Genomic DNA, 144,179 nt, shown 5'->3' on the forward strand with positions numbered 1-144,179 from the left:
GCCATGCACCATCCGCCCGCACCTTTGGTCACCCCCACTCTGCTGTCAGGTGCCTGTCCCTCACCCCAGCAGTGAGGCAACGCCTGTCTGACCTCAAGAGCAGCTCCCTTGCTCTTTTAAGTGATTCAATGATTCGAGAATGTCACCTGTGCACATTTTATACAGAGGCCTCTCTGGCTGGTGTGCTGCCAGGGCCAGCAGGGCTTCAGGGGACAGCACTGCAGGCTGTGTCCTGAGGGACAGCCCGTGTCCCCGCGGACTGTGGGGCCAGCCCCACCTGGGTATTGGACACCAGTCAGGGCTGCCCAGACACCAAACCCTGCCTGCCCTCAGGCCCTGCCCTGTGCCCCACCTTCTCCCTGTGGGGACCACAGCCTGGCCGTCAGGGCACAGCCCCTGCTCACCTCAGTGAGCACAGAGAATGTGAACCCCAGGGGGTGCAGAGAGAAGCCATCCCCACTGCAGGATGTAAAGGAAGAGTGACCTGCCAGCTGGTGCGGAGATGGCGGCGACCTAAAAAGAGGGTTTTCCAAGAGGCAAATCAGCACGAGGCAAAGCAATGAAAAAGTGTACAAGTTTAGGGCCTCCCTGGTGGCGCAGCAGTTGAGCGATGGGTTGCAAAGATGCCCGCGGCCTTTGCAGCACCAGTTCAATCCCCAGCTGCTCCAGGCACTGGAGGAGGGTCCCACAGGGCGTGCAGACCTCTCCTGCTGCCCACTGCTCCCCTCAGCAGTGTATTTCAGTCCTTCTGCCTGCTCTGCTCTCCCCTCTGGCTCTGGAGAATTCTCTCGCCCTCCCACAATTCTAATTGTACCCAGTGCTTGTATAAATAAATAAAGATAAATCTTTAAAAAAAAGTACAAGTTTATCTTCAGTTATTTTGCTTAGAAATAAGCACATTTTCAAAGTTTGTAAGAAGTAATGTGATCAGAGCTGGACCCTTAAAAAGCAAAATCAAAAAATACTTTTTTGGAAATTGAAGGTGAAATCCTAACCATTACAGGCACGGGGCACACGGCCCTGCTCTGACTTTCTTTCCAGGCGAATCCAGGGCCTGCAGCCGCTGCCAAGGGCTTTTGGTGGGGATGTGCCCATGGGCGGTCACTGGGCATCCCCGGGCTCGCAGGCCCTCTCTGGGGGCTGAGGACGTGACTTGTTGGGCTGCTGGGCAGGGTTCCTGGCTTCCCTGCCATGGGAACAAAATGTCCTTTTCCTGGGGAGACCCTGATGAATGGAAAGCAGCTCCCCTAGGTGGACGTGGGGCCGGCACAGGGTGCACCCCACCCGTGGGCAGGCTGCTAGGCCCGCAGCTCAGCTGACAGGCTCCGACCTGCCCTACCCATGTGCAGCGACATTTATGTGCACAATTCCTTGGTGGCCCTGTGAGTGGGACCCTGCTATCGCCCTGCGGTTGCCCCGAAAGCCTGCATAATGGTGAAGGACCTGGAGGCAAGACCTCCCTTCTGACCCTGGTCTAGTGCCCCCTCTGCTCCCTGGCTCGCCCTCTGTGCCCTAGCACCCCCCTACACCCTGGCATGCCCTCTTCACCCAGGCACACCCCCTCTGTGACCTGGCACCCCCTCTGTGTCCTGGCACACCCCCCTCTGTGCCCTGGGGAACCCCCTCTGCGCCCTGGCACCCCCTCTGCCCCGGGAGCCTCCATTCTCTCCGCCTGCAGCTGGTGGGCCCTGGGCCTTGGGCTGGCCTGGGTGGTATGGTGGGGGCTGGCATCTGACCTGCATTGAATAAACGCGAACCCGTCACCCCCGCACACACTGTGCCCCGGAGGAAGGAAGGAAGGAAGGCGGTACCCTGGGACTTGCCTGCCAGGGCTTATTGTTCTGGGCTGGCTCCTCCTGCTGGGTGCTCAGCCTGGGGAGTAGGGAGGCCCCAGCCTGGGGAGGAGGGAGGTTCTCCTCTTAATAACTTGGTGTGGGGCTGATGAAGATGCTACCCCCGTGGCAGCCTTGGAAGTCGTGCCCACGCTTCACTCGCTTGATTCCAGAGGGGGTTTGAACGATAATAGAAGTTTCTCTCGCTGAGCCTCAAAGGGCCCAAGCTGCAGAATCCCCTGGGGAGTGTCAGCAGGGAAGCCTCTGGCTCCCCTGAGGCCCACCCCCAGGGCCCTCAGCGCTCTGGGGAAGCCACATCTGAGGTAACCAGCAGGCCTGGGGTGCTGGACCCTCCCCGGTGCCGAGCCCTCGCCCAGGGCCTGTAGGTCTGGGAGTGGTTCTGAGAGCAGTTCTAGACAGACCATCGGGGCACCCCCTCACCCTGTTCAGTGGTGGGGTTTGCACTGCTAGAGCTGGATCCAGACTTTGTCCACACTGTGCTCTGATGAATAACTGTCATCTATGAAACTTCTGAAGAAACGCAGGAGTTTTATAATCATTCCCTTTTTCATACCGAACCCAGTGATGCTCCATGCGGGGCTTCAAGTGTGAGTCTTAGAATTTCCTTCCATGGACCAGGAAGACCTCCTCCTGAAGGCCCGTCTGGAGCGGTGCCTCTACCCTTACGGGTAGAGATTCCACCCCTCCTGTAACTGCCGAGTCCCTGGAGTACCCCCACAAGAAAGCCCCTGGCCCGGCTTCCTCTGCTGACTGTCCCGTCTCCAGCGAGCACAGCACGCCTCGGCCCCCAGACCCTGGCCTGGGCCCGTGGGGTTACTGACCCCCCAGCTCGCCAGGGCTCCCCCTGGACTCCTGCTTCCCCTTCCCTGCCTCACAGACCTGCCTCTGCCTGGGCGGCCCTCCCACCCCTGGGCCTGGTGCACCCCACATACCCCAATCCCTGGGCTCCGGCCACATTGCTCTGGGGCTCGCCATGGGATGAGCAAAGCCCCAACTCAGTTGCCCCAGGAAATGGCCGGCCAGGACCACGCACCGCCGCGCCAAGGGGGCAGGTCACTTTGCCTGAGGTGACTTCAGCTCATCTGGTCAGCGTGAGAGTGACCACTGCTGGCAGTTTCCGGCACCCCTGCCCAGCCCCTGTGCGGGATGGAGGGGCTGCCCACGTGGGCGTGAGGAAGTGTCCCAGCAACTGCGTGGGAAAGAGGAAGGAGGGATTCTGGAAGGTACTTCCGGGTGAGGATTTGAACATCTCAAAGTATCTATGAGCTTGTCTTGGTGGAGACGGATACACAGATGTTGACTCGTAGCCGACGGTGCACCCGCACCCAGGGGCGCCTGCCTGAGTGAGAGCAGGCCTCTGTGCCGGGAACGAGGGCGCGTACCAGGGTGAGGACATGTGCCGCGGTGATGCTGCGGGGATGGCACGGACGCCTAGGGCTGGTGCTGGTTAGGCAGTGAGGCTGGGCCCTGGGGAGTGGGGAGGACAGCCTGGGGTGCAGAGAGGTCTTGAAGCCAGTCCTGGGCCTGCGTGTGCTCCCAGGGCCAGGCCTGGAAGCCTGGGGAAGCCTGCTCTGGCCAGCTGGCTCAGGACACAGCTGGGGCACTCATCTGCCATGGCCCTGCTGCCTCTTGGAGGTGACGTTTTCCGGCCTCTCCTCTGTCTCACATCTGCCGGGGTGAGGGGCCCCTCGGATGTCAGCACACCTTAGCCCGGAGCCCCCCCCAGGCTCCTCAGGCCAAGCCTCAGGCTGGTTGCCTGCTGGCACGTGAGTGCTGGGGTGACATTGTGGGGCTTGCGTGTCAGTGCCCTTTGCCAGCCACCATCACGTGGCAGCGCTGATGGGGTGGGTGGCCTGGGTGTCCCCAGGTCCCGCTGTACCCTGTGCTCTCACCTGCTGGAACCCGCCCACCTGCCTGCTCGCCTGCTCCCTGGGTGCCTGCACTGCTCTCCTCCCCTGGCCGTGGCATGCCAGGTGAAGAGTGGGTGCCCAGCGTGAAGACCTCCTGGAAGAAGCCTGCCCACAGGCCGGGGTGCGACTTGTTTTCTTCCCCACCTCTAGCAGTGAGAAAGACCGTGATATAGAGGGGCTAAAACCAGCCAAGGCCACAGCAGAAGGGTGCGCACTGCCCGTGAGGAACAGGAGAGCTGGGGGGTGGGCCATCAGGGGGCCAACTCGGGTGGAGCGTAATGGGCCCCACCCTGCCCAGGACCCTGCCCGGGACCCCGTCCAGGAGCCTGGACACTCTTCCCCGCAGCGTCGCCCCCATGAACTCGGGCTTCCTGAAGCCGCGGGCAACCCAAGACCCGGTGGTGCCAGCTAGAGCTTGCAGCGGCTCCTCACCCAGTGCCCCAAAATGCATCTGTGCATGTGCAGCCGCCCGTGTCCCTGAGCGTGTTCACAGCGGGTACGCGTGCACGCGCTGCGCCCTGGCCGTCTTCTGTCTCCAAGTTTTCTGAAAATTATACACACGGATCACATTATTTTGGAAAATAAGTTATTAATGAAGTTAAGCACAACTGCGTCACGGGGCAGTGCCCCGCCATGCAGCGGCCTCTGGTCCTGCTGGTAACAGGGGGGCTAGGGCACATGGAGGGCTCTGCTCAGGCCTCTCCTGGCTCAGATGCTGCGTTTTCCTTGTGGAGTTGGGAGACGCCCTCGGCGCAGGTGCTCTGGTCGCTGGAAGTTGGCCTGGGTGGGGGTCTCACCGCGTGGGTGCGTGGATGTGCTCTCGTGGGTGCATCTGAAACTGCAGTGTGAAGTGGAAGGCCGCTGGCACCCATCTGTCCTCAGGATGGGCCCCTGGGTACCTGCTCCCTAGACTTTCAAGAAACACCCATTTGTTTGAGTCAGTCCAGCTCAGCATCTCCGGGGCCATCCTAAGCTACATTTTAAAAAATTTTTCCAAAGAACTGCTTGGGTCCCAGGGGTGCCGCCGTGCCTGAGCCCCCTGGGCAGCGGGGACTCTCAAAAGTTTGCTTTTGTTGTGTATTAACTCGGTTGGCAAATCATGGAAGAATACCTTTGTGGAGGATTCCCCGAAGGCCAGGCCCCAGAAGACCTGGGTTATTGAAAGTTGGAGCGTGTTCCAGCCATGTCACCCGCAGAAGATGGCCAGTCGCAGCTTGCAGGAGGGAGCCAGGGCCGGCATGCAAGGCAGAGGGCTGCAGGGCCAAGCCAGCAGCAGGGAGGACCATGGGCGCCATGTGCTGGGGAGGTGGACAGGTAGGCCCAGGGCTCAGAAGGCCACCAGGAGAGGCCATGCCTGTGGGTGAGGGGCTGTGAGCCTGAGGCTGCAGGCCCTGCAGATGCTCTGTCCAGGTGGGATCGCCTGCGCCTGTGGTGCCTGGAGAGCAGCAGGGAGGCCCTAGCCCAGAGGTGCCTGGTGGCCCTGGGGCATATTTATTTCCATAAAGGCTCCAGGGAAGCTGTGAAATCAGAGGTGGGGTTGGCACCTGGGAGGTTCTGCCTCGGGGCTGGTCTTGTTGACTGAGCTCATTGTAAATCAGGTGATCCAGTCCCTGGAATAGCCAGGACTTGATGTCAGCCCCAAGCAGGTCACCCCGCCACCTGGTCGCACCCCCACCCCTGCCACCCCCCACCCCCGCCAACCCCCCACCCGGTCACCCCAGCACCCTGTCCTGCCGAAAAGGGCTAGGCCCAGCAGATCCTTTTTCCCTTGTGTCCTTGACTGCGTTTGTGGGGGACTTTAGGTGACTCGGAAATGGGGCCAAATGCCCTGTGGCCCAACCAGGTTGCACACGCTGACCCCGTCAACCAGGCCCTGGTGGTCTCGACATTTAAATTCTGCCTTTTTCCGGTCACTGCTCATGTTGTGGAAGTGGGAGCAATGGCAGGAAAGGACCATGTTCCGATGTGAATTGCATCACTCACTGCCCTGTGGGGTCATGCTTCCCTCAGCTTGGGCTCCTGAACTGGCCTGGGGTCAGCCTGCCCCGGGGCAGGGCCCAGGAACAGTAGTGAGCAGAGAAGGCCAGAGACTGCGGTCTGTGTTGTGCGCAGGAACTGAGATGGGGTCAGAACAGAGACCCAGATTTCTGGTGCCTCTGAGGAGGAGGGGGAGCGTCTGGGAGGGAGCAGGGCAGGCTGGCCCAGGGCACAGAGAGCAGACACCATGTAGCAGGGCCAGCTCCAGGGCGCAGCCAGCAGGTGGAGCCAGGGGCTTTTTTCACTGCAGAGCTCCAGGGACCATGGCTCCGGAGCCCTGAACTGGCCGCTCCCTGCAGCCTTACACCCAAGCCCCTCGCCAAAGTGTCTGCTTTGTGCTTTGGTTTCCAGCCTAGCAGAGGCCTGCTGTGGCAGCTGCTCTGTCCACTTTCCCAGGAGGAAGGACGGGTGTGCCTGGGGTGCAGGGAGACTGGTGCAGTTGGGTGGGAGGGGCGGCGCTCCTTGGGGGGATGCGGCATTTCCAGGTGGGTGTCAGTTAATTTGGGCAAGAGACCAAATAAAGCCACAGCCGGCTCAGGTGCAGCCTCTGCAGGAGAGGGGGGAGGACGGGGTGATGCGACACCCATCGGGCTCCTGGGGAGACAGAGGGGGGCGTTGAAGGAGGGCCTCCGAGTACTTCAGCCTCATCACTTTCCAACACAAAAAGTCTTGGAAGGTTTTGGAGAAGTGCCTGAAATAGTCACTAAGGGAGAGGGAGGGAGGTGGAAGGGCCTGCGGCTGGAGCCCTGGGCCTGGGCATTACAGATGTGACGTCACGCTCAGTCCTTGATGAGGGAAGCCCCTGATGGCGGGCGGATGCTGGCTTTGTCCAGAACTAGGCTAGACCTCGAAAAAAAGGAGGGGTGACTTGTTGACTGGACACAAAGTCCGATGACTCTGCTGGTGTCCACCTGGGTGAGAGGGTACCAGTGGAGATGCAGGCTGGCTCAGCCCTGGCCACACAGACACACACAGACACACTCAGATGCTCAGGTGCCCGGAGGAGGTGTCCATAAACACGGAGGGCAGAACACAGTCTCCGGGGCTGGGAGATGGGCCATGTGTGACCTGTTTCCAGACGAAGGTCACCTGTGGGAGGAAAGGGCCTGGGCTCAGGCCCTTTCCAGGAAAACATAGCAATTAATTTTTTTAATGGTTTGTTTATTAATGCATACAAGAACTGGGGTACAGGCCAAAGGTTGGGGGGGTGGGTGAGAGGATTTACCAGAGACCAGAGACAGAGTGGGGAGCAGAGTAGGCGGATCTGCTGAAACACACTGCTGAGGGGAGCAGCGGGGAGACAGGAGAAGTCTGCCTCACCCCGTGGGTCACTCCCTGGCGGGGAATTGAACTCATGCCTTAGTGGCTGGCGACAGCTTCACAGTGCTGAGACTTAACCCTTGCGCCACCAGGGAGGCCCAGCTATTAATTGTATTTCCTGAGTTTGGCTCAGTGAGCCCCTTCTTACCTGTGGTGTTGAACCTGAAACTTCTAGATCTCAGAGAGCCTGGTGAGTGGAGCTTGCTGAGGCCCTCCCCCAACTCTTGTGCCCCCTTCGCCTAGTGGGTTGAAACCACAGTGATCTAAATGCCAGGTGGAGCCGCACAAGTTCTTCCAGAAAGCTGTCGTGGAGACGGGAGTGCTCAAAGACAGTCTCACGTTCCAGACAGCACCAAGGAATTCCACGCCTTGCCCGCAGTGCTTTCCAAGGTCTCTTCCCCTCCGCAGGCGATGGAGCCCCCAAATGTGTCTGCTGTCACTGAGTTTCATCTGCTGGGGTTCCAGAACCTTCTTGAGTGGCAGTCCCTGCTGTTTGCCATCTTTCTGTTCATCTACGTGCTCACGGTGGTGGGGAACATCGTCATCATCGCCGTGGCGAGCCATGACCGGCGGCTGCACATGCCCATGTACACGTTCCTCAAGCACCTGTCCTTCCTGGAGGTCTGGTACAGCTCCACCGTCATTCCGCCGCTACTCGCCGGCCTGCTGGCCCAGGGCCACGCCATCTCTTTCCCCGCCTGCATGGCCCAGCTCTACTTCTTTGTGTTTTTCGGGGCCACCGAGTGCTACCTCCTGGCCACGATGGCCTATGACCACTACCTGGCCATCTGCAGCCCCCTGCACTACCCCCTCCTGATGTGCCCCGAGACCTGTGCCAAGCTGGTGGCCGTCTCCTGGGTGGCCGGGGTGGGCACCGGGGCCCTGCCCTGCCTGATGATCTCTAGGCTGAACTTCTGTGGCCCCAACCAGATCGACCACTTCTTCTGCCACCTGCCCCCCTCCATGCGGCTCTCCTGCTCGAGCATCTATGTCACCAGGATGGTCATCTTCGCCCTGTCCGTAGCGGTGCTGTGCGTGCGTTTCCTCCTCACCCTCGTGTCCTATGTCTTCATCGTGGCCGCCATCCTCAGGATCCCCTCTGTCTCCAGCCGTGCCAAGACCTTCTCCACATGGGGCTCCCACCTGGCCGTGGTCACCACCTACTACAGGACCATGATCTCAATGTACGTACGCCCCAATGCCCACCTGTCCCCCGAGATCAACAAGATCATTTCCGTCTTCTACACCGTGGTCACCCCGCTGCTGAACCCCGTCATCCACAGTCTGAGGAACAAAGACTTCAAAGAGGCCGTCAGGAAAGCGATGGCAAGGAGGGGCCGCGTCTGCGGCCTCAGAGCGAGGGGCAGCTTCCTGCTCAGGTGAAGCCATTCGGTGGGGCCAGGCGCGGCCCGGGATGCCCGCAGGTGGGGCTGCTTCCCGCCCCTCTCCCCCACTCCCCCAACCCCCCAACCAGCGCCTGCTGCCCGCTGTGCCTCTGCCCGGCCCCTCTGGCCCCGCCCACCCTCGGGGGTCCCGCTGCGTGGCTGGCCCAGCCCGTGCGGCCGGTGGGCAGAGGCCGCCTTCAGCCCGCAGGGGCGTCCACGGCGTCGCCCCTGCCCGCGCCCAGGCGTCCGGCAGCAGCCAGGGGAGGCACGTCCGGCGGCCCCGCGGCAGGCAACGCCGGGGTTTCCGGACACGGGACTGGTCAGCAGAGCAGGAGATCCGGGCGTTTGTTGACTGACATTTTAGGAAAAGAGTCTCAGCAGGAGGGAGGGCAGGCAGGGAGGGGTAGGGGCGAGAGATGGACTGGGTGGGGAGAGCCACGAGAAGGGCGGGGGGGCGGCAGGTGGGGGCAGTTGGGGGGGGCGGAGCCAGCCGCCGTGGCCCGAGTGGCGCCATGAGGCTGCTGTCCCTGCCGACCCCTGGACCCAGCTGTCGAGCTCCACTGCTGGCTGCTGTCCCTGCCGTCCCCCAGACGCCCCTCCCCAGGGTGCCATCCCCGCAGTGGGCCGGGCGGTGGGAGGCGTCCCTGAGGCAGAGGCCGCTGTGCCTGCGGGGCGCCCCCCCACAGCGTGCCCGAGCGCTGCCACCTGCGGGCAGCCGCCCAGGCTGGTGCACCTGCGGCCAAAGGGCTGATCCCCAACCCTGCGTGCAGCCAGGAGGCCCAGACGCAGAAAGGGCCCTGGGGCGCCCGTGGCTCTGGCCAGCTGCCTCGACGCCGGGCCAGGCCCTGGAGGGCAGCATGAGGGGTGACCCTCCTTGCTGGGGAGCCTAGCGTGGGTAGGCGGCCTGTGCCCACCCCTGCCTGGCGCCGGCCTTGCGGAGCAGGTGGGGCTCCCTGCAGGCTGAGGAGTGAGCCGTGGGCTGAGGCGGGCTCCCCCAGGGGGCCAGGTGGTGCTGGGGCTCGGAAATCCCTGTGGACCCCGGGAACAGGATGTGCCCCTGAGCTAAGCTGGGGCCTGGAGGGGCGTCCTGGGTTTGACTGAGCACGGGGCCAGGGAGGGCGGCTGTGTGGACCCGCTGGGCAGGGGTGGGGTGGAGGTGGGGAGACCCCCCAGGACAGTGGGGGGTGGAGCAGATAGACAGGCTGAGGCGCAGCTGGGAGGTGGCGGGGCCAGAGCATCTGCGGCCCTTGGGGTCGGAGCCCACTTGCCCTCAGCACTCCCAGTCGCTGAGCCAGACTTGGGGACTCAGGCGCGACCCTTAAAGCCCACCTGGGCGCCTCTTCTGCTGGTTTTCCCTGCAGCCTCCCACCCCTTGCACGGATGGGACCCCGCTTCACCCACCCCGCCTGAGTCCAGTCCTCCGTGCTCATGGCTCATGCTGAGGGGTGTGCACAGGGAGCCCCTGAGCCCCTCGGAGTGGGGGCCTTGGCCTGGGCACTGAAGTGGCAGCCGGAGGACTAGCGTCTGGGGGTCCCGTTCACCCCTCACATTGGGTCCTGACCCGACACACCCACTTCTGCTCACTGGTTCCCCTCACTGCCCCCACTGCACCTGGCGGGACCGACCCAACGGGGACAGACAGAGGCTGCCAGGGAGCCAAGGGGCCTGTGTGGTGTCCGCAGCATGTGCCAGGGCCTCCTCCATGGCTCCTCACCCAGCGCCCTGGTGGGGTGAGCAAGGAGTGCGCACCCCCTCCGGCCCAATCATCCCCTCCCCAGCACGCCCTGCTCTGGGGATCCCCTGTGGGGCGCGGCCAATGTTTCACAGTTGAGGGTGGCCCCACAATGGGACTCATCCCCCCAGAGTCCCCCTGTGTCACGGGTGCCCCCAGGCTCCCCGAGGAGCCCAGGATGACCCCCGGGCGCTCCCTGGGCGCTGAGGAGGTGCCCTGTTCGCCTGATGAGCCCTGGGCCTCACAGGGGCAGTTTGGAAGTGGGGGCTCTGAGCCCCGCTGTCCCCAGCGTGCCTCCTCTATGCTCCCTCTGCACGGGATGGCCGGGGTGGCTGTGCCCCTGGATGGGGGGAGACCCTGGGGCCCCCTTGGGCTCCCACAGACACCGGGAGGGCTCCGGGCGCGCCTGGAAGGCCACCTGCGCCATCCCCCGCTCAAGCTGCTGTCCCGGGGTCCCCAGCCCGGAACCGGGCTTGTGGGCAGCAGCGACCCCCAGACTCTGGCCCCCACCCATGCAGGGGCGGGTGAGGCTGCCTTACCCAGCACCGGGAGCCTGGCGGGGGAGCAAGCCCGAGCCGCCCGGCTGCGGCCCCTGGGGGATGGTCCAGGGGGGCCCTCACTGCTGCCTGGGCTCGGCCCTGCCTCGCGGTCAGCACCAAGCTCCCCGGCGGCGGTCACTCCGTCCCCCCAAGACCGTAGTCACTTCCCTGCCCCAGGAATCCCTCGTGTCCACCGCGCCCCTCACTGGCAGACAGGGGTCGCTGCCCCCCCAACCTAGCGCCGGCCCCATCCCAGGGAGGCAGCCTCTAAGTGGACCCGACTCCCGCGGCTCCTCCCCCACCTCGAGTGTGGCCCGGGGCCCCCCACCGTGCTGCCCCCAGATGGCGGGGTGTCTGCACCCGAGCCCCGGCATCTGCTCCCTGAGAGGGTGGGGTAGGGGCCCGGGGAGCCCTGGAGGGTCTGAGAGCGCAGGGGGCCCAGTGCCCAGGGATGGCCAGTCAGCACCAGCCGGGGCACCGAATCTGCTGGACGCATGACTGGGCGCTCTGGGGCCTGGGCCCTGGACTTGGGTGGCGCAGAGGGCTCGGGGTGCGGGCCTTTCCTAAACTACGTGCGGCAGGGTCAGCCCAGGACGCCGGCAGGCGGAGGTGGTGGCGGGTGGCGACGCTGCAGGGCGCAGAGCTGTGGGTGGGGGTGGCCTGGTGATCCAGTAGATTCCAGCCTCAGTCTCCGCAGTGACCCCCGCCCCTGCGTGCGAGGACACAGCAGGCAAGGTCAGCTTCCCACGTTCCAGCTTCTCGTGGTCAATAATTATCTTCCTTCCCTTTTGGCCTTGGATGCTTTCTGGTGAATTTAAGTTCGTAATATATTTCTTGACCTTCTGGATCAACAGTTGGAATGCACGACTTCTGGCACATTGAGGATTTATAAAACTGTTGCTATTGTATCCCCACAACTGTGCCAGCAGCAGGTTACCATGACAAAAAGAAACAGTGAAATAAATCATTTAGTAACGCACAGTAAGAAAAAAAAAATCAGAAATCAATGGTTTTAATTGTGATTAAATGTTTGAATTCATGCAACTTAGAGCACTTAATGTTTTATTAACTTATATATTCTAATTATGTTGTACAAGGTTGGCAAAAATGTTGGCAGTGAAGTGCATGCATTTAGAATGGTCTGATCCAGTTTCTTGTTCAAGGCACACACTGGAGTCTCATCGTATTCCATAACGTTTATTGGCCAGTGTAACAGCATCATGAATTAATATTAACAGTGTCCCTATCGGCACTAAAAATAAAAAGGCCAATCACTTAACAGAGCAGGAGGCCATTGTCAGCCCAGAAGTTCACAGGTCAGGATTTTGCCACCTCTTCTACCACCCCTGGCTGGTCTCTGGATTTGCCTGGTTCAACCTGGAGCTCCCCCGGGCTGGACGCAAGGTCAGCCTGACTGAGCCCCTCCCAGGTGAGTGTTTGAGAGTGACCGAATGTCGGACATCTGATTGGAACTGCATTTCATCATGAAATATTTGGTGTGAAATTTTCAAATATGGAACGTCACAGACGGGAAAGCAAAGGATGATGCAGTCAGCGGAGAGGAGCTGAGGCCAGACAACAGCCTCACCCTCGGGGCGCTTCACTTCCCAAATGAGATCTTCTTCAAATCCTTTGCACGTCTATGAACTCACCAAATGATAGTGTTACATTTTTGCACATAAATCCGACAACTTTTTCAATTCAACCTGTTCGTAAAAATGCGGACACTCTGTGTGAGATTCCTCTTGATGACCTGCCCGGCCAGGGCATTGTCCTGCCATTCCCACCCGCCCACTCTAGGGTATGAAATAAATGGGGACAACACTCCTGTGAAGTGTGGGGTGAGGTCATGGATGGCATCACTAACACATTTCTGGAAATATTAGATGCCAGGCAGGCTACTAGCTATCATTTTGTTTTGAACAGATTGTTTCTCAAAAATTCCCACCCAATAATTTTTGTATTTTTTTAGTAATTATACGGCATAGGAACTTAACATTATTATATCTGCTGTCCACCAAGCGTTGATTGTGTTTATGGTAAATGCGGCGACACCCACACCAGAGCTTCCAGAAGGGTCTCTGCCACATCAGGTGTGTGGGTCCTTCTCTATAGTGGATCGTGACTGCTCAGATTCTAACTTGGACCCTACAGCCTTGTTTATGCTGTGCAGGCCTCACTCACTAAGTTCAGGGGCCTCTGCCCTACAGTGACACCTGACCCCACACATGACCGTGAAGGTCAGTGACATTAGAGGGAAAGCCAACTTAGAGACTGGAGATGCTGCCCCAGGGACAACTGAGATGACAACAGATGAAACTGCTGCTGACAACTGCTGACAACTGAGAAGAAACCCAACCATCTCCTCTCTTGGCTGGGTGCCACAGAAATGGAGAACAGCAGAGAGTGGCTGGAAGTTGTTACCCCAGTATACACGGAATATCACACAGCACCTAAGAGATAAAAAGAGCAACAACTAAAACTAAGGGTATATGAAGTTATCTTAATATATATTTTATCATTTATTTTATTTAATATTTATTTTATTATTTATTATATCATTAATATGCATTTTATAATTATAAGAATATAGAATAGTATAATGTGAAAATTCAAAATAATTGTCTTGTAAAGAGTAATGAACTCATCTTCCCTATTATAATTTGGTGAGTCTCAACTTCAGGAGTCTCCCCACAGCCAACTTCATGGCTTAGTTCCTCACACTGTATATGACGGGATTAAAGGTGGGGGGCTCCACCGTGTAGAACATAGAAATGACCAGGTCAGACATGGATGGAGTCTCTAAAGTCAGCTTCAAATAAGCAAAAAATGCAGTAGAGACAAACAGCACCACAACCCGCAGGTGGGGCAGGCAGGAGGAGTAGGCCTTGGCCTTACCTTCTCTGGATGGGATCTTCCTGACAGCAGAGATGATGTGGACATAGGAAATGATGACGAAAATAAAACAGCAGATACACAACACTGAAGTAATGAGCATGGGGACAAGTTCATTCATTAAATTTCCAGAGTGGAAAATAGCCAATAACTGGGGGATGTCACAGAAGAACTGGTGGACCAAGTTGGACCCGCAGTAGGACAAGGAGAAGGTTCCTGCTGTGTTCATCACAGCATAGAGACCCCCACCCATCCAGACACAGCTGTCAGCTGCACACATCTGTCCCTGCTCATGATGATGTCATAGTGCAGGGGGAGGCAGATGGCAGCATAGCGGTCAAGGCTCATCACGGTGAGTAGGTGAAGCTCTGTAACTCCTGAAATAACCACCATGAAGACCTGGAGGACACAGCCCGGGAAGGAGATGGAGCTGCTATGCCTCAGAGAGTTGGCAATGGACTTGGGGACCATGACTGAGATGTGGCAGAGATCCGAGAAGGACAGACTCCTCAGGAAGAAGTACATGGGGGTGTGGAGGTGCCGGTCCAGGGTTGTGATGAGGACAATGACCCGTTCCCCAGCAGGGTGCACAGGTAGACCAGGGAGAAGAACAGTGGGTGCAAGAAGCCCATGGTCCCCTGGGTGGGGAAACCCAGGAGGACAAATTCTTTCACGGCCGTGAGATCGGCCAACCCTGGGGCCATAATCTGCTTTAATAAAATAAAGAGGAAGAATACATTTTCAAACATTCTAATATCGAACTTAAGTTGGTTGTCAGCATAGGATAATGATTCAGTCTATCTACCAGGTAATTACTTCTAGATCTCACGGCATCTAGTACCCTCATCTGCATGTGCTGCTGTGTTCAACCTTTCATTTCCATCTCATGTGAGGTGACTTTATCACACTGTCCAAACATGTCCTCAAAATAGGTGAAGGCTTGAAGATTTCAAGTGACCCTATAGAACTTTAAGAATTACAGTCTCACACCTCTCAACAAATCTGACTGACTGTTCCTCCCAACTGCACAAGTCTTGCTGCTCCCCCTCCTGCCCAGGACCCAGCGTCTCCACCCAGCACACCTCCCAGAGGTTGTCCAGGGCACAGCCCCATAGGACACGTGACCGTGCCCAGCCCCTCCCCACCCTGGAGAGCCTGTCCCTGCTCCTCCAGCACAGCCCTGGTCTGGGAAGGCCCCACAGGGACAGGTGTGCAGGGAAATGGGGTGTGCGGGTCCCCGTCTTCCTGCTCCCCAGGACCTGACACTGTCCTGGAACTGAATGATCTGGGTTCCGCGTCCCCATGCGGCGTGTCCTGATGACTCCTCTGTCAAATTCCTGCCCTGTGGCCTCACTGCTGATGCCTGGCCCGTCCCCTCACTCCTCATCTCCCTGCCCCTGACTCCCCACATCTGAGGACCCAGAGACCACGTTTCCCACAGAGTCCTCTCCTGGGTCACACCCACACGTCCCTCCTGCAGGATGGGCTTGTCCACCCCCAGGACCCTCCCCAGCCCTTCTGTACCCCTCAGACTCATGCACATCTGTGCAGGGAGGAGGCCGCTCCGGAACTGAGCCGGAAGGTCTGTGCGTGTGGCTGTCCCTGCCGGTCCCAGGACCCCAGGTTCCCCGGGTGTGGGTTTGTTCCTCCCCCCAGGCCCGTGCGTGAGTGGGGACGTCTGGACACGGGGAAGCCCTGCCCTCTCTCCTCCCCTCACCAATCTCACCCTCTCCCACCTCTGTGGCGTGGTAGAGGGGCAGGCCCTGGGGAGGCAGGTTTTTAGGGTCACATAGTAACATAATTACAACACATTGGTGAAATCTTCCTAATTATTTAATAAAAATGGGAAAATAAATCATGTAATGAGATCGTCCAAGATATAGACATCTTTAGACTGATTTTGGTAATGATGACAGAAGCTCTGGCATATTCTCTCCCTGTGCATTATCACTAACGACCCCTGAGTGGTGGAGTAGGGAAAAAAAAAAAAACAAGTTCTTGTCTGTAAAGAGACATTCTTCATCACAATGTAATTCGGTTAATTGTTGTGCTTTTGTACAGTGCCCAGAACAACTCAGGGTGCTGAATGCTCAAGTGCCAGTTATGAAGCATTAATAGTCACATACATGATGCACCACAATGTTCTGTTCAATCTTTTGAACACTTTAAATTCCAGGAGTGTATTTCCTCTCGCTGAGACTTATCCAGCATGATAAGGCAGTGGGGCACTGAGAAACTTGTGCACCTTCAGAATTTTTTAGTTTTTGTGATTTATAAAATGACTATTTTTATTACTGTGAATTCTCAAATCTAAAATGAAGTTTGAAATCTAAAAACAGTCAATTCTGAATGATTTCCATTCTGAAAACTGTTTAAGAACAGAAAACCTGCAGTCTGGGGGGGCAGTTCCTGCTCCCGTGTCGAGTCTCTCTCCTGAGGTTGTCCCCATGGCAGGACAGAGGGCATCCCGGCCTCTCACTCCATGGTGGGAGCTCGTGGTAAGCCTCTGAGCACTCACATGATGTTGCACCCCGTCCTTTGCCGCCTCATGGACAGAGCAGGACCTCAGGGCTGGGCTATTTGAGCTTCTGGAGCTGGTGTCCGCGTGTTGGACATGGTCCAGATTCCAGCCATCAGGGACCTTCCTCTGGAGGGAAAGTGTGTGTTTACTTGACTGTGTTAATTGGAGCGTCCTGCAGTGCATCTCAGTGAGTAATTATCACACTCGGTGTGCAGATGTGATGTTGTGTCTGGCTCACGCCTCTATGGAAGTGAATAGACAAATCCTCATAGCCAGGTTCCATTCCCCACCTGTCGTGTCCGCCGTGGTGGGCACCATCAGTCATAACAGTGCCCTGAGTCCCTGTCTAGACAGCTGGACAGTCACCCATCATCCCCCCCCCATGTGCCCTTCAGGGAGAGGCCCTGGGGATGGACGTGAGGGGGATGTGGGAAGGCCTGGATGGGAGGGAAGGGACACAGAGAGAGGCAGGAGGGAGCCCAGGGAGCGGAAGTGGGGTGGAAAGACAATGGACATCCAGCAGAAGTGAGTGACCATGGGGGTCACCAGCCCAGCGAGAAGAGAAACTTTACTGGTCTCTGAAATTGTGTATCCTGTGGTTCTTTTCCACCCCAGCACCTGTCCCTGCACTTACATTAGAACTGTTATTAGGTTTGAATAATTTTACTTTTAACCTTAACAAAATGGAGTAGAATATTAGGGTTTCTGCTCATGATGTCATATCCTTAGGTTTGCTGCATGATGATGGTGATGTCACACATGGAAACAGGCGTTTATCTGCTTGAGTTTACTCTTCTGTAGGGGGTGGGGCAGGACCTGCTTCACTCTGCTGCATGTGTCTGACTGCTTCTCTCAGCACCGTCTCCCCACTTTCCTGCTCCAGTGCCTGTTCTGGCTCCTCTGTTGCAGAGTCACTATCCATCCTGATGAGGGTGGGTTCCTGGCCCTTGTTATATTCCAGTGGCCGGCCTGTCTGTTTTTGTCCGAGTGCCATGCTGCTTTAACTATCAGAGCTTTACTATACAGTTTTAAGTCTGGAAGTGTGCTTCCTCCTTTCTTACTCATTTTCGTCAAGACTGTTTTGGCTGTTTGTGGTCTTTTGTAGTTCCATATGCTTTTCTGTAATGTTTGTTTCATATGTTTGAAAATGCCATTGGAATTTTCATTTGGATTGCATGAATCTGTAAATTCCTTTGAGTCTGATGGATATTTTGTAATCCTGATTCTTCATGTCCATGAAGATGGCATATTGTTCCCTTTTTTTCTGTTTCCTATTTATTCTAAGAATGTCTTACAATTTTCTGGGTATCTTCACTTCCTGTTTTAGGGTTACTCCTAGGTAATATTGTGATTATATGTAAGATTGCCTTCTCAATTCTTCACTTCTGATTCATCTTTTGGATATAGGAAGGCAATTGATGTTCATTTGTTGATTTTGTACTTTTCTTTTTTTAATTTTATTTTTATATTCCCCATAAAATTGCAACCCCCTTATTTTGACCCCAATGCCTCCTTTCCCCGCCCCCCACTCCCTCTAGAGTGGCTCTAGTTCATAGTTGTTTGTTGATATTGATATTTTCTCTCTTATATTTATTCTTTTTTTATAGTATGATCATTGGTTTATTTCCCATAGCATTCTCAAATAATCACAGTCATTAATATACTATTTTTAATTTGATTTTTATTTTTTATATTCCCCATGCAATTGCAACCCACTTATTTTGACCCCAACCCCTCCTTTCCCCGACACCCACCCCCGTAGAGTGTCTCTGGTTCATAGTTGTTTGTTGATTTTGATTTTTACTTCTTATAGTTATTCTTTTTCCTGGTCCCTTATATTAGTTTTCCAGATTTCTGCTATGAGTGAGACCATCCGGTATTTTTCTTTTTCTTTCTGGCTTATTTCACTGAGCATGATCCCTTCCAGCACCATCCATGTTGATGCAAATTGCATGTGTTTATCTTTTTTGATTGCTGAGTAATATTCCATGGTGTATATGTACCACATCTTCTTGATCCAGTCATCTATTTTTGGGCATTTGGGGTGTTTCCAAAGCTTAGCTATTGTAAACAGTGCTGATATAAACATAGGGGTGCAGGTGCTCTTTGGAATTTGTGTTTCTGTGTCCTTTGGGTAAATACCTAGGAGTGGAATTGCTGGATCATATGGAAGCTCTATGTTTAGTAGGTCCAGAAATCTCCACACAGCTCTCCATAGTGGTTGGACCACTTTGCACTCCCACCAGCAGTGCAGGAAAGTTCCTTTTTCTCCACACCCTCGCCAACATTTGTTGTTGCTAGTTTTTTTTTTTTTTAATATGTGCCATTCTCACTGGTGTAAGATGGTATATCATGGTAGTTTTGATTTGCATTTCCCTGATTACAAGTGATGTTGAACATTTTTTCATATGCCTGTTGGCCATTTGCATTTCCTCTTCAGAGAAGTTTCTTTTTAGCTCTTCTGCCCATTTTTTGACTTGATCATTTTCTTTGTTTTTGTTGAGTCTCATCAGCTCCTTGTAGATTTTTGTGATAGTCCTTTATCATTAGTGTTGGGTGCAAACATGTTCTCCCAGTGGGTGGGGTTTCTCTTTGTTTCGGTTACTGTCTCTTTTGCTGTGCAGAAGCCCTTTAATTTGATGTAGTCCCAGCTGTTTATCTTTGCCTTCACAATCACTGCTTTGGTTGATGTGTCTGTAAAGATGTCTTTGACGTGAATATCACGTAGTGTTTCGCCTATATTTCCTTCTATGTATTTTATGGTTTCAGGTTTATGTCTAGTTCTTTAATCCATTTTGAGATGGTTTTTGTGCATGGTGTGAGGTAGTAGTCAAGCTTAATTCTTTTGCATGTAGCGACCCAGTTTTCCCAGCACCATTTATTGAACAAACTTTCTTTGCTCCAATGCATAGTCTGTGCTCCTTTGTCAAAGATTAGTTGAAAATGCATCTGTGGGTTTATTTCTGTGTTTTCTATTTGGTTCCATTGGTCCATATATCTGTTCTCGTTCCAATATCATGCAGTTTTGATTATTATGGCTTTGTAGTACAGTTTGAAATCTGGGAGAGTGATGCCTCCATTCCCTTCATTTTTTTTTTTTTCAGGAGGGTTTTGGCTATTTGGGGTTTTTGTCAGCTCCATGCGAATTTCATCAATATTTTTTCTATTTCTTTGAAGAATGACATTGAAATTTAAATTGGAATAGTATTGAATCTGTATATTGCTTTTGGTAGGATGGCCATTTTGATAATGTTAATTCTTCTGATCCATGAGCAGGGGATGTCTTTCCATTTCTTTGTGTTTTCTTCTATTTCTTTTAACAGTGTTTTATAGTTTTCTTTGTTTAGGTGCCAGTGTCCAATAGATGTCTGGTAAGTCCATGAGTTCTATGTCTTTATTTAGAGCTCTAGTGTCTTTGTTTATTTTTTGTCTCGTTGTTTATCTGTCTGTTGGTGAGAATGGGGTGTTGAAGTCTCCCACTATATATGTATTTTATTTAATATCTGCTTTCAGAGCTGATAATAATTGTCTAACATATTTTGGTGCCCCTTCATTTGGTGAGTATATGTTGATGAGTGTTATAGCGTCCTGATGTAGTGTCCCTTTGATCATAATATAGTTTCCATCTATGTCTCTTTTTACTTTTTTTTTTATTTGAAGTCTATTTCATCTGATATATGTATGGATGTCCCTGCCTTCTTTTTTGGTTCATTTGCTTGTAGGATTGGTTTCCAACCTTTTACTTTCAGTCTGTGTTTATATTTTGTGGTTAAATGTGTTTCCTGGAGACAACAGAAGGTTGGATTTTGGTTTTTAAATCAGCCTGCTACTCTGTGTCTTTTTATTAATGAGTTTAATACATTTATATTTAGAGTTAATATTGATATATTGGCATCTGTGTTTGCCATTTTGTTTGTCTTTTTTTGTGATTTTATTCCTTGCTTTATTCTGTTCTTGTTCATTCCTCTATTGGTTTTGGGTTTAGGACATCTTGTAGAATTTTTTGGAGCAGAGGTTTAGTTGTGATGAATTTTTGGAGTTTCTGTTTGTCTGGGAAGGCCCATAGTTTTTCTTCATAGAGGAAGGAGATCTTTGCAGGGTAATGTATTCTTGATTGTCATTTGCTGTCATGAAGTATGCTGAATATGTTACTCCATTCTCTTCTTGCCTATAATGTTTCTTTGGAGAAGTCTGAAGTTAACCTGATTGTTTTCCCTTATAAGTTATATGTTTCATCCCCCTTGCCCGTTTCATTATTTTACCTTGTCTTGGACTCTTGCAAGCTTTACTATTAGGTGTCTTGCTACAGTTTTCTTTTCATTGTGGTAATTGAGAGTTCTTCTCACTTCTTTTATGTCTATATTTGTCTCCTTTTTTATGCTTGGGAAGTTTTCTTCAATTATCTCCTTGAATAATTTCTCAGTTCCTTTGTCTCTCACCTCACCTTCTGGAATGCCTGTAACTCTTACATTTCATCTCTTCATATTTTATCTCTTGTGAATGTGCTATTGATATATTGTCCAAGCATGTGTCCATAAATTCGTGAAGAAATGGAAATTTTAAATGACCATGATAAAACCTGAATATTAGGTCTGTCACTAACCTGAATTGACAGAACACCAGTGCCCAGTCATTCCCAGGCCCGCGGCTCCCCCTCCTGCCCAAACCCCAGTGCCTCCGCCCAGCACGTCTCCCAGAGGTTGTCCAGGGCACAACCCCAGGGAACACGTGACCATGCCCAGCCCCTCCCCACCCTGGAGAGCTTGTCCCTGCTCCCCCAGCACAGCCCTGGTCTGGGGAGGCCCCATAGGGACAGGTGGGCAGGGAGGTGGGGTGTGCGAGTCCCCGTTTTCCTGCTCCCCAGGACCCGACACTGTCCTGGAACTGAATGATCTGGGCTTGGCCTCCCCGTGTGGCGTGTCCTGACTTTCCTCTGTGAGATTCCTGCCCCTGCGGCCTCACTGCTGCCTCCTGGTCTGTCCCCTCGTCTTCTCATCTCCCTGCCCCTGACTCCCCACATCTGAGGACCCAGAGACCACGTTTCCCGCAGAGTGTCCTCCTGGGTTACACCCACACGTCCCTCTTGCAGGATGGGCTCGTCCACCCTTGGTCCCTCCCCGCCCCTCTGTCCCCCTCAGACTCATTCACATCTGTGCAGGGAGGAAGCCGCTCTGGGGCTGAGCTGGGCGGTCTGTGAGTGTGGCTGTCCCTGCCAGTCCCAGGGCCATGGGTCCCCGGGTGTGGGCTTGTTCCTCCCCCAGGCCCATCCATGAGTGGGTATGACTGGACACGGGGCAGCCTTGCCCGCTCACCTCCTCCCCAATCTCACCCTCTCCCCCCTCTGTGGGGTGACGGTGGAGCAGGCCCTGGGGAGGCAGGATTTTTAGGAGAATATTATAATGTAAAATTATTGCCACACATTGCTGAGAATAATTTCATAAATTTAATAAAAACAAGAAAATAAATCAGGTACGTGGTGGTGAAAAATGTTGACATCTGTTGAGTGACCTTAAAGACATCTTTAAAATGGATAAAATAAGGTGACATATCTCCCCAGGCCCTGTGTAAATACTGTGCCTCATTTTACAATTACACTGACAATCCCTGCATGTGGAGTTGGGGAAAAATCCCAAGTTGATGTCCACAAATAGACAGATGTTGGCAGCACCATCATGTTAGTGCCAGAGCCATGAAGACGTCAACATGTCTCTGACAAGTTACTGAATTTATTCCTGACTCATCTGTCATCATGTTCAGGAGAAAAGGCATACCATTCTGAATTGAACATTAAGTGTAATATTTAATTCCCTCTGGAATGTCTTCCTCTCCACCAATTCTATTAATTGCTGTAATTTTATTCAGCGCCCAGAACCCACTGAATGTGCAGATGCTCATCCCAGGTGTGCAGCAGAAATCTTCACATCACCCATATATCAAAACCTATGCTCAATGTATTAAAAGTCAATGTGTTTGAGCATTGTAAATTACAAGAGAATATCTTTTCTCTCCCTGAGTCTCACCCGGGCTGACAGAGCAGTGGGACATGACAACTTGGGCCCCATCATCATTAGTTATCGTGATTTACAAAGTGAATAGTGTAACTACGGCAAGTTCTCCAGTCTAAAATGAAGCTTGATTGTGAAAATTCCCAAGTGTGAGTGGATTCTCCCCTCCAAATGGCTGGGGGCAGATACCTGCAGTCTGGGGGGAAGTTCCCGCTGCCGTGTCAAGTCTCTGTCCTGCGGTTTTCCCCATGGAGGGACAGAGGGTGTCCCAGCCTCTCACTCCATGGTTGGGCTCATGGGGAACCTCTGAGCACTCACAGCATGTTCCACCCCATCCTGTGCCACCTCAGGTACAGAGCAGGGCCTCAGGGCTGGGCTATTTGACCTCTGGAGCTGGTGTCCACGTGTTGGACACTGTCCAGCTGTCCAGATTCCAGCCCCCAGGGACCTTCCTCCAGAGGTGAGACACATACTTTTTTTTTTTTTTTTACTGTCTTAATTGGCATTGTCCTGTAGCACATTCAGTGATCATTAGTGCACCGAGTGTGTCAGAGGGGATTTCCTTAGTTTTCACACCTGTGAGGACAGGACCTGTCCCCCCAGGCCCAGAACCTCCCCTGACCACCTCGGGGACCCGGGTGGCCCCATCATCAGAGCCAGGTCAAGCCTGGCCACAGGGAGCGGTAAAGTCGCTGCTACCCGCGAGTGCCCTCCGTGCCTGGCAGGTTGGGGGAGGCACTGGCGGGGGTTGGGGGGCAGCGTGGGGGACAGGGCGAGCAGGACGACGAGCAGACACCCCAGTCCGGGAAAGAGAGTGACAGAAGCCGGACTCCAAAGCCAAGATGTTGGCGCCGCAGCAACTCTCCATGTCCTGACGCTCCCACCGGCCCCTCTAGTGCCTGAGATTCTGACTTGCTGCTGACCTCGCGTGAACATCGCCTTCATGTGGCAGTCCTGCCCAGGTAAGCGTGGGGAGGACAAGGCTTGGCTGGGGTCCCCTGGCGGGCGGGGGTCTGGGTCTGCCTGTGGCACTCAGGCCCCCGCCTAGGCCGCCCGAGCCCGGCCAGCAGCTGGGGGGGGGAGGACAGGACTCAGGGGACCCTGAGGAACCTGCATGCCAGGAGCCTCCTCCATGCGAGCGGCCGGCAGCAGGTCACTCTCCGGCGTCTGAGCCAACCTGACAGTGGTCAGCGGAGAGATGATCACGCCCGGGGGAGCTGTGTGGCCCCTGAGGCCAGGGGAGGGACACTAAGTGACCGAAGTCCGTTTCCTCCCCTGACAGGAAGTGACCCCTTCATGTGAGGTTCCGGCTGGGCCCGCAGGACGGAGGACACACAGGACAGTCCCAGAACTCCCCAAAGGGCTCTGCAAGGTGGAGGCGGCCCCAACGGCGTGGGGTGCAGTCAGGGAGTATCTGCCTGGAGCCTGGGACTGGCCAAGTCCGGGGTGAGGGATCACATGCTGCCCAGCAGGGATTGACCATGTCCGCAACCGGAGGGCGCCTGGCACTTCACCCAACTCTGGGGATTCCAGTGGATGCTGTTTAGGGGGATAGACCCCGTGCCCCGACTGCCCGCTCATGTGCCCACATGTCCCCCTGCCTAGGCCTTGCAGACAACACATGCCTACTCCTGGGGGATCCTGCCTCTGGGTACTGTGACCGCTGATGCTTTGGATGCCCTAGACCGCCCGGGAGACGACACCCACTTCTTCTTGCTCTGCCTGCGTGGTAGGGGAAAGCGGGTTCAGCACCGGGCGGGGTGACCTTTAGGCCTCAGGGAGAAGGTCGTGGGGGGCTGGATGGGCTAGGGTGCTGTTAATGCGGGTTGTGGGGGATCCTGCATCCTCACATAAACTCTTCTGGTAGAAAAGCCTCAGCCCATGAAGGGAATAGTCAGTTCTTCCTGCTCACCCCGGCTGAGAAAATCTTCTCAGCCCAGGAGCACATTCCCCACATTTAATCTCTCCGGACACAGACTCGAGTCTGTCCACCATGTGGACCCTGGTGTCCAGCACACGTGGAGGGAAGGGGCCACGACGGAAAGTGTGGGCTGAGTGTGAGGAGCTGAAGCGTCGTCACCAGAAGCTTTCAGAGATCCCAGGAAGCAGCAGGACAGAGTCCTTATTAGACATTAACGCTGAATAATGTCACAATCACACCCTTGACTCTGATGGCCCCACGGGATGAGCCCATCCCGGGACATGAAAGAACACATCCGTGTGGGGTCAGGACGTGCCAGTGATCTCGGAGCAGGGTCTGGACCTGAATCCACCTGCCCGCGACTCTACAGGCACCGGGTGTCCTCCTTAGAGACTGTCTGCCTAGGCCTGGCCATTGTCTGGACTGGGTTGCTTCCCCCTGTTGTGGTGGGGACACACTTGTGTGGATGGACACTCGCCCTTGTTAGGAGTGTGGGGTGCACATGGCTTCTCCCCATGCAGAGCCTGTGCTCACAGTTTTCTGAGGCCCAGGAGCACTCTAGTGTGTGTGTGGGGGGCACTTGTTTATTACTCTTGGGGTTCCCTGTCCTTGAATTGTGGAGGCAGGAGGGTGTTCACGTGGGTGTTCTGAGGTGTGTGAGGGGGCACCACACACACAGAGGGGCAGCAACAGAGCCCCAAAACAGGACAGCAAAGATATGACAAATGGCAATTATTACCATGACCCCAGGTGACACCTCTCGGGAGGTCAATTACTCTTCTTAACAGAGTCTAGAGGCTTCGCTCAAAGCCAAGACAAGTAGTGTGTAAAAGCCATGGCCCGAGAGTGATGGAGGCCCAGTGGGGAGACACCTGCCTCAGGGTCTTTCATGGAAAGATGAGCAACTTGGGGGACTTCCCCACACAGATTTTATTCTGAAATCTCAGTGGACTCTGTCTGGTCGTTAACATGCATGTTATAAGAGAAATATTGTCTGACTGAGTCTGTTATGATCCATCAGGTGTGTTTGGAGACACCATGTCCTGATGCAGAGAGGACGCATGAGGGAGGAGCCTTTCCCAGCTCATGTTCTCAGGGTGGGTGAGCAGCCGTGAGGCCCCGGCATTTATAGCACAGAACCTGCTGGAAAATAAAAGTTACAAGTATTGCCTGCTTTACTTTTCATAATATAAAAAGTGACATAATTGCAAATGTACTAGAAAGTGGAGAAGAAGACCTGGTGCAGGACATCAACAAACAACCTTGTGAACCCCTAGAATGTGGACTCCTAAAAATAAACACAAGAGCATCAAATATCTTAAAAATTTTAAAACTTAATTGACAAAACATAGTTCTTCAAAAATAGTTCACAATTTTAAAACAAACACGATTTAATGGACTGTAATCAAATCAGAATGCCGTATAAATGACCATGAAATAGAGGTTTAAATCATAGACTCCGATTATTTTTTATTTTTAATGACTATTTACATATTTTACATCATTCTTCATTTTTTGCCCAATGTATGCTTTCTCATCTCAGGTGCAGTCCCCATGAGATCCCAGCACCCACTCCCCCACGAGCATCACTGCCATTCCCTGTGCCCTTCCCACCAGTTCTGATCCTGCTCCCTCCTGCCCATTGTAGTGTGTCTGGTTGATAGTCGCCTGATGGTGTTGATTTTTACTTTATTATAATTACTTCTTTCTCCTGTTCTCTTGTTTGAATCCTCTATGTTCCTGCTATGAGTGAGACCATCTGGTATTTTTTTTTTTCTGTCTGGCTTATTTCATTGAGCATGATCTCTTCCAGCTCCATCCATGTTGCTGTGCATGCCACAAATTTATCTTTTTGATTGCTGAGTAATATTCCATTGTGTGCATAGAACACATCTTCTTGATCCAGTCATCAATGAGGGGGCATCCGATGTGGAGAAAAACGAACTCTCCCGCACTGCTGGTGGGAGCATGAACTGGTCCAACCACTATGGAGAGCTGGGTGGAGATTCCTCACACTTATAAAAATGGAGCAGCAAAAAAAATATGATGCAGCAATTCCACTCCTAGGTACTTACCCAAAGAACAAAAGCACGTTAATTCAAGAGGACGCCTGTACTGCTAGTTTATTGCAGCACTGTTTACAATAGGTAGGCTACGGAAACAACCCAGATTCAGATTGTTTAAGAAACTTCCACCCATCTGTGGGAGATTCATTTCAAGTGCAATTCCTACTTGACTTTTGAACAGAAGAATTAATTTCTCTTGGAGGATGCTGCCCCATTATGAATCGTGAGGTTTGGGAGGTCCCACTTCTGTCTTCCCTCACCTCCCCTCCACAAGGCAGGGTCCTCAGTGGAGACACACACAGGGACTGAGGGTACCGAGTGCCCAGAACTGGGGTCCCGTGGCCTTGTACTCCCAAGGACAAACCCCCTTTACAACTGCTTGGTTTCACATAAATTTTGGAGACGAGTGTGTTCTAGAACATTCTTTCATATACCAGCCATAATATTTAAAAAACTAGGATTCATATACTGAATGTCACACAGATAAGAGTTTTGAAAAATGGCTGCATTATTTTAGGAAATATATTTTTTTAAAGATTTATTTATTTATTTACACAAGCACTGGGTACAGTCAGAAGCGCGGGAGGGTAAGAGAATTCACCAGAGCCAGAGCGGGGAGCAGAGCAGACCTACTGACAAAATACACTGTTGAGGGGTAAGCAGGTGAGGCAGGAGAGGTCTGCAGGCCATGTGGGACCCTTGACAGTGACTGGGGATCAAATCAGCACTGCAGAGACTACGGGCAGCTTCACAACCCAGAGTTCAACCGTTGCGCCCCCTGGGAGGCCCAGGAAATATATTTTTGAAGAATAGAAAAATGATAAAATTTGTCAAAGGAAAAACTGTAATGATAAGACTTATTTTACTTTAAAATGGTGATGGTAATAGTTAGAGGGAAAATCTAAATAACTGCTGGGTCCATGAATGTAGATGGTGTAATTAATTTAGGAAAACAGTGATATCACATGCTGGTGTATTGGCCCTTCATCAGTCTCCCCACAGCCGACTTCATGGCTTGGTTCCTCAGACTGTATATGACGGATTAAAGGTAGGGGGCACCATCGTGTAGAACATAGAAATGACCAGATCAGACACGGACGGGGTCCCTGAGGTCGGTTTCAGATAAGCAAAGCTTCCAGCGGAGAGAAACAGCATCACAACCAGCGGGTGGGGAAGGCAGGTGGCATAGACTTTGGCCTTCCCTTCTGTGTATGGGATCTTCCTGACAGCAGAGAAGATGTGGACATAGGAAATTACGATGAAAATAAAACAGCTGATACTCCAGACCACACTAATGAGAATGGGGACAAGTTTGTTCATCAAATTTCCTAAGCAGGAAATAGCCAATAACTGGGGGACGTCACAGAAGAACTGGTGGACCAACATGCTGGACCCACAATAGGACAAGGAGAAGGTTCCAGCTGTGTGCATCACAGCATAGAGACCCCCCACCCAGCCAGGACACAGCTGTCAGCTGCACACACCTGCCCCTGCTCATGATGACCTCATAGTGCAGGGCGTGGCAGATGGCAGCATAGGGGTCAAGGCTCATCACTGTGAGCAGGTGAAGCTCTGCAGTTGCTGAAATAACCAGCACAAAGACCTGGACAACACAGGCCGGGAAGGAGATCGAACTGCTGTGCTTCAGAGAGTTGCCAATGGACTTGGGGACCGTGGCTGAGATGAGGCAGAGGTCCGTGAAGGACAGACTCCTCAGGAAGAAGTACATGGGGGTGTGGAGGTGCCGGTCCAGGGTGGTGTTGAGGACGATGAGCCCGTTCCCCAGCAGGGCACATGGGTAGACCAGGGAGAAGAGCAGCGGGTGCAGGAAGCCCATGGTCCCTTGGGTGGGGAACCCCAGGAGCACAAATTCTGTCAAAGTCGTGATATTCGTCACCCCTGGAGCCATCATCTGTATGAAAAATAAAGAGGAAGAAACTTTGTCAAATCTTCCTATATTGAATGTAAGTGCATTATCAGCATAGGATAATGATTCAATTTATTTAGCCAGTAATCAATCCTTCTACGTCCCCCCGGAGTCTAGTACTCTCATCTGCGTGTGCTGCTGTGTTCAAACTTTCATTTCCATCTCATGTGAGGTGACATGATCACACTGTCCAAACATGTCCCGAAAATTGGGGAAGGCTAGAAGATTTCAATTGACAAAAATTCTTAGAACTTTAAGAATTACAATCTCAGAAAAAATGCATCAGGACAAAGGAGCAACATGGCGGCGAGGAGACGCTGCGAGTAAGATCTCCCATTAAAAAAAAAGTTAATAGGTAGGAAAAGTGGCAGGTCCCAGTGAGAACTGGGACACAGAAGATAAACAGACAACTCCAGCAAACTACCCGAACAAGGAAGTTGCCAAAAAAGAGGACTAGAAGGGAGGAAAGCACAGAACGCTGCTCCCCTCCCCCACCCACAGAGTCGGCACTCTCCGACCAGCAGAGAGGAGGAAAACAACAAACTAAAATGACCAAAAAGAACAAACTACGCATCAAGCGGGACTGTGAGTGGAAAGGAACTATTTCAGCCACCACACCCCGTGAACGGGAGCGGTGGATAACCCTGCAGGATTCGCCGCAGTGGTGAGCGAACGGCTCCGGGCGCCATTAGAGAACAGCAGAGACCACCGGAGGAGACCCGCACACAGCCCTGGGCCAGCAGGTAAGCTTGTGCATAAAAAGTGGCGCGCTTGAAAAGCCAACGCGTATCTTGCGGCTGCCCAGATCCCCACGCCTGCGACCTAGGCTTGTGGGGAGATGCGCTGGGACCCTCACTGAGATGAAAACCCCTCACTGAGTAATCAGGAACCAGGCACCCAGGCACGGGAGCTGGGTGCAAAAGACTCCATTTATGCAGGCACTGAACTGGCCTACAGCCCGCGTCCTGGACATGAGGGCTTTGGAACTGAGACCCGGGTCATGAAATTCAGGGTGTGGGTTCTCCACGATGGTGGGGCACAAGGCAGACACAGCACCCCAAAGCAGTTGAGGTTTACCCTACCATTCCCGCTCTGTTCCCTGCCCCACTGGGTGGGAGGGCTCTAGGAGAGATCTCTGGCTCCACCTAGCGACTTGAAACGAGCAGAAGGCTCCTGGAGGTGCCAGTGGCCAGCTGGGAAGTTAGCCCACGCCAGGCCCCTTCTGACCAGTAGTCTGAGCCACAGGGGGAGGGGGCACCCACGGCCGGGGCAGACTGGGTGGGCAGAAGAGTGTGCCTGAGACCGGATGCGCTGGGAGTGCGCCCTGCATCGCCATTTTAGAACAGGGAAATTTCTTCAGTAGACTGCCTGAAGAAGGCTCCCTCAGAGCCAGAGGTGAGCGGGGAAGCTCACCCACACCAGGCCCCTTCTGGCCTGCAGTTCAAACCCAGAGGGCGAGCGGGAACCCACCGCAAGGGCAGACCAAGCACACAGGGGAGTGTGTCCTCACATCGGCATTTAAGAACAGGGACCTTTCTTCAGTAAAGTCTGCTTGAAACAGACAGATGGCCCCTGGAGGAGCAAGAGGGGAGCGGAGAAGCTCACCCAAGATGCCAGCCAGTCCCAGCAACACAGTGTCCCAATGCATACAACAAATTAGAAAACAGACAGTAGGGAGCAGAAGAACCACACACAACCTAACAACTCCTCAGGAAAAAAGCACACCACAAAAAGAAAACCACCACCCAGATTGCAATGACAGTAACTTGGAAGAACTTCTGAGCCTTCCAGAAAGAGAATTTAAAATTGCCGTGATTAAAAAAAATGACAGAACTCATAAAGGAAAACAATGATTGGAAGAAGGAAATTGAGTCCCTAAAGAGGGATGCAAAAGAAATGCAGGAGATCAAAGAATTAATGGAGGAACTAAAGAACTCTGGGAAAAGCAATGAAAGCAGAATAGATGAAATGGAAGAATGAATAAGTACTCTTGAAGACACAGAGATAAAAAGATCCAAAACAGAAAAGGAAAGAGAAGTACGAAGTAAAAAGAACGAAGAAAGACTTCGGGAACTATCTGACTCCATGAGAAAAGGTAATATAAGAGACTACCATGAGATACCATCTTACACCAGTGAGAATGGCACATATTAAAAAAACTAGCAACAACAAATGTTGGCAAGGGTGTGGAGAAAAAGGAACTCTTCTGCACTGTTGGTGGGAGTGCAAACTGGTCCAACCACTGTGGAAAGCTGTGTGGAGATTTCTGGACCTACTAAACATAGAGCTTCCATATGATCCAGCAATTCCACTCCTAGGTATTTACCCAAAGGACACAGAAACATCAATTCCAAAGAACACCTGCACCCCTATGTTTATAGCAGCACTGTTTACAATAGCTAAGCTTTGGAAACAACCCAAATGCCCAAAAATAGATGACTGGATCAAGAAGATGTGGTACATATACAACATGGAATATTACTCAGCATTCAAAAAAGATAAACACATGCAATTTGCATCAACATGGATGGCGCTGGAAGGGATCATGCTCAGCGAAATAAGCCAAAAAGAAAAAGAAAAATACCGGATGGTCTCACTCATAGCAGGAATCTAGAAAACTTAAATAAGGGACCAGGAAAATGAATAACTATAAGAAAGTGAAAATCAAAATCAACAAAAAAACTATGAACCAGAGACACTTTTAGGGGGGCGGGGGCGGGAGGGGAGGGATTGGGGTCAGAATGGGGGGCTGCAATTGTATGGGGAATATAACAATAAAATTTATAAAAAAAAAGAAAAAAAACAATAAACAATAATAAAAAAAAAGAAAAAAAAAAAAGAAAAGGTAATATAAGAGTTTTAGGAATACCAGAAGGAGAGGAGAGAGATGTAGGAACAGAGAAAATATTCAAAGAGATAATTGAAGACAACTTCCCAAATGTGAAGAAGGATCTGAAAATTGATATACAAGAAGCAAGAAGAACACCAAACTTCCATGACGAAAGGAAAAATACAGCAATACACATAATAGTAAAGCTCCCAAGAATACAGGACAAGGAAAAAATAATGAAGCTGGCAAGAGGGAAGAAACAGATAACATTCAAAGGAAAGCCAATCAGGCTGACATCAGACTTCTCCAAAGAAACACTACGGGCAAGGAGAGAATGGAAGGACATAGTCAACAGACTCCAAGAAAACAGATGCCAACCAAGAATACTCTATCCCACAAAGCTCTCCTTCCTCTATGAAGAAAGAATAAGGACCTTCCCAGACAAACAGAAACTCCGGAATTTCATTACAACTAAACCCCCACTCCAAAAAATACTACAAGGAGTCCTAAAGCCAGAACCTCAGAGGGACGAATAATAACAAAAGAAGGCCAAAAAAAAGTTATTAAAAGAATAAATAAATGAAATCAAAGGAAAGACAAGCACAATGGCAAATACAGATGCTAACATATCAATATTAACTCTAAATGTAAATGGACTAAACTCTTCCATAAAAAGACACAGAGTTGCAGCCTGGATTAAGAAACAAAACCCAACCTTTTGCTGTCTCCAGGAAACACATTTAGCTACAAAAGATAAAAATAGGCTCAAAGTTAAAGGTTGGAAAACAATCCTACAAGCAAATGGACCAAAAAAGAAAGCAGGAACAGCTATACTTATATCAGATAAAACAGATTTCAAACTCAAAAAAATAAAAAGAGACCGCAACGGTCACTACATTATGATCAAGGGGACAATACTTCAAGAAGAAATAACACTCATTAACATATACTCACCAAACGAAGGAGCACCAAAATATATCAGACAACTGTTGTCCTCTCTGAAAACAGACATCAGAGAAAACACATACGCAGTGTGAGACTTCAACACACCACTATAAACAATGGATAGATCTACAAGACAAAAAAATAATAAAGAAACTAAAGCTCTAAATAAGGACCTAGAGCATTTGGGCTTAACAGACATCTATAGAACACTAAACCCCCAAAAAATGGAGTACACATTTTTCTCAAGCGCACACGGATCATTCTCCAGGATCAATCACATACTGGGGCACAAGACAAACATCAACAGATACGCCAAGATTAAAATCATACCAACCACCTTTTCTGACCATGAAGGCATCAAACTAGAAATAAACCATAAAAAGAAGGCAAGGAACTTTCCTATCTCATGGAGATTAAAAACCACACTACTGGAAGACCACTGGACTAATGAGGAGATCAAAGAAGAAATTAAAAAAATTCTTTGAATTGAATGACAAGGAGGACACCAATACCCTAAATGTATGGGATGCAGCAAAAGCAGTAATAAGAGGAAAATATATAGCAATATAAGCTCACATCAAGAAAAAAGAAGGAACTCAAAGAATCAACCTAATCTCGAAGCTCAAAGATCTAGAAAAAGAAGAACAAAAAAAACCCCAAAACCAGTAGAAGAAAAGAAATAATAAAAACCAAAGCAGAAATAAATGAAATTGAAACCAAAAAAATACAATCCAAAAGATCAATGAAACCAAGAGCTGGTTCTTCGAAAAAATCAATAAATACACAAACCCGTAGTCAGGCTCACAATGGAAAAAAAGGGAGAAAGCACAAATAAACAGGATCATAAATGAAAGAAGAGAAATCACAACGGACACAGCAGAAATCAAAAGAATAATCAGTAACTACTATGAACAGTTATATGGAAACAAGTTCAACAATCTAGAGGAGATGGAAAAATTCCTACAACTCTACAATCACCCAAAGCTAGATAAAGAAGAAATAGAACACCTAAACAGACCAATTACAAACATCAAAATTGAAATGGTAATCAAAAATCTTCCCCAAAACAAAAGCCCATGACCTGATGGATTTACAAATGAATTCTACCAAAGATTCAGAGATGAATTAGTGCCTATCCTTCACAAACTCTTCCAAAAAGTTGAGAAGGAAGGGACAATACCAAACATGTTCTATGAAGCCAACATTACACTAATACCAAAACCGAATAAGGACAACACAAAAAAGGAAAACTACAGGCCAATCTCCCTAATGAACACTGATGCAAAAATCCTCAATAAAATTTTAGCTATCAGAATCCAACAATGTATCCATAAGATAATTCACCACGACCAAGTAGGATTCATTCCAGGGATACAAGGATGGTTTAACATCAGAAAATCAAACAACGTTATCCAACACATCAACAAAAAGAAATATAAAAACCATATGATAATATCAATAGATGCTGAGAAAGCTTTTGACAAAGTGCAACACCCATTCATGATAAAAGCCCTTGAAATTCTTGGGATACAAGGAACATACCTCAACATCATAAAGGCCATCTATGTCAAGCCAACAGCCAGTATCACCCTCAATGGTGAAAAGCTGAAAGCAATTCCATTAAGATCTGGAACAAGACAACGATATCCACTCTCACCACTGCTTTTCAATATAATACTGGAAGTCCTAGCCAGAGCAATAAGACAAGAAAAAGAGATACAAGGAATCCAGATAGGAAAATAAGAAGTCAAACTATCACTATTTGCAGATGATATGATAATATACATAGAGAACCCCAAAAACTCCACAGAAAAACTAATTCAACTCATCAATCAATTCAGTAAAGTGGCAGGATACAAAATCAACACACAAAAGTCAGTAGCCTTCCTATACATAAACAATAAATCTGAAGAAGAAGAAATAAAAAAAATCCCTTTTATTATTGAAACAAAAAATCAAATATTTGGGAATAAATCTAACAAAAGAGGAAAAGGACCTATACAAAGAAAACTATAAAACACTGTTAAAAGAAATAGAAGAAGACACAAAGAAATGGAAAGACATCCCCTGCTCATGGATTGGAAGAATAAACATTATTAAAATGGCCATCTTTCCAAAAGCAATATACAGATTCAACGCTATTCCAATCAAAATTTCAATGTCATTCTTCAAAGAAATAGAACAATTATTGATGAAATTCATATGGAATCACAAAAAACCCTGAATTGCCAAAGCTCTCCTGAAAAAGAAAGAAGGGAATAGAGGCATCACACTCCCAGACTTCAAACTATACTACAAAGCCATAATCATCAAAACTGCATGGTATTGGAACCAGAACAGACATACAGACCAATGGAATCGAATAGAAAATCCAGAAATAAACCCACAGATTATGGGCAACTAATCTTTGACAAAGGAGCAAAGACTATGCATTGGAGCAATGAAAGTTTGTTCAATAAATGGTGCTGGGAAAACTGGGTTGTTACATGTAAAAGAATGAAGCTTGACCACTACCTCACACCATACACAAAAATCAACTCAAAATGGATTAAAGAACTAGACATAAGACCTGAAACCATAAAATATATAGAAGGAAATATAGGCAAAACATCATGTGATATGCACATCAAAGACATCTTTACAGACACATCACCCAAAGCAGTGATAGTGAAGGCAAAGATCAACAGCTGGGACTACATCAAATTAAAGAGCTTCTGCACAGCAAAAAAGACAATAACAAAAATAAAGAGAAACACCACCAACTGGCAGAACATTTTTGCACACAACACTAATGATAAAGGACTGATCACAAAAATCTGCAAATAGCTGATGAAACTCAACAACAACAAAGAAAATAACCCAGTCAAAAAATGGGCAGAGGAACTAAAAAGAAACTTCTCTGAAGAGGAAATGCAAATGGCCAACAGGCATATGAAAAATGTTCAACATCACTTGTAATCAGGGAAATGCAAATCAAAACTACCATGAGATACCATCTTACACAAGTGAGAATGGCAAATATTAAAAAAAAAAAACTAGCCACAACAAATGTTGGCGAGGTTGTGGAGAAAAAGGAACTCTTCTACACTGTTGGTGGGAGTGCAAACTGGTCCAACCACTATGGAGAGCTTTGTGGAGATTTCTGGACCTACTAAACATAGCGCTTCCATATGATCCAGCAATTCCATGCCTAGGTATTTACCCAAAGGACACAGAAACATCAATTCCAAAGAACACCTGCACCCCTATGTTTATAGCAGCACTATTTACAATAGCTAAGCTTTGGAAACAGCCCAAATGCCCAAAAATAGATGACTGGATCAAGAAGATGTGGTACATATATACCATGGAATATTACTCAGCATCCAAAAAAGATAAACACATGCAATTTGCAGCAGCATGGATGGCACTGGAAGGGATCATGCTCAGCGAAATAAGCCAAAATGAAAAAGAAAAATACCGGATGGCCTCACTCATAGCAGGAATCAAGAAAACTTAAATAAGGGACCAGGAAAATGAATAACTATAAGAAAGTGAAAATCAAAATCAACAAAAAACTATGAACCAGAGACACTTTTTGCGGGGTGTGGTGCAGGACGGGAGGGATTCGGGTAAGAATAGGGGGTTTGCAATTGTATGGGGGAATATACAAATAAAATTTATTATTTAAAAAAATATTTATCTTATAACATGCATGCTAATGACCAGACCGAGACCATCGAGATTTCAGAATAAAATCTGTGTGGGGAAGTCCCCCACGTTGCTCATCTTTCCATGAACGACCCTGAAGGCAGGTGGCTCCCCCCGTTGGCCTCCATCACTGTTGGGCCACGGCCTTTACACAGTTTTTGTCTTGGCTTTGAGCGAAGTTTCTAGACTCTGTTGAGAAGAGGATTTGACCTCCCAAGAGTGGTGATGTGGGGTCATGGTAATAATTGCCATTTGTCACGTCTTTGCTGTCTTGTTTTGGGGCTCCATTTCTGCCCCTCTGTGAGTGTGGTGCCTCCCTCACACTCCACAGAACACCCATGTGAACACCCTCCTGCCTCCACAATTCAAGGACAGGGAACCCCAAGGGTAATAAACAAGTGGCCAAACCACAGAAACCGCTGAGAACCCAGGCCATGCGCGGGGAGAAGACATGTGCACCCCATACTCCTGACAAGGGTGAGTTTCCATCCACACACGTGTGTCCTCACCACAACAGGGAGCAGAACCCAAGTCGACACACAGGCCAAGGCTGATGCAGACAGTCCCTAAGGAGGATGCGCTGGTGCCTGCAGAGTTGCAGGCAGGTGGATTCAGCCTCCAGACACTGCTCCGAGCTCACTGGCACGTCCTGACCCCTGCACGGATGTGTTTGTTCCCGTCCCATGAAGGGCTCATCCTCCGGGGCCATAGAGTCCCGGGCATGATCCTGTCATTATTCAGCGTTAATGTCTAATAAGCTGGGAAGACTCTGTCCTGCTGCTTCCTGGGACTTTTGAGAGCTGCCGATGACGACACTTCAGCTCCACACACTCAACCCAAACTTTCCACATGTCCCCTTCCCTCAGTGGGTGCTGGACATCGTAATCCACACTGTGGATAGACTCGAGTCTGTGTCCGGAGCGATTAAATGTGGGGCAAGTGCTCTTGGAACTGAGAAGCCTTTCTCAGCCGGGGTGAGTGGAAGGACTGAACATTCCCTTCATTGGCTGAGGTGTTTCTACCAGAAGAGTTTAAGTGAGGACACGGGATCCCCCACAACCCATGTGAGCAGCACCCCAGCCCGTCCAGCCACCCACGACCCTCTCCCTGAGGCCTAAAGGACACCCCGCCTGGTGCTGACCCCGCCTGCCCCTACCACGCAGGCAGAGCAGGAAGAAGTGGGTGTCGTCTCCCGGGCGGTCTAGGGCATCCAGAGCATCGGTGGTCACAGTTCCCAGAGGCAGGATCCCTCAGGGGTAGGCATGTGTTGTCTGCAAGGCCGAGGCAGGGGGACATGTGGGTGCACGAGTGAGCAGTCTGGGCGCAGGGTCTGTCCCGCTAAACGGCACCCACGGGGATCCCCAGAGTTGGGTGAAGCGCCAGTCGTCCTTCTGTCTGCGGTCATGGTCCATCCCTGCTGGACAGCACGTGATCCCTCACCCTGTACTCGGCCCGTCCAGGCTCCGAGCAGATACTGCCTGACCCCCACCTCCTGCCCTCGGGGCCGCCTCCGCCTTGCAGAGCCCTTTGGGGAGTTCTGGGACTGTCCTGTGTGTCCTCCCATCCCGCGGGCCGAGCCGGTCCCTCACATGAAGGGGTCACTTCGCGTCAGGGGAGGAAAAGGACTTTGGTCACTTCATGTCCCTCCCCCGGCCTCAGGGTCCACACAGCTCCCACGGAGGTGGACAGCTATACGCTGACCACTGTCAGTTTGGCTCTGATGCCGGAGAGTGTCCTGCTGCCGGCCGTTCGTGTAGAGGAGGCTCCTGGCATACAGGTTCCTCAGCGTCCCCTGAGTCCTGTCCTCCCCTCCCAGAGGCTGACCACGGTACCCCGGCTGCTTGCCTCGCTCGGGCGGCTGAGGCGGCGGCCTGGGTGGCACAGGCAGACCCAGACCCCCGCTCCCCAGGGGACCCCAGCCCAGCCGTGTCCAGCCCACGCTCACACGGGCAGGACTGTCCACGTGAAGGCGATGTTCATGCTAGGTCAGCAGCAAGTCAGACTCTCAGGCACTAGAGTGGCCAGCCGGAGCATCAGGACAGGGAGAGTAGTAGCCGTGGCACCAATACTCACACTTCAGGGGATCAAGCCACTGCCTGTGTCCACCCGGTCCGGGGTGTCTGCTCATTGTCCTGCTCGCCCTGTCCCCCACTTGGCCCCTCCCAACACGCCAGCACATCACCCAACACCTGCCAGGCCCAGGAGGGCACACGGTGGTGGAGGCGACTTTCCTGTTCCCTGTGAATGGGCTCATCCTGGCTCTGACAACGGGGCCACCATGATAACTGCAGACATCAGGGGGATGATGGGCCTGAGGGGGGACCAGTTCCTGTCCTCACAGGGGTAAAAACTAAGGAAATGGCCTCTGACACACTCAGGGCACTGATGATCACTGGGATGAGCCACAAGACAACACTAATTAAGGCAGTGACCTGAACAAGGGTGCTTGTCCCTCTGGAGTAAAGTCACTTGATGGATGGATCTTGGACCATGTCCAACATGTGGACACCAGCTCCAGAGCTCAAATAGCCCAGCCCTGAGGCCCTGCTCTGTCCATGAGATGGCGCAGGACGGGGTGCAACATCCTGTGAGTGCTCAGAGGCTCCCCACGAGCCCCGACCATGGAGTGAGAGGCCGGGACGCCCTCTGTCCTGCCATGGGGAAAACCTCAGGACAGAGACTCGACACGGCAGCGGGAACTTCCCCCCCAGACTGCAGGTATCTGCCCCCAGCTGTTTGCAGGGGAGAATCCACTCACAATTGAGAGTTTTCAGAACAAGCTTCATTTTAGACTGGAGAATGTGCGGTAGTTAAACTATTCACTTTGTATATCACTACAGCTAATGCTGATGGGGCCCAAGTCGTCATGTTCCACTGCCCTGTCAGCCTGGGTGAGACTCGGTGAGAGAAAACATTTTCTCTTGTAATTTACGATGGTCAAACACATTGACTTTTAATACATTGAGCATAGGTTTTGATACATGGGAGACATAATGATTTCTGCTGAAGACCTGGGATGAGCATCAGCACACTCAGTGGGTTCTGGGCACTGACTAAAATCACAGCAATCAATTTAGTTGGATGGTGATGAAGACATTCCAGAGGGAATTAAAAATTACACATACTGCTTGATTCAGAATGTTATGCCTTTTCTCCTAAACATGATGACAGATATGAGTCAGGAACAAATTCAGTAATTTGTCAGCAAAACTGTTGATGTCTTAAAGGCTCTGGCACTAACAAGATGGTGGCAGCAACATCTGTCTATTTGTGGACGTGAACTTGGGATTTTCCCCCAACTCCACACTCAGGGATTGTCAGTGTAATTTTAAAATGAGTCACAGTATTTAATCAGGGTCTGGGGGGATATGTCACGTTATTTTATCCATTTTAAATATGTATTTAAGGTCACACAACAGATGTCAACATTTTTCACAACCATGAACCCTGATTTTTCATGTTTTCATGAAATTTCTGGAATTATTCCCACCATTGTGTTGCAATTATTTTATATTACTATATTCTCATAAAAAATCCTTCTTCCCCAGGGCCTGCCCCGGCGTCACCCCACAGAGGGGGTTGAGGGTGAGATTGGCGGGGAGGAGAGAGGGCAAGGCTGCCCCATGTCCAGGCTTCCCCACTCATGCACGGGCCTAGGTTGAGGAACAAACCTGCACCAGGGGGACCTGGGGCCCGGGGACTGGCAGGGACAGCCACACGCACAGATCGTCCGGCTCAGCTCCGGAGCGGCCTCCTCACTGCACAGACATGCATGAGTCTGAGGGGGAGAGAAGGGCCGGGAGGGAAACCATGGTGGATGAACCCATCCTGAAGGAGGGACGTGTGGGTGTGACCCAGGAGGAGACTGTGTGAAACGTGGCCTCTGGGTCCTCAGATGTGGGAGTCAGGGGCAGGGAGATGAGGAGACGAGGGGACGGACCAGGAGGCAGCAGTGAGGCCACAGGGAAAGGAATCTGACAGAGGAGGCATCAGGACATGCCGCACGTGGACGCCGAGCCCAGATCATTCAGTTCCAGGACAGTGTCGGGTCCTGGGGAGCAGGAAAACGGGGACATGCATACCCCATCTCCCTGCACACCCGTCCCTGTGGGGCCTCCCCAGACAGGGGCTGTGCTGGAAGAGCAGGGACAGGCTCTACAGGGTGGGGTGGGGCTGGGCATAGTTACATGTCCTCTGGGTCTGTGCCCTGGACAACCTATGGGAGGTGTGCTGGGTGGAGATGCTGGGGCCTGGGCAGGAGGTGGAGCCACGGGCCTGGGAATGACTGGGCACTGGTGGTCTCTCAATTCAGTTTACTAAGTGATCTGATATTCAGGTTTTATCATGGTCATTTAAAAATTAATTTATTCACAAATTTATGGACACATGTTTGGACAATATATCAATACTGCATTCACATGAGATAAAGCATAAATTTGGTCAGATAACAATAAGCATGAATAGATTGTGTGATTGTTATATGTTGATAACCAATTTTGTGTTCAACATTGGAAGATATGACAATGTTTTCTTCCTCTTTTTTTTTTTTTTTTTGTACAGATGACGGTTCCAGTGGTGACCAATCTGACCATCGTGACAGAATTCATCCTCCTGGGGTTCCCCACCCAGGGGACCATGGGCTTCCTGCACCTGCTGCTCTTCACCCGGGTCTACCTGTGCGCCCTGCTGGGGAACGGGCTCATCATCCTCCTCACCACCCTGGACCGGCACCTCCACACCCCCATGTACTTCTTCCTGAGGGGTCTGTCCTTCTCGGATCTCTGCCTCATCACAACCACGGTCCCCAAGTCCATTGCCAACTCACTGAGGCACAGCAGCTCGATCTCCTTCCTGGGATATGTCATCCAGGCCTTCACGGTGATTATGTCAGCATCTACAGAGCTTCACCTGCTCACAGTGATGAGCCTTGACCACTATACTGCCATCTGCCACCCCCTGCACTATGAGGTCCTCATGAGCAGGGACAGGTGTGTGCAGTTGACAGCTGTGTCCTGGCTGGGTGGGGGTGTCCACTCTTTGATGCTCACAGCTGCTACCTTCTCCTTGCCCTACTGTGGGTCCAGAGTGGTCCACCAGTTATTCTGTGATGTCCCCCAGTTATTGCCTATTTCCTGCTCAAGAAATCTAATGAATAAACTTGTCCCCATTCTCATAAGTGTGGTCTGGAATATCTTATGTTTCATTTTCATCATCATTTCCTATGTCCACCTCTTCTCTGCTGTCAGGAAGATCCCATCCACAGAAGGCAAGGCCAAGGCCTACTCCACCTGCCTTCCCCGCCTGCTGGTTGTGGTGTTGGTTCTCTCCAGTGGATGTTTTGATTATTTGAAGCCAACCTCAGAGACTCCGTCCATGTCTGACCTGGTCATTTCTATGTTCTACACGATGGTGCCCCCCACCTTTAATCCCATCATATACAGTCTGAGGAATCAAACCATGAAGTTGGCTGTGGGGAGACTGATAAAGGGCCAGTAACCAGAATGTGAGGTATCACTGTTTTCTTAAATTAATTATGCAACCTACATTTATGACCCAACAGTTATTTAGATTTTCCTTCTAACTGTTACCAGTCAGCTTTATAGTAAAGTAAGACTTTTCATTACAGATTTCCTTTGCAAATTTTAACATTGTTCTATTCTTCAAATATCTATTTACAAAAATATGGCAGCCATTTACAAAACACCCATCCATGTAACATACATCATGTGAATTCTAGTTCTTTAAATGTTCCGGCTAGTATGTGAAAGCATGTTCTAGAACTCACACATCCCCAACATTTTCATGAAATCCAGCAGTGGTAAGGGGTCTATCCTCGGGAGCACACGGTCACAGGACCCCTATCTTGGGGCTTGGTTCCCACAGCCTGTGTGTGTCTCCCCTGAGGCCCGTCCCTGCGGGGGGAGGGGAGTCATCTGCATGGGCCCCACCACCCCGATTCCTAATGGGGCAACTTCCTCTGAGAGACATTAATGTTTCTGTTCAAAGGTCACGTAGAAATTACACTAGACATGAAGATAGGACACAGAAGGGAGTTTCCGAAAGAATCTTAATCTGTGGTTGAACCTGTACTTGATGTTCATTTATATGGTGTCTAATTTGGTTACAGCACCTCAAGAGTCTGTTTTTTTTTTTTTTAACGTGAGTTATTTTTGAAGAACTATATTTTATCTATTGAGTTTTATAATTTTTAAGACACTTGTTGCTCTTTTGTTAATTTTTAGGGGTTCCCATTTGAGGGGTTCACAAGGTTTTTTGTGGATGTCGTGTACCAGGTCTTGTTCTCCACTTTCTGGTACGTCGGGGATTATGTCACTTTCTACATCATGCAAATTAAGGTTCGGCAATATATGTAAATTTTTATTCTCTGGCAGCTTATGTGCTATAAACGCCGGTGCCTCACGGCTGCTCACCCACCCTGAGAACATGAGCTGGGGGAGGCAACTCCCTAACGCGTCCTCTCTGCAGCGGACACGGTGTCTCCAAACACGCCTGAGGGATCATAACAGAGTCAGTGCAGATGATATTTCTTTTTAAAACATGTAAGCTTGTTAACATTTGAGAATGTTTTTTAACATTCTTTAAAATGCACGTTAACCGCAGACTGAGTCCATTGAGATTTCTGCAGTGGGACAAAGTGTCTCCAAACATGCCTGACGGATCAGAACAGACTCAGTCAGACAATATTTCTCTTATAACATGCATGCTAATGACCAGACCGAGTCCATTGAGATTTCAGAATAAAATCTTTGTGGGGAAGTACCCAAGTTACTAATCATTCCATGAAAGACCCTGATGGCAGTTGTCTCCCCGCAAGGCCTCCATCACTCTCGGGCCATGGCCTTTACACACTTTCTGTCTTGGCTTTGAACGAAGCCTCCAGACTCTGTTGAGGAGAGGATTTGACCAACCGAGTGGGGTGATGTGGGCTCATGGTAATAATTGCCATTTGTCACGTCTTTGCTGTCTTGTTTTGGGGTTCCATTGCTGCCCCTCTGTGTGTGCAGTGTCCCCTCACACTCCACAGAACACCCATATGAACACCCTCCTGCCTCCACTATTCAATTACAGGGAACCCCAAGGGTAATAAACAAGTGCCCCCTCCCCCCTCTAGAGTGCTCCTGGGCCTCAGATACCGCTGTGAGCACAGGCCCTGCACGGGGAGAAGCCATGTTCACCCCACGCCTCTGACAAGGGCAAGTGATCATCCACACACATGTGTCCCCGCCACAACAGGGAGAAGCACCCCAATCCAGACACGGGCCAAGGCCTAGGCGGACAGTCTCTAAGGAGTACGCCTGGTGACTGCAGAGTCGCGGGCAGGTGGATTCAAGCTCCAGACTCTGCTCCGAGCTCGCTGGCCAGTCCTGAGCCCCCAATGGATGTGTTTGTTCAGGTCCTACTCACACAGAGCCCACACTTTCCACCATGTCCCCTGCCCTCAGTGTGTGCTGGACTCAGGGTCCACACTGTGGACGGACTCAAGTCTGAGTCTGGAGAGATTAAATGTGGGGAATGTGCTCCTGGGCTGAGAAGCTTTTCTCAGCTGGGGTGAGCAGGAAGGACTAACCATTCTCTTCATGGGCTGAGGAGTTTCAACCAGAAGGGTTTAAGTGAGGACGCAGGATCCCCCACAACCCATGTGAGCAGCACCCCATCCCCTCCAGCCCCCCACAACCTTCTCCCTGAGGCCAAAATGACACCCTTTCTGGCCCTGACCTGCCTGCCCCTACCACGCAGGCAGAGCAGGGGAAAGGCTGAGTTGTGTCCCGGGCAGTGCGGGGTTCCAGAGCATTGGGGTTCACAGTTCCCAGAGGCAGGATCTCCCAGGGGCAGTCATGTGTCTACCAAGAGGATGAGGGGTGTTCATGAGGGAGCACTGGTGGGAGGACAGGGTCAAAGTGTCTGTCCCCCTAAAGGCACCCGCAGGGATCACATGAGTTGGGAGAAGCACCAGTCGCCATCACGTCTGCGGCCATGGCCAGACACCCATGGGCAGTGCATGTCCCTCACTCGGGCCTCAGCCAACCCCGTGCCCTGAGTGGAAGCCACAGGACATCCCCCAACCCCACACTGCCCTCAGGACTGTGTCCGCCTCACAGAACCATTTGGGCACAAATATCTGCATTTCAGTCAAAGACGAACATGCATCTGGGACGTTCTGGGACTTGTCATGTGTGTCCTCCATCCTGCGGGTGCCCCCTGGACCGCATATGAAGGTGTCACTTCCCATCAGGGGAGGAAATGGACTTGAGTCACTTCGTATCCATCCTTTCGACTTCCTCAGGGTCAGTGCAGCTACCCCGGGCATGGCCAGCTCTGTGCCGACCACTGTCCAGTTGGCTCCCACTCCAGAGCATGATTCCCTCTGGTCACTTTCTGGAGGAGGCTCCTCGCATGCAGGTTCCTCAGTGTCCCCTGAGCCCTGTCCTCCCCTACGCGGCTGGCCACGGATCCCCTCTGAACCCCAGGGGACCCCAGCCCCACCATGTCCACCCTGTGCGGGCCTAGATTGTCCACGTGAAGGCAATGTCCAGGCGACGTCAGCAGCAAGTCAGACTCTCAGGCACTAGAGGGGCCGGCAGGAGCGACAGGACAGGGATCTTGTTGCAGCGCCAACAACTCGCACTTCGGGGTCCAGCTTCTCCCTGTCTCTTCCAGGTCCGGGGTGTCTGTAGTTGTCATGCTCGCCCTGTCCCCCACTCTGCCCCTCTCACCCTGCAAGTGCCTCCCCCCACCTGCCAGGACCAGGAGGGCTCACTGGGGTGGGAGCGCCTTTCCTGCTCGCTGAGGATGTGGCTTGTCCTGGCTCTGATGACGGGGCCATCCTGGTCCCTGTGGTGGACATGGGAGGGGATGGGGCCTGGAAAACAGAATAAGTTACATTCCTTCCCACAGAGGAATCCACCAGCAACTTTGCCACTGACACACTCAGACACCAATTATCACTGGGATGTGCCACAGGACGTAACTAATTAAGACCCTGTCCTGAAAATGGGTGCTTGTCGCTCTGGGGTAAAGTCACTTGATTGATGGATCTTGGACAGTGTCCAACACGCAGACACAAGCTCCAGAGCTCAAATAGATCAGCCCTGAAGCCCAGCTCTGTCCATTAGGTGGCGCAGGATGGGGTGCAACATGCTGTGAGTGCTCAAAGGCTCCCCACGAGCCCTGACCATGGAGTGAGAGGCCGGGATGCCCTGTGTCCTGCCATGGGGACAACCTCAGGAGAGAGATTCAACATGGCAATGAGAACTTTCCCCCCAGACTGCAGGTATCTGCCCCCAGCCGTTTGCAGGGGAGAATCCACTCACATTGAGAGTTTTCAGATCAAGCTTCATTTTAGACAGGAGAAAGCACCGCAGTTACACTATTCACTTTGTAAATTGTGACAACTAATGCAGACGGGGCCCAAGTCGTCATGTCCCACTGCCCTGTCAGCCTGGGTGAGACTCGGTGAGAGAAAACACATTCTCTTGTAATTTACGATGTTCAAAGATACTGACTTTTAATACATTGAGCATATTAGAAGATTGTGATTTGTGGGAGACGTGACAATTTCTGCCGCACACCTGGGATGAGCATCAGCACACTCAGTGTGTTCTGGGCACTGAATAAAATCACAGCATTTAATAGAATTGGATGGTGATGAAGACATTCCAGAGGGAATTAAAAATTACACTTACTGTTCAATTCAGAATCTTATGCCTTTTCTCCTGAACATGATGACAGGTGTGAGTCAGGTGGAAATTCAAGAACTTGTCAGTGACACTGTTGTCCCTTTCATGGCTCTGGCACTAACATGATGGTGGAGCCGACATCTGTCTATTTGACGATGTGAACTTGGGATTTTTCCCCAACTCCACACTCAGGGGTTGTCAGTGTAATTGGAAAATAAGTCATAGTATTTAAACAGGGCCTGGGGGAGATATGTCAAGTTATTTTATCCATTTTAAACATGTATTTAAAGTCACTCAACAGATGTCAACATTTTTTACCAACACGTACCCTGATTTATTATCTTGATTTTATTAATTTTTTGGAAATATTCCCAACAATGTGTTGCAGTTATTTTATATTACTATATCCTCCTAAAAATCCTGCCCTCCCCTGGGCCTGCCCCTCCGTCAAACCACAGAGGGAGAAGAGGATGACATTGGGGAGGGGGAACGTGGGCAGGACGTGTCCAGACGTCCCCAATCATGCATGGGCCTGGGTTGAGGGACAAACCCGCACCCGGGGGACCCGGGGCCCTGGGACCAGCAGGGAGAGCCACACGCACAGACCTTCCAGCTCAGCACCGGAGTGGCCTCCTCCCTGAAGAGACGTGCATGAGTCTGAGGGGGACAGAGGGGCCAGGAAGAACCCAGGGTAGACTAGCCCATCCTGCAGGAGGGACCTGTGCGTGTGACCCAGGAGGAGACTCTGTGGGAAATGTGTTCTCTGGGTCCTCAGATGTGGGAGTCAGGGGCAGGAAGATGAGGGGACGAGGGGACGGACCAGGAGGCAGCAGTGAGGCCACAGGGGCAGGAATCTGACAGAGGAGGGGTCAGGACATGCCGCACAGGGAAGCAGAGCCCAGAACATTGAGTTCCAGGACAGTATCGGGTCCTGGGGAGCAGGATAACGGGGACCCGCACAATCCTGCTCCTTGTACACCCGTCCCTGTGGGGCCTCCCCACACCAGGGCTGTGCTGGAGGAGAAGGGACAGGATCTCCAGGGTGGGGAAGTCCTGGGCATGGTCACGTGTCCTCTGGGGCTGTGTCCTGGACAACCTCTGGGAGGTGTGCTGGGCAGAGACTCTGGGGCCTGGGCAGGAGGTGGGAGCCCCGTGGCTGGGGTTTTCAGCTGATTGTCAACTGAGTATGTTGACAGATATGACATTTTCAGTTTTTCAAATTTTGTAGGGGAGAGTTGGAATTTTTCAGTTTTCACCACTTTTCAGGACTTATTAAGAAAATGTAGTAATGGCACATTCACATGCGTGGAAATATATGGGCTGAATAATTAAGTCTATGCAGATGATGATTTTTGACTCAATAGGAGTTAGGAGTAATTACGTAGAAAATAGATTGATTTATTACCAATATGATAACCCATGAATTCCATCTTGGAAGATTTTTACATTTTTATCCCTTTACCTTTCTCAATACAGATGACGACTCCAGGGGTGACCATTCTCATGGCTGTGACAGAATTCATCTTCCTGGGGTTACCCACCCAGGGGGACGATGGGCTTCTTGCACCCACTGCTCTTCTCCCTGGTCTACCTGTGTGCCCTGCTGGGAAACGGGCTCATCGTCCTCATTACCACCCTGGACCGGCACCTCCACACCCCAATGTACTTCTTCCTGAGGAGTCTGTCCTTCTAGGACCTCTGCCTCATCTCAGCCACTGTCCCCAAGTCCATTGCCAAATCTCTGAGGCACAGCAGCTCCATCTCCTTCCCAGGCTGTGTCCTCCAGGTCTTTATGGTGGTTATTTCAGGAGCTACAGAGCTTTAACTGCTCACGGTGATAAGCCTTGACCACTATGCTGCCCTCTGCTACCCCCTGCACTATGATGTCATCATGAGCAGGGACAGGTGTGTGCAGCTGACAGCTGTGTCCTGGCTGGGTGGGGGTCTCTATGCTGTGATGAACACAGCTAGAACCTTCACTTTGTCCTACTGTGGGTCCAACGTGGTCCACTACTTCTGTGACATCCCCCAGTTATAGGCTATTTCTTGTTCAGGAAATTTAATGAGTGAACTTGCCCCCATTCTCATCAGTGTGGTGTTGAGTATCTGCTATTTTATTTTCATCATCATTTCCTATGTGCACATCTTCTCTGCTGTCAGGAAGATCCCATCCACAGAAGGGAAGGCCAAAGCCTACTCCACCTGCCTTCCCCACTTGCTGGTTGTGGTGCTGTTTGTCTCCACTGGATGCTTTGTTTATCTGAAGCCGACCTCAGGGACTCCGTCCATGTCTGTCCTGGTCATTTCTATGTTCTACATGGTGGTGTCCCCCACCTTTAATCCCGTCATATACAGTCTGAGGAACCAAGCCATGAAGTCGGTTGTGTGTAGACTGATTAAGGGCCAATTCTCCAACAAATAAGGCATCATCAATTATTCACCCACATTTATCCAGTTTCCCACTAACTCTACATTCATCATTCACAAGGTAAAGATCCTTCCCATTAGTATTTATCTTTTGTTGCAAATTCATATTCTCATATTGTCAATGTGCTCCTGTTTTCTAAAATGATGCAATCCTTTGCGAATCCTCTCCCTGTGTGATGTTCATAAACTGAATCCAGCTCACGGTTAAAAACATGTATTTGGTGTAGAAAGAATGTTCTAGAACTCACACGTCACCAAAGTTTACTGAAACCAAGCGGTGGTGAAGGGGTTCTGTCCTCGGGAGCACATGGTCACGGGACCCAGATCTGGACACTCGGTTCCCACAGCCTCAGTGGAGACTGAGGACCCCATCCCTGTGGAGGGGAGGGGAGACAGGAGAGTGCGGTCCACCCCCCACCAATCCTACAGGAGCATCTTCCTCTAAGACATTCATGTTTCTGTTCAAAAGACAAGGAATCTCCTCCTGAATCTGCCAGAGATGGGCGGAAGGTGATACTTAAGGAGTCAGAATGGACATCTGAAGGCTGCGGCTGCCGGGCACGTCCACTTCCATCCGTCCTGTTTCAATCGAGACTCTCCACTGCCTTGCTGGGATTTTTTGACAATAAAATAGCTCTTAGGATAATGCATTGCTGTGAAGTGCTGCCTTTCTGGTTTTCACATTTATGACTTTGAAGCCGTGGGCTGTCCTCGGAGTCACGGGCAGTTCCCCTCAGTTTCTAGGTCACCCCTCGGTGAGGCTTGTCTGTTTCCCGACTGTCCTGCAGAGAACTCTGGTGCTTACTGTGTATCTGCGCTGTGGACTGTGTCCTTCCTTATTTAAACATCCTGTGAGGAGAGCAGGGTGGTGTCGCTGACTCCTGTCTCTCCGCGGCATCTGCCCTGCACGGCCAAGGTTCTCACACGTTTTCCCCACCCTGAGGACCAAGCTGGTGATGCTCTGCCCCTCACGCCCTTTCTCCTGGGCAGGCCACTGTGTCCCACACTCTTCCAGTGGCTCTACCGTTGTCAGCCCCTGAGTGAGCTTCGCAAGGAGAAGGCCCGGTGGCTACGAGCTCGAGTCCATTCCAGGTCCCGGTCACACGGCCCGGGAGTTGCTTGCATGTAGATTCTCCCCAGCGTGGCCTGAGCAGCCGCTCAGGGCTGCTCCCGACTGTCACCGCACCAAAGGGGTGACGGGACCACAGTCCCCACTGCCTGGTCATCACACCCTTCCCGGGTCAGATCCCGACCATGTGTCTTCCATTTGCCCTTTGAACCTATGCTCCCAGTGTGCGGGAAGGAGACTTTCCCCAAGGGCTCCATCGCACCACACTGTTCTTTTCTGTGACGGCTTGTGTCTGCGCGTGACGTCTGGAGAGTAATGCTGCCCTTCCTCCCCCTTCTAGTTAGGAGAGCTTCGGCTATTTGAGAGTTTCTCGTAATTTCATAGGAATTTCAGCAATATTTGTTCTATTTCTCTCAAGAATGTCATGGAGGTTCCCACTAGAAAGGCGCTAGCTCTGGAACTTGTGTTTGGTAGGAGGCTTTTGGATAATACTGACTCTGCTGACCTGTCTGCTGGGGATGACCTTCCATTTCTTTTTATCTTCCAATATTCCTTTTCAGTGTTTGGAAGTTTTCCTCTTTGAGTCCTTCACCTCTTTGCTAGATTCATTTATCCCCAAAGTCAATTTCTTTACTGACTTTGAGGGGAAGTTTCTCGATTTCCTCCTCCTTAGACTGGCGGCGTGCCTAGAGGAAGACGCTGATTTGTCCAAGGAGAATGCAGACGCTACAGATGAAGTCTGACAACTACATCTTCCCAATGAAAAAATCTTTGCATAATGCTTTTCACGGTCGCTGCATGTTCTCTTTATCATTCTTCTATCCAAATGTAAAGGCATCTCAATTAATTCTCATTAACAACCCACACATGGTACTATTCCCCTCAACCTATGATGGAGAGAGTGCCGGGCCAGGAGGCAGTGGCCCACATGCGCAGGCGCAGGAGATTTCTGATTAAGGTTTTTTTTCCACATTGGGATACTTTTTTCCATGTCAGCTAAAATGTCAAAATAGAATAATAAAGTTTAACTCTAACAAAAGATGCCCTGACTCTGTGCTTGAAGGTATATAAATTCACCTTTCCTTATTGATGGGAAGAGCAGTGGTTTCGACTTTTACGGGAAATGCTGTTTTAAAGTTTTTTTTTTTTTAATTATTAAATATTTTTTAATTAATAAATTTTATTTTTATATTCCCCATGCGATTGCAATCCCCCCATTTTGACCCCAATCCCTCCCCTCCGCCCCCCACCCCCCAAAAAGTGTCTCTGGTTCATAGTTTTTGTTGATTTTGATTTTCACTTTCTTATAGTTATTCATTTTCCTGGTCCCTTATTTAAGTTTTCTAGATTCCTGCTATGAGTGAGACCATCCGGTATTTTTCTTTTTCTTTTTGGCTTATTTCACTGAGCAGGATCCCTTCCAGCGCCATCCATGTTGCTACAAATTGCATGTGTTTATCTTTTTTGAATGCTGAGTAATATTCCATGGTATATATGTACCACATCTTCTTGATCCAGTCATCTATTTTTGGGCATTTGGGCTGTTTCCAAAGCTTAGCTATTGTAAATAGTGCTGCTATAAACATAGGGGTGCAGGTGTTCTTTGGAATTGATGCTTCTGTGTTCTTTGGGTAAATACCTAGGAGTGGAATTGCTGGATCCTGTGGAAGCTCTATGTTTAGTAGGTCCAGAAATCTCCACACAGCTCTCCATAGTGGTTTGACAGGTTTGCACTCCCAACCAACAGTGCAGAAGAGTTCCTTTTTCTCCACAACCTCGCCAACATTTGTTGTTGCTAGTTTTTTTAATATGTGCCATTCTCACTGGTGTAAGATGGTATCTCATGGTAGTTTTGATTTGCATTTCCCTGATTGCAAGTGATGTTGAACATTTTTTCATATGCCTGTTGGCCATTCGCATTTCCTCTTCAGAGAAGTTTCTTTTTAGTTCCTCTGTCCATTTTTTGACTGGATTATTTTCTTTGTTGTTGTTGAGTCTCATCAGCTCTTTGCAGATTTTTGTGATCAGTCCTTTATCATTAGTGTTGTGTGCAAAAATGTTCTCCCAGTCCGTGGGGTTTCTCTTTGTTTTTGTTATTGTCTCTTTTGCTGTGCAGAAGCTCTTTAATTTGATGTAGTCCCAGCTGTTGATCTTTGCCTTCACTATCACTGCTTTGGGTGATGTGTCTGTAAAGATGTCTTTGATATGCAAATCACGTAGTGTTTCGCCTATATTTCCTTCTATGTATTTTATGGTTTCAGGACTTATGTCTAGTTCTTTAATCCATTTTGAGTTGATTTTTTTATATGGTGTGAGGTAGTGGTCAAGCTTCATTCTTTTGCATGTAGCGACCCAGTTATCCCAGCACCAAGAAGAAGTCAAACTATCACTCTTTGCATATGATATGATAATATACATAGAGAACCCCAAAAACTCCACAGAAAAACTAATTCAACTCATCAATCAGTTCAGTAAAGTGGCAGGATACAAAATCAACACGCAAAAGTCAGTAGCCTTCCTATATACAAACAATAAATCTGAAGAAGAAGAAATAAAAAAAAATCCCTTTTATTATTGAAACAAAAAAAATCAAATATTTGGGAATAAATCTAACAAAAGAGGTAAAGGACCTATACAAAGAAAACTATAAAACACTGTTAAAAGAAATAGAAGAAGACACAAAGAAATGGAAAGACATCCCCTGCTCATGGATTGGGAGAATAAACATTATTAAAATGGCCATCCTACCAAAAGCAATATACAGATTCATTGCTATTCCAATCAAAATTTCAATGTCATTCTTCAAAGAAATAGAACAATTATTGATGAAATTCATATGGAATCACAAAAAACCCCGAATAGCCAAAGCTCTCCTGAAAAAAAAAAAAGAAGGGAATGGAGGCATCACACTCCCAGACTTCAAACTCTACTACAAAGCCATAATCATCAAAACTGCATGGTATTGGAACAAGAACAGACATACAGACCAATGGAATTGAATAGAAAATCCAGAAATAAACCCACAGATTTATGGTCAACTAATCTTTGACAAAGGAGCAAAGACTATGCATTGGAGCAAAGAAAGTTTGTTTTAAAGTTTATATGTGAAAAAGCAGGTAAGAGGAGGCTGTTCCGGCCACAGCCAAACCTCCCACGCAGGATGCTCCCTTCTTCCCAGCTGCTCCTGGAGCCTCGATTCCAGAGTCAGATATTTTTTTATATCCAGCAGTAAGGGGAGAGGAGGGGGCGCGGTATGTGGACAGAGGGGGTCTGTGGCCTTGGGGGGCTTTGGTGACTGCGTGAGAGATGTAAGTATGCACCCCTAAATCACACACTGTCTACGAGACCAAGGTTGCAGAATCATAAAATAAAAACGCAAACAAATGCAAACAAATGGGTTCAGAAGGGAAAACTAGTCACATTTCTCAGAGACATAAATAAACTGACATCCCAGGAGACCCAGACCTTGGAACTTCGCACTGGCTTCTGCGGAATTTCTCCCTCCTCACCCCTCCTCTCTCTTTCTTCATTTCCTCCCTCCCTCCAGCTCCGGCTCCACACAGCCCTCACCCCCCATCCACCACCTGCCAGGCCCAGGGAGGGCTCACAGGGGCAGTCAGTAACTTGAAAGCTCCCTGTGGATGGGGCTTGTCTTGGCTCTGACGACGGGCCACCCCCGGGCCCCACAGCGGTCAGGGGAGGGGATGGGGCTGGGAGAAGAGGATGAATCACATTCCTCCCCACATGGGAAATCACCAACAAAATCGCCCCTGACACACTCAGACACCAATTATCACTGAATGTGCTGCAGGACGACACCAATTAAGACAGTGACCTGAACAAGGGTACTTGTCCCTCTGGAGTAAAGTCATTTGATGGATAGATCTTGGACAGTGTCCAACCAGTGGACACCAGCTCCAGAACTCAAATAGCCCAGCCCTCAGGCTCTGCTCGGTGCATGAGGAAGCACAGGATGGGGCGGAACATGCTGTGAGTGCTCAGAGGCTCCCCACGAGCCCCTACCATGGAGTGAGAGGCTGGGACGCCCTCTGCCCTGCCATGGGGACAACCTCAGGACACAGACTCGACACAAGAACGGGAACTTCCCCCCAAACTGCAGGTATTTGCAGGGGAGCATCCACTCACACTTGAAAACTTTTAGATTTCAAACTTTATTTTTAGAATTGAAACATGTTAAACTATTCATTTTGTAAATCACCACAACTAATGCTGACGGGGCCCAAGTCGTCATGTCCCACTGCCCTGTTAGCCTGGGTGAGACTCAGGGCGAGAAAACACATTCTCTTATAATTTAAGATGTTCAAAGATATTGACTTTTAATACATTGATCATAGGTTTTGGTTATGGAATTGGGACGATTATTGCTTCCGTCCTAGGATGTAGCTTCACCACACTTGGTGGGCTCTAGGCACTGAATAAAACCACAACAATTAGTGGTATTAGATTGTAATGAAGAAATTCCAGGCAAAATTAAAAATGAAAACTAGTTGTTTAAATTCGGAACATTAGGGCCTCCCCGGTGGCGCAGCGGTTGAGCGCTGGGTTGCGAAACTGCGCGCGGCCTCTGCGGCGCCGGTTCGATCCCCGGCTGCTCCCCGGCCACCAGAGGAGGGTCCCACATGGCGTGCAGACCTCTCCTGCCGCCCGCTGCTCCCCTCAGCAGTGTACTTCGGTCCTTCTGCCTGCTCTGCTCCCCGCTCTGGCTCTGGTGAATTCTCTCACCCTCCCGCGCTTCTGACTGTACCCAGTGCATGTATAAACAAAACAAACAAACAAACCAGCAAACAAATAAATAAAGCATGCCTCTATAAAAAAAAATAAAAAAAATAAATTCGGAACATTATGCCTTTATGTCCCAAACATTATGACAAAAATGAGTCAAGTAGAAAATCAGTAACTGTTACAGCAACAAGTTGACTTCTTCATGGCTCTGACACGAGCAAGAGGCATGCAGGACATCTGAATATTTATGGAGGTGAATTTGGGATTTTTCCCCAATGCCCTCATTCAGGGACTGTTAGCGATATTGTACATAAAGCCACAGTATAAACAGGGCCTGGAGGAGATAGATGTCAAGTTATTTTATCCACTTTAAATAGGTATTTAAAGTCACACAACAGATGTCAACATTGTTAACAACCAGGAACAATATTTCTTTACCTCCATGAATCCAGATTTATTTTCTTGTTTTTTTATTAAATTTTGGGAGTTATCCCCACCAATGTGCTGCAATTATTTTATATTACTATACTCTGCAAAAATTCCTACCCTCACAGGGCCGGGCCACATCATCACAGAGAAGGGGGAGAGGGGGATATTGGGGGGGTGGAGAGGGCAGGGCTGCCCCGAGTCCAGATGTCCCCACTCACGCACGGGCCTGGGGTGAGGAACAAACCCGCAACCGGGGGACCCGGGGCCCTGGGACCGGCATGGACAGCCACACACACAGACCGTCTGGCTCAGCCTTGGTGCGGCCTCCTCCCTGCACAGACATGCATGAGTCTGAGGGGGACTGATGGGCCGGGAGGGACCAGGGGGTGGACGAGCCCATCCTGCAGGAGGGAAGTGTGGGTGTGACCCAGGAGGAGAGTCTGCGGGAAACGTGGTCTCTGGGTCCTGATATGTGGGGAGTCAGGGGCAGGGAGAAGAGGAGACGAGGGGACTGACCAGGAGGCAGCAGTGAGGCTACAAGGGTTGGAATCTGACAGAGGAGGCATCAGGACACGCCACACAGGGACACCAAGACCAGATCATTCAGTTCCAAGACAGAGTCGGGCCCTGGTGGCAGGAAAACAAGGACATGCACAGCCCACCTCCCTGCACACCTGTCACTGTGGGGCCTCCCCAGACCAGGGCTGTGCTAGAGGAGCAGGGACAAGCTCTCCAGGGTGGGGAGGGTCTAGACATGGTCATGTGTCCTCTGGGGCTGAACCCTGGACAACCTCTGGGAGGTGTGCTGGGCGGAGACTCTGGGGCCTGGGCAGGAGACGGAATCAGCGGGACTGGGGGTTTTTGGGGGAGCTTTGTCTATTGACTTTTTTGACAGATATGAGATTCTAATTGTTCAAGTGTTGTAGGGGACAGGTGAAATTTTCAGTTTTCACCAATTTTCAGGCTTATGGGAGAGTGTAATAATAACATATTCACATGAGGTGGTAATAAATGGATTGAATGAAACAGCAGACATAGATGATATTAGTGTACATAGAACTGGAAGGAATCATTATGTAGAATATACATTCAGGTGTTATCTTGTATTGATAACCCATTCCACTTTCAATTTTGGAAGTATTAAAATGTTGTTGCTCTTCCTCTTTTATACAGATGATGGCTCCAGGGGTGACCAATCTCACGGCCTTGAAAGAATTCATCCTCCTGGGGTTCCCCACCCAGGGGACCATGGGCTTCTTGCACCCGCTGCTCTTCTCACTGGTCTACCTGTGCGCCCTGCTGGGGAACGGGCTCATCGTCCTCATCACCACCCTGGACCGGCACCTCCACACCCCCATGTACTTCTTCCTGCGGAGTCTGTCCTTCTCGGACCTCTGTCTCATCTCAGCCACGGTCCCTAAGTCCATTGACAACTTTCTGAGGCACAGCATCTCCATCTCCTTCCCAGGCTGTGTCCTCCAGGTCTTTGTGCTGGTTATGTCAGCAGGTGCAGAGATGAGCCTTCTCACGATGATGAGCCTTGACCGCTATGCTGCCATCTGCCACCCCCTGCACTATGAGATCCTCATGAGCAGGGACAGGTGTGTGCAGCTGACAGCTGTGTCCTGGCTGTTTGGGGGTCTCTATGCTGTGATGTACACAGCTGGAACCTTCTCCTTGTCCTACTGTGGGTCCAATGTGGTCCATGAGTTCTTCTGTGACGTCCCCCAGTTATTGGCTATTTCCTGCTCAGAAAATTTAATGAGCGAACTTGTCCCCATTTTCATCAGTGTGGTCTGGGGTATCTGCTGTTTCATTTTCATCATCATTTCCTATGTGAACATCTTCTCTGCTGTCAGGAAGATCCCATCCACAGAAGGGAAGGCCAAAGTCTATTCCACCTGCCTTCCCCACCTGCTGGTTGTGGTGCTGTTTCTCTCCACTGGATTCTTTGATTATCTGAAGCCGACCTCAGAGACCCCGTCCATGGCTGACCTGGTCATTTCTATGTTCTACACCGTGATACCCCCCACCTTTAATCCTGTCATATACAGTCTGAGGAACCAAGCCTTGAAGACGGCTGTGGGGAGAATGATGAAGGGCCAGTACACCAGCATGTGAGATATCAAAATCTACAATTATAACCCCTAATTAATTCAGCTTTTTACCCCTAACTCTTGGATGCCATCATTTATAATAATAGATTCTTGCATTAGGATTATTCCCTTGTCACAAATTCATGTTCTCATAATCCTCACTATACTCCTGTCTCCTTAATTGCTGCAATCCTTCTCCCAAGCCCTCCCTGTGTGACATTCACAAATTGAATCCAGCTTCTGGTTAAAAACTTGTATTTGGTGTAGAAAGAATGTTCTAGAACTCACATTCACCAACATTTACATAACGTGAGTAGTGGTAAAGGGGTCTGTCCTCTGGACCACATGGCCATGGTATCCCAGTCCTGGGGCTCGGTTCCCACAGCCTGCGTGTGTCTGCACCGAGGGCCTTGTCCTCGTTAATGGCAGGGGAGAGTTTGAGTGGACACCAGTTCCTCACCATTCCTCACAGTGTGTCTTCCTCTAGGAGAAGTTCCTGTTCCTGCTCAAAGGACAAAGGAAACCACACCTGACTCTGCCAGAGGTGGAAGAATGGACACTTCCTTGGTTAGTAGGAATCTATGAGTGAAACCTGGAATTGATGGAATATTAATTTCTGTGATGCCTGTTTGGATGCCAATGTGACTGAACCCCCTAGATATGGTGTTTTCAAAAATAAAGTTATATGAATTATCTTTCAAGAGCTATGTTTCAACTTAAAAGTTTATCATGTGTAACTTGTCATTGTGTTGATTTTCAGGTTCCCTTACTTTTCCAGATTTTATCTTGATCCTCTACCAGGTCTTCTCTACCTTCTTGTAGATTACACTTAAGTTCACTTTTCTTCCACTTGGGAACTGTGTTTTTTTTTTTTTTTCATGATGTAAAGCATTATGCAAACTAAAGCTTGGTGATATTTGCAATTTTTAAAAATAATCCCACACATCTGCACTGCAGTCACGAGGTTCTCTTTCTTGTTTCCCTAACACTGAGAATGTGAGCTGGGAGTGTTGTTGCTCCTCTCCGGGAGCAGGACATTATCCTGACCAACGAGCACATTTTGTCCATGAAACTATTTGTGATAATACAATGTAGTTATTCAGGGCCTCCCCGGTGGCGCAGCATTTGAGCGCTGGGTTGTAAAGCTGCCATCTTGAAAAAGAGAAGTGTTCAACAAGGAGGACACAAGGACCACTCACTCCCACACAGGAAGAGTTCCAAATCATCAAATGTTTGAACTAGCAATTAGAAATGAGTTGCACAGACACACTCAAACTCTTTGCCAGGGCAAGGCCATTTTTCTGGCAAATCCACCCGGTTTTGCGAACAGTTTGGCATGGCGCCACTGCAAGACAAAATTGTGTGATCTTCCCTATCCACCCCTACCCACTTTTGGGAATTGAAAGTTTACTTTGATTTTGAGTTTTGACTTCTGTGGAAATTCTGTATTTTTTTTCCTTTTTTTCCCTTTTTGTCCCTTTTTCTTTTGAGGTCAATGCAGCCAGAGAACAAACCCTCCAACTACTGCACAATGTACTAAATTTTAATTTACACAAGACTATACACCTGGCTTAATGAAAACTAAGAGATATCAACTGTGTATGTTTGTATGTTTCTGCTTTTCCATTGATAGTTGGTGATTAAATGACATAATTTGAAATTAAAGAAATTAGTCTGGAAACTGTGTGCCTCTAGAGTTATAGGATTAGGAATAATACTTTTTATTTTACCTGGATTTATAAATTTCACAAGTAGGGTTTCACATCAGTGAAAGTTTGGTGGAAGGAAAATGGTTACTTTTGGAATGAGAGAATATAGGACATGGGAAAGGTTTTTTTGTCACCACTGTGCTGGTGAGTGAGTCTATCTAGGGCTTGGCATTTCAAATTGTCACTACTGAGTAACTAAATGCCATCCCCCTTAGAATTTAGGGCGAAGGTCCCCAGAAATCTAATTCAGGAAATAATGGTTGTCTTTTATTTCATTGATCAGAGGAAATTTTATGGAACATCCATGGAGCTGCTGAGCCACCCCACAAAATTTCTCCTTTTCTTTATGGGAAAGACATTAAATACTCTTGCCTGATGGTCATTTATCTGATGAACTAGAACTTAATGGGAAGTATTTTCACTTGAGGGAAATATTTAACCTTATATGTAAATAAACATTAATATTGGTTTCTAAATTTTTTGTGAGACTTCTTAGGTATATATACTATATTCTGATATAATATTTCTTGTCAATTCCGATTATTGTAGTTTTGGAATGCTGTAGGTTATAATATTCAACAAGTTTCCTTGTCAATGATATTATCAGATTTTTTAAATAAAAGATTTATTTATTTTTGCATACAAGAACTGGGGTATAAGCCAGAGGTGTGGTGGGTGAGAGGATTCACCAGAGACAGAGTGGGGAACAGAACAGGCAGATTGACTGAAGCACACTGCTGAGGGGAGCAGCAGGCCAGAAAGGAGAGGTCTGCTGTGCCATGTGGGTTGCTACCTGGCCAGGTATAAAACTCATGCTGCAGAGTCTGCTGATAACTTCATCGGTTGCGTCTTAACCCCTTGCACCACCAGGGAGGGAGACCCTATTATCAGAGTTTCGATTTTGGTTATCTCTGGGTTCTGGTACTTGTAGAAATTGTTTCTGGAGAAATGAACAAGAGAGACATCTTGAAAATTTTTAAGACCCATGGTAATAGATGGAATTTGAGATGGAGGGATTTCTACATATGCATGAGTGGATTAACAATCTTGATAAGTTTTGCTTGGAATGAAACTAGTTTCATTTTGTTTTGACTCATGGAAGAAGTTTTTTTTTTTTTTTTTCCTTTGAGCTGACCAGTATCTGTAGCAAAGTTAAATTGTCATTGTGTGAAAAGAACTAAATTCTATTGACATTTTCTCTCTGCTTCACACGATCATAATATGGAAAATAGTGAAATATATGATAGTACTCATCAGAATGTGGCTGTCTTTGTATGATTTCAATAGGGAAATTCATTGCCTTCTACTTAAATAAAGCATTTATTGTCACAAGACACTGTAATTGAAATATTATAGTCCAGACCAGATTGGTTTTAGTAGTTGGATTGGAAGAGCCAAGACGAGAAAGCTTGCCATGTGCTTGTAGCATTTCAGAGTCGGTTGGAATCTTGCCTGCACTGGTGCCCCCAGATCAAACCCTTCAGAAGAGAAATCACAGGCAGAGTCTGAGGAGACTGAGGTCTGGCTCCTGAAGCATGTACTGGCCAAATGTTGAGAGCTTAATCTAAGAATTTTTAAGTAAAGTTCCATTAATGCCAAAAAAAAAAAATCCTGCTTGGTTGTTCTGCCCTATGAGTTTATGCAAACACAGATTAAAAAAGATTGGAATTAGAATTAATTACTTACTTGTGATGAAGATGGATAAAAATTATTTCCTCTCTTAACATTTTTTTAAATGTTTTTTGGCTTCGACTAATTTACTGTTTTCTAGGAATGAAGGACTTTGCCACACTGGCTATACGAGGAAAATGCCTAGCAACTGTTCTTGTTTTTGTCACCCCAGAAGAGACTGTTTTCTGCTACCACACCCTAGCACCTACACATTTGAACTTAATCACCACAGTTTTTGGTGCAAAATTGGACCTGAAAGTTGTAAGAGGGCTATGATCTCACCCTTTGCCCTGTCCCTGACTTCTCAAGAGACATTAAAAAACCGGGGGTGGAGCCTCAGGGTTGACTTTAAAGACAGAAGTAGTGAGCAAGAGGGGGTCCTTCAGTTTCTGCAGGGTCTCCCTCTTACACTGCTCCTTGAATTTTGTTGGCCTTCTCACGAGGGGCTCCTGCTGTGCTGAGATCCAGCAGCCCCACTTCTGTGGCCCCTTCCTGCCTATCTTTTTCTGGCATCAGCACCATCCTGCTTTCTTGAGAGTCAGTGGCAGCCTTCATCTTCACCTCATGGTGGATTCATCCTGGGCAGTGCACTGTAAACTTGTCCTGTTTCCTTCTCTCCTAGTCTCATCTCCCTTGCACAAATGCTTGCTTCTCTTTCCAGCCAGAACATTGCCTGGAATTTGCTGTCCTGAATGCTCTGCTCTTAGGCCTTGCCCATTCCACTTTGGACCCTGTTTTTTTTGTTGTTGTTGTTTTTGTTTTTGTTTTTTTTTGGCTGAATGTTTGCACACAAGGGGATGGTTGATTCTGCAGTTTGATTGTGAGTCTGTATTTTGAAATTCATCTCTCCTCTATTCTTTTTCTCCCTCTCTCTCTTCCCTTTGTTCCTTTCATTAATTAAAAATATTTGAGTGTGTCAGATTTTGATGAGTTTGCTTTCATGTGCAAAGGTTGGTACAAACCCTTACAATGGGAATATAGGATTTTCCTTTTAACAACTTGGGGTCCTTGGACACCTCCCAGTTTTGCTTGGTGTCACGTACATTTCTAAAATGCCTTCACTGTTTGATGAAAGACAAAATGTGAGACAGCTATTTCTTACCGATTTTGGCTGCTTCATACTCCTGGTTCCCAGCATACCTCTCAACACACACCTTTTTTTAAACTTACTTTAACTTTAAAAAAAAATATCATTTATTTTAATATCATTATTCATTTTAAACAATATTTTCTTCCCACTCCCCCAGGTGTAGTCTCCCTAGAATTTCCTTCACTAATGTACCAATGCACCATCACCTCAGTCCCCTATCAACACACACTTTTTCCAACATCAGATATTTCAGTATTTTTTCAAAACCTAGGATTTTTAATATAGTCAGATTTTTTTTTATTTTTTTAAAGATTTTTTTCTTTATTTATTTGTACAAGCACTGGGTATAGTTCGAAGCGTGGGCGGGTGAGAAAATTCGCCAGAACCAGACCGGGGAACATAACAGGCAGACTGACGAAATACACTGCTGACAGGAGCAACGCGCATGGCAGGAGAGTTCTGGAATCACAGACAAAAAGAGGGAGAAAATTCAAATAAATAGGATCATAAGAAAGAGGAGAAATTACAACAGACACAGCAGAAAGCCAGAGGCAAATTACAGATTACAAGAACATTTATATGCAAACAATTTCAACGATGAAGATGAAATGGGCATAGTCTTAGAACTATACAATCACCCAAAGTTGAACAAAGAAGACATAGACTATTTAAACCAATTACAAGCAGCAAAATTGAAAGATTAATTAAAAGCCCCTCAAAGTGCCAAAACCCAGGACCAGATGCCTTTGGAAGTGAGTTCTACCAAATGTTCAAGATGAACTAATGCCTGTCCTACACACTCTTTGGAAACATCAAGAAAGAAAGAATACTACCAGAAACATTTTACAAAGCCAACTTTATACTAACACCAAAACCAAAAGAAAACAAAAAATGCCAAAAATGAAATCTACATACCAATCTCCCTAATGAACACTAATGTTGGGTTTCATTTCAGTCATCAGCAGAAGTTCTCTCACGAGACAGCATCTCCAGTCTCTTGGTGCTTCCCCTTTCATGTCGCTGATCAAGGATCATGGATAGGACAGAAGCCCCTTTAATTAGTGAGTGAGGCCTTCACAGAATAAATAAGGCCTTAGGATCTTTAGTAGAATCTGAATACTCATGACCTTCTGTCGATAAGGACCACAACTGATATGGTAGAGACCCTTCGGGAAGCTCTGGTGTGGGTGCTGACGGAATTTACCGTAAACACACTCAGCATACAGTTGTCACCAGAAATAAGACAGTGAGTGAAAGCAGTTAATTTCACATGCAGTATAATCACTGAAAAGTTGCGAATATATAATGGGTAGGTTTTTTTTAAGAAACAATAAAGGAACTTAGGAAGCTATAATGGTAAAAACAAAATAATAGCTAGTGGACTGCACAATATTCTAGTATTTCCAGAAGTAGTTGAGGAATGGCACTCACATCACGCTGCACTTTACATATGTGTTTATCCACATTTATTTAATTACCAAGAATGCCTGGAAATTTGAGGGCAATATCTTTTTGGGAACATTATTATGGGGTCTCAGAGTGTTTGTGTTTCCATATGGAGTTGTTCAAATGAGAAAACTCATCAGATTTACATATCATAAATAATGCTATCATTTAGTGTAGACATAAAGAAATTAAGAATTTGAAGAAGATTTAAAATTGTGAAGTGAAATGCCCAAGTGTGTGGCTGTTGTCTGGCCTTAGCTACTCTCTGCTGACTGCATCGACCCCTGCTTGCCCATGTGTGACGTCCAATTTTTCAAAAGTTCACACCAAAATATTTCATGATAATATGCAGTTCCAATTGGATATCAGACATTAAACTCATTCTCAGACATTCACGTTCTGAGGATGCTAATCAGGCTGATCTTGCCTTCAGCCCAGGCAAATCCCATTTGGGCACAATTTCAGATTGGAGGCAGCCAGGAATAGTTAAAAGATGGGAAAAACTTGATATATAAACTTGTAGGATGACAACTTGCTACTGTTCTTTTAAATCATTGGCATTGTTATTTATCAACTGATAAATAACTTTCTTAATATTAATTCTTGATACTGTCATAGCTTACTGGTCAATAAAAGTTATGGAATATAGTAAGAATAGGTTATGGGATACAATGAGAATTCAACACATGTATTGAATGAAGAAGTTGAATCAGACTGTTATAAATTTATACTAAGACTATTCATACTAAGACTTATAAATGTATACTATGACTATAATAAGACTATTCATTTTGTCATCTTTGTATAACAGAATTGAAATTTTTAAATTAATAAAACATTAACTGTCTCTAGGTTGTATGGCTTTAAACATTTTAGCACAATTAAATTTGTCGTGGATGTATAATACACACTAAGAACACTAAAGATTCCACTGTAAAAACAAATTAAATCAATAAGCCACTTCAGTGTAGCTAGATTAAAAAATCAACACACGAAAATCAATTGCCTTCTTATACCCAAAAATTGAACTAGAAGAGAAGTGAAGAAAACAATCCCACTTACAACCATGAGACTAAGTGCCATGGAGTAGACATAACCAAGGAGGTGAAGATACAAGAAAAGGGTAAGGCCTTGTTAAAAGAAATAGAAAAGACAAAGAAATGGAAAGATACTCCATGCTCTGGGCTTGGAAGAATCAACATTACCAAATGCCCATCTGACCCAAAGCAGTTTACAGATTCAATGCAATCCCAATAAAGACTTCAATGGCATTCTCTGAGGATATACAACAACCAAAAATCCTGACAAAAATGAGGAAGCATGATGGAGGCAGCACATTCCAGACTCCAGTCCATACACTAAAGCTCTAATACTTAAAGCAGCATGGCACTGGGACAAAAATAGACACACAGATCTCTGGAATATAGAGGGCAGTCTGAGGAACCAAGACATGAAGTCAGCTGTAGGGAGACTGATGAAGAGGAGACTCAGCAAAGTGTAACAGAGAAGTTGACTTCATGATTCCATTATGAGACACATATTGTAAGTTTTCACATTATATTCCTGGGCCACTCTGGGAGGCCCAGTGAGGCCCGCAGGGCCCTGTGCATGGTGGACACTGTGGCTGGAGCCCCATGTCGCGGAGGTCGCTGAGGTGTGCTCAGACGCACAGGGGTCCCCCCCTGACCCCCAACAGGAGGCCCCACGTGTGAACACAGCACAGCCCCAGTGTGGGGTGTTGCCAGAGGGTGAAGCTCTGTCTGGGAGAGCGCGGTGAGCCTGGTGTGGCCCCTCGAGGGCATCGGGGCACGCAAGAGCTCCCCCCACACCCCCGCCTCAAGCCTCCCCTGGACCTTTGTTTCTTCTCCCTGAGCAGCGTCACCCAGGCCGTCGGGAACCTGGACTGGGAGGTGCCTCCACGCTCCGTTGAGTCTTTTCTTTGGGGCTGTGCTGAGCGCCACTTTTATTCATGCTGTGGCATGGCCCAGATGTGGCTCAATGTATAGAAATATAAACCCGTGCCTAAGTGACCAAAATATCATTTTCATTAAGTATTTTTAGGTAATATGGCTGTTTAGCACGATAAATCTCTTGATATAATAACATTTCTGAACTCTTAGGGACTTAGAGAATCATGTCTCAAGAAAAGGTAATATATTGAACATAAACATAGTTTCTTTGCTGATTTTAAGAAAATAGATAAAAATCATGAAATATTTTCATTAAATAAAAGAATTATGATCCATCGACAAAATGAAACTGTAACTGATCAAATGAAGGACGGTATTTGCAAATTATATATTTGATAAGACATAATTTCCAAAAATATTAACAACTCATACACCCAGCAGCAAAGCCTCAACAATCAGACTAAAAAACAGGCAGACAATCTGAACAGACATAGCCATAGGCCCTTCAGAAAGTGCTTGACATCGCTCATCCCCAGGGAACACAGTCAAATCACAAGACATCAACGGCCTGTCTTCTGGGAGTCAGGGGATGTGGGGAGAAGGGAGCGCCTGGGCACTGCTGGTGAGGGTACAGATTAGTGCCCTCATGTGGAAAGCTGTGGAGATTTCTTTTAAAAATTAAGAACATAAATGTTATATGACCCGTTAATTCCACTCTATAGATATATGCATACTGGACATAAAGAGACACAAACCCCCATGTCAGTGCAACAAACAAATGAAATAAATAGTAGAAAAATCCACAAAAAATGAGAGATTTTATTTTAAAGATAAGATAGACAAACCTTTAGTGAGACCAGGGGGAAAAAGACAGGAGCTGAATAAAATAAAAAATAAAAGAGGGATTGCAACTGTTATCACACAAATAAAAAAGAGAATAATGGCTGATTGTGAACAATTACCTATCAGGTAACCTGGCAGGAATGCCTGAGTCCCTGAAGCATGTTTTGTGCCAACATTGAATAATGGAAAAATGGATCAGACAAGCCAATTAAGAGACCATGTGATTGAAGCAGTAATTAGAAAGTTCCCCAAGAGGAATGAAAACCAAGTGCAATTAAGTGAAACAGTTCTCGAAATGACGGAGGTAGCAGCAGAAAGCAGCCTTGGAGACACCGGGCTTTGCAAAGTGGTGGCAGGGGCTGATTATCCACAATAGAGGTCTTCATTGAAAAGAGACTCTATCTTGAATCCCTTGATTGCATCTCAAGATCTTTTACAAAATTCAAATGAGCAGCTTTATATTAAATTGGTATAATAATGGGTGGAGGTCCTTTCTGGAAAAACCGACTCCTTTAAAAACGAGTATTCAAGACCTTTCAAATCCTCTGCATCCCCTTCCTAAGGAAGCTCAGCTGTGCACCGGCTCTGTCCATGACACAGACTCCCCTGCCAATGTCCCATCTTCAATGATGAACTGAGAGACTGGGGTTGCACAAGGAATGTGTGAAGCTTCTGATTTGAAAGTAAAGGGAAAAGTAACTTGATATTAACTGACAGAGGAAAACCAGTGGAAACAATGTGTTGCAGTGAACAGAACAAAAAGGCTTAGAAAAGTGTATTCACATTATTTGTCACTTTGAAGTGGGAAATTTAGCTTTTCCCTGTTGAGTTGTATGAGATCCTTAGTCATCATATATTAATCATTTATCAAATATATAGTTTGCAACCTTTTCTCCCACTCCCTGGAAGCCTTCACATTCTGCTGATTCTACTCCCTTTGCCCTGCAGAAACTTTGTACTTTCATGTAGCCTGGCATATTTCTTTTCTTTATTGTGGATTGTGCTTTTTGTAGCACTTTCCAAAGATCATTCCCAGCACCAATGTAAAGAATGCTTTCCCATGTTTTGCTAGGATTGTTACAATCCCACCTCTTATGTTTAGTGTTTAATTCATCTGAGCTGACTTTTATGTACGGTTTGAGATTAGAGTCCAAATTTTTCTATTGACTGTGGATGTTGTGTTGTGCAACACCACACTGATGAAGACACAGAAGTCGTGGAGCAGGCTGCACCAGGCAGGATGCTGCTGACAGCAAGATCCTGGCTGTTTTGATTGATAGAATAATCATAGAGCATCAGCCACGTGCATTAGGAGGACAAGGAGAGAAGAATGGGTGAAACTCAGGAATGTTTTCTAGGGCTTGGGGGACATGAGTCTGCTGACCATGTTATCACCTTGATGACCAAGTGTTGTCATCAAAACTAGACCCCAAGCCCCCGGGCACTGTCCTAATCTTATCAATTGATCAGTTTCTGGGGCCCCTTGTCATACATCGATCCTTGCCCCCCCCCATGTTCCCAGTCATACCTCATGATGCATGAGTTGGGGGTAAGTTCATGAATCCGTCCTCAGCCCCCTGGGTGCTCCCGGTCATACCTCTTGATGCTCACCCTTCCCAGAGTGATCAAGATTTCTGCTCTTGATTGATAGGAAAGGCACCTTGTAAAGTTTGGCTCATATGACTATGACTGGACAGTGCTGAACTTTGTATAGGGCTTCATCATTATTAGGATTAAGAAGAGCAGAGGGGATGTCTTGTACTGGGAGATAACAGATGAGGAGTCAGAAATGATGTTAAGTGACTGTGAAGTAAATGAAGAAAGAGCCAAAAGAGCAGCTGCTAGTTCAGCACATGGGGCTGTAGGGGAAGGCGCAATACAGGCAGTCGGCCCCGGGGCAGCAGCCTGGGCGCCAGACCATGACTCGGCAGCCTGGGGCGGAGATGTGGTTCACGAGGGTCCAGAGCGCCTGCGGATGGGAGAACTGACCACAACATTGAAGGAATGACAAGGGAGAAGCTTTGGGGATTGAACGCGTTTATCGGGTGGGGTACAAGAGAAGAATGATCCAACATAATCCTGGACAACAATCTTAAATTGCTGTGACTGGGCGAGGAGCTATTCTGTTTCCTGCTCGCAGAGGTCTGTGTTAATAGAGCCGGGATCACAGCTGGATAAGGAGTGACGACGAAAACGGCCTTTTTGTAATAAGGAACATCTTTGAGAAAAATAAGTAGATAAGTGATTTTTTTTGGCTGGGAGGGAAGGAAAAGCCATTCAATAATGTGAAAAGGTGAGGTCACAGTTTTTCCACTTATTGAAGAGACTGTTATTTCCCCATGTGTATCTCACTGGAAGGCCAATAAGGCAAGAAAAAAAAAATAAAAGGAATCCAACATCAGAAAAGAAGAATTAAAATTGTGTCTCCTTGGAGACAGAATAGCCTTCTATAGGCAGCCCAAGAAACCCCCTCCAAAGACAATCAGAACTGACAAACTCAGGAAGGTTACGGGATACAAAACCGACTGACAAAAAATAGTTATGTTTCTGTAGTACTGATCCAAAAAGAAAGAAACTGTAACATTTAGACAAACCTCATAAGAGTACATATTGAAGGAGTTGTTGAACCAAAGGGGAGAAGATCCACATGCTAAAAACTATAGACACCAACAAATAAAATTGAAGAAGATACACTACATGGAAAGAGACCCCAAGTTTATGAATCAGAAGGAGAAAGCGTCAAAAGGCCGGGATCCAGCCACCAATTCCCGGCACACCCTGTGAGAATTCTGACAGCCCTTTCACAGATCCACAATAAATAATTTGAAAACATCACAGAAGCACAACCCTGGGCCGCTCAAGGCAACCCTGAGAAAGGACGAAGCTGGAGGCACCCCCTTCTCATCTTCCAATCCAAAGCTGACGCCATCCGGGAGGCGGGACGGGTCACCCCTCACCGGCCGTGCCCTCCTGCTGGGCTGCCTCTGAGTCTCCCACCATTCTCTCCCGCCCAATGGTCTCGGCCTCTGGTGACCTCACAACCCCATTTCGGACACAGGACACTAAGTTTTGCGAGGTGGTGCCACGGGAGGGTCTGGCCTCAACCTGGGATGAATGAAGCATCGGAAACGGGACCACTTCAGACCTGCACACGGGAAAGAGCGCAGCGGTGACAGGAAGCTGGGAGGGCCCCGCACATCACCCACTCACTGAGATTTCCTGCAGGCACCTGCCGCTGAGCAGCCCACGGGAGCAAGGGCACCATCCCGAGGAGCAGGCCACGCAGTCACTGAGGGCCGGGAAAGTGTTCAGGGCCGGAGAGAGCAGCAGGATGGTGAAGTAGCCGAGCACTGCGGGCCCCGTGTCTGTCTGTCTGTCTGTCTGGGTGTCAGAGAAGCCAGAATTTTGAAAGTCAAGAGTTTTCAGAGAATCAATCACGTCCCTGCCCTGGCACGTCTTAGGGCCACACACACATCACGCTCAGCACCCTCTCGGGGTGCCATGCTCTGTGGGTTTAGACAACCCCACAGGGCCTGAGTCAGCATCCTAATATTACAGGAACCCACAGAGCTCTCTGCTCCCCGTTCCCCCCCCTCCCCACCCACCCCGGCCTTTTGACTGTCTTGGTAGTTTTGCTGTTGCAGGATGTCACAGAGTGGGAAGAGCTGGACACGCAACCTTCCCGGCCTCTGAGTCTCCCCAGCTCCTCCACCCCCGCTGCTGACAGCTAATCCTCTCTGGTGCCTAATGGCCCCACGGTCTGCCTGGCCTCAGGCCTGTCCTCTGGGACCTGGGCCTTTGCGTGCAGGCTCGCTCCATGGAGATGCCTCTGCCTCTCTTGCCCGCCGCAGCGGGGTTCTCCCGCCCAGACATGAGCACCCTCCCCGCGTGGGCTCAGAGTCCTGCTGCTGGTTCTTTGTTTTCCCATGTACATCAGTCTTCGGTTGCATTTTAATCCATGTGGGATGAGAAGTTGTCTGAGTGCAAAACTAGTTACTGCATATGAGTTAAAATGCAACAGATTAGATTTTAGCAAAGAAAGTCCAGAGGAGGCGCAGCAGACCCCCCCCCCTGTCTCCCCACTACTCCCCTCAGCAGTGTGTTTCAGTCCTTCTGCCTGTCTGCTCCCTGCTCTGTCTCTGGGGAATTCTCTCACCCCTGCACCTCTGGCCTGTACCCGGGTTCTTGTATAAATAAAAATTAAAAAAAAAGAAAATCCAGAGGAAGTTAAAACTGCATATTGTTAAATTCAGAATGTTATGTCTTTTTGTCCTAAATAGTATAACAGAGAGGAGTCAAGTAGAAAATCAATAACGCTTGCAGCAACATGTTGACCACTTCATGGCCCTGACATGACCTTGAGGCTGGCAGGGACATGTGACTATTTATGGACGTGAACTTGGGATTTTTTGCCAACTCCCTCACTCAGGGATTGTTAGTGATTTTTTAAAACAAAGTCACAGTATTTAAATAGGGTCAGGAGGAGAGATATATGTCAAAAATATTTCATCACTTTAAATTTGTATACAAAACACTAAACAGATGTCAAAATTCTTGACCAACACGTATCCTCATTTATTTCCTTATTTTCCTTAAATTATTTGGCATTATTTCCAACAATGTGTTGCAATTATTTTATGTTACTACATGCTCCCAAAATTCCTGCTTTAAGTGGGATGGGACGAGGAGCAGAGAGGGCAGGGCTGCCCGGTGTCCAGACATCTCCACTCACGCACGGGCCTGGGAGGAGGAACAAACCCGCACCCGGGGGACCCGGGGCTCTGGGACTGGCAGGTACAGCCACACGCACAGAATGTCTGGCTCGGCTCCGGAGCGGCCTCCTCCCTGCATTGATGTGCATGAGTCTGAGGGGGACAGAGTGGCCAGGAGGGACCCGGGGGTGGACGACCCCATCCTGCAGGCGGGACAGCGGCTGAGACCATGGGAAGCAGCTTCAGGAGAAACCACCTCAGCTCCTCGGGTGGGGGAGGGGCAGGGCAATGACCGGAGGGCAGCAGCGGGAGGTCACCCTCTCAGCACATAGGAGCAGGGGTGAAGGCCAGACAGTCGTCAGATGGCGACACTGTGGGGGACACCCCACCCTCTGCTGTGATGAGGGACATGGGTGCCGACCAGGAACAGACTCGGGGCCATCATAGTCCACTTGGTCCCAAAATGTGTGCCTGGAACTGCAACTGGACAGTGTTTTGCGAAGACTAGGAGCTGAGACTTCACAGGTTAATTTGTGGCGACCTTAATCAGTCATATTCCTGAGGCCGGTGGGGGACCCCTTCTTGGGAAGTGTGCTGACTGGGGCCTGTGGACGGCAGTGGAGGGGCCGGGGTCAGAGTTTCAAGGGTGCCCTTGCACGGGACTTGGTGAGATGTGAGGAGAATGCTCAGGGGGCTGAGGTCTGTTGAACTCTCTGCCCCTCAGCATCTCCCACAGGCGGCGTGAACAGTGGCGGCACCTGCGGGTCACTGAAGCTGGAGATGCCGAGCGGAGCAGGAGCTGAGATCACTGAGGGGGAGATGCTGGACAGAGCATGGAGAGAGGTCAGTGGGGAAGTACATCGCTGGTCACCTGCAGAGAGACACTGTGGGTCAGGCACTGGCAGATGGTTCTGGAGTTTTATTCCTCTAGAATTTCACTCAGTGATGGGTCCAGGGGTGACCAATCTCTCAGCCATGACAGAATTCATCATCCTGGGGTTCCCCACCCAGGGGACCATGGGATTCCTGCACCCGCTGCTCTTATCCCTGGTCTACCTGTGCGTCCTGCTAGGAAACGGGCTCATCGTCCTCATCACCACCCTGGACCGGCACCTCCACACCCCCATGTACTTCTTCCTGAAGAGTCTGTCCTTCATGGACCTCTGCCTCATCTCAGCCACGGTCCCCAAGTCCATTGCCAACTCTCTGAGGCACAGCAGCTCCATCTCCTTACAGGGCTGTGTCGTCCAGGTCTTCATGATGGTTATGTCAGCAAGTACAGCGCTTCACTTGCTCACAGTGATGAGCTTTGACCGCTATGCTGCCATCTGCCTCCCCCTGCACTATGAGGTCATCATGAGCAGGGACAAGTGTGTGCAGCTGACAGCTGTGTCCTGGCTGGGTGGGCGTCTCCTTGCCATGATGCACACAGCTGGAACCTTCTCCTTGTTCTTCTGTGGTTCCAGCGTGATCCACCAGTTCTTCTGTGACATTCCCCAACTAATGGCTATTTCCTGCTCAGGAAATTTAATCAACAAACTTGTTCCCATTCTCATTAGTGTGGTCTGGAGTATCAGCTGTTTTATTTTCATCATCATTTCCTATGTCCGCATCTTCTCTGCTGTCAGGAAGATCCCATCCACAGAAGGGAAGGCCAATGCCTACTCCACCTGCCTTCCCCACCTGCTGGTTGTGGTGCTATTTTTATCCGCTGGATGTTCTGCTTTTCTGAAGTCAACCTCAGGGACCCCGTCCATGTATGACCTGGTCATTTCTATGTTCTACACGGTGGTGCTCCCCACCTTTATCCCCATCATCTACAGTCTGAGGAACCAAGCCATGAAGTCGGCTGTGGCGAGACTGATGAAGCGCCAGTACACCAGCATGTGAGATATCACTGTTTTCATTAATTAATTACACCATCTACATTTATGAACCCAGCAGTTATTTAGGTTTTCCCTCTATTACCATTACCAATTTAAAGTAAAATGAGACTTTTCATTACAGATTACCTTTGACCAATTTTATCATTTTTCTATTCTTCAAAAATTATATTTCCTGGGCCTCCCAGGAAACGCAGCAGTTGAGTGTTGGGTGCAAATCTGCCCGCTGCCTCTGCAGCACCAATTTGATCCCCAGCCACTGGCGATGGTCCCACATGGTGCTCAGACCTCTCCTGCTGAGCCCGCTCTTCCCCTTAGCTGTGTATTTCATCAGTCTGCCTGTTCTGTTGTTGCCCGCTCTGGCTCTGGTGAATCCTCTCACCCTCCCGCACTTCTGACTATACCCAGTGCTTGTTTAAATAAATAAATAAATCTTTAAATAAATATATTTACTAAAATAATGCAGTCATTTTTCAAGACTCATATCTGTGTGACATTGAATATATGAATCCTAGTTTTTTAAATATCATGGCTGGTATATGAAAGAATGTTCTAGAACTCACTCATCTCCAACATTTACGTGAAATCAAGCAGTTGTAAAGGGGTTTGTCCTTGGGAGTACACGGTCACGGGACCCCAGTTCTGGGCACTTGGTACCCACAGCCCCTGTGTGTGTCTCCACTGAGGACCCTGCCTTGTGGAGGGGAGGGGAGGGGAGACAGAAAGTGGGGCCTCCCAACCCTCAGGATTCGTAATGGGGCAACATCCTCCAAGAGAAATTCATTCTTCTATTCAAATGTCAATTAGGAATTGCACTTGAAATGAATCTCCCACAGGTGGGTGGAAATTTCTTAAACAATCTGAATATGGGTTGTTTCCATAGCCTACCTATTGTAAACAGTGCTGCAATAAACTAGCGGTACAGGCGTTCTCTTGAAATAATATATTTTTGTCCCTTGGGTAGATCCCTAGGAGTGGAATTGCTGCATCATATGGAAGCTCCATTTTTATCAGTGTGAGGAATCTCCACACAGCTCTCCGTAGTGGTTGGACCAGTTCATACTCCCACCAGCAGTGCAGGAGAGTATGTTTTTCTCCACATTGGATGCCCCCTCATTGATGACTGGATCAAGAAATGTGGTCTATACACACAATGGAATATTACTCAGCAATCAAAAAGATGAATTTGTGGCATGCACAGCAACACAGATGGAGCTGGGAGGGATCATGCTCAGTGAAATAAACCAGAAAGAAAAAGAAAAATACCAGATGATCTCACTCATAGCAGGGATGTAGAGGATCCAAATAAGAGAACAGGGAAAGAAAGTAATTATAATAAAGTAAAAATCAACACCATCAGGCGAGTGTAAACCAGACACACTACAATGGGGACAAGGGAGCAGGATCAAAACAGGTGGGATGGGCAAAGGGAACAGCAGTGATGCTCGCGGGGGAGTGGGTGCTGGGATCTCACAGGGACTACACCTGAGATGAGAAAGCATATATTATGCAAAAAATGAAGAATGATGTAAGAATATATAAAAAATATTATAATTAAAAAAGAATCAGAGTCTATGATTGAAACTTCTATATCATGTTCATTTATACTGTGTTCTGATTTGATTACAGTCCATTGAAAGTGTGTTTTTTTTAATGTGAACTATTTTTGAAGAACTAAGTTTTGTTTATTAAGTTTTATAATTTTTAAGACACTTGTTGTTCTTGGGTTTATTTTTAGGAGTTCACATTTGAGGGGTTCACAAGGTTGTTTGTGGATGTCCTGCACCAGGTCTTCCTCTCCACTTTCTGGTACATCAGAGATTATGTCACTTTCTACATCATGTAAAGTAAAGCACGGCGATATTTGTAAATTTTATTCTTGGCAGATTCTGTGCTGTAAACGCCAGGGCCTCTTGGCTGCTCACCCACCCTGAGAACATGAGCTGGGGGAGGCTCCCCCCTCACACGTCCTCTCTGCAGCAGGACACAATGTCTCCAAACATGCCAGATGGATCATAACAGACTCAGTCAGACAATATTTCTCTTATAACATGCATGTTAATGACCAGACCGATTCCACTGAGATTTCAGAATAAAATCTATGTGGGGAAGTCCCCCAAGTTGCTCATCTTTCCATGAAAGACCCTGATGGCAGGTGTCTCACCCCTGGGCCTCCATCACTCTCAGGCCACGGCCTTTACACACTTTCTGTCTTGGCTTTGAGCGAAGCCTCTATAGTCTGTTGAGAAGATGATTTGACCTCCCGAGTAGGGTGACATGGGGTCATGTTTATAATTGCCATTTATCACGTCTTTGCTGTCTTATTTCGGGGCTCCATTTCTGCACCTCTGTGTGCATACCCCCACACACTCCACGGAACACCCATGTGAACACCCTCTTGCCTCCACAATTTAAGGTCAGGGAACACAAAAGTTAATAAACAGGCAACCCCCCCACACTGGAGCACTCCTGGGCCTCAGAAACCGATGTGAGCACAGGCCCTGCGTGGGGAAAAGCCACTTGCACCCCACACCCCTGACAAGGGCGAGTGCCCATCAAAACACGTGTGTCCCCACCACAACAGGAAGTAGCACCCCAGTCAAGACACGGGCCAAAGCCTAGGTGGACAGTCTCTATGGAGGACACCCGGTGTCTGCAGAGTCACTTGCAGGTGGATTCAGCCTCCAGACCCTGCTTCAAGCTCGCTGGCGCGTCCTGACCTCTGCATGGATGTGTTTGTTCACGTCCCGGGATGGGCTCATCCTGCGGGGCCATCGGAGTCCAGGGTGTGATCATGTCATTATTCAGTGTTAATGTCTAATAAGCTGGGCAGACTCTGTCCTGCTGCTTCCTGGGATCTCTGAGAGCTGCTGGTGACAATGCTTCCGCTCCTCACACTCAGCCCACACTTTCCACCATGTCCCCTACCCTCAGCGGGAGCTGGACACCAGAGTCCACTCAGTGGACAGACTTGAGCCTGTGTCCAGAAAGATTAACTGTGGGGAATGTGCTCCTGGGGCTGAGAAGATTTTCTCAGCTGGGGTGAGCAGGAAGGACTAACTATTCTCTTCATTGGCTGAGGAGTTTCAACCAGAAGAGTTTAAGTGGGAACACAGGATCTCCCACAACCCGTATGAACAGCACCCCAGCCCCTGCAGCACCCCACGACCTTCTCCCTGAGGCCTAAAGGACTCCCCAGCCAGTGCTGACCCCGCCTGCCCCTACCACGCAGGCAGAGCACGAAGAAGTGGGCATCGTCTCCTGGGCGGTCTAGGGCATCCAGAGCATCGGTGGTCACAGTGCCCAGAGGCAGGATCTCCCAGGGGTAGGCATGTGTTGTCTGCCAGGCCGAGGCAGGGAGACATGCGGGCAAATGATTGGGCAGACAGGTTGCAGGGTCTGTCCCCCTAAACGGCACCCACAGGTATCCCCAGAGCTGGGTGAAGCACCAGGCAGCCTCCCATCTGTGGCCATGACCCTTCCCTGTTGGGAAGCGTGTGATTCCCTCACCCCAGACTCGGCCAGTCCCGGGCTCCAAGCAGATACTCCCTGACCCCACCTCCTGCCCTTGGGGCCGCTTCCGCCTTGCAGAGCCCTTTGGGGAGTTCTGGGACTGTCCTGTGTGTCTTCCCGTCCCGCAGGCAAGCCGGGACCTCACATGAAGGGGTCACTTCCCATCAGGGGAGGAAACGGACTTCGGTCACTTGTGTCCCTCCCCCGGCCTCAGGGGCCAAACAACTCCCCTGGGTGCAGACAGCCCTCCGCCGACCACTGTCAGGTTGGCTCTGATGCCTTAGAGTGACCTCATGCCGGCCACTCACGTGGAGGTGTCTCCTTGTATGCAGGTTCCTCAGCGTCCCCTGAGTCCTGTCCTCCCCTCCCAGCGCCTGACCATGATCACCCGGCTGCTGGCCGGGCTCGGGCGGCCAAGGCATAGGCCTGGGTGGCACAGGCAGACCCAGACCCCCGCCCTCCAGCGGACCCCAGCCCTGCGTGTCCACCCCATGCTCACCCGGGCAGGACTGTCCATGTGAATGCGATGTTCATGCGAGGTCAGCAGCAAGTCAGACTCTCAGGCACTAGAGGGGCCGGCGGGAGCATCAGGGCAGGGAGAGATGATGCAACGCCAACTACTTGGCTTCGGAGTCTGGCTTCTGCCACTCTCTTTCCTGGACAGGGGAGTCTGCTTGTTGTCCGGCTCGCCCTGTCCCCTACTCTGTGCCCCCGCCCCAGCCAGTGTCTCCCCCACTGGCCAGGCCCGGAAGGCACACGCGGGTAGCAGCGACTTTACCGCTCCCTGTGGACGGGGCTTGTCCTGGCTCTGACGATGGGGCCACTTGGGTCCCCACGGCGGTCAGGGGGTTTGATGGAACTGGGGGGACAGTTCCTGTCCTCACAGGTGTGAAAACTAAGGAAATCGCCTCTGACACATGTGGTGCACTAATGATCACTGAATGTGCTACAGAACGACACCAATTAAGACAGTAAAAAAAAAAATGTACGTGTCTCAGCTCGGGAGGAATGTCCCTGAGGTCTGGAATCTGGACTGTGTCCAACCCACGGACACCAGCTCCAGAGCTCAAATGGCCCAGCCCTGAGGCCCTGCTCTGTCCATGAGGCGGCGCAGGATGGGGTAGAACATCCTGTGAGTGCTCAGAGGCTCCCCACGAGCCCCAACCATGGAGTGAGAGGCTTGCACACCCTCTGTCTTGCCATGGGGACAACCTCAGGACAGAGACTCGACATGGCAGAGGGAACTTCCCCCCAGACTGCAGGTATCAGACCCCAGCCGCGCAGGGGAGAATCCACTCACACTTGGAAAATTTTAGATGCCAAGCCTCATTTTAGACTGGAGAACGAGCTGTAGTTAAACTATTCACTTTGTAAATCATGACAAATAATGGTGACGGGGCCCAACTCATCATGTCCCACTGACCTGTCAGCCTGGGTGAGGCTCGTGAGTGAAAACATATTCTCTTGTAATTTACGATGGTCAAACACATTGACTTTTAATACATTGATCATAGGTTTTGATTTGTGGGAGATGTGATGATTTCTGCTGCACACCTGGGATGAGCATCGGCACACTCAGTGTGTTCTGGGCGCTGAATAAAATCACAACAATTAATAGAATTGGATGGTGATTTTAATTCCAGAGTGAATTAAAAATTACACTTATTGTTCAATTCAGAATGTTATGCCTTTTCTCCTGAACGTGATGACAGATATGAGTCAGGTGGAAATTCAGTAAATTGTCAGCGACATGTTGACATCTTAAAGGCTCCAGCACTAACATGATGGTGGCACCGACATCTGTCTATTTATGGACATGGACTTGGGATTTTTTTTCCCAACTCCACACGCAGGGATTGTCAGTGTAATGGAAAATAAGTCACAGTGTTAAAATGGGGCCAGGGAGAGATATGTCACGTTATTTTATCCTTTTGAACATGTATTTAAAGTCACTCAACAGATGTCAACATTTCTCACTAACACGTACCCTGATTTATTTTCTTGATTTTATTATTTTTTTGGAAATATTCACATCAATGTGTTGCAATTATTTTATATTACTATATCCTATTGAAATCCTGCCCTCCCCTGGGCCTGCCTCTCCGTCACCCCACAGAGGGAGTCGAGGATGAGATTGGGAACAGGGAGGAGGAGAGCAGGCAGGGCTACCCTGTATCCAGATGTCCCCACTCACACACAGGCCTGGGGTGAGGAACAAACCTGCACCCAGGGGACCCGGGGCCCTGGGACCGGCAGGGACATCCACACGCACAGACCGTCCAGCTCAGCACTGGAGTGGCCTCCTCCCTGAGGAGACATGCATGAGTCTGAGGGGGACAGAGGGGCCGGGAGGAACCCGGGGTAGACTAGCCCATCCTGCAGAAGGGACGTGTGGGTGTGACCCAGGAGGAAACTCTGGGGAAAATGTGGTCTCTGGATCCTCAGATGGGGGGAGTCAGGGGCAGGGAGATGAGGAGAAGCGGGGACGGACCAGGAGGCAGCAGTGAGGCCACAGGGGCAGGAATCTGACAGAGGATTTGTCAGCACACACCACATGGAGACATCGAGCCCAAATCATTCAGTTCCAGGACAGTGTCAGGTCCTGGGGGCAAGAAAACAGGGACCCGCACACCCCATCTCCCTGCACACCTGTCACCATGGGGCCTCCCCAGACCAGGGCTGGAGGAACAGGGACAGGCTCTCCAGGGTGGGGAGGGGATGGGCATTGTCACGTGTCCTCTGGGGCTGTGCCCTGGACAACCACTGGGAGGTGTGCTGGGCGTAGACACTGTAGCCTGCAAAGGAGGGGGAGCAGCAGGACTGGGGTGTTGTGGGGGAGCTTTGTCTATTGACTTTTTTTTACAGAGATGAGTGTCTATTTGTTCAAGTTTTGTAGGGGCGAGTTGAAATATTCAGGTTTCATCAATTTTCAGGACTTATGTGGAGAGTGTAATAATGACATATTCACATGAGGTGGTAATGAATGGCTTGAATGAAACAGCAGACATAGATGATATTAGTGTCCATAGAACTGGAAGGATAAATTATGTAGAAAATGAACTTAGTTATTATCTAGTATTGATAACCCATTTTATTTTCAATCTTGGAAAAATTAAGATTTTGTTTCTCTTTCCTCTTTTACACAGATGATGGCTCCAGGGATGACCAATCTCTCAGCCGTGACAGAATTCGTCCTCCTGGGGTTCCCCACCCAGGGGAACATGGGATTCCTGCACCTGCTGCTCTTCTCCCTGGTCTACCTGTGTGCTGTGCTGGGGAACGGGCTCATCATCCTTATCACCACCCTGGACCGGCACCTCCACACCCCCATGTACTTCTTCCTGAGGAGTCTGTCCTTCACGGACCTCTGCCTCATCTCAGCCACGGTCCCCAAGTCCATTGCCAACTCTCTGAGGCACATCAGCTCCATTACCTTCCTGGGCTGTGTCCTCCAGGTCTTTGTGCTGGTTATATCCATAGGTGCAGAGCTTTACCTGCTCATGGTGATGAGCCTTGACCGCTATGCTGCCATCTGCCACCCCCTGCACTATGACGTCATCATGAGCAGGGACAGGTGTGTGCAGCTGACAGCTGTGTCCTGCTTGTGTAGGTGTGTCATGTCTGTGATGAACACAGCTGGAACATTTTCCTTGTCCTACTGTGCATCCAACGTGGTCCACCAATTCTTCTGTGACATCCCCCAGTTATTGGCTATTTCTTGCTCAGGAAATTTAATCAATGAACTTTTCCCCATTCTCATTGGTGTGGTGTTGGATTTCTGCGGTTTCATTTTCATCGCCATTTCCTATATCCACATCTTCTCTGCTGTCAGGAAGATCCCATTCACAGAAGGGAAGGCCAAGTCCTACTCCACCTGCCTTCCCCACCTGCTGGTTGTGGTGCTGTTTATCTCCACTGGATGCTTTGCTTATCTGAAGCTGACCTCAGGGACCCTGTCCATGTCTGACCTGGTAATTTCTATGTTCTACACGGTGGTGCCCCCCACCTTTAATCCTGTCATATACAGTCTGAGGAACCAAGCCATGAAGTCAGCTGTGAGGAGACTGATGAAGGGGAGATACACCTAAATGTATTAGGAAAGATGACATCACGGCTACATTATGAGACACATTTTAAATTATTGAATCACACTCCTCTTCATATTTTTCTTATTATGTATCATTCCATTGCACAATTTAAAAATATATGCTCATTTTTAAATTATATTTATGGTGACTTCATATAGTCTGCTGCTTGTAGACCCTATTGGCATTGATTGTTCCTCTTTGTTATACTTAGGTGTTGTTTTCTATTCTCTGTACAATGGAGGTCACTGAACTTGCAGACACTCTTTGCTGGTCTCCATTTCTGTGCTCCCAGCCGAGAGGGGCATTGGTTGGGTTTCATCTCAGTCTTGAGCAGAATTTCTCTCACGGGGGCAGCATCTCCAGTCTCTAAGGTGGCTTTGCCTTTAATGTTTTCTTGTTCATGGGTGGGATCAGGGGCCATGGGCAGGACAGAGTTCCCTTTACTTAGTGAGGGAGGCCTTCACAGCATAAATAAGGCCTGAGGATCCAAAGTTAGAATCTGAGTAGTCAAGACCTTGGTCGATAAGGACCCACATATGATGTGGTGGAGACCCTCCCAGAAACACTGGTGTGGTGCCGCCCGCATTTGCCATAATCACACTCACCCACTCTGGACACCAGAAATAAGAAAGTTAGGTTCATGTGCAGTATAATTACAAAAAAAAATTCCTAAAGAAATTTTGAGATACAATAAGAGAACTTAACAAGTTATGATGGTCAAAACAAAATGATAGCTGGTAGCCTGCCTCGTATCTAGTATTTCCAGAAATGTGTTAGGAATGCCATCCATGACCTCACACCACACTTTATAAGAGTGTTGTCCCCATTTATTTCATCCCCAAGAGTGGGTGGGATGGCAGGACAATGCCCTGGCCGGGCAGGTCATCAAGAGGAATCATACCTAGAATGCCTGCATTTTTCACAAGCACTTTGAAATGAAAAAAACTCATAAGATTTACATGCAATGAAATGATACTATCATTTACTATACTTGTAAAGACATATAGGGAATTGAAAGAGATTTAAATTTTGGAAGTGAAATGCCCCATAATTGTCACTTACTGTCTAGCCTCAGCTCCTCTCTGCTGACTGCATCCACCTTTGCTTTCCCGTCTGTGACAGCAAATATTTGAAAATTTCACACCAAAATATTTCATGATAAATATTAGTTCCAACTGGATATCAGACATTTAAGTCGTTATCAAACAGTTCACCTTGCGAGGAGGCTATTCAGGCTGACCTTGCTCAGGTCAGAGCCATGCAGGCACAAAGCTAATATGGAGGCTGCCTGGAAAGGTTAGAAAATGTCAACATCTGGATATTTGAAATCTGGTATGACAACTTGATACTGTTCTTTTAAGTGATTGGTATTTTTAATTTTTCTGCTGATTAATTTCTTCATATCAATTTTTGATACTGTTATGGTTCACTGGTGGGATATAATGAGAATTTAAAATATGTATTAAGAACCTGAATCAGAGTTTTATACACATTTATGAGACTATTCATTATCAACTTTGTATAATATTATTAAAATATTTAAGTAATAAACATTAAATGTTTCAAGGTTGTATGAATTTAAAAATGTAAGCACAATGAAAATTGTTGTGGACACCAAGGTAATATACATTGAGAATTCTAAATACTCTACTGAAAAAAAAAAACAAATTAAATTAAATAAGCCACTTCATTATACTTTAAAAGTTCAAAATCAACACATGAACATCAATTGCCTTCTTATATGCAAAAAAGGAATCAGAAGTGAAGAACTGAGAAGGCAATCTTACATATAATCACAAAATTACCTAGGAGTAACCCTAAAAGAGAAAGTGAAAATATACAGAATATTCTAAGACATTCTTAACATAAATTGGAAACACAAAAAAAGGGAAAGACATGCCCTCCTCATGGACAGGAAGAATCAGGATTTCAAAATATCCATCTGACTCAAAGCAATTTACCGATTCATGCAATCCAAATGAAAATTTCAATGGCGTTCTCACGCATATGAAACAAACATTAAAGAAAAGCATATGGGACTACAAAAGACCACAAACAGCCAAAACAGTCTTGATGAAAATGAGTAAGAAAGGAGTAAGCACACTTTCAGACTTAAAACTATATAGTAAAGCTCTGATAGTTAAGGCAGCATGGCACTGAGACAAAAACAGACAGGTTGGCCACTGGAATATAACGAGGGCCCAGGAACCCACCCTCATCAGGATGGACAGTGACTCTACCACAGAAGAGCCAGAGCAGGCACCAGAACAGGGAAAGTGGGGAAATGTTGCTGGGAAAAGCAGACAGACACACGCAGCAGAGTGAAGCAGGTCCTGCAACACACGCTACAGAAGAGTAAACTCAAACAGATAAATGCCTGTTTCTATGTGTGATGTCACCACTGTCATGCAGCAAACCTAAGTATATGACACCATGAGCAGAAACCCTAAAATACTATTGCCTAAAGATTAAAAGCAAATTATCCCAACAAAAGGACAATTCTAATGTAAGTGCAGGGACAGGGGCTGGGGTGGAAAAGAACCATAGGATACACAATTTCAGAGATGAGTAAAGTTTCTCTTCCTGAAGGGCTGGTGACCCCTGTGGTCATTCACTTCTGCTGGACTTCCATTGTCTTTCCACCCCACTCTCCCTCCCTTGGCTCCCTCCTGCCTCACTCCGTTTCATTTCCCTCCTGCCTCAGGTTTTCCCACATCCCCCTCACGCCCATCCCCAGGGCCTCTCCGTGAAGGGCACATGAGGGGTGATGGGCAACTGTCCAGCTGTCTAGACAGGGACTCGGGGCACTGTTATCACTGATGGTGCCCACCACGGCAGGTGGGGAAAGGAACCTGTACATGAGGATTTGTCTATTCACGTCCATAGAGGCGTGAGCCAGACACATCACATCTACACACCGAGTGTGGTAATTACTCACTGAGACACACTGCAGGACATTCCAATTAACACAGTCAAGTAAACCCACACTTTCCCTCCAGAGGAAGGTCCCTGAGGGCTGAAATGTGGACAGTGTGCAACACACGGACACCAGCTCCAGAGCTCAAATAGCCCAGCCCTGAGGCCCTTCTCCATGCATGAGGTAGCGCAGGACAGGCTGGAACATGCTGTGAGTGCTCAGAGCCTCCACATGAGCCCCGACCATGGAGGGAGAGGCCGGGGCACCCGCTGTCCATGCCACAGGGACAACCTCAGGACAAAGATGGACACGACAGCCGGAACTTTCCTCCCCAATTTGCAATTATTCAGTTCTTAGGCAGTATTCAGAATGGAAATCATTCAGACTTGAACGTTTTTAGAATGTGAGCTTCATTTTAGATGTGAGAAATCATGGTAATTAAAATACTCATTTTATAAATCATGAAAACTAATAAATTCTGAAGATGCACAAGTTTCTCAGTGCCCCACTGTCTGATCATGCTGGATGTGTCTCAAACAGAGGAAATATACTCTCCTGGAACATAAAGTGTTCAAAAGATTAGCTTGTTGTACCTTTATATATTAGAAGGTTTTGATGTACGTGACAATTAATGCTCCATAACTGCCATTTGAACATTCAGCAACCTGAGTTGTTGTGGGCACTGAATAAACAACAACAACTCATGGAAATGCATTGCAATGAACAAATTCTGGGGGAAATTTAATATAATACTTATAGTTAAAAATCAGAATGTTTTGCTTTTTGCCTACACCTCATGACAGACCTAAAAGTCAAATATAAATTATGTGACGTCTACGCAACACTGTTCACGGTTTCAGGCTCTGGCACTAGAGAGAAGATGGGTGTGGACTCCTGTCTCTTCACAGACATGCACTTGGGGTTTTTCCCAACTCCACCACTCAGGGGTCATGACTGATATGTCACAGGAAAAGAATATGTCAGAGCTTCTGCCATCATGACAGAGATGTTTCATATCAGTCACAAGGAGTCTACATCTTGGGCCACCTCATATTCTGATTTATTTTCCTGTTTTTATTAAATTATTAGGAAGATTCCACCAATGCATTGTAATTATTTTATGTTACTTTGTGACCTTAAAAACCCTGTCTCCCCTGGATGTGCCCCTCCATCACCCCACAAAGGTGGGAGAGGGTGAGATTGGGGAGGAGGACAGTGGGCAGGGCTGCCCTGTATTCAGATGTCCCCACTTATGCACGATCCTGTGGGGTGGGACAAACCTGCACCTGGGGGACCTGGGGCCCTGGGATCGGCAAGGACAGCCACACACACAGACCATCTGGCTCAGCCCCGGAGCGACATCCTCCCTGCACAGATGTGCATGAGTCTGAGGGGGACAGAGAGTCTGGCAGGGACCCAGGGGTGGACGAGCCCATCCTGCAGGAGTGAGATGTGGCTGTGACTCAGTAGGAGACTCTGCGGGAAACGTGGTCTCTGTGTCCTCAGATGTGGGGAGTCAGGGGCAGGGGGATGAGGGGACAAGGGGACGGACCAGGAGGCAGCAGTGAGGCCACAGGGGCAGGAATCTGACAGAGGAGGCATCAGGACTTGCTGCACAGGGACACGGAAACCAGATCATTCAGTTCCAGGACAGTGTCGGGTCCTGGGGGCAGAAAATGGGGACCCACACACCCCACTTCACTGCACACCTGTCACTGTGGTGCCTCCCAGACCAGGGCTGTGCTGGAGGAGCAGGGACAGGCACTCCAGGGTGGGGAGGGACTGGGCATAGTCACATGTACTCTGGGGCTGTGCCCTGGACAACCTCTGGGAGGTGTGCTGGGAATTGATGCTGGGGCATGGGCAGGAGGGGGGGCCCAGTGGCTGGGTTGTCAGCTGATTGTCAGCCGAGTTTGTTGACAGATATGAGATTTTTAGTTTTTCAAATTTTGTAGGGGAGAGTTTAAATTTTTCAGTTTTCACCAATTTTCAGGACTTATTTTGAAAATGTAATAATGGCACATGCACATGCATAGAAATATGTGGGCTGAATAATGAAGTCTATGCAGATGATAATTTTTGACACAATAGGAGGTAGAAGGAATAATTATGTAGAAAATAGATTGATTTATTACCAATATCATACCCCATATATTCCATCTTGGAAGATTTTTACATTTTCTTCACTTCAGCTTTCTCAATACAGATGACAGCTACAGGCATGACCAATATCACAGCCATGGCAGAATTAGTCCTCCTGGGGTACCCCACCCAGGGGACCATGGGCTTTCTGCACCCGCTGCTCTTCTCCCTGGTCTACCTGTGTGCCCTGCTGGGGAACGGGCTCATCGTCCTCATCACCACCCTGGACCAGCACCTCCACACCCCCATGTACTTCTTCCTAAGGAGTCTGTCCCTCACGGACCTCTGTCTCATCTCAGCCATGGTCCCCAAATCCATTGCCAACTCTGTGAGGCACAGCAGCTCCATCTCCTTCCCGGGCTGTGTCCTCCAGGTCTTCATGGTGGTTATTTCAGCAGGTGCAGAGATGAACCTGCTCACGGTGATGAGCCTTGACCGCTATGCTGCCATCTGCCACCCGCTGCACTATGAGGTCCTCATGAGCAGGGACAGGTGTGTGCAGCTGACAGCTGTGTCCTGGCTGGGTGTGGGTATATTGGCTGTGATGCACACAGCTGGAACCTTCTCCTTGTCACACTGTGGGTCCAACGTGGTCCACCACTTCTTCTGTGTCATCCCCCAGTTATTGGCTATTTCCTGCTCAGGGAATTTAATGAGTGAACTTGTCCCCATTCAGATTAGTGTGGTCTGGGTTATGTGCTGTTTTATTTTCATCATCATTTCCTATGTGCACATCTTCTCTGCTGTCAGGAAGATCCCATCAACAGAAGGGAAGGCCAATGTCTACTCCATCTGCCTTCCCCACCTGCTGGTTGTGATGCTGTTTCTCTCCATTTGATCCTTTACTTATCTGAAGCCTAACTCAGAGACCCTGTCCGCGTCTGACCTGGTCATTTCTATGTTCTACACAGTGCTGCCCCCCACCTTTACCCTGTCATATACAGTCTGAGGAATAAAGCCTTGAAGACAGCTTTGGGGAGACTGATAAAAGGCCAATTATCCAACAAATAAGGCATCATCAATTATTCACCCACATTTATTCAGTTTCCCACTAACTCTACATTCATCATTCACAAGGTAAATATGCTTCCCATTAGTATTTTTCTTTTGTTGCATATTCATACTCTCATATTGTCAATGGGCTCCTGTTTCCTAAAATAATGCAATTCATTGCCAAACCTCTCCCTGTGTGATGTTCATAAACTGAACCCAGCTCACGGTTAAAAACATGTATTTGGTGTAGAAAGAATGTTCTAGAACTAACACATCACCAATGTTTACCGAAACCAAGCGGTGGTGAAGGGGTTCTGTCCTTGGGAACACATGGTCACGGGACCCCAGATCTGACACTCGGTTCCCACAGCCTCAGTGGTGACTGAGGGCCCTGTCCCTGTGGAGGGGAGGGCAGACAGGTGAGTGGGGTGCCCCCCACCATTCCTACAGGAGCATCTTCCTCTAAGACACATTCATGTTTCTGTTCAAAAGACAAGGAATCTCCTCCTGAATCTGCCAGAGATGGGCGGAAGGTGATACTTAAGGAGTCGGAATGGACATCTGCGGCTGCCGGGAGTGTTCTCTTCCATCCGTCCTGTTTCGATCGAGACTCTCCACTGCCTTTATGGAGTTTTTTTGAAAATAAAATAGCTCTTAGGAGAATGCATTGCTGTGAAGAGCTACCTTTCTGATTTTCACATTTATGACTTTGAAGCTGTGTGCTGTCCTCGGGCTCACGGGCAGCTCCCCTCAGGTTCCAGGTTGCCCCTCGAGGTGCAGCAGGTCTGCTTCCCAACTGTCCTGAAGAGAACTCTGGCGCTCACTGTGCCTCTGCGCTGGGGACTGTGTCGTTCCTTATTTAAACATCCTGTGAGGAGAGCAGGGTGGTGTCACCGACTCCTGTCTTTCCGTGGCATCTGCCCTGCACGGCCGAGGTTCTCGCATGTTTCCCTGACCCTGAGGACCGAGCTGGTGATCTTCTGCCCCTCACGCCCTTTCTCTAGGGCAGGCCACTGTGTCCCGCACTCTCCCGGTGGCTCTACCATCGTCAGCCCCTGAGTGAGCTTCGCAAGGAGAAGGCCCGGTGGCCACAAGCTCGAGTCGATTCCAGGACCCAGTCACACGGCCCGGAAGTTGCTTGCGTGTAGATTCTCCCCAGCATGGCCTGAGCAGCCGCTCTGGGCTGCTCCTGAGTGTCACTGCACCACAGGGGTGACAGGACCACAGTCCCCACCGCCTCGTCGACACGCCCTTCCCGGGTCAGATACCAACCGTTTGTTTTCCATTTGCCCTTTGAACCTAAGCACCGAGTGTGCGGGAAGGAGACTTTCCCCATGGGCTCCATCGTGCCACACTGTTCTTTCCTGTGACAGTTTGTGGCTGCATGTGACGACTGGAGATTAATGCTGCCCTTCCTCACCCTTCTAGTCTGGAGAGCTTTGGCTATTTGAGAGTTTCTCGTGATTCCCTAGGAATTTCAGCAATATCTGTTCTATTCTCTCAAGAATGCCATGGAGGTTCCCACTGGAAAGGCGCTGTGTTTAGTAGGAGGCTTTTGGATAATACTGACCCAACTGACCTGTCTGCTGGGGACGTCCTTCCACTTCGTTTATCTTCCAATATTCCTTTTCAGTGTTTGGAAGTGTTCCTCTTTGAGTCCTTTACCTCTTTGCTAGATTCATTTATCCCCAAAGTCAATTTCTTTACTGACTTTGAGGGGAAGGTATTCAATTTCCTCCTCCTTAGACTGGTGGTGTGCCCAGAGGAAGGCGCTGATTTGTCCACGGAGAATGAAGACGCTACGGATGAAGTCTGACAACTACATCCCCATGAAAAAAATCTTTGCATGATGCTTTTCACGGTCTCTGTGTGTTTTCTTTAGCATTCTTCGATCCAAAAGTAAAGGTACTCTCAATTAATTCTCATTAACAACCCATACATCTTACTATTGCCCCTCAAGCTACAATGGAGAGAGTGCCTGGCCAGGAGACAACGGCCGGCACGCGAAGGCAGAGGAGATTTCTGATTAAGGATTTTTCCACATCGGGATACTTTTTTCCATGTTGGCTAAAATGTCAATATAGAATAATAAAGATTAACTCTAACAATAGATGCCCTGACTCTGTGCTTGAAGGTATATAAATACAACTTTCCTTATTGATGGGAAGAATAGTGGTTTCTACTTTTACGGTGGGAAATGCTAATGCTGTTTTAAAGTTTATATGTGAAAAAGCAGGTAAGAGGAGGCTGTTCTGGCCACAGCCAAACCTCCCACGCAGGACGCTCCCTCCTTCCCAGCTGCTCCTGGAGCCTCGATTTCATAGTCAGAGATTACTTATTTCTACCGGGGAGGGGAGAGCAGGGGGCAAAGTATGTGGACAGAAGGGGGGCTGTGGCCTTGGGGGGCTGTGGTGACTGCATGAGAGATGTTAGTCTGTACCCCTAAATCACGCACTGTCTATGAGACCAAGGTTGCAGAATCACAAAATAAAAATGTAAACAAATACAGACAAATGGGTTCAGAAGGGGAAACTAGTCACATTTCTCAGAGACATACACAAATTCACATCCCAGGAGACCCAGACCTCAGCCATTCTCTCTTGCTTCTGCGGAATTTCTCCCTCCTCACCCCTCCTCTCACTTTCTTCATGTCCTCCCTCCCTCCTGCTCCGGCTCCACACAGCCCTCACCCCCCATCCACCACCTGCCAGGCCCCGAGAGGGCTCACAGTGGCAGGCGGTAACTTGCCAGCTCCCCGTGGATGGGGCTTGTCCTGACTCTGAAGATGGGGCCACCCCCGGGCCCCACGGCAGTCAGGGGAGGGGATGGGGCTGGGAGAAGAGGATGAACTACATTCCTCCCCACATGGGAAACCACCAACAAAATTGCCCCTGACACACTCAGACACCAATTATCAGTGAATGTGCCGCAGGACGAAGCCAATTAAGACAGTGACCTGAACAAGGGCGCTTTTCCCTCTGGAGTAAAGTCACTTGTTGTATGGATCTTGGACAGTGTCCAACCCATGGACACCAGCTCCAGAGCTCAAATATCCCAGCCCTGAGGCTCTGCTCTGTCCATGAGGCGGCACAGGACGGGGTGGAACATCCTATGAGTGCTCAGAGGCGTCCTCACGAACCCCGACCATGGAGTGAGAGGCCGGGACACCCTCTGCCCTGCTATGGGGACAACCTCAGGACACAGACTAGTCAAGAGAGCGGGAACTTCCCCCCAGACTGCAGGTATTTCAGGGGAGCATCCACTCACACTTGAAAACTTTTAGATTTCAAGCTTCATTTTTAGACTTGAGAACGTGCTAAACTTTCATTTTGTAAATCACAACCCTTATGCTGACGGGGCCCAAGTCGCCATTTCCCACTGCCCTTTCAGCCTGGGTGAGACTCAGGTAGAGAAAACACATTATCTTGTAATTTACGATGGTCAAAGGTATTGACTTTTAATGCATTGTTCATAGGCTTTGGTTATGGGAGACGTGACGATTATTGCTCCAGACCTGGGGTGTAGCTTCAGCGCACTCAGTGGGTTCTGGGCGCTGAATAAAATCACAACAATATTGGGATTAGATTGTAAAGAAGATATTCCAGTCAAAATTAAAAAATAAAACTAGATGTTTAAATTTGGAACATTATGCCTTTTTGTCCCAAACATTATGACAAAAATGAGTCAAGTAGAAAATCAGTAACTCGGGCCTCCCCGGTGGCGCAGCGGTTGAGCGCTGGGTTGCGAAGCTGCCCGCGACCTCTGCGGTGCTGGTTCGATCCCCAGCTGCTCCCCGGCCACCTGAGGAGGGTCCCACATGGCGCGCAGACCTCTCCTGCAGCCCGCTGCTCCCCTCAGCAGTGTACTTCGGTCCTTCTGCCTGCTCTGCTCCCCGCTCTGGCTCTGGTGGATTCTCTCACCCTCCCGTGCTTCTGACTGTACCCAGTGCATGTATAACAAAACAAAGAGAAACAAACAAACAAATAAAACATGCCTCTATAAAAAAAAAAAAAAGAAAAAGAAAATCAGTAACTCTTACAGCAACATGTTGACCGCTCCATGGCTCTGACATGAACATGAGGCTGGCGGGGACATCTGAATATTTATGGACATATGAATATTATGGACGTGAACTTGGGATTTTTCCCCAATGCCCTCACTCGGGGACTGTTAGCAATATTGTAACATAAAGTCACAGTATAAACAGGGCCTGGAGGAGATAGATGTCAAGTTATTTTATCCATTTTAAATAGGTATTTAAAGTCACACAACATATGTCAACATTATTAATAACCAGGTAATACATTTCTTTACCTCCATGAATCCTGATTTACTTTCTTGTTTTTATTAAATTTCAGAAGTTATCTCTGCCAATGTACTGCAATTATTTTATATTACTATACTCTCCAAAAGTTCCTGCCCTCACCAGGACTGGCCCACGTCACCGTACAGAAGGGGGAGAGGTGAGAAGGGTGGAGGAGAGAGGGCAGGGCTGCCCCGTGTCCAGATGTCCCCAATCACACACGGGCCTGGGGGGAGGAACATACCTGCACACGGGGGACCTGGGGCCCTGGGATTGGCAGGGACATCCACATGCACAGACCATCCGGCTAAGCTCCGGAGCGGCCTCCTCCCTGCACAGACGTGCATGAGTCTGGGGGGGGGGCAGAGGGGCCAGGAGGGACCCGGGAGTGGACAAGCCCATCCTGCAGGAGGAACATGTGGTTGTGACCCAGGAGGAGACTCTGCAGGAAACACTGTCTTTGAGTCCTCAGATGTTGGGAGTCAGGAGCAGGAAGATGAGGAAACAAGGGGACGGACCAGGAGGCAGCAGTGAGGCCACAGGGGCAGGAATCTGACAGAGGAGGAGTCAGGACATGCGGCACGGGGACGCAGAGCCCAGATCATTCAGTTTCAGGACAGTGTTTGGTCCGGGGAGTAGGAAAATGGACACCCGCACATCCCATCTCCCTGCACACCCGTCACTGTGTGCCTCCCCAGACATGGGCTGTGCTGGAGGAGCAGGGGCAGGTTTTCCAGGGTGGGGAGGGGCTGGGCATGGTCACGTATCCTCTGGGGCTATGCCCTGAACAACCTCTGGGAGGAGTGCTGTGCGGAGACCCTGGGGCCTGGACAGGAGGGGGAGCCCCAGGGCTGGGGTGGGTTGTGGGGGAGCTTTGTCTATTGACTTTTTTGACAGATATGAGATTCTAATTGTTCATGTGTTGTAGGGGACAGTTGAAATTTTCAGTTTTCACAAATTTTCAGGACTTATGTGGAGAGTGTAATAATGACATATTCACATTAATTGGTAATACATGCATTGAATGAAACAGCATAATTAGTTATTAGTGTACATAGAATTGTAAGGAATAATTATGTAGAAAATACATTCAGTTATGTTGTATTGATAACCCATTTTATTTTCAATATTGGAAGAATTAAAATTTTGTTGCTCTTTCCTCTTTTATACAGATGATGGCTTCAGGGGTGACCAATCTCATGGCTATGACAGAATTTGTCCTCCTGGGGTTCCCCACCCAGGGGACCATGGGCTTCCTGCACCCGCTGCTCTTCTCCCTGGTCTACCTGTGCCCCCTACTTGGGAACAGGCTCATCGTCCTCATCACCACCCTGGACCGGCACCTCCACACACCCATGTACTTCTTTCTGAGGAGTCTGTCTTTCTTGGACCTCTGTCTCATCTCAGCCACGGTCCCCAAGTCCATTGCCAGCTCTCTGAGGCACAGCAGCTCCATCTCCTTTCTGGGCTGTGTGGTCCAGGTCTTTGTGCTGGTTATGTCAGCAGCTACAGAGATGAGCCTCCTCACAGTGATGAGCATTGACCGCTATGCTTCTATCTGCCATCCCCTGCACTATGAGGTAATCATGAGTAGGGACAGGTGTGTGGAGCTGACAGCTGTGTCCTGGCTGTGTGGGTGTGTCATGTCTGTGATGAACAGAGCTGGAACCTTCTCCTTGTCCTACTGTGGGTCTAACCTGGTGGTCCACCAGTTCTTCTGTGACGTCCCCCAGTTATTGGATATTTCCTGCTCAGAAAATTTAATGAGCGAAATTGTCCCCATTTTCATCAGTGTGGTCTGGGGTATCTGCTGTTTCATATTCATCATCATTTCCTATGTCCACATCTTCTCTGCTGCCAGGAAGATCTCATCCACAGAAGGGAAGGCCAAAATCTACTCCACCTGCCTTCCCCACCTGCTGGTTGTGGTGCTGTTTCTCTCCACTGGATTCTTTGCTTATCTGAAGCCGACCTCAGAGACCCCATCCTTGTCTGACCTGGTCATTTCTATGTTCTACACGGTGGTGCCCCCCACCTTTAATCCTGTCATATACAGTCTGAGGAACCAAGCCATGAATTCGGCTGTGGGGAGACTGATGAAGGGCCAATACTCCAAGATGTGAGATATCACAATCTACAATTATAACCCCTCATTAATTCAGCTTTTTCCCACAACTCTTACATGTAATTTATAAGCATAGATTTATTACATTAGGATTATTCCCTTGTCACAAATTCATATTCTCATAATTCTCACTATACTCTGTTTTCCTAAATTGCTGCATCTTTCCCCCAAGCCCTCCCTGTGTGATATTCATAAACTGAATCCAGCTTGTGGTTCAAAACTTGTATTTGGTGTAGAAAGAATGTTCTAGAACTCACATTCACCAACATTTACATTATGTGAGCAGTGGTAAAGGGGTCTGTCCTCAGGACCATATGGCTACGGGGCCCCAGTCCTGGGGCTCGGGTCCCAAAGCCTGCGTGTGTCTCCACCGAGGGCCTTGTCCTCATTGATGGCAGGGGAGAGATTGAGTGGACCCCCGTCCCTCACGATTCCTCATGGGGCGTCTTCCTCTAGAAGAAGTTCCTGTTGCTGCTCAAAGGACAAAGGAAACCACACTTGATTCTGCCAGAGGTGGAAGGATGGACGCTTCCTTGGTTAGTAGGAATCTATGAGTGAAACCTGGAATGGATGGAACATTAATTTCTATGATGCCTGTTTGGATGCCAACATGACTGCACCCCTCAATGTGGTGTTTTCAAAAGTCAAGTTATATGTATTATCTTTGAAGAACTATGTTTCTATGTAAAAGTTTATACTTTGTAACTTGTCATTGTGTTGATTTTTAAGTTACTTTACTTTTCCAGATTGTATCTTGATCCTCTACCAGGTCTTCTCCACCGTCTTGCAGATTACACTTAAGTTCACTTTTCTTCCACTTGGGAACTGTGTTGTTGTTGTTTTTTTTTTTTTTATGATGTAAAACATTATGCAAACTAAAGCTTGTTGTTATTTGCGATTTTTCAAAATAATTCCACACATCTGCACTGTGGTCACAGAGGTTCTCTTTCTTTTTTCCCTAACAGTGAGAACGTGAGCTGGGGACAACGTTGCTCCTCTCTGGGAGCAGGTCACTCTCCTGACCAATGAGTACATTTTGTCCATGAAACTATTTGTGATAACAAAATGTAATTAATCACAAGACATGACTCGTCCATTCAAATTTCAGAATGAAACCTGTGCTAGAAAACCACTCAAAGTAATATTCATTTCAGTGATAGCATGAGAGCACACGGCCTCCCTGGTGGCAAAGTGGGTTGAGTGCTGCACTGTGAAGCTGTGAGCAGCCTTTACAGCGCAAGTTCTTTCCCCAACCAGCCAGGGAACTACCCACATGGCGCGGCAGACCTCTCCTGTCTTGCCTGCTACTCCCCACCGCAGTGTCTTCAGTCCATCTGCCTGTTCTGCTCCCCACTCTGTCTGTGGTGAATTCTCTCACCCTCCTGTGCCTCTGTATGTACCCCAGTTCTTGTATAAATAAATAAATCTTAAAAAAATAAACATGAGAGCACAGTCCCCATCCCCTTGGGATATGATGTCATTCCCTGGTCAGATTCCTGTTGATGCATTTTTTGTTTTTCCTTGAACAAATCCAGTGAGTGTCTGCGAGGATCTTTCCATGAGTGTTTCATCAAAACATCATGTTAACTTGTTATTTTTCTTATCAAGGAGGACACTCATTTTCACTTTTTACTGTTTTCATCGTGGGTCACTGTTCAGTTCCCCACATGCATCAGTGTCCACTCAGAATCTACTAAATGCCCTGCAGTGCCCGGCCCCTCGGTCCACACTCCTGCTCTCCTTCCCTGTTCTGTCTGGTAATGAGCAAATTTTTGTACTCAGTCCAACATTTCCTTTTGCTGTTTGCCACTATAATTTTTTAATTGTTGACTTTTATATTTTAATACACAGATGGGTGAGAACAGCCAATGTCTTTCATTTTTTGACTTATCTCACTAGCATACGCTCTCCAACATCCACCTTTGGTGCCTAAGGACACTAGTTCACCTCTTTAATAGCCGTGCAGTATTCCATGGAGTGTGGAATGAGAACATATGTATTCACTCCTCTGTCCCCGGCACTTGAGTTGGGGCCACGGCCAGCAACAGTGGACGGTGCTGCTGGGAACACAAGTGTGCGTGGTCTGCACTGCAAAGTCTGCACATCTGGGACAAATACCCGGATGAGGTTGGTCCGTCCTGTGGTTGTCCTGTCGTTAGTGTCTGAAGACGTCTCCACACCATTCCCAGGAGAGGATGTAAGCAGTGCATGCGCAACCTGGACTGATAAATTAGCCTCAGAAGAGGACGCATGTGGAGGCCTCAGAAGAGAAGCATGAGCTGATGGCTGCACACCCTCCCCAGACAGAGTTGTCACGGCTTCAGGACCTCCATAGACTTGAAGACACCCGGAGACCTCCACAGAGACCCCACTGCTCACCTGCCTAAGGCCCTGCCTCTAGCATCTCCTGCAAAGAGTGCCTGGGCCTCAGCCCAATCTCTGTCGGCTGTTTGCATGTGGCGGGCACCAACACCCCAAGAGCTGGAACACTGGTGTTGTTGGCACCGCCCACTGGGCCGGGTGGTCACCTGCCTGTTCCCTGGGGACTGGCGTCTGTGTCTGGCCTCCTTGAGAACTCTCCATGGCCCAGCCATGTCTGGCCTGGCATCTGGTGCTGTCCAGCCTGGTCAGCGGACTATTGCTGTGGGCTCTGCCTGAGCAGGCTACCTCCCTGGGACGTGGGGATTTGATCTTGATCCCTGGGTTCCCGCGCGCTGACCCCTCCCTGTCCTCTGCCCATGCCCGTGGACCCCTGGGTGTTGCCAGCCACAGCCCATGGGCCCACTTGACGGGGTGCCCCCTGTGTCCCTGAGGTGCAGGACACCAGGGTGGGAACGGGACCGGGGCCAGTGGACACGCATCCCTGGTGGGGCCGTATGTCGGCTGGAATAGAGGCGCGGGGGCATCTGCTTCATTGACTGGCCCGTGGGTGGGGTCGAGGCCCTCCCCTCATTGTCTGCAAGAATCTCCAGAATCACTGTCAGTTTTAGGGGCTGCATCTTCTGTGACTGCTCGTCAGGGTGGGTCCCTCACACTCACTCTGGCCTCCGCCTTCCCTCTTGTGCGTGCAGGGGATGGTCCCAGCGTGCCAGACCACAAGCTGGTTTGTTGTGTGTGACCCTGACCTGGGGGGCCTGTGAGGACTCGGGGAGACCACACGGGAGAGGGTCCCCCACTCTGTGGTGTCAGAGCCAGAGGCAAACCCACCACAAGGACACGCCGGACAGCGCCGCCGTGGCCTGACCCCCATTGTAAGGTCACCACCCGCCTCCGTCACACACGCCTGATCACAAGTTGTTCCATTTCCAGGCACTGAGGAAAACGGCCTTTTCAAATAAAATAATCCCGTGTCAGAAGACCAGGTGCTTCCCTGGCTCATTCTTGAGGGATTTCGTCCTGGTTTTCCTCCTTCCCTCCCCCTCCCGCCTCCACACGGCCCTTCCCCACCTGCCAGGCCCAGGAGCGCGCATGGGGAGGCAACAGCTTTCCCTGCAGTGTGCGAGGATGCGTCAGGCCAGGGCGCGGGAGGGGGAACTCACAGACCCCACGGTGGGTCTGTCTGTTGGTGCGTCGTTGGGGATGAGGAGAGTGTCCCAGCCTTGGGTGCCCAGAGCGTGTGGCTGTCGCCATAGGGTGGACCGTCCCTCCCGCAATGACTGCGGCCGTGGCTGAGCCCTGTGGAAGTAGCTACAGGAGAAACCAGCTCAGCTCCTTGGGCAAGGGCAGGGGCAGGATAATGACTGGGAGGGCAGGACGGGAGGTCACCCTCTCAGCTCATACGAGCAGGGGCAAGGGCCAGATGGTCATCACATGGAGACACAGGGCGGGGACTCCCCACCCACTGCCCTAATGAAGGATGTGGGCGCTGATCAGGAACCAACTCAGGGCCATCAGTGACCACTAGGTCCACAATGTGCGCCTGGAGCTGCGACTGGCCAGTGTTTTGCAGGGACTGTGGCTGAGACCCCACAGGCTAGATTTGGGGCGTCCTTGACAGTTTGTGTTCCTGAGGGTTCTTGGGGGTCCCACTCTTGAAAGGTGCATGGACTGGGGCCTGGGGATGGCAGAGGAGGGCCGGGCTCAGGGTTTCAGGGGTGCCCATGCACGGGACATAGTGAGAAGGGAAGAGACTGCTCAAGGGGCTGAGGTCAGTTGAAATTTCTGCCCTTCAGCATCTCCCACAGGCTGCATGGACAGTGGTGGAACCTGTCATTCACAAGCTGAGAGGCCGAGAAGAGCAGGAGCTGAGATCCCTGCGGGGGGATGCTGGACAGAGTACAGGGAGAGGTCAGTGGGGAAGGCCAATGCTGGTCACCTGCAGAGAGAAACTGCGGGTCAGCACTGGCTGACAATCATGACATTTTATTCCTCTAGACATTCATGCAGTGATGGCTCCAGGGTTGACCAATCTCACAGCCACGACATAATTCATCCTCCTAGGGTACTCCACCCAGGGGACCATGGCCTTCCTGCACCCGCTGCTCTTCTCCCTGGTCTACCTGTGCGCCCTGCTGGGGAACGGGCTAATAGTGCTCATCACCACACTGGACCGGTACCTCCACACCCCCATGTACATCTTCCTGAGGAATCTGTCCCTCACGGACCTCTGCCTCATCTCAGAGACAGTCCCCAAGTCCATTGCCAGCTCTCTGAGGTGCAGCAGCTCCGTCTCCTTCCCGGGCTGAGTCCTCCAGGTCTTCATGATGGTTATGTCAGCAGGTACAGAGCTACTCACAATTATGAGCCTTGACCAATATGCTGCCATCTGCCACCCACTGCACTATGAGGTCCTCATGAGCAGGGGCAGGTGTGTGCAGCTGACAGCTGTGTCCTGGCTGGGTGGGGGTCTCTATGCTGTGATGCACACAACTGGAACCTTCTCCTTGTTCTATTGTGGGTCCAACGTGATCCACAAGTTCTTCTGTGATGTCCCCCAGTTATTGGCTATTTCCTGTTCAGGGATGTCAATATTCGAATGAACTTGTCCATATTGCCATCTGTGTGATGTTGGATTTCTGTAGTTTCATTTTCATCATCATTTCCTATGCCCACATCTTCTCTGCTGTCTGGAAGATCCCATCCACAGAAGGGAAGGCCAATGCCTACTCCACCTTCCTTCCACACCTGCTGGTTGTGGTGCTGTTTCTCTCCACTGGATGCTTTGCTTAACTCAAGCCGACCTCAGGGACCCCGTCCATGTCTGACCTGGTCAATTCTATATTGTACACAGTGGTGCCCTCTGCCTTTAATCCCATCATCTATAGTCTGAGGATCCAAGCCAAGAAGACGGCTGTGGGGAGACTGATGAAGGGGAGACACACCTAAATGTGATAGAGAAGATGACTTCATGACTGCATTATGAGAGACATATTTTAAAATTTCACATAGTGCTGGCCCTTATGTTTTTCTAAGTTCATATAATTTCTTTGTAAAATTTAAAAATATATGTTCATTTTTTAATTACATTTATGATGACTTCATACAGTCTGCTGCTTATATACTCTATTAGCATTGATTGTTCCTCTTTTTAACACTTAGGTACACTGTGATATTCCATGTGTACTGGAGGGAACTTCCAGACACTCTATGCTGGTCTCCATTTCTGTGCTCCCAGCTGAGAGAGGCGATGGTTGGGTTTCATCTCAGGGGTCAGCAGAAGTTCTCTCACTGGGAGGCATCTCCAGTCTCTAAGGCGGCTTCCCCTTTCATGTCACTGACATTCTCGGTCTCATGGTCAGGGAACTCGGGAAGGATGGAGGCCCCTTTTCTTGGTGAGTGGGGCCTTCAGAGCATAAATAAGGCCTTTGGTCCAAGTTGGGATCTGAGTAGTCACGACCTTCTGTGGACAAAGTTCCACACATGTGACGTGGTGGAGAAACTCCTGGAAGCTCTGGTGGGTGGGTGCTGTTGGCATTTACAATAAACACACTCAACACACGGTGGACACCAGAAATAAGAAAGTTAAGTTCATGTGTACTGTAATTACTAAAAAAAAATACAAAAATGCATTGGGTAGGAATTTTTGAGAAGCTATAAGAGAACTTAGCAAATTATGATGCTCTAAACATTTTAATAGCTAGTAGCCAACCTCATATCTAATATTTCCAGAAATGTATTAGGGAAGCCATCCATGACCTCACCCCACACTTCACAGGAGTGTTGTCCCCATTTATTTCATCACTCAAGTGGGCGGGATGACAGCACAAAGCCCTGGCTGGGCAGGTTATCAAGAGTAATCATACCTAGAATGTCTGTATTTTTTACGAAAATGTTGAAATGAAAAAACTCATCAGATTGATGTACAATACAATAATATTATTCAGTGTACATGTAAAGACAATAAATAATTTGAAGGAGAATTCAATTTGGGAAGCAAAATGCTCCCATGATTGTCATTTGCTGTCTGGCCTCAGCTCCTCTCCGCTGACTGCATCCACCTTCACTTTCCCGTCTTTGACATCCCACATTAGAATATTTCACACCAAAATATTTCATGATGAAAATGTAGTTCTAATTGGATGTCAGACATTTAAGTCATTCTCACAGATTTCACCCTGTGAGGCTGCTAGTCAGGCCTACCTTGCCTCCAGCCCAGGGGAGACCCATGTGGGCACAAAGTAAATATGGAGGCAGCCAGGAACGGTTAGAAAATGGCAACATCTCCATCTTTGAAAGTCTGGGATGACAACCTCATACTCTCCTTTAAGTGATCAGGAAATTTTAACTTTTCTGCCAATAAATGACTTTCTTTATATTAATTTTTGGTACTGTTATTCTTTACAGGTATATAGTTTTGGGATACAATAAGAATCCAATATATGTAATGAATTAAGAACCTGACTCAGAGCATTATAAACATTCACTGGGGTTATTCAAGTCATTGTATAGCATAATTAAAATAGGTAAGTGAACAAAACATTAAATACCTCAAGTTTGTTTGAATTTAGACATTTAAAATTGTTGGACAACATGTTATTATACATTGAGAACTCTAGAGACTCCAAAAGAAAAAAAAATAAATTAAAATATGAAGAAGAAAAGTTGAGAAAGCAATCCTATATGTAATCACAAAATTAAGTACCTAGGAGTAAATCTAAAGATTGAAAATTGTAAAACATTCTTAAAATAAATAGGAAACACCCAAAAAATGGAAAGATAACCCATCCTCATGGGTTGAAGAATCAGCATTACAAAATATCCATCAGAACCAAAGCAATTTACACATTCAATGCAATCCAAATGAACATTTTGATGGTATTTTTCACAGATATGAAACAAATAATATATAAATCTATATAGAACCACAAAAGTACAGAACCCAAAATAATCCAAAAATGAGGAAGAATGGAGGCAACACATTCCAGACTCAAGTCTATACATTAAAGCTCTAATAGTAAAAGCAGCATGGCACTGGGACAAAAACAGACAGAGACCCCTGGAATATAACGAGGGCCCAGGAACCCACCCTCATCAGGATGGACAGTTACCCTCCGACAGATGAGCCAGAGCAGGCACTGGAGCAGGAAAGTGAGGGGAAGAAGCTGGGAGAAGCAGACAGACACAGGCAGCAGAGGGAAGCAGGTCCTGCCCCACCCCCTACGGAAGAGTAAACTCAAGCAGATAAACACCTGTTTCCATGTGTGACGACACCACCGTCATGCAGCAAACCTAAGGATATGACACCATGTCCAGAAACCCTAATATTCTACTCCATTTTGTTAAGGGTAAAAACAAATTATCCCAACAAAAGGAATATTCTAATATAAGTGCAGGGACAGGTGCTATGTTGGAAAAGAACCGCAGGATACACAATTTCAGAGACGAGTAAAGTTTCTCTTCCCACAGGGCTGGTGACCCCCGTTGTCACTCACTTCTGCTGGACGTCCATTGCCTTTCCGCCCACCTCCCCCTCTCTGCACACCCTCCTGCCTCTCTCCATGTCCCTTCCTTCCCGCCTCAGGCCTTTACACATCCGCCCTCATGCCCATCCCCAGGGCCTCTCCGTGAAGGGCACATGGGGGGTGACAGGCGACTTCCAGCTGTCTAGACAGGGACTCAGGGCAATGTTATGACTGATGGTGCCCACCACGGTGGACACGACAGGTGGGGAATGGAACCTGGACGTGAGGATTTGTCTATTCACTTCCATAGAGGCGTGAGCCAGACACAACATCACATCTACACACCGAGTGTGATTAGTACTCGCTGAGACACACTGCAGGACCCTCCAATTAACACAGTCAAGTAAACACACACTTTCCCTATAGAGGAAGGTCCCTGAGGGCTGGAATCTCGACAGTGTCCAACACGTGGACACCAGCTCCAGAGCTCAAATAGTCCAGCCCTGAGGCCCTGCTCTGTCCATGAGGCGGCGCAGGACAGGGTGGAACATCCTGTGAGTGCTCAGAGGCGGCCCCACGAGCCCCGACCATGGAGTGAGAGGCTGGACGCCCTCTGTCCATGCCATGGGGACAACCTCAGGAGAGAGACAGGACATGGCAGCGGAAACCTCCCCCCAGACTGCAGGTATCTGCCCCCAGCCATTTGCAGGGGAGAATCCACTCACTCTTGAAAGTTTTCAAATTCAAGCTTAATTCTAGACTTGAGAATATGCCTAGGTAAATTATTTATTTTCTAAATCATGACAACTAATGCTGAAGGTGCCCACGTAGCTCAATGTCCCACTGCCGTGTCAGCCTGGGCGAGACTCAATGAGAGAAAACATTCTTTTTTAATTTAGGATGGTCAACGATACTGACTTAACACATTAATCATATTAAAAAAATGATTTATGAGAGATGTGACGGTTAATGTTAATACCTAGGATTTTAGCATCAGCACAATCAGTGTGTTTTGGATACTAAACAAAATCACAACAATTAACGCAATTAGACTGTAATGAAGAAATGCTACAGGAAATTAAAAAAAATACTTATTGTTAAATTCAAAATGTTAAGCATTTCTGTCCTAAACATCATGACAGACAAGAGTCAAGTAGATACTCAGTAACATTTACAGCAACATGTTGACCACTTAATGGCTCTGACACGGAAGTGAGGCTGGCAGGGACGTGTGACTATTTATGGACATTAACTTGGGATTTTCCCCAAATCCATACTCAGGATTGTTGGTAATATTGTAAAATAAAGTCACAATATTTAACCAGGGCCTGGAGGAGATAGATGTCAAATGTTATTTTATCATTTTAAATTTGTATATAAATCACTCAACAGATGTCAACATTATTAACAACTAATTACCTTACTTTATTTCCTTGTTTTTATTAAATTTTGGGAATTATTCCCACCAATGTGTTGAATTATTTTATATTACCATATTTTCCTAAAAATCCTGCATCCCCAGGGCCTGCCCCTCAGTCACCCCACAGAAGGGGGAGGGAATGAGCTTGGGGAGGGGAGGAGAGAGGGCAGGGCTACCCCGCGTCCAGACAACCCCACTCATGCATGGGCCTGGGGGAGGAACAAAGCCACACGCGGAGGACCCGGGGCCCTGGTACCAGCAGGGACAGCCACACCCACAGATGTGCATGAGTCTGAGGGGGACAGAGGGTCCAGGAGGGACCCGGAGAGGACGAGCCCATCCTGAAGGAGGGACGTGTGGTGTGACCCAGGAGGAGACTCTGCGGGAAACGTGGTCTCTGGGTCCTCAGATATGGGGCATCGGGGGTAGGGAGATGAGGAGACGAGGGGACGGAGCAGGAGGCAGCAGTGAGGCCACAGGGGCAGGAATCTGATAGAGGAGACGTTAGGACACACCACACGGGGAAGCCGAGCCCAGATCATTCATTCAGTTCCAGGACAGTGTCAGGTCCTGGGGAGCAGGAAAACAGGGACCCATACACCCAATCTCCCTGCACACCCGTCACTGTGGGGCCTCCCCAGACCAGGGCTGTACTGGAGGAGCAGGGACAGGCTCTCCAGGGTGGGGAGGGGCTGGGCATGGTCAGGTGTCCTCTGGGGCTGTGCCCTGGACAACCTCTGGGAGGTGTGCTGGGCAGGGACACTGGGGCATGGGCAGGAGGGGGAGCCGCGGGCCTGGGGCAGTCGGGAGGGACAGTCAGTCGGGTTTGTTGAGAGTTTTGAGATTGTAATTCTTAAAGTTCTATAGGGTCAATTGAAATCTTCAAGCCTTCACCAATTTTCAGGTCATGTTTGGACAGTGTGATAATGCACCTCACAGGAGATGGAAATGAAAGTTTGAACACAGCAGCACACACAGATGAGGGTACTAGACTCCGTGGGATGTAGAAGGAGTGATTAATGGCTAAATAGATTGAATCATTATCCAATGCTAATAATGCACTTATGCTCAATTATGCAAGATTTGACAATATTTTCTTCCTCTTTATTTTTTTATGCAGATGATGGCTCCAGGGGAGATGAATCTCACAGCTGTGACAGAATTCATTCTCTTAGCGTTCCCGACCCAGGGGACCATGGGCTACTTGCACCCACTGCTCTTCTCCCTGGTCTACCTGTGTGCCCTGCTGGGGAGCGGGCTCATCGTCCTCATCACCACCCTGGACTGGCACCTCCACACCCCATGTACTTCTTCCTGAGTGGTCTGTCCCTCACGGAACTCTGCCTCATCTCAGCCATGGTCCCCAAGTCCATTGCCAACACTCTGAGGCACAGCAGCTCCATCTCCTTCCCGGGCTGTGTCCTCCAGGTCTTCATGATGGTTATGTCAGCAGCTACAGAGCTTCACCTGCTCACGGTGATGAGCCTTGACCGATATGCTACCATCTGCCACCCCTGCACTATGAGGTCATCATGAGCAGGGACAGGTGTGTGCAGCTGACAGCGGGGTCCTTGCTGGGTGGGGGTCTCTATGCTGTAATATTCACAGCAGGAACCTTCTCCTTGTCCTACTGTGGGTCCAACGTGGTCCATCAGTTCTTCTGTGACATCCCCCAGTTATTGGCTATCTCCTGATCTGGAGATTTAATGAACTAACTTGTCTGCATTTTCATTAGTGTGGTCTGGGGTATCTGCTGTTTCATTTTCATCATCATTTCCTATGTCCACATCTTCTCTGCTGTCAGGAAGATCCCATGCACAGAAGAGAAGGCCAAATCCTTCTCCACCTGCCTTCCCCACCTGCTGGTTGTGGTGCTGTTTTTATTCACTGGATGCTTTGCTTATCTGAAGCCGACTTTAGTGACTCTGTCCATGGCTGACCTGGTCATTTCTATGTTCTACATGGTGGTGCCCCCCACCTTTAATCCTGTTATCTACAGTCTGAGGAACCAGGCCTTGAAGTCGGCTGTGGGGTGACTGATGAAGGGCCAGTACACCAGTATGTGAGATATCATTGCTTGAATTAATTAATTGCACCATCTACATTTTTGAACCCAGCAGTTATTTAGATTTTCCTGAAACTATTTTGTCACCATTTTAAAGTAAAATATGACATTTTATTACAGATTCCCTGTGCAAATTTTAACATTGTTCTAGTCTTCAAATTTCTATTTCCTAAACTAATGCAGCCTTTTCCAAAACACCCATCCATGGGACATACATAATGTGAATTCTTGTTCTTTAAATGTTACAGCTGGTATGTGAAACATGTTCTAGAACTCACATATCCCCTACATTTTCATGAAATCCAGCAGTGATAAGGGGTCTATCCTTGGGTGCACACAGTCACGGTACCACAGTCCTGGGGCTCGGTTTCCACAGCCTGTGTGTGTCTACCCTGAGGCCCATCCCTGTGGAGGGAGGGGAGTCATCTGCATGTGCCCCACAACCCCGATTCCTGATGGGGCAACTTCCTCTGAGAGACATTCATGTTTCTGTTCAAAGGTCAAGTAGAAATTACACTTGACATGAATCTCTGGGAGACGGAAGAAAGTTTCCGAAAGAATCTTCATCTGTGATTGAACCTGCACTTGATGTTCATTTATATGGCGTCTGATCTGGTTACAGCACCTCGAGAGTCTGGTTTTTTAACGTGAGTTATTTTTGAAGAACTATGTTTCGTCTATTGAGTTTTATAATTTTTAAGACACTTGTTGCTCTTGTGTTAATTTTTAGGGTTTTCCATTTGAGGGGTTCACAAGGTTGTTTGTGGATGTCCTGTACCAGGTCTTTTTCTCCACTTTCTGGTACGTGGGGGATTATGTCACTTTCTACATCATGTAAAGTAAGGTAAAGCAACATATGTAAATTTTTATTCTCTGGCAGCTTCTGTGCTGTAAACGCCGGGGCCTCACAGCTGCTCACCCACCCTGAGAACATGAGCTGGGGGAGGCAACTCCCTCACCCGTCCTCTCTGCAGCGGGACACAATGTCTCCAAACACGCCTGAGGGATCATAACAGAGTCAGTGCAGACAATATTTCTTTTAAAACATGTATGTTTGTTGACATTTGAGAATGTTTTTTAACATTCTTTAAAATGCATGTTAACCGCAGACCGAGTCTATTGAGATTTCCTAAGCAGGACACAGTGTCTCCAAACATGCCTGACGGATCAGAACAGACTCAGTCAGACACTATTTCTCTTATAACATGCATGTTAATAACCAGACCGAGTCCATTGAGATTTCAGGGTAAAATCTGTATGGGGAAGTCCCCCAAGTTACTCATCTTTCCATGAAAGACCCTGATGGCAGGTGTCTCCCCACTGGGCCTTCATCACTCTTGGGCCACAGCCTTTACACACTTTCGGTCTTGGCTTTGAGCAAAACCTCTAGACTGTTGAGAAGAGGATTTGACCTCCCAAGTGGGGTGACATGGGGTTATGGTAATAATTGACATCTGTCAAGTTTTTGCTGTCATTTTGGGGTTCCATTGCTGCCCTTCTGTGTGAGTGATGCACCCCTCACACTCCACAGAACACCCATGTGAACACCCTCCTGCCTCCACAATTCAAGGAGAGGTAACCCCAAGGGTAATAAACAAGTATCCCCTCCCCACACTAGAGTGCCCCTGGGCCTCAGAAAAAGCTGTGAGCACAGGCCCTGCACGGGGAGAAGCCATGTGCACCCCACGCCTCCTACAAGGGCGAGTGATCATCTACACACATGTGTCCCCACCACAACAGGGAGCAGCACCCCAGTCCAGACACGGGCCGAGGCCTAGGTGGACAGTCTCTAAGGAGGTCACCTGGTGACTGCAGAGTCACGGGCAGGTGGATTCAGGCTCCAGACTCTGCTCCGAGCTTGCTGGCCCGTCCTGAGCCCCCAATGGATGTATTTGTTCAGGTCCTACTCACACTCAGCCCACATTTTCCACCATGTCCCCTTCCCTCAGCGTGTGCTGGACTCAGGGTCCACACGGTAGACAAACTCGAGTCTGAGTCCGGAGAGATTGAATGTGGGGAATGTGCTCCTGGGCTGAGAAGCTTTTCTCAGCCGGGGTGAGCAGGAAGGACTAACCATTCTCTTCATGGGCTGAGGAGTTTCAACCAGAAGGGTTTAAATGAGGACGCGGGATTCCCGCAACCCATGTGAACAGCACCCCAGCCCCTCCAGCCCCCCACGGCCTTCTCCCTGAGGCCAAAATGACACCCTGTCTGGCGCTGACCCCGCCTGCCCCTACCACGCAGGCAGAGTAGGGGAAAGGCTGAGCTGTCTCCCGGGCAGTGCAGGGGTCCAGAGCATCTGGGTTCACAGTTCCCAGAGGCAGGATCCCCCAGGGGCGGTCATGTGTCGACCATGAGGACGAGGGGGGTCATGAAGGAGCACTGGTAGGCGGACAGGGCCACAGTGTCTGTCCCCCTAAAGGCACCCGCGGGGATCCCTGGAGTTGGGAGAAGCACCAGGTGCCATCACGTTTGTGGCCAGGGCCAGACACCACTTGGCAGCGCATGTCCCTCGCCTCGGCCAGCCCTGGGCCCTGAGCGGAAGCCACAGGACATGCCCCCGTCCCGCACTGCCCTCAGGACAGTGTCGCCTCACAGAATCATTTGGGCACAAATATCTGCATTTCAGTCAAAGACAAACATGCATCTGGGACGTTCCGGGACTTGTCATGTGTGTCCTCCCGTCCCACAGGCACCCCCGGGACTGCAAATGAAGGGGTCACTTCACATCAGATGAGGAAACGGACTTGAGTCACTTTGTATCCATCCTTTCGGTTCGTGCGGCTACCCCAGGCGTGGCCAGATCTGTGCCGACCACTGTGTGGTTGGCTCCCACGCCAGAGAGTGATTCCCACCAGTCACTGTCTGGAGGAGGCTCCTCGCATGCAGCTTCCTCAGTGCCCCCTGAGCCCTGTCCTCCCCTACGCGACTTGCCACGGATCCACTCCAAACCCCAGGGGACCCCAGCCCAGCCATGTCCACCCTGCCCACACCCGGGCCTAGATTGTCCATGTGAAGGCGATGTCCAGGCGATGTCAGCAGCAAGTCAGACTCTCAGGCACTAGAGGGGCCGGCAGGAGCCACAGGACAGGGATCTTGTTGCAGTGCCAACAACTCACACTTCAGGGTACAGCTTCAGCCCATCTCTTCCAGGCCCAGGTCTGCAGGTCTGCAGTTGTCCTGCTCATCCTGTCCCCCACTCTGCCCCTCCCGCTCTGCCAGTGCCTCCCCCCACCTGCCAGGACCAGGAGGGCCCAACGGGGTGGGGGCGTCTTTCCTGCTCCCTGTGGATGTGGCTTGTCCTGGTTCTGATGACGGGGCCATCCTGGTCCCCGTGGTGGTCAGGGCAGGGGATGGGGCCTGGAGAACAGAATAAGTTACATACATTTCCACAGAGGAATCCAACAGCAAAATTGCCCCTGACACACTCAGACACCTGAGGCCCTGCTCTATCCATGAGGCAGCGCAGGACAGGCTGAAACATGCTATGAGTGCTCAGAGGCTCCCCACAAGGCCCAATGATGGAGTGAGAGGCCGGGACACTCTCTGTTCTGCCACGGGGACAACCTCAGGACAGAGACTCGACACGGCAGTGGGAACTTCCCCCCCAGATGGCAGGTATCTGCCCCCAGCCATTTGCAGGGTAGAATCCTCTCACATTGAGAGTTTTCAGATCAAGCTTCATTTTAGACAGGAGAACGAGCCGTAGTTACACTATTCACTTTGTAAACCATGACAACTAATGCGGACGGGGCCCAATTCATAATGTCCCACTACCCTGTCAGCCTGGGTGAGACTTGGTGAGAGAAAACACATTCTCTTGTAATTTACGATGGTCAAAGATACTGACTTTTAACACATTGAGCATATTAAAAGATTGTGAATTTTGGGAGATGTGACGGTTTTTGCCGCACACCTGGATGAGCATCAGCACACTCAGTGTGTTCTGAGCGCTGAATAAAATCACAGCAATTTATAGAATTGGATGGTGATGAAGACATCCAGAGGGAATTAAATATTACACTTATTGTTCAATTCAGAACGTTATGCCTTTTCTCCTAAACATGATGACAAATGTAAGTCAGGTGGAAATTCAATAACTTGTCAGGGACACTGTTGACCCCTTCATGGCTCTGGCACTAACATGATGGTGGCGCCAACATCTGTCTATTTGTGGATGTGAACTGGGGATTTTTCCCCAACTCCACACTCAGGGATTGTCAGTGTAATTGGAAAATAAGTCATAGTATTTAAACAGGGCCTGGGGGAGATATGTCAAGTTATTTTATCCATTTTAAACATGTATTTAAAGTCGCTCAACAGATGTCAACATTTTTTACCACCACGTAACCTGATTTATTTTCTCTATTTTATTAATTTTTTGGAAATATTCCCAACAATGTTTTGCAATTATTTTATATTACTATATCCTCCTAAAAATCCTGCCCTCCCCTGGGCCTGCCCCTCCATCAACCCACAGTGGGAGGAGAAAATGACATTGGGGAGGGGGGGCTGGCTAGGGCTGCCCTGTGTCCAGGCGTCCTCACTCACGCATGGGCCTGAGCTGAGGAACAAACCCGCTCCGGGGACCCGGGGCCCTGGGACCGGCAGGGACAGTCACATGCACAGACCATCCGGCTCAGCGCCAGAGTGGCCTCCTCCCTGCACAGACGTGCATGAGTCTGAGGGGGACAGAGGGGCCGGGAGGGACCCGGGGTGGAAGAGCCCATCCTGCAGGAGGGATGTGTGGGTGTGACCCAGCAGGAGACTCTGCGGGAAATGTGGTGTCTGGGTCCTCAGATGTGGGGAGTAAGGGGTAGGGAGATGAGGGGATGAGGGGACGGACCAGGAGGCAGCTGTGAGGCCACAGGGGCAGGAATCTGACAGAGGAGGGGTCAGGACACGACACACGGGGATGCCGAGCCCATAAAATTCAGTTCCAGGACAGTGTTGGGTCCTGGGGAGCAGGAAAATGGGGACCCACACACCACAGCTCCCTTTACACCTGTCCCTGTGGGGCCTCCCCTGACTAGGGCTGTGCTGGAGGAGCAGGAACATGATCTCCAGGGTGGGGAGGGGCTGGGCATGGTCATGTGTCCTCTGGGGCTGTGCCCTGGACAAGCTCTGGGAGGTGTGCTGGGCAGTTACTCTGGGGCCTGGGCAGGAGGTGGGAGCCACTTGGCTGGGGTTTTCAGCTGATTGTCACCTGAGTTTGTTGACAGTTATGACATTTTCAGTTTTTCAAATTTTGTAAGGGAGAGTTAGAATTTTTCAATTTTCACCACTTTTCAGGACTTATTTATAAAATGTCGTAATGGCACATTCACATGCATGGAAATATATGGGCGGAATAATGAAGTCTATGCAGATGATGATTTTTGACTCAATTGAAATTAGGAGTAATTATGTAGAAAATAGATTGATTACCAATATGATAACCCATATATTCAATCTTGGATGATATTTACATTTTCATCCCTTCAACTTTCTCAATACATATGACGACTCCAGGGGTGACCAAACTCACGGCCATGAGAGAATTTGTCCTACTGGAGTCCCCACCCAGGGGGACCATGGGCTTCTTGCACCCGCTGCTCTTCTCCCTGGTCTACCTGTGCGCCCTGCTGGGCAACAGGCTCATCGTCCTCATCACCACCCTGGACCGGCACCTCCACACCCCCATGTACTTCTTTCTGAGGAGTCTGTCCTTCTCGGACCTCTGTCTCATCACAACCACGGTCCCCAAGTCCATCGCCAACTCTCTGAGGTACAGCATCTCCATCTCCTTCCCAGGCTGTGTCCTCCAGTTCTTTATGGTGGTTATTTCAGGAGCTACAGAGCTTTACCTGCTGACGGTGATGAGACTTGACTGCTATGCTGCCATCTGCCACCCCCTGGACTATGAGGTCATCATGAGCAGGGACAGGTGTGTGTAGCTTACAGCTGTGTCCTGGCTGTGTTGGGGTCTCTATGCTGTGATGAACACAGCTAGAACCTTCTTCTTGTCCTACTGTGGGTCCAACGTGGTCCACTAGTTCTTCTATGACATCCCCCAGTTATTGGCTGTTTCTTGTTCAGGAAATTTAATGAGTGAACTTTTCCCCATTTTCATCAGTGTGTTGTTGAGTGTCTGCTATTTTATTTTCATCGTCATTTCCTATGTGCACATCTTCTCTGCTGTCAGGAAGATCCCATTCACAGAAGGGAAGGCCAAAGTCTACTCCACCTGCCTTCCCCACCAGCTGGTTGTGGTGCTGTTTGTCTCCACTGGATGCTTTGCTTATCTGAAGCCGACCTCAGGGACGCCGTCCATGTGTGACCTGGTCATTTCTATGTTCTACACGGTGGTTCCCCCCACCTTTAATCCAGTCATACACAGTCTGACAAACCAAGGCATGAAGCTGGCTTTGTGGAGACTGATGAAGGGCCAATTCTCCAACAAACGAGGCATCATCAATTATTCACCTGTATTTATTTAGTTTCCCACTAACTCTATGTTCATCATTCACAAGGTAAAGATCCTTCCCATTAGTATTTTTCTTTTGTTGCAAATTCATATTCTCATATTGTGAATGTGCTCCTTTTTCCTAAAATAATGCATTCCTTTGCCAATCCTCTCCCTGTGTGATATTCATAAACTGAATCCAGCTCACAGTTAAAAAACATGTATTTGTTGTAGAAAGAATGTTCAAGAACTCACGCATCACCAACGTTTACCGAAACCAAGCGGTGGTGAAGGGGTTCTGTACTGGGGAGCACACGGTCATGGGACCCGGATCTGGACACGGTTCCCACAGCCTCAGTGGAGACTGAGGGCCCCGTCCCTGTGGAAGGGAGGAGAGACAAGTGAGTGGGATCCCCCCCCACCATTCCTACAGGAGCATCTTCCTCTAACACACATGCATGTTTCTGTTCAAAAGACAAGGAATCTCCTCCTGAATCTGCAGGAGATGGGCGGAAGGTGATACTTAATGAGTCGGAATGGACATCTGAAGGCTGCGGCTGCTGGGCATGTTCACTTCCATCCGTTCTGTCTCGATCGAGACTCTCCACTGCCTTGATGGAGTTTTTTGAAAATAAAATAGCTCTTAGGAGAATGCATCGCTGTGAAGAGATGCCGTTCTGGTTTTCACATTTATGACTTTGAAGCCGTGTGCTGTGCTCAGGCTCACGGGTAGCTCCCCTCAGGTTCCATGTTGCCCCTTGACATGCGGCAGGTCTGCTTCCCAACTGTTCTGCAGAGAAGTTTGGCGCTCACTGTGCGTCTGCGCTGGGGACTGTGTCATTCCTTATTTAAACATCCTGTGAGGAGAGCAGGACAGTGTCACCGACTCCTGTCTCTCCACGGCATCTGCCCTGCACGGCCGAGGTTCTCGCACGTTTCCCCGACCCTGAGGACCAAACTGGTGATGCTCTGTCCCTCATGCCCTTTCCCCAGGGCAGGCCATTGTGCCCCGCACTCTCCCAGTGGCTCTACCATCGTCAGCCCCTGAGTGATCTTCGCAAGGAGAAGGCCCGGTGGCCACGAGCTCGAGTCCATTCCAGTTTCCGGTCACACGGCCCAAGAGTCGCTTGTGTGTAGATTCTCCCCAGTGTGGCCTGAGCAGCCGCTCAGGGCTGCTCCTGAGTGTCACTGCACCACAGGGGTGATGGGACCACAGTCTTCACCGCCTCGTCGTCACGCCCTTCCCGGGTCAGATCCCGTACGTGTGTTTTCCATTTGCCCTTTGAACCTATGTGCTGAGTGTGCATGAAGGAGACTTTCCCCATGGGCTCCATCGCACCACACTGTTCTTTCCTGTGACAGCTTGTGGCTGTGCATGGCATCTGGAGAGTAAGTCTGCCCTTCCTCCCCCTTCTAGTCAGGAGAGCTTCGGCTATTTGAGTGTTTCTCATGATTCCCTAGGAATTTCAGCAATATTTGTTCTATTTCTCTCAAGAATGCCATGGAGGTTCCCACTGGAAAGGCATTGGGGGATGTCCTTCCACTTCTTTTTATCTTCCAATATTCCTTTTAAGTGTTTGGATGTTTTCCTCTTTGAGTCCTTCACCTCTATGCTAGATTTGTTTATCCCCAAAGTCAATTTATTTATTGACTTTGAGGGGAAGTTTCTCAATGTCCTCCTCTTTAGACTGGCAGCATGCCTAGAGGAAGGTGCTGACTTATCCATGGAGAATGCAGACACTACTGATGAAGTCTGACAACTACATTTTCCCAATGAAAAAATCTTTGCATGATGCTTTTCACGGTCGCTGTTTGTTCGCTTTAGCATTCTTCTACCCAAAGTAAAGGTACTCTCAATTAATTCTCATTAAAAACCCACACATTTTACTATCCCCCCTCAACCTAAGATGGAGAGAGTGTCGGACCAGGAGGTAGCGGCCGGCACCTGCAGGAGGCAGGCGCAGGAGATTTCTGATTATACCTTTTTTTCACATCGGGACAATTTTTTCCACGTCTGCTAAAATGTCAATATAAAATAATAATGTTTTAACTCTAACAAAAGATGCCCTGATTCTGTGCTTGAAGGTATATCAATTCACCTTTCCATATTGATGGGTAAAGCAATGGTTTTGGCTTTTATTGGAAATGCTGTTTTAAAGTTTATATGCAAAAAGCAGGTAAGAGGAGGCTCTTCTGGCCACAGCCAAACCCTCCACGAAGGACCCTCCATCCTTCCCAGCTGCTCCTGGAGCCTCGACTCCATAGTCAGAGATTTTTTATTTCCAGCGGGAGGGTAGGGGAGGGGGCGTGGTATGTGGATAGAGGGGAGGCTGCGGCCTTGGAGGGCTGTGGTGACTGCATGAGAGATGTTAGTCTGTACCCCTAAATCACGCACTGTCTATGAAACCAAGGTTGCAGAATCACAAAATAAAAATGCAAACAAATACAGACAAATGGGTTCAGAAGGGGAAACTAGTCACATTTCTCAGAGACATACACAAATTCACATCCCAGGAGACCCAGACCTCAGCCATTCTCTCTTGCTTCTGCGGAATTTCTCCCTCCTCACCCCTCCTCTCACTTTCTTCATGTCCTCCCTCCCTCCTGCTCCAGCTCCACACAGCCCTCACCCCCCATCCACCACCTGCCTGGCCCCGGGAGGGCTCACAGGGACAGGCGGTAACTTGCCAGCTCCCTGTGGATGGGGCTTGTCCTGGCTCTGATGACAGGGCCACGCCCGGGCCCCACGGCGGTCAGGGGAGGGAATGGGGCTGGGAGAAGAGGATGAATCACATTCCTCCCCACATGGGAAACCACCAGCAAAATTGCCCCTGACACACTCAGACACCAATTATCACTGGGATGTGCTGCAGGACGACACCAATTAAGACAGTAACCTGAACAAGTGTGCTTGTCCCTCTTGAGTAAAGTCACTTGATGGATGGATCTTGGACAGTGTCCAACCCGCAGACACCAGCTCCAGAGCTCAAATATCCCAGCCCTGAGGCCCTGCTCTGTCCATGAGGCAGCACAGGACAGGGTGGAACATGCTGTGAGTGCTCAGAGGCTCTCCATGAGCCCCAACCATGGAGTGAGAGGCCGGGACGACCTCTGTCCTGCCATGGGGACAACCTCAGGACACAGACTCGACACAAGAGCGGGAACGTCCCCCCAGACTGCAGGTATTTGCAAGGGAGAATCCACTCACACTTGAAAACTTTTAGATTTAAAGCTTCACTTTTAGACTTGAGAAAGTGTTAAACTATTATATTTGTAAATCACCACAACTAATGCTGACGGGGCCCAAATCATCATTTCCCACTGCCCTGTCAGCCTGGGTGAGACTCAGGGAGAGAAAACATCTTCTCTTGTAATTTAAGATGTTCAAAGATATTGTCTTTTAATACATTGATCATAGGCTTGGGTTATGGGAGATGGGACAATTATTGCTTCAGACCTGGGATGTAGCTTCAGCACATTCAGTGGGTTCTGGGCACTGAATAAAATCACAACAATCAGTGGGATTAGATTGCAATGAATAAATTTCAGGCAAAATTAAATAAAAATAAAACTACTTGTTTAAATTCAGAACATTATGCCTTTTAGTCCCAAACATTATGACAAAAGTGAGTCAAGTAGAAAATCAGTAACTGTTACAGCAACAAGTTGACTCCGACATGGCTCTGATATGAGCATGAGGCTGGCAGGGACATCTGAATATTTATGGATGAGAATTTGGGATGTTTTCCCAACACCCTCACTCGGGGACTGTTAGTGATATTATACATAAAGTCACAGTATAAACAGGGCCTGGAGGAGATAGATGTCAAGTTATTTTATCCACTTTAAATAGGTATTTAAAGTCACACAACAGATGTCAACATTATTAACAACGAGAAACAATATTTCTTTACCTCCATGAATCCAGATTTATTTTCTTGTTTTTATTAAATTTCGGGAGTTATCCCCGCCAATGTGCTGCAATTATTTTATATTACTATACTCTCCAAAAATTCCTACCCTCACAGGTCTGGCCTGCGTCACCACACAGAAGGGAGAGAGGGGGAGATTGGGAGGAGGGAGAGAGGGCAGGGTTGCCCCATGTCCAGACGCCCCCACTCACGCACGAGCATGGGGGAGGAACAAACCTGCACCCGGGGGACCCGGAATCGTGGGACCTGGAGGGACAGCCACACACACAGACCTTCTGGCTCAGCCCCAGACTGGCCTCCTCCCTGCACAGATGTGCATGAGTCTGAGGGGGACAGAGGGGCCGGGAGGGACCTGGAGGTGGGAGAAGCCATCCTGCAGGAGGGATGTGTGGGTGTGACCTAGGAGGAGACTCTGCAGGAAACGTGGTCTATGGGTCCTCAGATGTGGGGAGTCAGGGACATGGAGATGAAGGGATGAGGGGAAGGACCAGGAGGCAGCAGTGAGGCTACAAGGGCAGAAATCTGACAGAGGAGGCGTCAGGACACGCTGCTCGGGGACGCCAAGCCCAGATCATTCAGTTCCAAGACAGAGTCGGGTCCTAGTGGCAGGAAAACAGAGACCCGTACACCCCACCTCCCTGTACACCTGTCACTGTGGGGCCTCCCCAGACCAGGGCTGTGCTGGAGGAGCAGGGACAGGCTCTCCAGGGTGGGGAGGGGATGGACATGGTCATGTGTCCTCTGGGGCTGTGCCCTGGACAACCTCTGGGAGGTGTGCTGGGTGGAGACACTGGGGCCTGGGCAGGAGTCGGGAGCAGCGGGAGTGGGGGGTTTGGGGGGAGCTTTGTCTATTGACTTTATTGACAGATATGAGATTCTAATTGTTCAAGTGTTGTAGGGGACAGTTGAAATTTTCAGTTTTCACCAATTTTCAGGACTTTTGGGAGAGTGTAATAATGACATATTCACATGAGGTGGAATAAATGGGTTGAATGAAACAGCATACATAGAAGATATTAGTGTCCATAGAACTGGAAGGAATCATTATGTAGAAAATACATTCAGTTGTTATCTTATATTGATAACCTATTCCATTTTCAATATTGGAAGAATTAAAATTTTGTTGCTCTTCCTCTTTTATACAGATGACGGCTCCAGGGGTGACAAATTTCACGGCCGTGAAAGAATTCATCCTCCTGGGTTTCCCCACCCAGGGGACCATAGGCTTCTTGCACCCGCTGCTCTTCTTCCTGGTCTACCTGTGTGCCCTGCTGGGGAACGGGTTCATCGTCCTCAGCACCACCCTGGACCGGCACCTCCACACCCCCATGTACTTCTTCCTGAGGTGTTTGTCCTTCTCAGACCTCTGTCTCATCTCAGCCACAGTCCCCAAGTCCATTGACAACTCTCTGAGGCACAGCATCTCCATCTCCTTTCCGGGATGTGCCCTCCAGGTCTTTGTGCTGGTTATGTCAGCAGGTGCAGAGATGAGCCTCCTCACGATGATGAGCCTTGACCGCTATGCTGCCATCTGCCACCCCCTGCACTATGAGGTCATCATGAGCAGGGACAGGTGTGTGCAGCTTACATCTGTGTCCTGGCTGGTGGGAGTCTCTATGCTGTGATGTTCACAGCGGGAACCTTCTCCTTGTCCTACCGTGGGTCCAATGTGGTCCAGGAGTTCTTCTGTGATGTCCCCCAGTTATTGGCTATTTCTTGCTCAGAAAATTTAATGAGCGAACTTGTCCCTATTTTCATCAGTGTGGTCTGGGTTATCTGCTGTTTCATTTTCATCATCATTTTCTATGTGAACATCTTCTCTGCTGTCAGGAAGATCCCATCCACAGAAGGGAAGGCCAAAGTCTATTCCACCTGCGTTGCCCACCTGCAGGTTGTGGTGCTGTTTCTCTCCACTGGATTCTTTGATTATCTGAAGCCGACCTCAGAGACCCCGTCCATGGCTGACCTGGTCATTTCTATGTTCTACACCATTATACACACCACCATTAATCCCGTCATATACAGTCTGAGGAACCAAGCCTTGAAGACGGCTGTGGGGAGACTGATGAAGTGCCAGTACACCAGCATGTGAGATATCACAATCTACAATTATAACCCCATATTAATTCAGCTTTTCCCCCTAACTCTTGCATGTCATCATTTATAAGCATAGATTCTTGCATTAGGATCATTCCCTTGTCACAAATTCATATTGTCATAATTCTCACTATACTCCTGTCTCCTGTTTCCTTAATTGCTGCAATCCATCCCCCAAGCCCTCCCTGTGTGATGCTCATAAACTGAATCCAGCTTGCGGTTAAAAACTTGCATTTGGTGTAGAAAGAATACTCTAGAACTCACATTCACCAATATTTACATAACGTGAGTAGTGGTAAAGGGGTCTGTCCTCAGGACCACATGGCCACGGGATCCCAGTCCTGGGGCTCAGTTCCCACAGCCTACGTGTGTCTCTACCGAGGGCCTTGTCCTTGTTGATGTCAGGGGAGAGGTTTAATGGACCCCCGGCCCTCATGATTCCTCATGGTGCCTCTTCCTCTAGGAAAAGTTCCTGTTCCTGCTCAAAGGACAAAGGAAACCATACCTGACTCTGCCAGAGATGGAAGGATGGACACTTCCTTGGTTAGTAGGAATCTATGAGTGAAACCTGGAATGGATGGAGTATTAATTTCTGTGATGCCTATTTGGATGCCAATGTGACTGAACCCCTCGATATGGTGTTTACAAAAGTAAAGTTATATGAATTATCTTTGAAAAGCTACATTTCAACTTAAAGTTTATAATGCGTAACTTGTCATTGTGTTGATTTTCATGTTCCCTTAATTTTCCAGATTTTATCTTGATCCTCTACCAGGTCTTCTCCACCTTCTTGTAGATTACACTTAAGTTCACTTTTCTTCCACTTGGGAACTGTGTTTTTTTTTTTTTTTTATGATGTAAAACATTATGGAAACTAAAGCTTGGTGATATTTGCAATTTTTTAATATAATTCCACACATCTGCACTGCAGTCACAGTGGTTCTATTGCTTGTTTCCCTAACAGTGAGAACGTGAGCTGGGGTGACTTGCTCCACTCTGGGAGCAGGTCACTCTCCTGAACAATGAGCACATTTTGTCCATGAAACTATTTGTGATAATCCAATGTAGTTATTTAGGGCCTCCCTGGTGGCGCAGTGGTTGAGCGCTGGGTTGCAAAGCTGCCTGCAGCCTCTGCAGCACCAGTTCGATCCCAGGCTGCAGGGCGAGGGTCCCACATGGCACACAGACCTCTTCTGCCACCCACTGCTCCCCTCACCAGTGTACTTTGGTCCTCCTGCCTGCTCTGCTCCCCACTCTGGCTCTGGTGAATTCGCTCATCCTCCCACACTTCTGATTGTACCCAGTGCTTGTATAAATAAATAAATATTTTAAAAAAATAAAATAAAAACAATAAAATGTAGTTGATCACAAGATATGACTCGTCCAATCAAATTTCAGAATGAAATCTACACTAGAAAAACTCTCAAAGTAATATTCATTTCAGTGATAGCATGAGAGCACAGTCCCCATGACTTTGGGATATGACGTCATTCCCTGGTCAGATTCCTGTGGAGGTATTTTCTATTTTATCTTGAATAAATCCAGTGAGTGTGTGTTGAGAAGTGATTTTACCATGAGTGTTTACCTCAACATCACGTTAATTTGTTATTTGTTCTCATCAAGGAGGACACTCATTTAGACTTTTTACTGTTTTCACTGTGGGTCACTTTTCACTCCCCCACAAGCACCAGTGTCCACTCAGAATCTACTTAATGCCCTGCATTGCCTGCCCCCACAATCCGCATTCCTACTCTCCTCCCCTGTTCCATCTGGTAAGGAGAAAATTTTTTCACTTAGTCCAACTTTTCCTTTTGCTGTTTGCCACTATATTTTTTTAATTGTTGGCTTTTTATATTATAATCCACAGATGGGGGAGACCAACAAATGTCTTTCACTTTTTGATTTATCTCGTTAGCATACGCTCTTCAATGTCAACTTTGGCCCCTAAGGACACTAGTTCACCTCTTTAATAGCCGTGAGGTATTCCATGGAGTGTGGACACACATTATATATCCTCTCCTCTGTCCACGGCACTTGGGTTGGGGCCATGGCCGGCTACAGTGGACGGTGCTTCTGGGAACACAGGTGTGCGTGGTCTGCACTGTAGATTCTGCTCATCTGGGACAAATACCCGGATGAGGTTGCTCCATCCTGTGGTTGTCCTGGTGTTAGTGTCTGAAGATGTCTCCACGTCATTCCCAGGAGAGGTGAAAGGCCTTTTCTTTCCCTCCCTCACCTTTTTGCTCGGTCCAGTCTCTTGATTGGTCCCTTCTCACAAGTGACAACAGTTTGGATTTATATTTTCCTTATTATTAGAGCAATTTGGAATGGGTTAAAATTTGCATTAGATAAACCCTTAAAATACCAGAAGGAACACACAGGTGCTGCCCACCACACACTCACCCCACAGGTGTACTTGGGGACACATGCCAAGGACCAGGGAAGAAGAGCACATAGGAACAAGCGCCCCCCACCCACACCAGAGAGCTTCTTGCCTCAGAAAAGCCATCCCCAAAATGGGCCCCTGCCCTGGGAGATGATTGTCACATCACACGCCTGACAATTGCGAGTGTCCAACATGCACAAAACCGAATGCACAAAACCGACAAAACCAGCAACAGAAAGAGCCACCTCAATCCAACATGCCTCAGACCCCGAGAGATATTTTCCTCCAGGAGTTCAGGAGCCCACAGCCGTTCACACCTTTTATTCAGGTTGAAACCATACCCACTCCTGGACTCGTCCACCTGCCTCTCACCTGCAGCCCTCACACTTGAACATAACTGACAGAGTCACAGGTGCAAATTTGTGATACATAAAGTCTCCTGCATTCCTGATGCTTCTTTTGATTTTAATATTGGATATACTCTGAGTCTCCTGAATTAGTTCTGTCAGGTGATTTCATGCAGCGTCTGACTGTTGCAAATTGATCCTCTCCATCCATCCCACTTGCTGTCTCCCCACAGAGGCCTCCCAGGAGACAGAGCACCTGAGTCTGCTTTCTGCGACTCACTTGTGGGCACCCAGGGCTGGGCGCTGCCCAGCCAGGATGGGCGGGAAGGACGGACATTCCCTCATTGGCCTAGACACAACAGTCTTGGTGACCATGCGGGGTCCCAGTTAACCCCACGAGTGGCTCCCAGCCTCTGCCCCCTTCTCCCTGAGCTCCTAAAGGACACCCCACCCGGGAGCTGACACTGCCTGCCCTGCCGCCCGAGCCGCCTGCTGAGCAGGAGATAAGGGGGTGTCCTCTCCCGGGGGGCTTGGCTCCGGGAGGCGTCCGGGGCCACCGTCAGGCAGTTTGTATGGTCACTGGTCAAAGGTGACTTGAGAAACCGCTGACCGTGCTGTGCCCAGAATCACGATGCCCCGGGGAGACACAGGCAAGCCTTGGGGGTTGCACGCTGCCCACCCGCACTCTGAGCTCAGAGGCGACGCCCCCAATGGCCTCTGGGCCGGGCCCAGTCTGCCAGCTCGCCAGTGCTCCCACTGTCCCTGACACCTGACCCCGGGCCCCACCCCACCCAAGCTCACGGCAACCACATGTGTCAGGGAAGCGAGGGGCCCCACCCGCAGCCCCTCAGTGTAGCCTGCACAGACTCGGGTGGACCTCGTCCTGGCCCCTGTCTCCTCAGAGCAGCCGGTGGATAATTCCTCTGTCACATGAACAACACATGAGACAAAATGAAAGACCTTTTCTTTATCGTGGATGAAAAGAGACTGCGGGGTGTGTTTATAAGACAAAGGAGTTGACTTCAAAGGCAGAACATGCAGGACCGTAATCTGCATCTCCCAATCACTCGTGTCCATCACGGAGACACCTGCTCACACGCAAACAGACAATGTGGACATCTCTTCCTCCAAAGTGCACTGGGACCGGCCACTCTCCCTGGATGGCTGCCGGCTCGGGGTTGTCCCCAGGGACTAAGAATGTGGCTGGGCCAAGCCCAGGGTGAGGTCTCCGGTGCCTGGAGCCTGAGGCGCGCTCGCCAGGGGGAGGGACGTGTTCCGGCACCGGTCAGCTCCTCCACGGCGGGACCAGCTGAAGCCCATGCCACACAGCCCGCGGCGTGTGGGAAAAGCAAAGACAGATGTGCCAGGGCCGGGACAGGAGCCCTGCAGGAGGGAGACGCCACAGTGACCATCCTCAGACTAAACCTCAGCTGGGACGGGAGAGGGAGCCACAGAGGGCGCCGTCCCTGACAGTCAGTGCGGTCCCCACGGTGCCCACTCTCAGGGCAGGTCGCCTGGTCAAGGACGCAACAGAGGGGGTGGCGGGCAGTGTCCTCAGAAACAGACCCAAATCAGTGGCCTCTGCAGAGGAGGCAGGGAGAATGATGCGCCCGTGCTCACTGGGAGTCCCAGTGAAGGGGACACTAACAGTTCCACACTGACGGGTGGGGAAGAGAAAGCGAATACACCTCCGTGGGGGCAGATGGACTCCCAGACACGGGAAGGAGGACAGTGACCTGCACCTCAGGTCAGCTCCGTGGGCAGAAGCGGGAGGATGCGGATCTGGCAGAGACCAAGGGCAAAGCTCTGGGCCTCCTGCTGCAGGAGGGCGTCCCCCAAGGTCTGCCACCAACAGACCTCAGGGCTGGGCTTGAGTGACTGGATTCCCTCAGCCTCCATGATTCCTCAGTGTCCTCTGCCCAATCTCGGTGTTCCAGGGGCCCTCCCTGACAGGTGCAAGCCTGGGGCATGGCGGCTAGGCTGGGCACCAGCCCTGGGTTGACGTACCAGGTGTACCCAGCCTGGCATGAGCCACAGGAGAGCAGGCCCAGGGCACTCCCTGTCATCATGGTGACTGCGAGCCCAGACGCAGCTGCTGGACCCACATCTCAGCTGGGCAGTAAGGCACCTGCATCCCGGCCCAGATACCCTGAAGTTCTCAGGGAAGGCAGCATCAGGCCCACCAGAGCCGGTTCTGGCCGTGCCTCCCCTGAGCAAACGGCCCAAGAGCCTGCAATGAGCTCAGGGCAGTTTGAGTCTGGCCAGGGGCCGGGGTTTCACTTGGGAACAAGGCGGCAGGATCGTCAATGAACCACATGGGCAGCGTCTGCCAGAACTGACAGGGCTGAGCTCTTACCAGCTGCAGCAGGGCTGGAAAACCCTGAGCTCTGAACATGGAGCATCCGATGGGAGCATCACTGACAACAACAAACAGCGAGCACTGGAAAACATCAGGCTTGAAGGCGGGACCATGAGAGGATGTAAGCCGCGCAAGTGCAGCCTGGACTGATAAATTGGCTTCAGAAGAGGACGCATGTGGCGGCCACAGAAGAGAAGCATGAGCTGATGACTGCACACCCTCCCCAGACAGAGTCGTCACGGCTTCAGGACCTCCATAGACTTGAAGACCCCCGGACACCTCTGCAGAGGCCCGGCTGCTGCACCTGCCTGAGGCCTTGCCTCTGGCATCTCCTGCAAAGAGTGCTTGGGCCTCAGCCCGGTCTTTGCCGGCTGTTTGCATGTGGCGGGCGCCAACACCCCAAGAGCTGGAACACTGGTGTCGGTGGCACCGCCCGCGGGGCCGGGTGCTCACCTGCCTGCTCCCTGGGGACTGGCGCCTGTGTCTGGCCTCCTTGAGAACTCTCGATGGCCGGCCACGTCTAGCCGGGCATCTGGTGCTGTCCAGCCTGGTCTGCGGACGATTGCTGTGGGCTCTGCTCGCACGGGCTACCTCCCCGGGACGGGATTTGATCTCAATCCCTGGGTTTCCCCGTGCTGACCCCTCCCTGTCCTCTGTCCACACCCATGGACCCCTGGGTGTTGCCAGCCACAGCCCACGGGCCCACATGATGGGGCATCACCTGTGTCCCTGAGGTGCAGGACACCAGGGCCCGAACGGGACCGGGGCCAGTGGACCTGCATCCCTGGCGGGGCTGTGCACCAATTGGAACTGAGGGGCGGGGGCATCCGTTTCATTGACAGGCCCGTGGGGGTGAGGCCTTCCCCTCATTGTGTGCAAGAAACTCCAGAATAACCATCAGTTTCTGGGGCTGCAGCTTCTGGGACTGCTCATTAGGGCGGGTCCCTCACGCTCCCTCTGGCCTCCGCTTTCCCTCCTGTGCATGCAGGGGAGGGTCCCCAGCGTGCCCACGACGAGCTCATTTGTTGTGTGTGACCCTGACCTGGAGGGCCTGTGAGGACTCGGGGAGACCACACCCGGGAGAGGGCCCCCCACTCTGTGGTGTCAGAGCCCGAGGCACACCCACCATGAGGACACGCTGGACGGCGCCGCCGTGGGCCTGACCCTCATTGTAAGGTCACCACCCGCCTCCATCAGACATGCCCGTTCACATGTAGTTCCTTTTCAGGTGCTGACATAAACGGCCTTTTCGAATAAAATATTTCTGAGAGACGCGAACAAACCCTTGTCAGAAGACCAGGTGCTTCCCCGTCCCGCTCTTGGGGGTTTCTTGGTTCCCCTCCCTCACTCCCACTCCTGCCTCCACGCCCCGTCCCCCCACCAGGACCAGGGGTCCCCCAGGGTGGCGGCAGCTTTCCTGCTCCCTATGGACGGGCTCATCCTGGCTCTGACACTGGGGCCACCGGTCCCCGTGGGGTCGGGGGAGATGGGACTGAGGGGGGACTAGGTCCTGCCCACAGGGCCTCCCGGGCCTCTGACGCGCCTGACCGGGGGGCTCATTACCGGGGCTGACGAGAAGCCCACGGGGACAGGTCAGCGGCCCGGGGAGGCCCTAGAGCAGCGCACTAGGACACATCAGGCCAGCGCGCTGGAGGGGGAAGTCACAGACCCTGCGGCTGGTCTGTCTGTTGGGGCGTCGGCAGGGACCAGGCGAGAGTCCGGTCTTGGGAGCCCCAAGCTTATGGCTGTGGCCATAGGGTGGACCGTCGCTCCCACACCGACCGTGGCCATGCCTGAGCCCTGCAGAAGTAGCTGCAGGAGAAACTACCTCAGCTCCTCGGGGTAGGGAGGAGCAGGACAATGACCAGGAAGGCAGGATGGGAGGTCACCCTCTCAGCACATATGAGCAGGGGCAAGGGCCAGACGGTCGTCACACGGCAACATGGGACAGGGACTCCCCACCCACTGCCCTGATGAAGGACGTGGGCGTCGACCAGGAACCGATCGGGGCCATCAGTGTCCACTTGGTCCCAAAATGTGCACCTGGAGCTGCGACTGGCCGGTGTTTTGTAGGGACTGAGAGCTGAGACCCCACAGGCTAGATTTGGGGCATCCTTGACAGTTCGTGTTCCTGAGGGTTCTTGGGGGGGTCCTGCTCCTGAAAGGTGCATGGAGTGGGACCTGGGGACGGCAGACGAGGGGCCGGGCTCAGGGTTTCAGGGGTGCCCATGTGTGGGACGTGGTGAGACAGGAGGAGACTGCTCAGCGGGCTGAGAGGTGAGTTGAACTTTCTGCCCTTCAGCATCTCCCACAGGAGGCGTGGACAGTGGGGGCACCTGCGGGTCACTGAAGCTTGAGAGGCCGAGCAGAGCAGGAGCTGAGATCCCTACCAGTGGTCGCTGGTCAGGGCAAGGAGAGAGGTCAGTAGGGAAGGACAGCACTGGTCACCTGCCATATGAGCAGGTAGGTCATGCACTGGCGGATGGTCCTGGCATTTTATTCCTCTAGACTTCCATGCAGTGATGGCTCCAGGGGTGACCAATCTCATGGCCGTGACAGAATTCATGCTCCTGGTGTTCCCCACCCAGGGGACCATGGGATTCTTGCACCCGCTGCTCTTCTCCCTGGTCTACCTGTGTGCCCTGCTGGGAAACGGGATCATAGTCCTCATCACCACCCTGGACCGGCACCTCCACACCCCCATGTACTTCTTCCTGAGGAGTCTGTCACTCACAGGCCTCTGCCTCATCACAACCACGGTCCCCAAGTCCATTGCCAACTCTCTGAGGCACAGCAGCTCCATCTTCTTTGCGGGATTCCTGGGCTCCATATCCAGGTCTTCATGATGGTTATGTCAGCAGGTACAGAGATGCACCTGCTCACAGTGATGAGCCTTGACCGCTATGCTGCCATCTGCCACCCCCTGCACTATGACATCATCATGAGCAGGTACAGGTGTGTGCAGCTGACAGCAGGCGAGGCGTTTGCTCCTGACTGCGACCCGTAAGGGTGCCCCGGCAGGTCCTGGGCCTCCCACCCCGCTGGCCTGTGCGTTTCCATCCCGCGGGCTACAGTGAAGTTTGGGGAACGGGCTTTCGCTTTCCCGGGGCCCATCCCCGCCCGCCCCAGGTCCAGCAGGCAGGAGGCTGACCCGTGTCCAGTCTCCCAGGTGTAGGCTCTGACCAGCGGGTTGCGTGGGCCTGGGGCTCTGCTTTTTTCTCAGGGTCTGGGGTGCTGCCCCTGCCAAGCCTGGGCCCATGTCTGAGGGCTCAGGTGTCACTTCCCTGTCGCGCAGCAGAGGTGGCCATTCAGAACCTGGAAAGTGCTTTCACACCTGGAAACTGCCTCATGAGGCAACTTTACTTTTTTTTTTTTTTAAAGATTTATTTATACATACAAGAACCGGGGTAAAGACCAGTGGTATGTTTCTAAATACATTGAAAGTATTTCTAAAGTTTTAGCATATTATCAGTGTTCAATGAGCTGTGGCGATATGATAAAGTCATTCCTTTATTTGATGCATTGTTTCTTACTACTGCTTTGAATTTGCCCACAACTGATTTAACAATGAATGGTGACAGCATGGCTTCTTTGCTGTTTGTTTGTTTTACAAAAAGCAAACATAACAAATGTTAACATTGTAACAGACCACATTAACAGTTTCAACAGTTGAAATATTTCTCAGGCAAGAGAAGTACAAATTGTCGTGGAACAGCACAGCAGTGAACGATGAGGCTGTTTTAGGGTTGAGAGACTGTGTAGGGTGGTTAGGGATTTGGTGAAAGAAATGACAAACAGACACACTTTAAGAGAGTAAAAATTTGAGTGTAATTTTATTTAAGTTAGTGGCCAGTATATATATGTTTTTTGAAAGGCATAGGATTGGTTATCAGTGAACTAAATCAGTTGGCTCATAGGTTTAATTTATTATTGAGAAGGCAGTGATTTATGTCTTGAGTTATATTTGGATTTAGGCACATTTTTTAAGTAGTCAGACCATTAGTTTTGTTTTTTGTTTTATATATATTTTTTAGTTAACCACTAAATTTCTTAATTATCATTAATTATAGCAGGTGGACTTATTATTTTTATGTAATAACATTTTTTTCATTAAGGATTAAAACTAAGGGATTTTAACATATAACAGAGCAATTATTGAACTAACAATTTTGTTGTTACACAAGGTTTAGTGGTGTTTTATTTGAGTTATTTTTGTTACTAGATTTTATATGTTTTTTTTTTAATTTAGTAATTAATGACCTTTATAGAAGAGAAGGAAGAAGTTTTAGAAAGAGAGTGAAGGGAAAAAGTTTGTAGGTCTGAGGAGACGAGATAAGGCTCCTTTTGGTCAGCATTTTTGTGGTGGCTTTTGGTGGTCGCTATTTTTTGATAGGTGTTTGTCTTATTTATGTTTTTAGGGAACTTTGTTGTACTCTCCTGCGCGTTGGTTTCTTGTCCAGCCGGACCTAGGGACCTTGGCAAAAGCCATTAGCCCTAAAGGTCACTGTAGGGGGAGGTGTAGTAGGTCTCCCTTTGTTTTTAGAACGGAGCTGGAAGGCGTACCAAATGGAGATTGTAGACGTAGAGTTTTGAAAACTGCTCTCCCTCGATCATTTGTCTTAAATCACACATTGCCATATTCACCCTAAGGCTCCCAAGGCTAACACTGCTGGGTGTGGGGAGGCATCATGTGTACAGCAGGACCATAGGACATGGAAGATATGGCAAGAATGCACACAGCTCCATTTTTGGACCAGACTAGAGATAGTTTCTTTCACTCTGCATAAAGCTCAAGTAAAGGATAAAGGGAGACAGATAAATGAAGGTTCTTAGCCCCACAGAAAATAGTGTTCTCTGGTAAACATATTACACTGCCATGTGAATTCTTTATTTGGGAAGGTGGTTTACAACAGATTTTTCCCACATTATTTAATATTCGTAGGGTGAAGGCGGACTTCCTGGAGGATGTTTTCCTACAGTACTTATGATCACAGTGCTCCTCTCCTCTGTGTGTTCTCCTGTGTACAGTGGGGTATTCCTACATTACTTAGTTCACTCCTGCATGGGCCCTCCTATGGACAGTGAGGGCTGACTTCTGGGAAAAGGTTTTCCTACACTCTTGACATTCATAGGGTTTCTCTCCTGTGTGGGTTCTCTGATGTATGGTAAGGTGTGACTTCCCGGAGAAAGTTTTTCTGCACTGTTGATATTCATAGGGCTTCTCTCCCGCATGGGTCCTCTAATGGACAGTGAGGGTTGACTTACAGTAAAAAGATTTCCGACAGTCTTGACATTCATAGGGTTTCTTCCCTGTGTGTGTTCTCTGAAGTACACTGAGGTGTGATTTTCGGGAGAAAGTTTTCATACACGCTGGACACTCATAGGGCTTCCCTCCTGTGTGTGTTCTCTGATGTGCAGTGAGGTCTGACTTAGGATTGAAAGTTCTCCTATACTCTTTTTTTTTTAAGACTTATTTTTTATTTATTTATACAAGCACTGGGTATAGTCAGAAGTGCGGGAGGGTGAGAGAATTCACCAGAGCCAGAGTGGTGAGCAGAACAGGCAAAAGGACCGAAGTACACTGCTGAGGGGAGCAGCGGGCGGCAGGAGAGGTCTGCGCACCAAGTGGGACCCTCCTCTGGTGGCCGGGGAGCAGCCGGGGATTGAACCGGTGCTGCAAAGGCTGCGAGCAGCTTCACAACCCAGCGCTCAACCGCTTCGCCACCAGGGAGGCCCTCTCCTATACTCTTGACTGTCGTACGGTATCCCCTCTCTGTGAGTACTATGATGTTTAGTAAGGGCCAACTTTTGATTAAAATAATTGTCACACTGTTTACATTCAAAATATTTATCTCCTGTGTGAGTTCTCTGATGTACATTGAGGTCTGACTTATGGCAGAAAGTTTTCCTACATTCTTTACATTCGTAAGGCTTTTCTCTTGTGTGAGTTCTCTGGTGTACAGTGAGGGCTGACTTCCAATAAAATGTTTTCCTACACTCTTGCCATTCATAAGGTTTCTTTCCTGTGTGAGTTCTCTGGTGTACAGTGAGAGCAGACTTCCAGTAGAAAGACTTTCTACAGTCTTTGCATTCATAGGGCTTCTCTCCTGTGTGAGTTATCTGGTGTACAGTGAGAGTTGATTTCCAGGAGAAAATCTTCCTACATTCTTGACATTCATAGGGTTTCTCTCCTATGTGTGTTCTCTGATGTACAGTGAGAGCTGACTTCCAGTAGAAAGATTTCCCACTCTTGACATTCATGGGGTTTCTCTCCTGCATGATTTCTCAGATGTACATTAAGGTCTGATTTATGGCAGAATGTTTTCCCACATTCTATACATTCATAAGGTTTCCCTCCTGTGTGGATTCTCTGATGAATAGTGAGGGCTGAATTCCAATAAAAAGCTTTCCTACACTCATGACATTTGTAAGGTTTCTCTCCTGTGTGATTTTTCTGATGTTTACTGAGGACTGATTTCTGGTGAAAAGATTTCATACACTGCCTGCATTCACAAGATTTCTCTCCTGTGTGAGTTCTTTGATGTACAATAAGAGCTGACTTCTGACAGAAAGCTTTCCTACAATTTTTACATTCATAAGTCTTCCCCATGGTTTGAGACTGCTGATGTTCAGTATGACCTGACTTCCAGAAATATGTTCTCTGACATTGCTTTGACACTAAGGGTGTCTCTCCAGTCCAAGTTCTCTGACATATTTTGAGGGTTGAATTATTGGACATTTTCCCTAATTCATAAGGTTTATCAGCTGCTTTTATTTTCTCATGTTGAGTAAGGAAAGAAAATTTATAAAAGGTTTTCCCACATGTATTATAGTCAAAAACTTTCTCACGTGGTACTTCCTGAAGCTGAGTAAGGTTTAATTTGGCTCCAAAATAATCCCCACTTTGATTACATTTGTAGTGTTCAAAATCTTTATGAAGATTCAAATGTGTTGGTTTCTCAAAAAAAGGATGTTTCCCATTCATTACATGCATAGTGTATCTGCCCTACCTGAGCTCTACCTTGGGCAATGAGAGGTGACATATAACAGCCTTTCCAACACTTATATTGACAGGCATTCTCTCCCATCAAATCCCTTCTATGGGTAAAAAAAAGTTTGAATCATACCATGAAGACTAGGATACTCGGGATACCCAGGGCATTTTCTAGTTACACTAGGCCTCTCAATTTTCTCTATTGCATGCATCTCATCAGGCTCACCGAGGAAGAACATATTCTTCCAAGTATGAAATTCTACAGGCATCATTCCTGAATGAATGCCATTATTTATACTCAAATTCAATTATACATTGGATGCAAATTTAGTGTTTTTCCTAAGTCAATTATTTCCTTACTTGATGTTTTGCCATTGGCAATTAGAAGTTGCCACAAATGCCTTCCCTGGTTTTCCTGGTTGGTCTTAATCAGGTCATCCATAGTATGGACATCTAAAATGAGATAAAAATAACCATGCCATAAACAACATCTAGGCATCTAAGCATTTCTGATATAAAGGTAAAGGAGTTTCTTCCCACATGAGGACAAGATTTTTAATTCCAAAAAAAGGCATTAATATTATGATGCAAATGATTCCTTTACATAATAATTGAAGGTATGAAATTACATTAATAAATTTTCTAATGTCAAACACATTGATGGAAAAGGTATGAAAAACATTGATTTAGTATCTTACTTTTTAAATTCATAAGGGTATACCTGGTCAACATACTGACTTACACTGTAGGTAGAGATTTTGACTGAGAGCTTTCCACCTAGCATTTATTTATCCTATTCCTTCTCTATATTTTCTCTTGTAACTGTGCATCTTGAGCAGGTATTTTCAGAACAATCAGAACATACTTTGTAAATGGCATGATCATCCTGATCAGCTACTTACTAGGCTTAAGGAGAGCCATTTCTGTCACTTAAGCAGGACTTTGGCTCTAGGACAAAGACTTTGCATCTACATTTGCTTAGTGTTTATTTCTCTTTAGGGAACATGTACAGGCATCTGGGGGTTTTCTCAAAGGCATAGCCTCTTCCTTCTCTAAGACACATTCAATTGTCTGTGAAACCCTAACTAAACCATACACCAGTGGCTTCTCAGAACCATAGTAGGTACAGAAAACCGGCTCATCACTTTGTGCAACCATTCCCTGATGATCTAAAGCATTTAGGTTTTGCAACTGAAGGGTATACTCAACATCTTTGAAAAAAACTTTTCCCACATTCCTCTGATACTAAGATTCCTAGTATTCTTAACTCCACTTCTCAGCACATGTTCCTAGTTGAAATTCACTGCATCTGAAGATTTTAGCTTATATTTTAGAATTTCACTGCATCCTAGTTAAACTTAAATCGGAGTCCATTGTTTCTTTTCTTGGTTTTCATTTTTCTCCCAACTATTTCCAAAAAAGTAGGTGACATTGTTAGGGGGAAAAGGATGTCCTAAAGCTAATTCCATACAGGCTTTGTGGACTCCACCCCCACCCCAGGCTAAAGCCAAAGACACTGGGAAATCCAAATCCCATCACCACCAAAGGGAAGGTGGTTGGGACCTGAGGATGGGGTTAAGCAGCCAGGTTGGTATAAAGCCAGACACGTGGGCTTTGGAGGGGTCCCCCGTTTTGACTCTCCGCCAGCTCGCAGCGTCCGGCCAGCTCGGAGAGTGCTTTTTTGTTTTCCAGGTCGGCGGATTGGGTAGGATGCATTAAAGACTATATTCCCCTAATTTCTCCCTGAGTTATACATTTTCCTTATTTCCTTTTCCCTTGTAAATAAACCTGTTATTAACCTTTTATGTATGCCTGTAGCGGAGTATTAATAAGTCCCTTGTAAGCGTGCTGGGTAAGGACCCACAGCCAGGCAACCTGTTCAATATCAGGGCACAACTTCAGTCCCTGATTCCAAGGCCCCTGTTCCCACAACCTGAAATTCTTGGTTCAGTGGCTTTGGAACCGACAAGATTTGAGTTAACAAATTCCTAATCTGCACCACCAATAGTGATATCCAACCTCTACTCCAGATTGCACATGCAAGTCATCTCAACCTTATACCCTGCAATGTAAACAGTCTCTGTGAAAGTCCCTTCTGAACCCACATTCTAAAATAATACTGTCCGTTTTCACTCACCCTGGCCATACTGTGGCATTTATCTAATTAATGTGTATTTGCTTCCTCTCCCTTTCTCACAGAAAATAAACTCCATTAAAAAAGGTGGGCGAGGGCCTCCCTGGCGGCGCAGTGGTTGAGTGCTGGGCTGTGACGCTGCAAACAGCCTCTGCAGCGCCGGATTGATCCCCAGCCACTGAGTGAGGGTCCCACATGGCACGCAGACCTCTCCTGCCGCCCGCTGCTCCCCTCAGCAGTGTGCTTTGGTCTTTCTGCCTGTTCTGCTCCCTGCTCTGGCTCTGGTGAATCCTCTCACCCTCCCATGCTTCTGACTGTACCCAGTGCTTATATAAATAAATAAGTAAATCTTTAAAAAAAAAAAGGGGGCGGACATAATCCTTTGATTACTGTTGTTATCCACACAACCTACCATTAAACATGTTGAAAGAATAAACCAATGTATGAGTAAATGCCTGAAAGGACAGTCCCTAAGAATGGAGTAAAACTGAGTCTCCAGAGAGTGATAAACCAAAAAAAAAAAAAAAAAAACATTTCTAGGGGAAGGTAGTTAGCGATTGCACACCAGTTAGTCGAAGGATACTTACAACCATTGTAAAAGTAGGGGAAGATTAATTAGGGAGCCATATTTGGAGAGCAAATAATAAATGAATTACATACACATAGACCAACCATTCTAAGGTCTGGATATGGGGGATAATAGCTCATTAGGGCCTAGAAGTACTGGGCTCTCCTCCTCCCAGCCTCCCTTCCTAGTATGCAGTGACTGACCTAAGAGGCTCTGGTTTGAGGGTTCCTTGACAGTCCATGGCTCTGCTCCCTGCTTCAATCTGATGATGAACTCAGGTTTGCTAACACAAAACCCTGTTGAAAAGAGAAAATGTTGACTTTAGACAGAACTGCTTTTGTCTCAGTCTTTGAAGACAACAACTGCACAGCTTTAAGAGCTGAGCAATGAAAGGCTGGTGTGGCTCTCAGACAGGGGTGAACACCCTTACCTTCCATGTTTGCCATCTTGAACTAAATGACATTAATTTTATAACAGCTGTACATTTATCAATGAAGATAAAACGGTGCTTTCACTTGTTTATTACAGGGCAGTTTCACTTACGAGTGGACAACAGGCTGTTGAAGGTCTCCAGCATCACATCCTTGTAGAGAGTCTGCTGAGCATCATCTAGGTCCTGCCACTCCTCCCAGGTGAAAACCACAGCCACATCCTCAAATGACAACATCTTCTGCAATGAAAATTTCTCAATTCAAGGCATCAGCCTATATAAGAAGCATAGGGCATGACTGGGAGCTCAATTTTTTTATTTTTTTATCTTGTGTAGGAAGCAGCCATCACTGGTACTCTATATAGTACAAAAGCGATTTCACAGTAGAATTACCCCACTTGTCTTAACTCATTAGTTCTTAGAAGTACTTTTTTAGTTTTCCTTATGAATCTGGAAATGTCCTTCATGCTAAGGATGAAAGAATGAATAAAAACCTAGTCCTCAAAGAAGCTTATAATCTAGATTGCTGACTTAAGCCTAGACATACATCTGGAATAATGTCCTAAAGCAACTATGAGAAAAACAATTTTAGTGTAGCCTGGTGTTAAAAAAGGAGTGGGGAGGGGCAGGAAACAGCACTATCTGTTATCAGGTTGTACTTCACTGAACATCCAAAGATGTTTAGCAATTTCATAAACTACATGTTCTCATGAATATGAGGCAATAGCAGAAATCAAGATGTGAGGAAATAAAGAGCAGTTAGCAAATTAAAGTGCTCCTAGCTTGTGAGGTGAGATAGGAGAAAGACTGAATATGAAGTTTGTTTGCATTTCCAGATACAACCTGATTCTGTCAATAAAAGTCTTAGGTGATCACCATTTCTCTAATAACCTATTTAAAGTTTGCATACATCCTAAAGGCTTATTTTCACTCCCAAGTGAGCAAAACACTTTCCTAAACCACAGGGTGTAAATAACAAGGGAATACAAATAGGTAAATTACAGGCCCTCCCTGGTGGCACGGGGGTTAAAGTCTCAGTGCTTTCAAGCTATCACCAGCTACTGTGGCTTGAGTCCAATTCCCAGGCATGGAGTTGACCCACATGGAACAGCAGACCTCTCCTGTCTCGACCACTGCTCCCCTCAGTAGTGTATTGCAGGGAATCTGCCTGTTCTGCTCTCTACTCTTATCTCTGGTGAATCCGCTCACCCCCCCACATCTCTGGCCTACACTCCAGTTCTCTATGCATAAATAAATAAAAATCTAAAAAAAAAAAAGTATGTAAGTTACATGGTGGAATTTGCAGTTTAAGAGTCATCCCCTAACAGGAGAATGGGAAAATGCATAAGGGGAAGTCAGAGAACAAAGCAGAGGGATTAGCGTTACATATACTGTGGTAGCAGACTTGTAGGCATATAGAACACAGCACTAACCCTAACACAGTGGGCAGTGGGGGAAGAGGAATGGAACTGGGTAATACTTGGCTGTCTGAAGGGTGAATGCCCTGCTTGATGCAGGCCTGCACGTCACACATTGTCCCTAGGTGACAGGGGCTGGCACACTACTGATGTTCTGCAAGTGCCAGCACTCTAGGCCCTAACTCTGGCGACTCCTTGTGCATGCAAGACTCAGAAACTAGACCTACCATTGCTATAACACAGCCAGTATCCCATGGCTGAGTGTTTTCATGTATGGAGGACTTGTATATATTACTTTTATAGCCTGGTAATTGTGATTCACTATGGTTTTCCAAGTATTGGGTACAACAAATTATGATTTTTTAAACATTTATTTATTTATGCACACAAGAGCTGGGGAGTAGGCCAGCGTTACAGGGGTGAGAAGATTCACCAGAGACAGAGTGGGGAGCAGATCAGGCAGATCCACTGAAATGTACTGCTGAGGGGAGCAACAGGCGAGGCAGGAGAGGTCGGCTGTACCGTACTGTGGGTAGCTACCTGGCCGGGGATTGAACTCATGCTGCAGTGGCTGTAGAGAACTTCATAGGTTGTGTCTCAATCCCTTGTGCCACCAGGGAGGCCCTGTTTTCACTTCATTTTTGAGTCACTGGCTGGCAGGAAATAAAACCTTGTGTATGAGAAAAAAAGGGGATTTGAAGTGCTGTGGTGAGCTTCAAAAAAAAGGGGATTTGAAGTGCTGTGGTCAGCTACAAAAAAAAAAAATTCAAGAAGGATTTAATCAATGCTGTAAACCCCGGGGAAGAGGTCTTAGCTGGATGGAAACAGTAGGGACAGTCAAATCACAGGGGCTGACTCAAGAGAGAACTGAAGTATGAAGAACGGGGCACAGAACTGAACACATGGATGGATGACATTTATGAGAAGAAACACAATCATTCAGGGGAAAGAGAATAAATCACCAGAGAGGCAGTGACAGAAGCAAAAAGCAGGAATTTTCAGATCACGAGTGGTATTGACATAAACGGCAGAAGGTTCAATTAAGGCAGACTAGAGAACCAGGGACTAGTCACTGGATTTGACGGCAACTTAATTATAAAGTGGTGAGATTTACACATAGTGAATTGGGACTACATTCAGTGGGCCAAAGTGGATACCCACATTTTATATCTGCCATATTAAGCCTCAATAGCTGTTATCAATTTCATAAACATTTATTAATTTTGTAACAGTTGCCCAAAAATGTAACATCAAAGAGCACACCCATGCACCTGTGTATAGAGATCAGCTGAGAGAAATGCCAACAGACAGCACATACCACCAAAACGAAGCTCCTAAACCCAGCAGCCATCTCACTGCATCAAGTGACCACACGTCACATTTCACCCAAGCAGCATGAGCGTAGGGACAAAAGGACTAAACCACAGGCCGAGATGGCCAATGAACACAGATGCAGAGGTCCTCAACAAAATCTTAGCAAGCCAAATTCAACAAAATATCAAGAGGATCATATCATACATCATGGCTAAGTGGAATGGAATTTATTCCTGGAATATGAGGATGGTTCAACATACATCCATCAATGTCATTAAAGGAAAGATAAAAATCATATGATCATATTAACAGATGCAGAGAAGGCATTTGACAAGATTTGGTACCTACTTATGATATGTACTTAGTGAAACAGGATTAGAAGGAATATAATAAAGACCATATATGATAAACCGACAGCTAGCATCATACTCAATGATGAGAAGCTCCTAAAGATTTTCATGTAAGATCAGGTACATGCCAGTGATGATTTCTCTCACCACTACCGTTCAATATAGTATCAGACAGCTGAGCTGGAGCAATTAGGCAAGAGCCATAGAAAAGGAATCCAAATTGGAAAAGTAGTAAAAACATGACTACTTCAAGATGATATTACTGCAGAGCTACAGAAAACCTGTTAGCCCCTACTAAAAAAGTATTAGAAACAATAAATCAACACAGTAAAGTGGCAGACCACAAAATCAATATACAAAAGGCTGTTACACTCCTATGTGTGAAAAAACTAGAAGACAAACAAATCAAGAAAATAACACCATTTACATTAGCATCAAAAAGTATTAAGTACCTATGAAAAAAGTGAACAAAGGAGGTGAAAGATCTATTCAATGAAAACTACAAGCCACTGCTAAAAGAAATAGAAGACAGGATGAAATGGAAAGATAGTCCATGCTCGTGGATGGGAAGAATTAACACAGTGAATACATCCATCTTACCCAAAGAAATTTACAGGCTCAATGCAATCCCTATCAAAATTCTATCCGACTTCTTTAAAGAAATACATGAAATATTACTGAAATTTATATGGAACCACAAAAGACCCTGAATGGCTGAAGTAATTTTTACAAAAAGGAGAACAGAGGTGTCACACTTCCAGACTGCAAGTCCATAATAATCAAACAGACACAACGACCAATGGAAGAGAATTGAGAGCCCCAAAATAAACCCACACTGACATGGACTGTTGATCTACAATAAAGGAGCCAATTGTATGCAATGGAGAAAGTAAAGTCTCTTCAAAAAATGGTGCTGGGAAGACTGGACAGTCACATACGGAAAAATGAAACTACTCTCTCACACCATGCACAAAAACCAAGTAAAGTTTGATTACAGACTTGGATATAAGACCAAAATCCACTAAATACATAAAAAGAAAACATAGGCAAAACATTCCACAATAGTGGCTTCAGGGAAGTCTTTGGGGGGTTCAACTCCAATTGCAAGGAAAATAAAAGCAAAAATGAACAGTTTTATTTTCACTGCATCAAACTAAAAGACTCTGTACAGCAAAAGGCACTATCAGTAAAGCAAAAATGTACCACACTGAATGGGAGTAAATATTTGCACATCATATATCTGATGAGGGCTACAGGCAAGATGTACAAAGAACTCACACAACACAAAATGAGAACAAAGAATCCAATCAAAAGATGGACAGTGGAGCTAAACAGATACTTCTCCACAGACAAGACACAAACAGTCTACAAGCACGATTCAATATAATTTACTCTCAGGAATTACAAATCAAAACTACTATGAGATACCTCCTAACTCATTTAAAATTGCCATATTAAAACATAGACACATACACAAACAGAAACAATTGTTGGTGAGGATGTACAGAAATCCTCATGACTGTTGACGGGAATGCAGACTGGTTCAGCCCCTATGGAAAATAGTGTAGAGGTTTCTCAAAATATAGAAAAAAAGATATGTCATATGATCTAATGATTCCACTTCTTGGCATGTATCCAAATAATGCAAAAGCACTGATCTGAAGAGATACAGATGCTCTTCTGCTTATTGTAGCACTATTACAATAGCCAAGTTATGAAAACAACCTACGTGCTCAAGGAGGAAGAGTGGGTGAAGGAGACGCCGTCTACACGGTGGAACACTCCTCAGCTGTGCAGTAAGGTGAGCCCGGGCGCAGGCTCGCCAGGTGCCAGCAGCCAGTGCAGGGATCTGAGAGCGCAGCTCAGTCTGTTGCTCTGGAGTTGGCGCAGCCCAGGGAGCGCTGAGGCCCAGCAGCTCCATCAGGGGCAGGTGGCGCCTCATTACGAAAATCCTGGACACGCGGGCTCCCCTGACGGACACGCAGCTGCTGGAGGGGGGCCTCGGGGGCTCCAGCGCGCAGCGGGTGAGGAGGGGAAGCCGGGGGAGGCCAGGCTTAAAACACGCGGCCTTGGCTCCGAGCTGCCGCCAGCCCGCCAGCCCCCGAGAGGGTGGGAGGCCGCGGGGAGCCCCGGCCGCGAGGCAGGCGGGGACTCTGCCCTCCAGCGGGGACAGGCGCGCTCCACCTGGCTCGGGAGGCCCTCCAGGCCCGCGGGGGCCGCGCAGAAATGAGCCTGTGGCCGAGCCCCCGCCCCGCCCGCCCGCCCGCCCGCAGGAGCCCGCGCGGCCCCGCGGCCGAGGAGGAAAGTCCCGCAGAGGACGCGCGCGCCGTGCTTGGGGGTCCCCGGGGCCGCGGGACACGCCAGGCCACGCCGCAGCGAACCCGCGGCTGCTTCCTGTCTTGGCCCCGCCGCTGCCGCAGGCTCCGTCCAACCGCAAGAGGCAGGAGCAGGCCGGGCCGGCGGGCTGACGGGCGCTTGCGGCTCAGTTCCCGGGCCGGGCCGAGCCCGCGCCCCCAGCGGCAGCAGCCCGGACCTCCGGCCACGCGGCGCGGGAAAGGCGCGCCCCAGACTCGGAGCAGGCGCCGCCCGCGGCCACGCGGGGCTCGGCAGGCGGCTCCGGGACGCCGCGGGAGCCACGGGCCTCAAGCCCCGCCAGGCGGCAGCGACGGTGGGGGGCTGAGGGGGCGCGGCGGGGGCTGAGGGGATGTGGCAGGGCCTGGCGGGGGCTGAGGGGGCGCGGCGGAGCCAGCTCTGTGCTGAGGGGGCGCAGCGGGGCCCGGCGGGGGCGGAGGGGGAGAGGACGGGGGGGGGCGGGCGCCCTCCAGGCGTCCCCGCGGCGGGAAAAGGCCGCCCCGGGACCAGCACCACGAGGCCGCACAGGCCTCTCCGCGGTGACAGGCGCCCCCGCCCCGACGGGCACCCACGTCGGTCGGCGGCCCCCGGGGCAGCGCTGCCCTCCCGCTCCCGATGGCGCCTCCTCCCGCCGGGCCTCGTCCTAACCAAGGACAGTCCCGCGCGCCCCGGACCGCGGCCTGAGGAGACGCTGAGGAGACGCCTCCACCTGCACGGCCAGGCCCGCGCAGCTCCGCCCCCGCCGCCCACCAGCACCCGCCTCCGAGAAGAGCTCGCCTTGCGGTGGCCCCAGCGGCTGAGGGAACTGCAGCCCGGATTTCCGGTACAGACGGGGCGTGGGCGGGGCCGCACCTGCGCAGAAGGACGAGGCAGCCCCGGCCAGAGGGGAACTACATTACCCAGAAGCCCGCGCGCCCGTCAGGCTGTGACGGCCCTCAGGACGGGCGTCAGCTCCAGTGTGACCGGGCGGGCCAGGGGCCGACAGGGCGCCCGGGAGGGACCGGTCATGGCGCCGGGGCAGCGCAGCGAGGGAGGCCCGCGCGCTGCCCCCTTCCGCAGCGCGCGTGTTTGCGGCCCGAGGCCCGGTCGCCGCCCCCGGGTCTGCCGCCTCCTCTCCTGGAGGGGGGCGTGGGGAGCCCCTCCCGCAAGTCCTGCGGGCCTGGGGGGACTGGGCGCTTGGGGTCCGTCCTGAGCGACGACCCCGGCCCCGCGGGCCGCTTCCCCTGGACGGGGCGCGCGTGTCCTTTACGACGCGGGGCGCTGCGGGTGCCGAGGCCGAGTCCGCAGCGGCGCGGGCCTTGCGGCGACGGGCGCCCTCGCGTTGTGGGGGCTCCCGCGGGAAGCCCGCGGTGATGAGGCTTGGAGAACACGCCGGGCTCCGACCCTGTCCGGGGAAACGCTGTCGACATAGTCTGGCCACAGCAGGCCTGATCCTATTTCTTTGTCTAGATTTATAATTTTGTCATGGATTGTCTTTTTTTTTTTAGATTTATTTCTTTATGCATACAAGATCTGGGGTGTAGGCCAGAGGTGGGGGTGGGGTGGGTGGACAGGACTCCCCAGAGTGGGGAGCAGAACAGGCAGACTGACTGAAACACACTGCCGAGGGGAGCAGCGGGGAGACAGGAGAGGTCTGTGTACCCTGTGGGACCCTCCCTGGCCAGGGATGGAACTCGTGCTGCAGCTGCTTACAGCTTCACGGTGCTGAGACTCATCACTTAGCGCCACCGGTTGTTGTCTTTAAATGGGATTTTACATGACTAATTTAAGCAGTTTAGTAATTACAGGAGCACAGCTTATTTCCAGGTGTATCCAGTGTGTGACTTAATAGTCCCAATACTACATACTGACAAATCAATACTGTCTAGTAATTGATGAATTTGAATAGTCTGTCCTAGATTCTTCAGTTGAGAACCAATTTAACCATTTTCTATTTTGTATAATATTTTCTAATAATGTCCATGGGTCTGTAATAAGGCTCCACAAAAAAGTGGTTTCATTATTGGTTCAGTCTTACCTGCCTTGAGTGGGGAGGGCAGGAAGGCCAGACTCTAGAAAGCACAGTGCTTCGATTCTCTCTTACTTGTATAATCTCCCTCACTTTCTGCTGTGATAAACAGGCTGCTTCATACTTTCATAGAAGTCTTTCACATGTTGATCGTAGCACATTTCAGATGTAACTTTTGATAGCAGTTTTGCTGTCTTGATAGGAAGGACACACTTACACTCCTGGGAACATTCAAGTGTGACCCTGCAGACCAGCAGCAGCACCTGGGAACTGGTTAGAGAAGTAGTGTGTGGGACCACATCTGGGAGCTATTCATTAGAAGTTTGCACTCACACACACGGTGGTTTGGATTCACATTAAAAATTAATCCCAAGACAGAGATGTAGCTCCAGAAGTCTGCATGGTGAGGGTCCTGGCTTTACTCAAAATATCCTAAATTCTTGTTTTTCAGACTGTATTTTGATTTTAGACTTCTTATCTTGTTCATCTGAAAAAGAGGCTTTGGTGATGAATGTGGGTATAGCTTAGAGGCTCCATTCAAGTTAGACAAGAGCAGGACACTTGACGCCCTGGGGCAGCAGTTGCACATCCGGAGGTATGACCGGGACACCTGGCTGACTGTGGCGCCCCAGGGACCGATCTGTGGATGCCTCGTTAATAAGACTGGAGCCTTGGGGGCCACTTTGGAAAACAGGCAGTTTCTTATAAACCGAAACATACTTACTGGCCCCCACGTTCTACTTCTAGCACTAACCAAAACACAAGCGCAATAAGGATGACACCTGCCTGTTGGCAACAGCCTCGTGGAAACAGCCCAGTTGTGCACCACAGGCGAGTGACGGGTCGGCCATGGTGGAATGTTGCTCAGCCCTTAGGGTAACTGCCGTGCGCTGAGAGCACACACAGCAGCTCCGCGAAGAAGAGGGTGTTTTCTGTGCCTTTGGATGCAACATCGGCGGCTGCCAGGGCAGGGGGAAAGCATCTCCGCTTTGTAGCGGGGTGAGGGGCCGCCTGCCCTCCAGACAGGGGAGTGGGTGCGAGGACGCGGGGCCGGCCAGCTCCCCGGCAGCAAGAGGGTCAGTGTGGCGGCCTTGGCACTTCTCTGCAAGTCCCTGGTTGTTCTAAAATGCATCGAAATGATTTGGCAAAGGGGAGAAAAACGTGAGTTGCATCTGAAGTCCCCGTCGCTGTTGCTTTCAAAACAACAGTTGGATGAAGTGGCGCATTCGGTGCCCACTCACCATTTCTAATGAATGAGGCAATGGGGGCAGGACACCGGCGGGAGACCCCTGGGGACCGCCACCAACTGCAACCCCGCGTCCCGGACACTGCATCCCGAGGCTGCAGGAACCGTGGCTCTCCAGGGCAAAGCCCCTGCCCCACCCTGTGGCACGGCGTGGCTCCAATCAGGAGGCGTAGGGTCAGGCCGGCCTGATTGGGCAGGGGCCACACTTTCCTCCACAAACACCCTCTCCATCATGAGCGCCAACCTGAGACCCAATGTGGCCCCAGGCCCGAGTCTTCTCACTGAAGTCGCTGCGCCCCGACAGCGGCGAACCCCGATAGAACACAGCCTCCAGTCCCCCACCCTGGCCCCAGCAGTGCCAACAGCCGCCCAGGGCCTGGGTCGTGGCCACAAACGCTGACCTGACCCACACACGGGGCCGCCACCACGATGGTGCACGGGGACAAGAGCACCTGAAAGTCAGTCCTACAAATAAAATATGAACAAACACCAAAGGGCAAGTGGGACTCAGCACCACAGGGATCTCAACAAACCAGATCACTCCGACCCAGTCTCCTTGTGGGAAGCTGAAAAGAACAGCAGGTTCCAGGTTTTCCCTCGTCCTAGTATATCAGTGACGCTTTATTTAAGCATTCTGACAGTATGAGCTACCCAGTCAAAAAGAGTGAAAATTAAGCTATTTTGACAAAATCTGAAAGTAGTATGATGATGCTTGGAGGTTTTATTTAACTTTTACTTTTAAGATTCTATTTGTGTAGAACTGGGGTGTAGGCCAGAGGTGGGGGGATGGTGAGAGGACCCCCCAGAGCCAGAGTGGGGAGCAGAACAGGTGGATCCACTGAAATTCACTGCAGAGGGGAACTGCGGGGAGACAGGAGAGGTTTGCTGTGCCCTGTGGAGAGCTACCTGGCTGGGGATCAAATTGGCCTTGGCAGTGACAGTCTGAGAGTCCACCCCTAGGACACTAAGAATCTTGTTTCACTTCAATGGAAATTAAAGATGGCCTACTAAATTCCAAAATTAATAAAGACTGATACCATGTAATAAGAACATGTTCTTTAGAACATTCCTGAGGAATGCTTTGTAACTCAGAACTACATACACATTTAAAATCACTACTATGCAGAAGAAAATCTTTGCAAGTTCAGGACTTCAGTAATGGTAGTGTTCAAAAGCAGGCAGGTGAAAAAAAAAAAAAAAAACAACCCACCCAACCCCAGGTAGCCAATAACGAAAAGAAAGGAAGGTAAAACCTATCAGAAAACCTAAAACAAGCTGAACTTAGCTTGCTTTTCAGACCCTAGGCCATGGATTAACGACATTGGCAAAATAATCAAATACCCACTATGAAAGCCAGATCAAAATAATTTGCAATGAAACAAACACACACATGTTCATGTTCCAACAGGTAAATTACAAGTACCGACTTAAAAAAAAAAAAAAAAGGCAACAGAACTCATATCCAAATGTCATGAAACTGATGTCAGACCTCAAAAAAGCTTTTAAAATTTTATTTATTGTGGTTGTTTGCATGACATGCATTTTCAGATTGGGGAATGCCTTTTTTTTTTAAGCAAGGGGTGGGAGAACAATAATCCAAAGTCATCTTAAAAAAATTTCAAATGTTTAAGATCATTACATTTCTTTGCCAGTATATGGTTCATCAAGATGTTATATCATTGACCTATGAACATCTGTCGATGGAAGTTGGTTTCAACTAATAAATTGCTCATAAACTACTTACTTATTACAAAAAATAAGGCTAGGCCTTAAGAACTGTCCTTAAATACAGCTGCGCCTAGAAATAGGTGATCAAAATGAACACTGTAATTAACGGTCTTGTCCAAGTTGCTAACTGCTTAGTTCTGTGAAGGTTCTATGTTACATGAGATTTCCCACATTGAGTTTGGCACTCACATTAGATACCAAGAATGTGATAAACTGGCTGGTTGCATTGCTAATAGTCATTACTATTGAGTGCTGAGACAGTGCTTATTTCTAGAGAAACAATGAAAATTTACCATTTAAAAAAATTTGACACACTGATGAAACATTCTACTCAATCACAGGTGAATATAAGGTCAGTGCCACCTAGATTTGTATCTGGCCAACAAATCCAGAGGTATTTTGGAGTAAAAAAAAAAGTGCTACTAATGCAGCCAAACCAATTACGGAGAGTACTGAAAAAATGCTATTTCACTAACCCACTAGCTTTAAATATTAAGAATCACAAATTCATATGTCTGGGGAAACAAGCCTCAAGAAGAAAACATCAAAAAATATTTAACAATTACTTCAAATGAAATAAAGTACCAACCATTCCCCAAACAGCAAGATTTCATGTTTCCAAATGAATCGAGGTGCCCAAATAACAAAAGAACCACAAAAGGTGGCATGCTGCAAACTGACACCTTCTCCTTGGGTCCAACATTTACTGCCAAAAATGTCCCATCACAGCTTTTAAGGTGATGAAAATCAAATTGCCACATGTTTACTTCTTTGCAGGCCAGGCCATTGAATCCTCACATCACTGCATCTAGCTAATTGAAAGGAATGTAAGTGCAACAAATGTTGCTTTGCATTTCTCTGCTTAACATCATTTTACACTAAGAACTGTAACTGTCAATGGTGCTTACCCAGCTTCAAGTACAGGACTCCTGTAATTCTACTGATGTGAAGAAATGAACAAGCAAGGCAGCAACTCAAAATGAAGATGGGAGACACAAAAGAGAAAATGACTTTGGTTTTTAAGAACCAATTATTGACCCTGAAATGCCAGATTCAACATCATCAAGAACAAAAAAATGTACAGCAGCAGCCATCACCTCACCACACACTAATGGTTCTGAAACAGGCGGGAACATCGTCCCCTGAGCTCATTCTGTTTTGTCATCTTTGTGCGGCTCCTGCTTTCTGGCTGCAGGAAGCTCAAGGCTTGCCCACTGCATAGGCTCAGCTTTTCTCATTGTAATCTCAATCTTTGTTGCGGTCATCATCACGTAACTCCGCTTGACGTCAATCACCTGCAACACAACACGCAATACAGGGCAGTGCTGTCAGTCTTAGGGGAAAATACTGATCGAGTCTATGCTACTAAGCAAGAACACAAGCCCCCGAGGCCGTTCTTATACCTCGATTTACACTTTCGCTCAGTGAAAAAGCGGACGGGAATTAAAGACCACACGTGACATTGTGGATGGAACCTGGAGACGCGGACACTGTCCACGCACAGGGCAGCCGCCTGCAGAGAGGCGGACAGGGGCAGGGACAGGTCTCTCCTGGAGCCCCCCAGAGGAGCACCCCGATCTCTTGCCTCTGACAAGTCTGCCTCCTGCACTCTAGGCAGAGAGAGAATATTCCTGGGACGACACGGGCATCCCCAGGGCGTCAGGACCAGGTCGCACCCGCGCCTGCTGCTCGCGGACTCTCTGCCCCACTGCAGCGGCCCCCGGGGGACGGGCCAGAGACCCCGCGCAGACCGGGCCTCGGGGTTCGGCCCGCCGTGTCCGAGACGGTTCAAGGCGTCCAGGGGGCTTAGAGCAGCCGACGTGGGGTTCCCGGGGTCTCTGAGCAGCGACCGCAGCGGCTGAGGCACCTGCCCGCGCCCCGCAAAGGTAGGAAGCGGGTGGGGCTTGGTCCCCCCACAACCCTTATCACTCCCCCCTCCCGCTGCCCCCTCCGTCGCCGCCAGGGGGCGCTGCCCCCCCCTTGGCTGTGGCTCCCGCCGGGGTTTCCCCACCCGAGGTGCCCAGGGCCTGGTGCAGAGATGGGGCAGCCGTGGGGGGACCCGAGGGCGTTGTCAGGGCGGGCAGGGTGGGGATCCACGGGTCCAGGAGAGAAGACGCGGGGGGAGGCAAGGGGGCTCGGGCGCGCAACGGGGTCAACGCAGAGACTGAGGCCTGGGGGCGCCGGACGTGCCCCCCTGGACACCCTGCCCCGCCCCCAGGAGCTGATGGGCCAGCGGGTCAGACCCGAGGGCACCGGCGCTGGGGGTGGTGAGAGGGCTCAGGCAGGAGGCCCATGAGAACCAGCGGGGTGTGGGGGGACAGATCTTGTGGAACCCGAAGACGCGGCTGGACGGGACATGTCGCGAGGATGCGCTGACCCGGCGCCCCGGTCCTGAGGGCTTCGAGAGCGCCCTCCCACGGGGCAGGGCAGGGAGTCCAGCCTCGGGGCCGGCGTCAGCGGGGTTTGGGGGCGCGAGGAAGACGCTCCACCCCCTCGATGGTCCGTCCCCGGCACGTAATTTAGTTACCAGTGGCAGGAACCGCCTCAGCGACCAGCCAGGAACGACCCCCTCAGAGACACACCCCGGGACCGCGTTCAGGAGGACCGGAGTGTGTGTGGGCCACGGCCGCCTCTGCGCGCCTCCTGCGTCCTGCGTGCGTGTGTGTGCGTGTGAGAGTGTGTGCGTGTGTGTGTGAGTGTTCAAGTGTGAGCGCAGCGATAGGGCGCTGAGGGCGGTGACGCACAAGCTGGTGAGCGCGGCTGGGGAGAAAGTGAGGTTGGGCGTCAGGGGGTCAGGTGGGGAGTGAGAAGAGCCGGGCCGGGAGCAGGCGAGGCCCCACATCTTCCCCGGGCGCGCCTGTCTGGTGTGCAGCGGGGCCGAGGGTGTGTGAGGGTGTCTAGCGAGGGGATGCAATAACACATTCTCTGTGTGCGCGCAGGTGTGTGATCTAGTTGAAACATGAGGTCAGCACATGTTGGCGACCCCTGAGGCATGAAGTGCCGAGACAAGGACACACCCGGGCCGTGGCTGGAGACTGGGAAGGGTCGGAAGACCGGCCCCCACGCAGATCAAGAACGTCTTTCCCAGGTCTGAGAAACGACGAGGTGGTCGCGGATGGCGGGTCTCTCCCATAAGCAGTAACAAGGTGGCCTCTCCCATGTTTCTTCCCATTCCGTCCGTGTTTCACAGGTTCGCTTCTTGCGTTCCAAGCAGCTGAGAAAAGCAAGCTGGTGCCCACCTGACTCGGGGTGGCCCTACTTCCTCCCCTTTGCTGCCCCTCGCCCGTCTTCCCCTCTGTCCCCTGGTAGACACACCCCTGCCCTCTGCCCAAGAGCAGGACCGTGTCTTTCAGACATGAGTC

The 144,179-nt window shown here is 49.2% G+C and overlaps 2 protein-coding genes across 2 annotated transcripts; both read left to right on the forward strand.

Annotated features, from left to right (window-relative positions):
* Positions 1–7,531: 7,531 nt before the first annotated feature.
* On the forward strand, positions 7,532–8,503 carry LOC311176192 (olfactory receptor 11L1-like; the record flags this gene model as incomplete). The annotated part of the gene is made up of 1 exon (XM_084241492.1): positions 7,532–8,503. The coding sequence occupies one exon, from the start codon at positions 7,532–7,534 to the stop codon at positions 8,501–8,503; it is 972 nt and encodes a 323-aa protein (XP_084097618.1).
* A 1,846-nt stretch (positions 8,504–10,349) lies between these two features.
* On the forward strand, positions 10,350–104,962 carry LOC311176193 (olfactory receptor 14A16-like; the record flags this gene model as incomplete). The annotated part of the gene is made up of 3 exons (XM_084241493.1): positions 10,350–10,885; positions 90,568–91,282; positions 104,954–104,962. The coding sequence occupies 3 exons, from the start codon at positions 10,350–10,352 to the stop codon at positions 104,960–104,962; spliced, it is 1,260 nt and encodes a 419-aa protein (XP_084097619.1).
* Positions 104,963–144,179: the final 39,217 nt, after the last annotated feature.

This window comes from Talpa europaea (genome assembly GCF_964194135.1).
Source record: "Talpa europaea genome assembly, chromosome: 8".
Lineage (NCBI taxonomy): Eukaryota > Metazoa > Chordata > Mammalia > Eulipotyphla > Talpidae > Talpa > Talpa europaea.